General features: G+C 38.7%; 1 protein-coding gene, 1 long non-coding RNA gene and 1 pseudogene across 2 annotated transcripts; 1 reads left to right on the plus strand and 2 right to left on the minus strand.

Moving 5' to 3' along the window:
* Positions 1-4,975: 4,975 nt before the first annotated feature.
* LOC149186686 (uncharacterized) lies at positions 4,976-7,445 on the minus strand. The gene is made up of 4 exons (XR_016255708.1): positions 7,342-7,445; positions 7,185-7,218; positions 6,957-7,058; positions 4,976-5,673 (listed from the first exon to the last, which is right to left on the minus strand). It is a non-coding gene; the product is annotated as an uncharacterized LOC149186686 (long non-coding RNA).
* Positions 7,338-112,596, minus strand: LOC149186687 (uncharacterized). Its single transcript, XM_089411086.1, has 11 exons — positions 112,067-112,596; positions 111,876-111,941; positions 109,813-110,080; positions 109,301-109,372; positions 109,000-109,058; positions 108,740-108,875; positions 108,432-108,528; positions 108,112-108,178; positions 93,079-93,177; positions 92,570-92,659; positions 7,338-7,496 (listed from the first exon to the last, which is right to left on the minus strand). The coding sequence occupies exons 3-11, from the start codon at positions 110,060-110,062 to the stop codon at positions 7,338-7,340; spliced, it is 1,029 nt and encodes a 342-aa protein (XP_089267212.1). The 5' UTR covers positions 110,063-110,080; positions 111,876-111,941; positions 112,067-112,596.
* Positions 77,979-79,762, plus strand: LOC149186688 (dual specificity protein phosphatase PHS1-like; annotated as a pseudogene).
* Positions 112,597-144,179: the final 31,583 nt, after the last annotated feature.

Below are 144,179 nucleotides of genomic sequence, written 5' to 3' on the forward strand. Positions count from 1 at the left end.
TTCCAGCGCGATCACCCAACTCTGTGGGAAGGTTTCCGTGCTCTCTTGGCCAAATAGTAGACATGCAAAGATGACCAAGTATTGATACGCCTTTCGCAGTATCTTCGTCTTGTAGATCTGGTTAGGTGTCATCCTAAATCTAGCTGGCTCCTTTATTAAGTTCTTCAAAATGTCTTTGGAGTTGACATTGTTGCTGGGTAAGTTGAAGGGAGTCTCCATGATGGTCATAGGCTCTGACATCTGATACATCTCATCATAATCTTGTGCCCTGAAGGTTGTAATCTTCATCCCGCTGACACTACTCAAGGTCACCGTCTTGGGATTAGTGTGCGAGACGATCCAGTGTATCATGTTCGCGCATGGGAACACGGGGTATCTACATGCAATCTGTACAAGCCGGACTTGTGGATGTTCACATATACCTGGCGGTCTTCGAGGTCTTCCCCAAATGTGCTTGTAAATGCATCATTGACCTCTTGCCATTTCAGCGTGATGTCCTTGTCAACAATCAGCTTGGTATCTTCATAGATCGGTAGACTTGCGAAAACTCGCTCAACTGCTGCTCTAGTCGCACTTTCGTCAGTGTCCTTTAATCTTGCTCTCTTAGAGGCCATTGATCCTGAAATGTTAAGATGCGGAGGAACACCTGCTAGATCTGGAGACAAAGCGAGATGCATGGCAAGAAATATGTCAGTGACAACGAAAGCAAAATCGGGAACGACATAACACATACTTGGGGATGGACTGGCAAGGATTGCGCAATTTCCTCTGGGAGGCTAGGAGGTTGGCTACCAGACTTGCACAAAGGGAAGTCTGGGTTGTCTGGGAGGCATGACTAGTTGTTGGAATTGCGCAATGTGCAATCCAGGCTGACTGTTGGCTACTAGAATTGCGCAATGCGTAATCCAGGCTGACTGTTCACTGCTGGAATTGCGCAATGTGCAATTTCAATTGGCAAATAGTTGCAGGCTCAGTGATTGCATTGTGCAATTTTTTGGGCCAACAGTCACTTTCCCTCAGAATTGCGCAATGCAAACTTGGAGGACAACTTCCGAGCAAAAATGTGCATTCCTTGAGAGGAAGATAGAGTCTTCCTTCTCGGGATTGCGCAATGTTGTCTTCGTGAGGCAGAGTTCGGGCCAACGCTGCCCAGACTCGCCGATAGGCAACTGAAAGCAAATGTGATTGTGAATGCATGGTGATACTGAGTGTAAACAGAAGCAAATGATCATGCATGCAAACAATGAATGAAAGATTTAGAAAACAGAACAGCGTGCATGTGGGTGAAGCAAGTCACCGAATCGACGACCGTTCATGCAAAACAGTTTCATGCATGCGACAGCAGTGAGATGCTAACGAAAACTAAAACAGTGCTAGTACAAGCTAGTATGCATGTAAACGACACCAAACATTCAAAGAAATCAAGCAAACAACACTCACGCAAGAGAAAACACAAAAAGCGACATAAATGCTGCAAAAGACAAATTGAGACCACTTGTCCGTGAATAGCTGAGTTGGATGTGTCGAAGAGTTTTGGATGTGTTGTGGGATGTCAGAGCTCCAAGATCGATGTAAAGAAATGAGCTCTGAAGCATCAAATAAATAAGTTTGAAGTTCATGACGCACATGCCACAAATCTAGGAAGAAGAACACTTGGAGGAAAGATTCTAAAAAGATCTTTGCATGTAACCTCTAGCTGCTAAAAATAACTCCCTAAATCAAGGGATGTTTTTTGCATGTTGCCTTTTTCTATTCTAGGAAAAAGCAGCCCATGCATGCAAGTCAAGTCTCCTTAGTCCTGGGTGGAACTGGTCAACCCAATTACACATGCAAGAGCCTGCTCAACTGCTGGGAAAAAATGCGCATTTTTGAGGAGTTGGGCTGGCTACCCAAAAGATTTGCACAATTTTTGGACAGAGCAGCTCACTGCTACCCAGGATTGCGCAATTCCTGGGCTTATCGACCCTGCTAGGAGGAATTGCGCAGTTCCCTGGATGAAGCTTAACTAGCATATTTGCGCAATTCTGGAGCCCAGCACGCTGCTAGACAAATTTGCGCAATTTCTGGAGCAAGGTTGGTTGCCCTCCAAATTACGCAATTTCTTGAGGGAGTTGCTCAGCCTGCAGTTGGACCAAGTCCGGAGAAACAGCCAGTGAGGGGAATGCAACAAGCTTTGATCAACAGGATGTCATTCTGCAAGAAAATCCTTGAAGCTTGTGTACTTGACGAAGCAAGACATGGTGTTGTGAAAGATTGGTGGGGAGGCTCCAATACAAAGCTAAGGGAAAATTTTGGAGGGTGGTTGTAGCTGCGACAACAATACCATACACAAGGTAAGGAGACACAATTCCTATACAATGTTGAGCCAATAGAAGCCTCTAAAAAACCAACCACCTAGAATGAACATAGAATACATTATCCCACATACACACTAGGCCTTAATAAAACCAAACTCAAAGGGTCACTCCATTAGCTCCGAAGTGTGCAATGGTACAAGGGATATAATGACCTTTGGTTTTTATCCTCTTGACTTCAATTTGACGTGCTATTTGGCTTAGTTAGTTAGTGGCATGCATCACTTTGGTTTTTTCATTCTAAAAAATAATTAAGAAATTGGGGAGAAGGATACTTAAGGGTTCCACTTTTCAGGTGAGAGGCTTCATTAACATTAACCATAACATTTTATCTTTGATTATTATTAAAATTAGAGTAACCATATAAATTAAATGGCTCAAAAATACATATACACATCAAAATACTTATCTTATAATATATCTAACATTGCCCAATTTAAATAAAAATAAAAATAACTTATCTAAAATATAACTTATTTAGTACTATTATTTCTGATTCTAAAAATGACTAATATATATATATATATAATGAGATATTTAATGATGTAGATTAATCCCCACTTGACATGAAGATTCATAACCTATAAATAGGCTTTGGTACAATAGGATGGCTTGCTATGCTCCAAAATCCTTAACTCATGTTCATATGATATATGTTTTTTTAATTAACCAATTTAATTAAAAAGGAAGAAATGGCTTAACTACTTTTTCAATACCACATGCTTAAGAAACCTATATCTCATTTTATAGGACATTTATTTAATTAATTAAATTAAAAGGGAAAAATTGTCATATTTTAAATATCTTCAATTTTTATTTTACATATGAAATATCTTAAAATTGTAATTGCTAAATTTGTCTTCAATATTTTTGACAAAATACATGGGAAAAGGTGTCATAAAATGACCATTTCATTTATTAGTTAAATTAGACAAATATAGTTGTACTGGCTAAACTTTGTTAGCATATATTCTATAAAGTGAATCAACTATATATACCACCTATGGAGTCTGTAGCCCTTGTTCAATTGTGGCCTTTCAAAGTTCAATAATTAAACCAAGTTGCAAAGAAAGCTATCTATAGCATCTGTAACCCGTGTCCAAATGTGTGAGTTAGTTCATACCCTTCAAATTTCAATAATAGGCTATCTATAGCGTTTGTAGCCCGTGTTCAAATGTGGAAGTTAATTCATACCTTTCAAATTTCAATAATTAAACTAAGCCGCAGGGAACGCTACCTATGTGGCCTTGTTAGTAACGTGTAAGGGATTCAAATTAGCCCTCCCTAAAGAACCATAAGGCATGCCCTGGTATTCTCATGCAGTTCTATGTGCTAGTAACTTTCCGTACAAAGGATTCATTTTAGGCATCCTTTGTATATGGCTAAGAATGTACTTTAATTCTTGTTTGTTTGATCATTGTAACGGCCCTTTCATAAGGGTGAACTAATCTTAGTTATGCATTCAAGTCAATTTATCATTCACTCAAATGGTCTCAACAATCCTAATAAGTCAAGAACTTACATATATTCAAATAAGGTAGTTATTTGATGCATTTGTAATTGTTATCAATTAGAGCATATCATATCCCTTGTTAACAATTCTAACATAAGTTACAATCTACAATTGGAAAAAAACAGCTCTCCAAAGCAGCTTAAAGTATGCCCAGCTACCTCATGCACTTCCATGTGCTAGTACTATTCCATGTAAGGGAGTCATTAGCTCTCCAAGGCAGCTTAAGGTATGACCAGCTACCTCATGGTCTTCCATGTGGTAGTACTAATTCCATGTAAGGGATTCATTATAGTCATGCCTCCAAGGAACCGTAGGGTATGCCCTAACTATCTCATGCACTTCTATTCACTAGTAACATTCCATGTATGGGATTTACTTTAGTCCTCCCTTTAAGGAACCATAAGGTATACTCTATCTCACGCATTTCTATGTACTAATAATACTCCATACAAGGGATTCATTTTAGTCATCTCTTTGTATATGGTTTCAGTATCTATGTTAATTCTTGTTTGTTTACACATTGTAATGGCCCATTTTTGTATTGTTCCTCTTGTCTAGGGTTAAGTATCCATGATTTAAAACCTGTGATGATTTTTTTTCTAGAAATGCTTCGCCTTCAAGAAACATGCATTGAGGACTTCACTCCTTTGACTTTAGGTGACAGGTTCGAAGGGTAACTATTCCACCATCAATCATCAAGCACTTGCACTGACCCTCATTTCCTTGAAACTCATGCTATATGGATGGGGTAGATCATTGAAAAAATACAACCCTGGTGGAAGGCTTAGGAATTCTATCCACCTCACTTGTGAACCAATACCCCTTTGGTAGCAATCAGATTTTCAATAGAAATTTATATTTCAATTATGAAAACAAAAACAAAACAAAAAGATTACAACAGATTATAAATCCATTCTCTTTTAATAATCTCACTGAATGTCTTTAGTTTGGTAAATTCAAGGAACCTCAATTGAAGTATTGCTTGAGGATTTGATTTTCAACCCTTACATAAAATTGAAACTAATGAAATTGACAGAGTGAGTCCCAGGTTTCTATTCCTTTACTACAATAAAAAGAAAGAGTATAATGGATGCAAGAAAGCCCAGAATACAGAATTACCTTCAATTACAACCCACAAAATCAATGAAAATAATTGCCAGGAAAATTGCCTTAATGTTGAGGCAGAAACCCAGCTCTGCAAAGTAGAATAGTACCATCCATGCCAATTTGGCAGGATGCCATTGTGATAATGCCAACTCTTAACAGGAATCCGTAACCCAATACCTTTGCATGGTAACCAATATACACTATGACCAACTGCAAAGCAGAGTATAAGTATCCACACTGATTTTGAACTACAACAATAAGCATTGAACTAGTGGGAACCAAAGCATGGACATGTCTCCTATTTTCTCATCTGACAATGAACAATTGCAACCAAACCAAAAAGTACTTTGCTTTATGCTGCTTCGTGTACATCTCACTTTACAAAGTAGTTTACACTTCTTCCCTGCAGTAGCAGATAGTTGCATTGTTGAAGGATACAAACTAAAGAGGCCTGCAAAAATACCCCATGCCATTATTAATGTTTATTTTACAACTACTAGTGGTCTTCTTTCATTTTCCAATTGATCAGGCTGAAATGAGTTGAGTTTGCTGTCTCTTTTATTCTCTTCTGAACGTGAAATTGTAAATGATTCTGTGTTAGCTTCTTCATTCCAACTAAGATCGACCGGAGGTAATTTATACTCATCAGGTTTCAAAGCTACTGCAAAGTCTGGTAACTTGGGCAGAGTCTCTGGAACCCTGCAAGATTTCAAATATAAATATATATCACATCAAATCTCCTAAATAAGAATATAACTGTATCAATTTAAGAACCTACAAGCAACACACTAGGACTATATCTAGAAGCATGATTTTACTAAACAGCTGAAGTAGATCATTTCATCTGTCTTTCTAGCAACATTTGTTTCCAAGACTTGCTATAACAGACTCTATTAGAAAGAAAAACTGCAAGCAGAAGAAAAGCCTGCAGTTCATTAAGATTGTACTCCACCAGAAAGAGAGAATCAATGATCAGATCTGTGACCACATGGGCCAGAAAATTCAACGTTCCTGCTTCTATACAACTAAATGGTTCATCACTATTAATGAATCTATATACTATATCCGAACATGGCTTTTTCTGTTCACCAAAACAGCCATGAAAATTATAGAAAAAACCCATAAGGCAAGCACTATAGTTAAGCTTGCACTTAACCGCAACCCACTTTGACTTGCTCAAAAGGGTAAAAGACTTGAAAATTGAAACCACTAAAGGTTAGTTGTTCCCAGTAGCAGTTTGAATTTAGGTTCCTGGTATCTCACAATCACCTGATTGTCTTATTTTTCAAGCCTTTTATTCTTTAGACTCGGAAAATCGAAGCAGGTTGTGGCTGAGTGCAGGGTATAGCCGACACTTTTCTCCCATAACACTAGCATTTGCCAAAAAATTCAAAGCTTCTGCTTCTATGAAAACAAATATTGGGTTCTTATTAATGAATCTATATACTATTGCTGACCATCGTTTTTTTCTGTTCAACAAAACGGCCAAAAAATTATAGAAAAATCCCAAAAGGCAAGCACTATAGTTAAACTTGCTGCTGTTAGAAAAGTGTAGGATGTATCTTGCACTTAACCGCAACCCACTTTGACTTACCCAAAGGGTTAAAAGCTTGAAAACTGAGACTACTAAGGGTTAATAGATTCCAGTAGCAGTTAGAATTTAGACTTCTGGTACCTCACAATCACCTGAGTTGTCTCATTTTCCAAGCCTTTAATTTTTTACCCTTCAAGAAAATCAAAGCAGGTTGTGGTTGAGTACAGTAACAACCCACACTTTTATCCCATAATACTTGCATTTGCATTTATCATCATAAAAATAACTTCATCAAACTTATCATTGAATGTGCCAAGACTGGATGTATTAAATCATGGATGAACCAGCTGACTTTCTGCCATGAATGAGGGCATTGGAATGATAGAATGTGCAAATTCTTAATGACATATCTAGAAACAAAACTGTTTGGAAATTTCATGGTACTCACTTTTCACGACTGTAAGCATCCTTGTTGGTGCGTGCCTTACTTGAAGCATCCTTTGGAATTTTCTCGGATAAATATTTCATCGCACCCCATAGAGGAGGTGCCCTGTATGAAACAAGTAAATAAATGAGTGCCACTTTGCATTGCTGTAATAAAGAATATGGCATCTACTTCGACACAAGAGAAATACTAATTAATTTTTCACTGGCATTGCAGGGAAGAGAGTAAAACCATTGATCCTTTCCACGCTACTGATCTGATAGCACTGTATATTAATTAGAAGCTAGAGGTTATTAAGATTCATCATAAGAGCTATTCATGTCTGTTAAATCCATTGAATTGTAATATCATGTAAATTTGACAGGTGATAAAAGAGTTAAATAGCTACCTTGTTGTCGGAGCGGCCTGGCAGAAATCTATGCAAGCCTTTTTACTTTCTTTTAAAAACTGATCTGCCGCCTGAAGGCATGCCACTGCATTAGCATGATTGTCCTCTCCATTGCCCTCGTCTAGGATCAATCCATGGTAGTAGTATGCTGCAGCCTGGTCAGTGTCCATGTGTTACACCATGCTCCCAAAATTCAACCATCATATTTCAAGAAGTAACATCATTGCAAGACTCAAACAAGAGATTCCAAGATGAGCTGATATCTAATGAAACAAATATCTAACTGTCAACATTGTTGACACTAAGGAACAAATTACATATTAAGTTCTCCCAGCAGGAGGATATCACATGTAAAATAAAACTAAAACAGAACACCTGTTTCTATTTCAAGCTTTGGAAAATTACAAGCACATGTAAACAGTTTACAGAGGAAGCATTTATCAAGGAAATATGTCTATGATAACTAATCAACTAAAGACTGTTGCAGATGAAATAAGATGGTAGTTGGGTATTGTTTTTTATGGGAAACGAGTTCCGGAGAGGTGTGAAGGCAGGAAGAGAGCAGAAGAGCGGAAAACCAGGGTTGAGGGTTTCTGCGCGGGATTTTCTCCATGGACGGGTGCAGAGGAGGGAGCTCCACTCCCTCCTACAGTGAGGTAGTGGTTAACAAGAGCAAGACACCTCCAAATTCAGGCAGAGGTAACACGATGGAAGAAGGAAAAAATCAGGAAGAGGAAACAGAAAGTAACAAGAAGAAGGAGAAGGATGGCACAAAGGACAAAGAGGAAAATGACAAAAAACAGGGAACAAAAGACAGGAAACAACAGGGACCGTGCAAGCCCAAAGCTGAAGTCACTCCCAGAGTAATCTTAAATAACCCTGAGCTACAAGCCCACAGGGAGCACATGCAGACTTATGCAATCATATGCAAATTCATGGGACTATGACCCACCAAAAAGGCTTTACAAACATGGATCAGATACCACTAGAAGCCTAAAGGAAGCATTGATCTTCATCTAGGATCCAAGGGGTTTTTCACTGTGGTGTTTGTGAACATCGAGGACAAAAACAGAGTGTTTGAAGGTGGGCCCTACTTCTATGCAGCAGCAGGGCTCTACATGCGGCCGTGGATGATGAACTTCATGCCGGAGCGGGAAACCTCCACCTCAGTCCCGGTTTAGGTAAGACTCTATTCGCTACCTCTGGATTATTGGCAAATAGAATCACTAACAGCCATAGGAAATAAATTAGGGAGGTCTGTCAAAACTTCTGAAGCCACAAGAAGGGGAAAATATACCTCCTTTGCTAGGATTTGTGTAGAGATGGACCTATCTAGAGCACTTCTGGACGAGGTCATATTGGAGGTTTATGATGAGGAATGGGTGCAGATGGTTGACTACGAGCTTATTCCATTTAGATGTAGAAAATGTCATGAACACGGGCACCTTCTTAGAGACTGTCATCTCAGTAAGGCAGAGAACAAAAGCAAACCTAACACAATGAAAGAAACAAATGGCTTTCACAAAGTAGCTCACAAAGGTAAAAACGGCAAAAAAGGCCAAAACATCACCAAAGTGGAGACCAAAAAGTGAGGCCAAATCAGTGCCATGTTCTTGAAGAGGAGGAAGATGCAGCAATTGAAAATCAAGTTATGAAGGATGGAGATGATAAGCACGAAAAGGAAGAAGAACAAGATTAGGAACAGGTAAAGGAAAAACAGAAAGGAATCATGATGAGTGAATCAGAGATGGATATGGATGAGGAAATGACCCAGAGTGAGATGGAAATGGAAGACAATGAGTTACAAGAGATTCTCGACAAAGAAAACCTAGATCTAGAAGGGTTTTTGAGTAAGGGAACAACAGGTGGAGTAGAATCTCTACCACAAGAGGAATGCAATCGAATAAAGCAGTTATTCTTATGGGAAACTCAGACAAAGGGCTTGGGAGAAGATAACAACATTGAAAGACAGGGCAAGCAGGGAATGAAAGCGGTAAAATCAACTCCAGAATTGGCTCCAAGAAACCCGGGGAAAAAAGGGGGCAGAAAAAAGCAGAACGAGCTATTAATGGAATGTGGAAAGCTCATGATAGACTCAGGTAAGATGAAAGACCTAACCAGTTACTCCTTTACCAATCAGTAATTATGAAGTTTACAACTTGGAACATCAGAGGTCTAGGAAGCAAAAGAAAACAGAGAATGTTGAATAATAGAATGAAACAGGTAGCCCGGATATAATTTTTGTCCAAGAAACGAAATGTTCTATTCAAAAGATAAGACAAATCCATAGTAAGTGGCTCAGCAGATATGAGTTTATAGAAGTCAAAGCAAAAAATACAGCAGGGGGTATCCTCATCCTTTGGAATCCCCAAAAAATAGGTATTATTGATGTGGAGGCATCAAGGAATTATTTATCAGTTGTTATACAGCCAGTAGGAGACAGGGACACTTATCTTGTAACAAATGTTTATGGCCCTCAAAGGTTAGATGACAAAATCAAGTTTATTGAGTCCTTAGTGGACCTTCGAAACAGATTTGCAGGGCTACCGTGGGTTATAGGAGGAGATTTCAACATGATTAGATCTCTCTCGGAGAAAAAAGGGGGCACAAGAGCACTAAACAAAGATTCCTCAGCTTTCCAATGTTTTTCAGAAAACATGAAGCTGGTAGACATTGAGACAAATAATGGTCTTTGCACTTGGAACAATAAAAGAGGAGGGGATTCCCAGGTAGCTTCCAAGCTAGACAGATTCATGATCTCTGAAGAGCTCATGCTTCTAGACAAGGAAATAATAGCATATATTCTTCCTTTTGGAGGCTCAGATCACTGGCCGATTCAAATGGAGATCAAGGGCATTGGCACCCCAAGAAACAAACCGTTTAGGTTTGAAAATATTTGGCTTTCACACCCGGATTTCATCAGCAACATTGGAAAATGGTGGGCTGAAGACCTGTAGATTCAGGGATCATCCATGTTCCTACTACATAAGAGATTAAAACACATCAAGCAGAAGCTAAAGGAATGGAACCAGAAGGAATTTGGCAATATTTTCACAAGTAAAAAAATTGTGGAAAACAAAATCCTAGAGCTCAACCAAGCTTTGATCAAGAATGGCTTTGATACAGACAAAAATGATCAAGCAGAGAAATATCACCAAGAATGGGAAATGTTGTGTAAACAAGAAGAAATTTTTTGGAAACAAGAATCCCAGGTTCTATGGCTCAAAGAAGGAGAACGAAATAATAAATTTTTCCACAGATTTGCGAACAGAACTCACAACAGAATTTCTTCGATCAAGGACGAGAATGGCCAAATTCTTCAATCCCATGAGGAGATAGATGCAGTGTTAGTAAAGCATTTTCGGGACATTGCCAAGGAAAACTTTTCAAGAAGAGAACCTTTCATTAAGAACTTAATTAAACATATACTTAAACTGGTATCCAGAGAGGATAATGGCAATCTCAACAGACCTGTGACTGAACAGGAGATTAGTGAGATCCTCAAGGAAATGCAAAATGGCAAGGCACCAGGTCCGGATGGATTTAATGTGGATTTCTTCAAAGCCTGCTGGAATATTGTTAAAAGGGATATTGTCGAGATTGTCGAAGACTCTAGGCGGAACAAGACCATTTTGAAAGCTCTCAATACCTCCTTTATTGCCCTTATTCCAAAACAGGATAATGCTCAAACACCAAAGAGATACAGGCCCATCGCCTTATGCAATGTTGTCTACAAGATAATTTCCAAGGTTGTGGCTAACAGACTCAAACCCCTACTGCCCACGCTCATCTCCGGGGAACAAACAGGGTACGTAGAAGGAAGACAAATTCTAGACAACATAATTCAAGCTCACGAGGTGGTTCACTCGTTAACTTGCAACAAGAGAGCGGGCATGATCATACAATTGGACATAGCCAAAGCATATGACAAAGTAAATTGGATATACATCAAAAAAGTGCTCACAGCGTTTGGTTTCGATCATAATTGGGTCACATGGGTCATGGCCCTTGTGACTTCTAGCTTTTCAATTTTAGTGAATGGCTCTCCTTCTAAACTTTTTCTCCCTTCCAGGGGTCTTAGACAGGGAGATCCGCTTTCTCCTTTTCTCTTCAGCCTCATGATGGAAGGGCTGGGGCAATCCATCAAGCATGCAAGAGTAATGGGAAAAATTCAAGCACTCCAACTTTCGGAGAATGGGCAAGTTCTGACTCATCAACAGTTTGTAGATGATACCATGTTACAGGGAATTCCCACAGTTAAAGAAGCACTTGCTTACAAACAAATTTTGAATGACTTCGCGAAGGCTACAGGTATGGAAGTAAACCTTTCCAAATCAAAAGTCTTTTTCTTTAACACTCATATTGCCATCCAGAGAAATGTCTCTAGAATTTTAGGCTTTCAAAGAGAATCCCTTCCCTCTAAGTATTTGGGAGTTCCTCTTACAGCTAAACCCCGACACAAGAGTATATGGGATCCTCTAGTAACTAAAATGCAAGACAAAGTCAGGAAATGGACAAATAGATCTTTAAATTTAGCTGGTAGATTGGTTCTTACTAAAGCAGTTCTCCAAGCGATCCCAATCTTTATGCTATCAGCCCTCCCAGCTCCAATAGGAGTCTTACAGCAATTTTGGAATATTCAACGAGATTTTCTTTGGGGCAAAGAGGAAACAAGGAAAAAATGGGCTTTAGTCTCATGGGAAAAGATCTGCAAACCCAAGAACCAAGGAGGCCTGGGTTTGGACAATCCTGAGATTCTCAACAAGGCTCTTGGAGCCAAACTTTGGTGGAGGTGGGTTAAGGATCCTAAAGCTCAATGGGCAAGCATCTGGAAGGAAAAATATGCCAATGCCTGGCCGGCTTCTGAAATCATACGTATGACTGGAACAGTGAAAGGCTCCCCCATATGGAACAAGGCCTGGGAGAATAGAGAAGTGGTTCAAAAAAATAGTTTCTGGGAAATCAGAGAGGGAGATCTGGCACTTTTCTGGGAGGACAAATGGCAACAAGAACCTAATCTACTGAAGGAAGAATTTTTAGGCCTCAAGCATGAGACTGACAATCAAGGTTTAGTAAAGGTGAAAGACTTTTGGGAGAATCCACATAATGTTGGAAAATGGAGAATTTGGAAAAAAATAGAGGGCAGAGAGGATAGGACCCTCAATAGTAAAGCAGAGTCCCTTAAGAGAATGTTGGATCAGAGAATAATTTTAGTAACGAAAGGGCAGGACCAACTGAGATGGGGTAACAACAAAGAGGGCAATTTTAATATTAAGGAAGCTAAAGGTTTTCTCCTTGATCAAGAACCCCAAGCTCCAAATAAAACTTGGCAGAAGCTTTGGAGACACAAAGGTTGGATGAAAATCAAACTCTTCATGTGGTTAGTTCACCACAGGAAAATTTTAACCTAGGACAACCTTAAAAAAAGGGGCATGCTGGGACCCTCCAGATGTCATCTCTGTGAGACCCATGAGGAGACTATCGAGCATCTTCTCAACAGTTGTATCTTCACCGACAGGATATGGGATTTTTTAAAAGAAAGTATTGCTAACACTCTTAACAATTGGAGGAATAATTTTTCTAATAATGAAGTTCTCAATACAGCCTGGGATCTCTTGCCGAGCTTCATTATTTGGAATGTGTGGAAAGAAAGGAACAAAAGAATATTCAAAGAGGTAAAGATTGACTCACTTAGCCTGGTGAAGTTGATCGTAAAACAACTTAAGGAGACAGTTGGCACCACGGTTAGGAATCTCCCCAAAAATCTTCCCTCAGTAGAAGAGTTAAGAATCCTCCAGCTGTTAGACATGCAGGGGCTTATTCCTCAAGGTCTAGATAGGAAAGCAAGCATGAGAGATAAGGTGGAGGAATTTTGGCATCCTCCCCCTGAAGGTTTTTTAAAGTACAACATTGATGGAGCTTCCAAAGGCAACCCGAGGGTGGCTGGCTTTGGGGGAGTTCTAAGGGATGATACAGGTAGCATAATCTCCCTCTTCCATGGACACTTAGGAAAAGCCACTAACAACATGGCAGAACTAATGGCCTTGGAACAATGCTTAGAATTTTTGATACAAAACAATTGTCAAAATGTCATAATAGAAGCGGATTCAGAGTTAGTCATAAATGCAGCCAAGAGAATCAGTAATGGAACAGGGCCGAAAAGGTCACAAAACACTGGAGGTTAACTCAGGTTCTACACAAGATTCAAGTACATCTACAGGAACTTTGTACTCTCAGATTTATTCATGTGAGGAGAAAGGCCAACAAATTGGCGGACATTCTTTCCAATCAAGGTGTCAGTTGCAAGGACAGCACAATTTTAAGGAGGTGGAGCACAATGGCGTAGAGCGATCTGAAAAAACTCTGTCATAACTAGGCGGAGGAGGACAAAGAAGAGTATAGAAGCAAAAGATTGAATCCAACTAGTTTTGGACAGCGGTCAGAGGGCTTCACAAGGTTGGACTGAAAGGTACACAATGGGAGGTAAGACAAAGTTGGCGGCGTTGTCGACCACGATCAGGAATATTCTCCGCAACTGGCGACAGAGTTTTCCTGACCGAAGAAAGTAGCATCTAAACTTCCGGATCACCCAATTTTTTCATTGGCTAAGGTCAATACCGCCCAGGGAGCGGTTTCGTAGCAATCGCACCGCTCTTATGTCAAAAGTGGTTTTCATTTTTTGGCAGCGATGCCATAGAGAGCAGGACACGTGGTGGAGGGCTTGATCCAAAAACCACTCTCCCCACTCCCTAAAGGGCGACAACTTCGGGTGCGCGATTTTCAGCTCAGCCGTCCAATGGAGCGAGGGAAATCAATGCTCGGGGTCGAACGAGCGGTTTGGTGGGGCCCCATCGCACGCTAATGTCCGGCATTCTTGGTGGGTGCGATATGTCCCTTGACCGTCGGATCCAATTTTACAATTCAACGGCGGTGATAGGTCGAGCAGGTTGGAGGCGAGGCCAGTTAAGCGGCGTGCTTCTCTCCTTTGCGATTTTGTTTGGAGCCGTCGGATAGGGCCCAACGGTTCTTCACTGCAGATTCTGATGTAAGATTTGTTTTTCGGCGGGTTTAGCGTGGGCCCCTATTGGTTATATGGTCTCTGTGGGGCTCGGTTCTCTCCAGGTCTTGGATGGCCGGTGGGGCCCTTTTTTCTTTCGCTCTGGTCTGTCCACTACTTTGGTTCATTTTTGGCTTTTTCCTGTTTAGCTTTGATGGGTTGAAAGGTAAGTTTTTTGTGCCTTGGCCACTTTTCAGAGTGGATTTTTGGTTCCTTTGGGAAGCTGATCTCCTTCGCCACTTTTCAGAGTCGATTTTTGTAAATTTTGTATATTATTAATGGTAAAGAAGGTCCTACTCTTGCTTCAGCACAAAAAGAAATAAGATGGTAGTCGAAAAGCTGTAGATTCCAGCTGCTGCCTGTATTCATTCACAATATCTGCCAAGACCTGTCATTTATACAAAGAACATGACAGGCTTAATGTTCTCTTTCTGGATATGCTTTTAAGGCTCTGAATCTCCAAGTCAAAGTCCTCACAGACTCAACATACGATACATGATCAACATAATCCAGGACAGCATTAAGTTTATATTATCAGCAAAACAGGATATTGGCAGCATCATGGACCGAATGGTAGCACATGTGATTGATCAATTATAGCATTTGTATAGACCCTCAAATAATCACAAGGTGATATTGACAATTAGGTAAACAAACCCAGCCTAAAAGTTTTGTCAAAATTTCAAGAGCCTAACATTGCTCTAGAGTCTAGGCATATTACTACCACGTTATGAGAAGAATGTTGATTATTTTGTGTAGCATCTGGAGGTATTTCCACATACCTAATTCGGGACTCGGCCTAGAAAAATTATGAAAAATTAAAACAAAATTTGATTTTTGGAGCATCAAGTTGGCCCAGCTCATGAAGGGGTGTGTCCCTTGGGTTATTTCAACCCCATTCGACAAGTATAAATATATGATCATGATGTGATGTTTCATTCTCTCATCAACGAAAAGCAAGTCTGAGATCTGTTTTCAGAGGTTATCTTTTCTACTTGTATCTCTCTCTTGGCCGAATGTGTGGAGAAAGAAGACCGAGTTTATAAGTTGTTTGACCGAGTGATTTGACTGGAGTTGACCACAAAAGAGGCTGAGTTTGACCACAGAACAGGGAAGAGTTGACTGCAGGTTTTACTGTAGCTGTTGACCACAGGTCTGAGTTGACCGCAGGCCATTGATCACAGTGCCTAGTTGACCGAAGGACCGAGTTTGACCAGGCCAAAGTTTGACTGCAGATTTGACTTTTGGCTGGTTTAAACAGCATTGACTTGCTGAAGTTTTTGACCAGGTTTGGCTGGTATTTGACTTGGATTTTTGGCACAGATTTCTAGACAAATTGTTGATTTGTAAACCTTGCTGGAGAATAATTTCTCCTAAAGAAAAGTTGTTGGGTTTTCTCCCAAGGTTAGGTTTCCCAGGGTAAAAGTATTGTCTCTATTGTGCATGGTTGTCTTTCTATGATCTTTACTGTTTCTGCTGTATTTATGTTGATATTTTTCTTGTGTAATTGCTCAATAATATCAGTGACATAAGAATACTCTATGAAAATCATTAGGAACAAGAAAGTAATCATCTAGAAGAAAATAGCAGTCTATTGTGCATCTTGTAGAAAAATCAACATAAGATCAGAGCTTTGTTGAAAGAGAAACCATTGAAGTCAGCCTAAGAGACAAGTATTCAGCAGCTTGATTGGATTTTTTGATCTCTTGTCAAAATGGTGCCAAGTGTTGGATTTTCACTCACCTCGTTGGGAATCAATCACGTGGACTAACTGCCACTCTGGAATCCACTCTACGACCACTCAAAAAGGTAATGATAATGGTTTGGAAGTTTACTAATGCCTGCGGGTTTTTGGTGTAACGGAAAACCTCGACATGGCATGAGAGCCTTGGCCCAGGTTCAATTCCCCAATTTGCGTTTGAGGGGGGCTGTTGGATTTTCACACTCACCTCATTGGGAATCGATCTCTGGGATCCACACTGGGACCACTCAAAAAGGTAATGATAATGGTTTGGAAGTTTACTAATGCCTGTGGATTTTTGGTGTAACAGAAAACCTAACACCAAGCCATAGAATGGAAACACAAGATGGATGGTGTCATTCCAGAGCCACCTGGAGCTTAGGAGAAAGTGTTTGCCTCCACCCTTTCAGGAACTATTACCAATAGCAGTGATGCTTGGTTGGTGGACCGTGGTGCTTCTAGGCACATGACAAGTTTTCGAGATTCTCTCACTGATTTGACAAAGATGGATTCAGCATTGTAGGTGGAACTTGGAGACAATGCCAAGTATGCAGCGAAAGGAGTTGGGTCATATTTGTTTCAGCTGAAGTCCAAAGATTTACTACACATGAGAGATGCTTTGCATGTACCAGGATTGAAGAAGAATTTGTTCTCTATCTCAGCATTGGAAGATGAACGTTATCGAGTTGCATTTATGAATGGTCAGGTTCTTATATGGCCTAAGGGCTCAAGCATGGACTCAGCAGAAGTAATTGGTGTTCTAGAGGGAGGTCCATATAGACTAATCGGGCAATCAGCCCAAGCATTGGTACATGATAGTATGAGTTTATGTGAATTATGGCATCGAAGATTTGTTAATCTGCATTATAGAGCTTTACCTGCATTGGCGCAGATTGTTACAAAGCTTCTAGAGCTCCAGGTAGAAAATGATGGCATTTTTAGGGGTTGTGCACTTGGCAAGAATGCCAAGGGATAATTTTTGAGCCGTGATAGTAGATCAAAGGGGATCTTGGATCTAGTACATTCAGATGTATGTGGACCTATGACTACATCTTCCTTGGGTGGCTACTTGTACTATATAACGTTTGTTGATGATTTCTCCTGAAAGACTTGGATCTACTTTATGAAGACCAAAGATGAGGTCTTCAGCAAGTTCCAAGAATTCCAGGCTTAGGTAGAGAACTTGAAAGGAAGGAATATCAAAGACTTGAGGTCGGATAATGGAGGAGAGTATACTTCCAGAGACTTCAGTGATTTCTGCAAGGAGGAAGGGATCAAGAGGGAGTGGATAGTTCCTTACAACCCTCAACAGAATGGAGTTGTGGAAAGAAAGAACAGGACTATTCTGGAAGCAGTGAAGGTGATGATTCATGATCAGGATCTACCCATGTTTTTATGGGCAGAGGTAGCCAGCCCAGTTGTCTATGTTCAGAACAGGAGTCCTCACCAAATATTTGAGGATAAGACTCCTAAGGAGGCATTCAAGGGAGTGAAGCCAAAGGCCAGTGATTTGAGGATCTTTGGTTGTATAGTATATGTTCACGTGCCCAAGGAGAAGAGGAAGAAGCTAGAACCTTCTGGGAGGAAGGGTACTTTTGTGGGATACAGTGATACTTCGAAGGCCTGCAGGATCTACTTCCAAGACAGCCCCAGATTGAGGTTAGTCAGGATGTTATTTTAATGAGGTAAACTTCAAGAAGTCTAGAGAGTGAGAAGAAGGAGGCTTCTATGGATGCAAGTACAGGTCCCTCTATTCTAGTCAATCATCCTTCGGATGATAAGTAGGAGTCAGTAGAAACCACAGAGCTAGTGGACCCACCGAGAGAGGTTGCAAGGACTAGGAAGAGGCCAGCATGGCTTCATGACATTTTGCAGGATGCAGAGGGGCATACAACTCCAAGTGGTACTTTCAAGGAGAGAAAATGACCTCAGAGGTACTCAGGCTATATTGCATTGACAAGCCACATCATTGATTCTGAGCTTTCCAGTTATGAGGAGGCAGCAAGCCAGCGGACTAGGAAGGATACCATGATGGAGGAGTATCTATCCATCATAAAGAATGATGCGTGGAAGATTGTTTTGAGACCAAAGGGGAAGTCAGTGGTCACTTCCAAGTGGATCTATAAGATCAAGCATGTAGCAGATGGCAACATTGAGAAGTACAAAGCGAGGTTCATGGCAAGGGGGTTCTCCTAGAAAGAGGGAGTGGAATATGAGGAGACGTTTGCTCCAGTCACCAAGTACACTTCTATTAGAACTATTGTTTCTCTTTCTTTTGATATGGGTTGGAAGATACATCAGATGAATTTAAAGACCGCATTCCTCAATGGTGTAATTGAGGAGGAAATGTACATAGAGCAACCTCAAGGCTTTGAGGTACGTGGGAAGGAGTCCCATGCTAGGTTGCACTGAAATGGATACGGGAACAGATACAAATACGAGTTTGAAATGGATATGGCAAATTTTCAAAAAAATTGGATACGATACAACAAGAAAACGACACACACACACACACGTATATATCCAAATAAGAATTTCATATTACCATTCATCTTTTAGAATCTAGATTCTATATCTAAAAATACATAATCAATTATCATCTATCATCATCATCAATTCAACATAAACATTGTCATCATCATTAATGATTATTATAACATTCATGATTCATCATTCAACATATCATCAAGTTTTTGTTTCAAATTTCAATCATCAACATGACAAGTTACAACATCATCACCAAAATTAATAATGCACACTACATAGTACAAAGTACAAAATGAACTATCACTGGCAGTCTACTATCATTATTCATAATTCATATGGCATATTATGGTATTCAATATTCATTGTTCAAAAGTTTAAAACACCATCATAAATTACAGTGACATATCATCAAATATGTCTTCATTCATGTCACTAAGAACCACATCCTCTCCGGGAATGGAGGCATTGTTGCCATGTCCACTTGAAGATCCAACTATTGGTGCCTCCTCATAAAACAAAGTCATATGAGACCTGGCATTCAATGTCATATCCAAGTCAGATAACTCTAGTTCCACATCCCATAGTTTGGTGGGCACAAATTTGTATCTGTCTCTCTTGTGCGATAGAAGGTGAAGGTTCGAATGAACATACACTAGTTCCTCTGCCTTCTTGGAGCGCAATCTGTTTCGCTTCACTGAATGGATGATGCCATATGTACCCCAGTTCCTTTCTAGGGAACTTCCACATATCCAAAAATTGGCCATCAGGATCTTGTCTTTTCTACTTCTAGATCTCTCTTTTCTTTTTGATCAAACTTCTTATGTGCTTATGGATGATCTTCCAAATGAATTCAATCTCCCTTATCTATAGTCTTTCTGGTAGGTCGAATAGCCCCTTCATAAGGCCGACTTATCACCTTGTGGTCCGACTTGTTCTTTCTTGAAGGCCGACTTGATGCTTCTTGTTTGACAAGGTCTTGGAGGGTCTTTGACTCTAATTTTGACTTAAATAAATTTTCTTTACAATATGTAACATGCCCAAAAGGGTCTTCCATACATGACAATGACTCTTATGACTTGTAGACTTAATGACAAGCCCTAGAAGCACTCAATGGGTGCTTGACCTATAAATCAAATAACCTTGAGAATGAAATTCGTGCCTCAAGAATTACAATAATGATTTTATTCTTCTCTTTACATCAAATATATAAAATCATGATTACATATGTCATTACGAAGACCGAACCTAGTTACATATTTCAACACTCCCTCTTAACTAGGGAGGTATTCATAATCCATACAAGGTACTTAGACATTCTCAAACTGAATAATTCTCATAAGAAGAATCGGATTGGTAAGCCATCTCATAAGATATCTTATCAGCTTATAGCAAAGCCTATCCATCATACCAACGAGCATTGTCACATAGCAAGGCCTTGACTAATAGCTCTATCTCTACAAAATATCTGATCACAATGTTGGTGAGACCAATAACTGATAGACATCATCATCATTGTCTCTCAAGGCACATACCCCGCCCAAGTGTTCACAGGGTATGTCATTTTAGGACAATTCCTATCTTAGAATAACACATCCTCAAGGAATTTCCTCTTTGACTACTCTTGTCTATTGGATGCCCTACCACATCCTCAAAGAGTATCGAAATCAATCTCAAATGCTTACAGAATCCTCCATTCTTGCTTCATAACATGAAGACAAGAATGATGTTTCTATCTCTCCCTCTCAACTAGGGAGGATATACTCATTCCTATAAAAGGAATATACTCAAGCTCCCTCTTAACTAGGGACTTGCCCAAACTCCCTCTCAACGAGGGACTTGCCCAAGCTCCCTTTCAACTAGGGACTTGATTCCAACAACAACTATCTGCTCTTTGGAGGAGATCATGGTACTTACTCTATTAGCTGCTAGTAGGGCTCCTCTTTTTGATGTCATGAATTTCAACTTTTTCATCATGAAGCCTTCATCTTCTTTGTAAGGCATCGACCATCCATCACTTTCCTTCAACAAACCATAGGGTTGAACCAATAGTCATGTCATCCTTTTCATCGAAAAGTGATCTTCTCGTTCACATCTGGATTTTCCTTTTCCAAGTCATGCTTTTTTCAGGATCTTCTTATCAATTTCATGAGTGCTAGTTGTAGGTGACATCTGCAACTCTCTCTTGGTAGCCCTGTTTCAACCCAACCAGATGTTTTCAAAAATCAAAATGACCATCAAATCAAAGTTACCTTTTTATGATGGCCTTTCATCATGACATTTGCTTCTTGAAACATCAACCTCCTGCACATTTATAAACACATCTCCAAAACTTTCAATGTCAAGGGTCTCCTTCCTTTACAAACTTTATCAAAGTCTTCATATCTTCTCTATGGAGATGTCACAACTAATTCTTCTAGTTATCAGATGTTTGATCACTTATCTTATCTTATAGCTGCATTTCTCATGAATTCTTCATTTCTTCACATATTGTTCCCCAAGAACTTCTATACATAGTTCCTTCATCTTGTCAACCACCGCATATTCCATATGATGACATATTATGTTAGTTTCATCTTGTCAATATGTGAATGGGTTCAAGGCATATTATCTTCATGCCTTTATGCATCTTCTTAAAGGAAGAGATCCTTCTTCTTCGATCATGCTCATGAGATAGAGCATTCACTCATTCTAACTGCAACCACATGATGACATGACTTTATCTATCTATTTCCAAACATATACATACCTCTTCCTTCATATGGTCATTTAGACTTCCTTTCGCAGCTTCCTTTCCTTTGAAGACTAAAGTACTTCAACCAACTTGACATGTTGCACATCTTCGTCATCATACCTTACCTGTGGATCCCACACAAGGTGGACCGTAGACTATCAGCAAGACACTTGCTTCTTCCAAGTAGAGGTGAACCTTCTAATGAAGATTCCAATGGAGGATCTTGATTATCCTCATCCTGCAAATGCTCCTTCCTAATGACTATGGTGTATGATGATTTCTTCATCTTCTATTATGCTAGATGACTTTCTTTCAACCATACATACTACTGCTATGGTTATCCTTGAATGCTTCTAATGGAGATGCCATGAATTACTTTCTTTCTATCATGATGACTACTACAACCATGTAGACTTTCTACTCCAGCTATGCTTCCATGCCTTTTATGATGAAGTCATCTCAATTCTAATGCATCCTATCATCCTTGTGATGCTTCCTATCATGATAGCTATCTTTTACAAAAACTGAAAAGAACTAAGTGAAGGAGATTATCTCAGTCATAGTAGAGATCTTTCACTTCCTCCTTCTTTGATTTCCTCTTTTCAAGTTCTTCCACTTCTTCGATAACATGGGCTTCATTCCTTTCTTTCCTTTTCTTGTTGTCCTTCTTGAGTTTAGGACAATCTCTCTTGAAATGCCCATATTCCTGACAGCCATAACATTGGATTTTTGACATGTCAAACCTTTTCTTTTTCTGAGGACCAATTTCCAAGCTTTCCTTTTCTCTTAACCATGGCAGCAAATGCTTGAACTTGTTCATTTGATTCCACATCGCATTTTGACTTCGTCCTAGTTTCTTCGACCTTGCATAATGACCAGAGTTCACTGAATGGGGTGGCTTCCTTCTTTCCATATATGCTTGATACAAAGTTGCCCCATTCATCAGGTAGTGCATTAAGCACAATGTTGGTCATCTCCTTGTCAGATATTATTTCCCCCAATTCTTGTAGTTGGTCTCTTATTTGTGACACCCTCATAAGATATGAGTCTATCTCTTATTCCTTTGATACCTTCATCTTGTATAGCTTGGTTCTCAAAGATATAACTTCTCCTGCAGTGCTTACAAAGAACAATTCTGCCAACTTATCATAAGATTTCTTTAGAATTTTCCAATTTTTCTACAAGGGATGAGGGAATCCTTGATTGATTCTATAAGGATTCTCTAAGCCCTTATTTTCCCTTTTGTATATTTCGATAGAGCTTGAACTTTTCTTGTGATGGTTTGGCGATTGAACCCTTAACATGTCCAATAACTTCATTCTCTATGAGGATCAAATTTGTCCTCTCCTTCCATGCAAGGAAATTTGATGACCCGATCAATTTGTTGCTCTCCTTGCAAAATGAAGTCATTTTGATAGTAGATTCGAACATAGATATAAAGATACTTACTTGTCAAGAAGTGAAGATGCTCCTTTGATGATGATATCTTCAATTTGATGCCTTCTTAATGATGTTGATAACAGAAGATGTCTTCTTGATGAAGATGTCTTCCTTCAAGTATGCTTTAAAAAGTGATTCTTTCTTAAATGAGAGGGAGATCACTTTGATTTCCTTGATGACTAATCCGAATTGGATCCTTAAACTCTCTTAAAGTTACCCAAACTCTGTAAAGAAACTCATGCCAAAGTTCAAAGTCTTGTGGATATCGAGCCTATCAAAAATAACCTCTGAACAATGGCAATTTGTGGTCAGCACAGAACAACGAGGACCCTCAGTCAAACCACACAGACCGTTGGCCCATGGTGACCACGCACTGGCACAAATTGGCAATCGGGAGGCCAAATCCAAAAACAGAGGCAGTTTCTGATACACGATTAGCGCTAATCGCGTATCGCAAGGCATCCCCCCTCAGTGAAGGAAAGCCCCAAGTGCTCAGTCATGAGGAAAAGGCATAAAACCATATGGGAATTGTCGATTCTGTCAGAAGGCGGGTCCCGCGCCAAAACCGGCAGGATATCGCGAGCACTTCAGGCGGTAAGCGGGTTCGACCGAGTCCCGCGCGATTCCATACACTGGGTGACACGTGTCCAGCGGATGAGAGAGAAAACCGCTCACATCACGTGAGTAAAGGTCACGCAACTTACCCACGCGATATGGACGAAGACCGTAGGATCTGGAGGCTCTAGATCAACGACGGAGATGCGACCGATGGATGACCGGATTTGACAAAGTCATAAAGCAGATTGTGCGGGATTTTGAAGTCCGACGTGGACGATGAGTTGGCAGAGATTCGTGTTTCGCGGGCATTCTTGGAGTAAACGGAAATAATGGCCATTTCAAACGATCAAGTGTTTCCGGTGAACCTGACACTTATCCGTTACGGAATAGGTGGCCACTTCCCTGTGAGGTGTGATGCAGTGACTATAACAGCCGAAAGAAGGGATTCGAATGGACAGAGGCAAGGAACAAGAGACTTGAAAGCGAAAACAAACAGTCAGGAAGCAGATGGCTTAAAGCTACAAACTAACAGAGATAGAGGGGGAGAAGAAGAGGAGAGCAAACAGCGAGAAAAAGTTGAATGCGCAGAGAGTCTTTGGAGTCACTCGGAGGTCGAGTGAAAAGCCAGAGAGCTCAATTGACAGCAGGATATTGTTGTTGGAGTTGCTTGGAGGTCGAGCGACTCACAGAGGCATGCAAAGGCCGAGAGAAAGAGCTTAGAGAAGCCAGAGCAGAGAGCCACGAGCCACAGCCAGAGCCAAGAGCCAGAGCGAGCGCCAAAAGTGAGCGCTGAAATCCAGAACCAGTGCCCGAGCCAAAGAGCCAGAGCTAGAGTCAGAGCCAAGAGCCAGAGCCAGAGCCAAGAGCCAGAGCCAGAAAGCCAAAGAGCTCCAAGAGCCAAGGGATAAGATGGTGTTATGAGCCCAATGTTCCTGTGTAAAACATTGAAGTTGAGTGTGGAACTTGTAAAAGAACTTGTTGACCACTACGTGTCAACTTCCCATAGCAGTGCACCCCCTTTTTCTTCACAAAAGGGATAGCGCTTGATTGACGTGTCCGTGCTATTCGACAGTCATCGTCAACTTGATCATATTATGTTGTAAACCTAGTCTGCATGTGTGAATTGTGAATAATCTTAGCAGAGCTGAGTCATGTATGTAAAATTGCCTAGGTGGACCTAATTTTCTAGTGATAATCTACGTTCCGGAAGGTTTTTTGTCTCACCGATCCATGATCGGCAGAGTTTTCCTTCAGCCTAACCCCAAAGCCGGAATGAATTTTGTCATTAGAATCTTAGGGGAATCCTAGTGCATTGATCTCCTAGATTATATCTATGTCGCAAGACTGGGTGGTCTATGAGGGTCTATGTCAAATGGGTTTTCCCCCCTTGAGATGTAAAATTGTAAAAGCCATGATGTAAAGTGTCTTGAGGGTTAGGAAATGTTTTAATCCCCTCATAAGTCCTAAGTCCTAGGTCCTAGATGATTTTTCCAAAGGCTAAGTTCGAGGATCCATTTAAAAATAAAAATTAAAAAAACAATAAAAATTAAAATTAAAAATAAATAAATAAAAAAGATATAAATAATTTAAAAATAATTATTAAAAATTAAAAATAATTAAAAAAAGCATTAAAAAAAGAAAAGTTTTAATCTTTATTTTTTTATTTAGTTTAGGTTTAGTTAGTTTTCAATTTAGTTTAGGCTTCTGGTTACGTAGTTTTAGTTCTATTTAATTTAGTTTGCTTTAAATTTAAATTTACTTTTAGATTTTTAGATTAATTTTAGTTTTATTTTATTTTGACTTTAAAATTTAAGAAAAAATTATTAATAATTAAAAATAATTAAAAAAAAAGCATAAAAAAAAAAAGTTTTAATCTTTATTTTTTTATTTAGTTTAGGTTTAGTTAGTTTTTAATTTAGTTTAGGCTTCTGGTTACGTAGTTTTAGTTCTATTTAATTTAGTTTGCTTTAAATTTAAATTTACTTTTAGATTTTTAGATTAATTTTAGTTTTATTTTATTTTGACTTTAAAATTTAAGAAAAAAGGGGGGCATAAAGTAGTTTTCTTTTATTCAGTTTTAGAGTTAGATTAGTCTAGTAATTAGATTTTGAATTTTAATTTCAATTTTAGATTTATTTAGTTTTGTATGATTTTTGACTTTATATAAACAAAAAAAAAAAATCCCAAAAAGCATAAAAAGTAATTTTTAGACTTTTTATTTTGTTCTATAGTTTTGATTTTTTTTAGATTTAAGCTTCATCTATTTAAACTTTAGCTTTTGCTTAGCCCAGTTTTGTTTTATTTGAAAATATAAAAATACAAAAAATTTGGAAATATTTTGCCGGATTCAATCTTGGCTCAAGGATTTGTCATGTTTGCGAAATATCTTTTCTGCGGAGACTAAAATTTTGATGTGGGATTAATATTTATCATTTTTTTATGTGGTTAAACATGCTTAAATGTTCATTTGAAGATTAGCTACATGAATGTGATCTCTGGTTAGCATTTTACGTGGTTGTTTAAAGCATTTAATTTTTCGAAATTTTAATTGCTGAATATTGTTAAGCCATTGAACGTTTATTGATTATCTCACATTTGGTAAAAGTTAACCTTTGTTTGAGTTATTTGATGGTAAACGATTGTTAATGAGTTCATATTTCTGCAACATTTGATAAATAATTGTTTAATCATTTATTTCATAAGGCACTGATCTATTAACTTAATAAAATCAATTGAGTGCTTGTTTCCCCTCGTGTCTCCCAACCCAACTAGTCCCTAGTTGGTCATCCATTATCCCATAGGGTCTACCCCCCTTAGCCATGGGAGACAGGCTTAAATGGAGATATCGGGGATCAAGGTGACAGCCCCCAGTCTGAGCGTAGTCGTGACAATCTGTGTGACAACATTTTGGCGCCGTTGCCGGAGATAGAGTTTTTCTATCCTTGGTCCTTTCCTTTCGAGCCTTTTTGTGTTTCACTTCCTGTCCGGGTGGCGACTCCACTTCATATATCATCTACAAGAGTGTATACTAGAAGACATCCAAGCAGTCTGTGCAATCTTGCTCCTCATCCTGAAAGGGCTCTCAGGATACGATTACACAAACTCTCTTCTCGTACTCTTCTTGTTAACCTCGGACAAGAAGCCCTCTCTGATATCCATTTGCTTTTTACTAGCCCAGTTGGGCACGACATCATGGATATGTATGCCCCTTGCGATTTTTCTAACATTCCAGGGTATCCCAATAATTTGCCATCACTTGGGATAGATAAGTTGCCTAGCTTTCAGGGAGATAATGCGATTAGTGCAAATTCGCATCTGAGAGATTTTAGTATATGGATGGCTAAGTACGCAAGGTCTCCTGATTTCGATCATGAGGATGTTAGAATGACTCTTTTTATTTTAACCTTGGGGGGCGATGCTCATGAATGGTTTACTGAAAAGCCTCGGAATTCATTTGATTCCTTACAGTCAATCATTGATGCCTTTTAAGAAAAGTATGGAGATAAGAGAGAGGGAAGACACCTCGTAAAAGCTATCAGCATAATAAAAAAGAGAGAGAATGAAACTGTTGAAGAATTTAATAAAAGGTTTGATGGTATTGTTTGATATTTTTACATTGATGCCTTTAGTCTTGAGCCATCTTATGAATTAAGGCGTGCTAGACTTAATGATTATAGAGATTGCCAGACCTTAGCTATAGAGCTTGAAAAGGACAAGGCAACATCTGGGAAGTCTGAGATCCCAAGTTTCGATAGGGCTGCTACGAAACTAAAAGAACCTAAAGGAAAAGCAGTTCAAGAGCCTGAAAGCGAACTTGTTCTCAAATTGCTCCAAAAGATTGAAACCATGGAAATTAATCATAATAAGGAGATAGCCACTTTGCAGAATAGGTTGGTCCAAATGGAAAGAGCACAAACGCAAAATTTCCAGCCTCGAAATAATAATAACAGAAATAACAATTGGCAAAAGAAGGGTCAATCTAGTGAGCAGAGACCTCCTAATCCGTTTACTAATTTTGTTGATAATGCTCCTCCTTACTGTCGGGTTTGTGATGCTCTTCATGAAGAAGCCACTTGCCCCATCGTTAGAAGAATCTTGGATAATGGAATGTTTGGGGCAGGTGATCAAATAAATGTAGTAGGTAGCAAGTTTCCTTTGTCTATGGATGATTGGATAGAGGTCAAGGAAAATAGTCGTGATGTTATGAATCCTTCATTAGCTTTTAGTATAAATAACCTTGAAAATGAAGATGACATTTTGGCTAGGTTATATGGTGAAAAACCCTCTCCTGAGCAAATCATGGAAATTGCTAGAGATAAAGGTTTGACCTATCAGAGAAGGGATAAAGATCGGAGCGGGAATCAAATTCCCCCTCGAACTTTTAACCCTGGTTTAAACTCTAGATTAGATGTCGATTTGGGAAGTTGGTTTAACAATGCAAAAATCGAGGTTCCTGTCTCCAAAATTGCTAAAATCCCTTCCCAAAGAGACAAGCTACTAAAAGCTATTCAAGGTCCTCAAGTAAATATTTCTCAACAGAAGAATCGGGAAGTTGACTATCATGATGCTCCCATATATTTGCAAAGCTTGGATGCGGATAACAAAGATCACCAGCCTTTCTTTATCACCTTGTTAGTTAATGGATATAAATTGAATAATTGCATGTTGGATTCTGGTGCATCAGCTTGTGTAATGACTAAAAGGGTCATGGAACAGCTTAACTTTAGGGTTTCTAGACCCTACTATAATATATGTGCCATGGATTCTAAGAAAATTGAAGTGCATGGTTTGATCAAAGATTTGCAAGTTCATCTATTAGTTTACCCAGACATCATGATTGTTATGGATATTGTTGTTGTTGATGTGCCTGATGCCTGGGGTATGCTTTTATCCAGAAAGTGGGCCTCTAGTCTAGGAGGAAGTATTCAAATGAATTGGTCATATGCTATGATTTCTTCTCCTAGGGGTGATGGTTTTGTAAGACTAAATAGAGAGCCCGAAAGAAAATTCCATGTCGAAGATCCTAAGATACCTCACATCGAGATAATCAAAGAACAATCTAACATTGGGAACTACACCATCATGTCTAATTTCATAATTCCTCCCGATGATAAGATTAAGGATCTCAATGATAGAGTTTGGTACATGTACTTCGATGGTGCATCGTCTAGGCATGGTAAAGGTGCTGGAATAGTGCTTAAATCTCCCCTTGATCACATTTTCAAGTTTGCCTATCGATTAGAATTTGAAGCAACCAACAATGTCGCTGAATATGAGGCTGTATTGTTGGGTCTTGAATTGGCAAAATCTTTGAAGATTAAGTTGCTTAGCATTAAGGGGGATTCTGATTTAATTATCATGCAGCTTAAAAATAAATTCACATGTAAAAATCAAAGATTAAGAAATTATCGAAATGCTGTGTGGGATACTATGGAGCACTTTGATGCCCTTGACCTCAAAGCTATCCCAAGAGAGCAAAATAGTTTGGCAGATGAACTTGCCGTAGCTGCTACTACTTTCCAGTTATCTGATGAGCTAATTAAGGATAAGATCAAAATGGAAGTAATATTTAGACCATCTGTTCCAGATAACTCAGAGCATTGGCAAGTCTTTAATGATGAAAAGCAAGTCATTCGTTTTCTTAATAGTTTGGATGAGTTTGAGGATTTCCGGATAGATTCTAAGGAGGATGGATCTTTAAATTATGAGCATATCATAAATCCTACTCCTAGGAATGTGGTTGCCTTCGAGCAGCATTTTGATCGGCATGATGCCACGAAGTTGAGAGTAGAAAATAAGATGGACCCAGGCGAATATCTCGAGATAAACATTGGTACTTCTGAGAACCCAAAGATTGTTAAAATTGGTAAAGGTACTAGTGTGAAGGAAAGAAAAAAGTTACCTAATTTACTTCGCGAATATCGAGATGTTTTAGCTTTTTCTTATGATGAATTAAAGGGCAATAGGGAAGATGTCATGGAACATACTATCCCAGGGAGCCTAGTCGAGTTGACTAGAGCTCAAGGAGACGTAGCCCAAGCGTTTCGGGTGAACTTTGTATTAAATCGTTGTCTTATGTGTTTGCTTATTGCTGCATTTGTCTATTATCATATGTATTTACATATCAGCACGAACAATCGAATTTTAAAAGCACATAAACAGTTAAAAAACACATGTCAGCATACACCTTATTTTCAAGCATTTCTTAATTCCGCATTGGTTAATCATTAAGACTTGGGAAAATTTAAAGCTTTGGAAGTGGGAGAGGTTCTGATAAGTTAGACAAGAATCCTAAGAGCCCCATTTTCAAATCAGTTGGTATCAAAGCTTAAGATTGATTAACCCCACCTTCAAAGAAAGTTGTATCAGAGTGCTTGATTGACAGGGCAAAGATTGCTTGTCTGAAAGGTTTTTGGACAGTCAAGGATTGATTGCCTCATTGATTGTATGCTTGGTTGTAGACTGACTATTGTTTGAGTTTGCAGAGGTGAAGGGAAAGTTATTGATAGCTCAGTCCAGGAAGGACAAGAAGGAAGAAGGGCTGAAGGCATTCTTTTATCCCAAAGGACCTCAGGGAAATCCTTGAAGCACAAAAGGTTGTTGTAAGAGGTTATTGAATAAGCTCTTTAATAATCTTGTTTGAAGTTCTTTTGTTCATTTGCATAATGATGACTTCTACAAGTGAATCCTCGAATTCTTCTTTCTTCACAAGTTCCTTTGATGGAGACATGAAGCAAGACTTGTTCATCATGATGAACAAGGTAAGAGAAATGTATGAGGATGGAAGGAAGAGCAGCATACTTAGAGAGCAATTGAATTTCGTGGAGGAAAAGAAGCAGATGCTTTCTAGCAGAATGCAGGAAATGGAGAGGCAACTTCATATTGCAAATATGAACCTGAAAAGGATGCATGAGTTGGAGTCACAACTCTTTGTTGCCAAAGAAGCCTTGGTCAAGTATCAGCTTGAAGAAGAGGTAAACCATTCCAGATTGTCTTCAAATTCTTCTAAGAATGCTTATATTGGTTCTTTTAAAAGACATACTAGAGGCATAGGTTCCAAGCTAATGTCCAAGATGGGCTATGAAGGAAAAGGATTGTATGCACAAGGTATTGTTAAGCCAATAATGGTTGAGGAAAGGCCTAAGTATTTGGGTCTCGGTTATGGACAGTCTTATGGAGAGAGTTCCAAAGCTTCCATGAAGGCCATTGAAACAGTTCCAAAAAGGAGTTTCATTGCAGGTCCTCTACCTCAGAAGTGTGAGGATTGTATTCAAGAGGAATGCAATAGCTCGAAACATCATTCGCAGGATGCAGGTGTTCAGAAGCACACACTTGAACCAGAGAGTTGTGGAAACTCTGACAGCCTTGAAGAAAGTGATGGTGTTCCAAAGGGAGCCACTTCTTCATTTGCTTCACCTACTCCTGAAGGCAATAAAGGTGAAAAAGGCAAGTATAAATCTGGTTCTAAACACGTTCCTTTTGATTTTGTAAAGCCTGGAAAAAAAATTGCATGTTCCTTTTGTGGTTTGGATAACCATTATGTTTCTAGATGTTGGAAGAGGATGGCCACATACAGGAAACTTTTGAAGGAAAAGAAGCAAGTAGCCAAAGGTCCACAGGACAAGGCAAATCATGTTGTCAAAAGGATGCACATGCGTTGCACTCACTGCCATAAGCAAGGGCATCTTGCTGAAAGGTGTTGGACTTTGAATCCAGCACTGCTTTCACCAAAGCTCAAGGAGAAGGTGGAAAAAGAAAATGGCAGGGATGGAAATAAAGATTCCATGATTGATGTGTTTCAGGATGATTCACATATTGATGTTGATGTGCAAACCAAGGAGGGACCTTTGAAATGGATTGGTAAGAAATGGTTAGAATTCTTATCCAATTAGGATTGCATATCCTTTGATGCATCTGTTTGCATTTCTTTGTGGAATAAATGCAAGTTGCAGGATCTTACCAAAATGGTAAATGGAAAGAAGTTGAGTATGAAACTCACTTTATTGCTTCAACAATATGTTCATTTAAGCTTCGAAAGTACAGTGTACTTAAGCGAAAGTTGACAAATGGAATGCATGCATGAGCATGAGATGCATGTAATGTTGGCTTGGGAGAAGTTAACTTGGTCTCCAAAATGGACATAATGATGAAGTGTTTCATCTTTTGGAAAAGAGTCCTAAAGGTCTTTTTCTACATGCTTGACCTGAAGGGTCATTTGTTTTAAAGGCATGTTTTATTGGCTTGTTATCTAGTCAATCATTTGTTTCTGTATACCTGCTGTTGTTAACAATTGTTGTTGGCAGCTTTTCAAACAAGGACAAATGAAAGTTTTGTGGAGCAGATGTACTTCACATTCGTTTGAGCCACCTTGGATCAACGATCAAGGTAAAGAAGTTCAAACTACCTTCTGTAAACTTCATAGCAGAAGTTCTGCATGAAGTCAAGGAGGAAAACAGTTCTTCCTAAGACGACCAACCCATCCAAGAAAGGAAGTGGTTAGAGATTGTGGTTCAGAGGCACTATGCAAAGGCAAGTGTAGGGAGGCTGAAAGAAGAGGGTGTTGTTACTCTCATTTACTGCTCAGATCAGTATATCAGTCTTTTGGTGGACCAAAAGTTCTTTTAGTGGGAAGGCGTGATCCGAATTGGATCCTTAAACTCTCTTAAAGTTACCCAAACTCTGTAAAGAAACTCATGCCGAAGTTCAAAGTCTTGTGGATATCGAGCTTATCAAAAATAACCTCTGAACAATGGCAATTTGTGGTCAGCACGGAACAACGAGGACCCTCGGTCAAAGCGCGCAGACCGTTGGCCCATGGTGACCGCGCACTGGCACAAATTGGCAATCAGGAGGCCAAATCCAAAAACAGAGGCAGTTTCTGATACACGATTAGCGGTAAAGCGCTAATTGCGTATCGTAGGGCATCCCCCCTCAGTGAAGGAAAGCCCCAAGCGCTCGGTCATGAGGAAAAGGCATAAAACCGTACGGGAATCGCCGATTCCGTCAGAAGGTGGGTCTCGCGCCAAAACCGGCAGGATATTGCGAGCACTTCAGGTGGTAAGCGGGTTCGACCGAGTCCCGCACGATTCCATACACTGGGTGACACGTGTCCAGCGGATGAGAGAGAAAACCGCTCACATCGCGCGAGTAAAGGTCACGCAACTTACCCGCGTGATATGGACGGAGACCGTAGGATCTGGAGGCTCCAGATCAACGACAGAGATGCGACCAATGGATGACCGGATTTGACAAAGTCATAAAGCAAATTGTGCGGGATTTTGAAGTCCGACGTGGACGATAAGTTGGCAGAGATTCGTGTTTCGCAGGCATTCTTGAAGTAAATGGAAATAATGGTCGTTTCAAACGATCAAGTGTTTCCGGTGAACCTAACACCCACTTCTCTGTGAGGTGTGATGCAATGATTGTAACAGCCAAAAGAAGGGATTCAAACGGACAGACGCAGGGAACGAGAGCGCTGAAAGCAGAAATGAACAGTCAGGAAGCAGATGGCTTAAAGCCACAGACTGACAGAGATAGAGGGGGAGAAGAAGAGAGGAGAGCGAACAACGAGAAAAAGCTGAATGCGCAGAGAGTCTTTGGAGTCACTCGGAGGTTGAGTGAAAAGCCAGAGAACTCAATTAACAGCAGGATATTGTTGTTGGAGTTGCTTGGAGGTCGTGCAACTCACAGAGGCATGCAAAGGCCGAGAGAAAGAGCTTAGAGAAGCCAGAGCAGAGAGCTATGAGCCATAGCCAAAGCCAAAAGCCAGAGCGAGCACCAAAAGCAAGAGCTGAGAGCCAGAACCAGAGCCCAAGCCAACGAGCCAAAGCTAAAGTTAGAGCCAAGAGCTAGAGCAAGAACCAGAGCCAGAGCCAAGAGCCAGAGCCAGAAAGCCGAAGAGCTCCAAGAGCCAAGGGATAAGATGGTGTTCTGAGCCCAATGTTCCTATGTAAAACATTGGAGTTGAGTGTGGAACTTGTAAAAGAACTGTTGCCATAATCCCAGGGAGCCTAGTCGAGTTGACTAGAGCTCAAGGAGACGTAGCCCAAGCATTTCGAGTGAACTCCATATTAAATTGTTGTCTTATGTGTTTGCTTATTGTTGCATTTGTCTATTATCATATGTATTTACATATCAGCACAAACAACCAAATTTTAAAAGCACATAAACAGTTAAAAAACACATGCCAACATACACCTTGTTTTCAAGCATTTCTTAATTCCGCATTGGTTAATCATTAAGACTTGGGAAAATTTAAAGCTTTGGAAGTGGGAGAGGTTCTTGTAAGTTAGACAAGAATCCTAAGAGCCCCATTTTCAAATCAATGACGATGATGGCAATGCTTCTTCCTACTTCTATTGGATGTAGAGACTTCAAGATGCTTCAATGTGTGGTATTTCTTTGAGTGGATTTAGGGTCCTTGAGATATTCTTTCCCTTGTGATGATGATTGAAAAAAGTGTGAACTTCTTAAGAATACTTCAAATGTAGAATCCTTCTTTGGATGAGCCAGGGTTTTTGAGGTATTCTTTGATATTCCTTAGATCCTTCCTTCAAGATAATGAGTGGGTTAGTCCTTCTTGATGATTTCCTTGTGTCTGGCCCTTATGTATCCTTTCTTCAGTAGTAATCTTCAAGATGCCTTTTCTTCTTGCTGTAGTCACCTTAGCTTTGATACCATGTTGAGAAATTTTGAGGCGCTAGATTAGGCGGTTTCTCTTACTTTGATAACTGCTTGTGATGTGTTTTTACTTAACTTGATTAGTTTCTTCTTTCACTTGATTATAATTAGTGTTCTTATTATCAAAGAGCGACCAAACAATAAAGAACAATGAGATAAGAGGACACAAGATATAGGCTATCAGCGACGGCCAAAACCTCTCCTTTTGAGAGGAAAACCCACAATAATTCTTATAGAACTTCAAATGATGAATTCCAAGACCTATGACCCTTGACCAAGACCCCTCCAAGACCAAGTCAAACCTCTCCTTTGAAGAACTCCTTCTAGCAAAGTCAACTCAAGTCAAACCAGCGTCACAACTATTGCAACTCCTCCTTCAACCTCAACTTCGGACCTACAATTTCTTACAGCAACTCTCAGCCTTCCTGTAGAAAACCTAGCTTCGCACGTGTGGGAAAAGATCGACAATTTAGCCTTCTCTTTCCTTCGCTTGAAGAGTGCTTTCTTTCTTATTAATTTGACTTTCAAAATAAGACTTCTTGGCACCAAAATGTGTTTTCTTGATGACTCTGCAATTCAGTCTACCTGCAACATAAAGTAGCTCTAAATATCTCACACGTGTGAGGTGAATAACCCAAAACAATCCTTCAAAACTTTGCTTTTCTCTTGCTTGGCTCCTCCTCTTATTTTCTTCTTCTACGTCTCTCTTTTCTTCTTGATCAAACTTTTTATGTGCTTGTGGACGATCTTCCAAATGAAATTGAGCTCTCTTATATACAGTATTTTTGGCAGGTCGAATAGCCCCTTCATAAGGTTGACTTCTCACCTTGTCGGCCAACATGTTCTTTCTTGAAGGTTGACTTGATGCTTCTTGTTTGACAAGGTCTTGGAGGGTCTTTGACTCTAATTTTGACTCAAATAAATTTTCTTTACGATAGATGTCAGCAATGAATTGGGAATCTTTCATCTGCCCCTCACAATCCACTACCTTCAAAAACATTACCCCCTTTGGGCTCTAAGCAATCACATTAATCAAAGGCCTATTCACTTTATCTTTCCATCCATCAAAAATGATGGACACCCCTGAAATGTGACATGAATTATGAATGGGGCTTAATTTAGCCTCCAAATCTAACTTCTTAGCACTCAACATTGTAGTGCAGACCTTTTCATATCCAGGGCTCTTGTATCCTTTTAGGGCTTCATTCATTGCTTTTATCATCCTTTTCCAGTAAGGAGATCGCACAAGGTTAAAGGAAAGGCCATCATTATTAAAACTCCTTTCAAGTGGTCCCAAATTAGACCGCTTTAAACCAGGGTTGATAATTCCATAAGAGGGAAGTAGACGCTTTGATAAAGATGCTCCCAACCTTGTTGGTTGTTTGAATTGAGAGACAGGATTTGCCTCATTTTCTTTAGCATCTACCTCGTCTCGTTCTTTCTGATATTTTGCAAGTTTTGCCTTGCTTAAACCATTTCCATCTATCCCATTCTCTTTAGGTGAGCCAGTGCATATTCGAACCCCGTTACCTTTTAACCCAAGTAAATATGCTTCAACCTGGGTGTATGATCCCTTATACTCCTTTTACACTCACTGCAAACCCATGTCAATGATCCCCCTCCTTGGATCTTCCCAAAAACATATTTCCAAACTGGTGATTTTGGGTCAACTTTAGGGGCAAATTCAATTTCATGTTCCACTTCCTCTGCCTCACGAATGGCTGAACTTGAAGTTGCCATGATGATGATGTAAATGAAACTACAAAATAAAATTGACAATTACAAATTGCTCTAGTTAAAACTTAAAACTTAAAACATATTAAACAATGTTGAGTTAAAATGAGTGAGATGGATATATTTCGATGTAAAAAGTGTGAATAATAGTATCTTGTCACACAGTAATCATTTTGAAACTTGTAGCTACACTGAGCAATATGTACAGTGAAAGAGATTTAGTAGCACGTTGAAATCAATCTTTCTTATATTGATTAGAGACTACTTGTTAACTGATGAACATAACAAATTGCACCAATGACCAAAGTAACTAACCTGTGGTGCAACTACAATTTGGAACTATATATGCATCTTCCCTATGGCTATAATTCCTTTCTCTAGGCCCTTGAAATTAGCCTTTAAGGATGGAAAATCTGGTGAGGGCTCATTCCCGACTCAACTATGACAAATATTTAAAGTAGCAGAGGATATTAGGACAAGGTTTTACGCTGCATGATCAAGCATGTGAAGATGTTAACTCCAGATGTTGCAGAGGGCTCACAAGATAGCTACTTTAGTATCGGATGTGATAGTTGATTCTTCCATCTACCTAAATCAAACGAGATATTTATGGGTATTATTATTGTTCCATTCATTGACTGTTGTGAACTTGTAGTGTTGAAGCATGAAGGCTTTTGCAATTTGTGAATATTATGATAGTTGGATTCTGGAACACAAGATTAGACTGTGAGTTCTCTAGTATTGAATGAGCAAAAGTTGTTTTCACATGTCACACGACTTGGATTTGTTGTTGGGTATGATTCTCCAGCTCTTAAAGAAGGCCTATTTGAAGAGTTGACCTCGGGTTCAATGGATGATGCTTCTAATAACATTAATATAGGAATAGCATGTGTTTCTGGAGATGGTGGTATGTGAGCAAAACCATTTAAGTATTTTATATAGGCCCTTATAAAAATAAGTCAAAAAACATTGTGATTTGTCACCAAGTAGTTGTCCATTTAATTTTTGATGTGGTTAGCATCCTTCATATATTAAGTTAAATTAGAGCAAAAATCTTATTCCTAACAAAAAAATGAATATTCAATTTATCAGTGTCGGCTAGTGGTTCGGAATACAGAAAATGTACCTATGACTCCTCTCATGGAGGCTCCAACAGGCCAGTGGTCACGGCACCAACATCAAGGTGAGGGAATGGCTCCAACAGCACTGAGCAAGCTCTATGCCTTGTGGGTCCAACAATTGAGTGTCATGGCAGCGACTCCTCTAGGCTCCAACAACAGCGCGAGCAATGGCGGATGGTACTCACGAAGTCAGTGACTCTAAGCTTCAACTGCAACTCGACTTCAAATCCCTGGTCGATCGGTCAATTAAGTGAAAGGTTGGTAGATTAAGTGAAGGCATCACTTTTAATGAAGTGAAGGCTAAAAAAAATTAATACACTCATTCTCAACGCTTTTAAGGTGGATCCGTTTCCAGAACGGTTTTCGTGGATCCATTTCTGGAAATCTGGAAACTGATCATGATTTTCGTGGATCCGTATCTAGAACGGTTTTCGTGGATCCGTTTCCGAAAATCTGGAAACGAATCATGATTTTCGTGGATCCGTTTCCAGATTTCCAAAAGCGGATAAAAAATTTTGAAAACCTCCCAAATATGTTTCCATTCACAAAACTGACATTTCAAAATTTTGGAAATGACAAAAAAAAAACCTTTTTGTGGCGTTTTGTAGGAGGATCGTTCTCGTTTCCGTTTCAAAATAAGGGAATGATGTTTTTGGCCCTTGGACTAGGTGTTTCTAGTAACTTAGGTCCCATGTTTGCAGACTAAAGAAAGCTTTGTACGGACTCAAGCAGGAACCCAAGAACTAGTATTCCAAGATTGATGGATACTTGATGATATTGGGCTTCACCAAGAGTGTTACAGATCTGGACCTTTACTACATGGTTGTTGATGGTGATCCTTTGATCTTGGTGCTATATCTTGATGATTTGTTCATCACAGGGGCAAAGAGACTCATCATCAGGTGCAAAAGCAAGTTAGCCTCCAAGTTTGAGCTGAAGGATCTTGGCCTAATGCATTATTTCATGGGATTATAGGTATGGAAGACGCCTAATGAGATCTTCCTCGAACAAGAAAAGTACATTGTCCCGATTTTGAGGAGATTTTGTGAAATTTCCTTATAATTGCAGCAACTGGAATTTATTCTCCTAACTGATTAATAGTTTATTTGTTATACGGAAAATAATGAATAAATCACACTACAATTCTTCACAATAAAAATATGTTGCGGAAGTGAAACCAAGAACTAAGAAATAGATGGACAAACATAAAAAAATGACGCAATTATTTTGGACTGAAAAGTCCCTTGAAAAACCCCGAAGGGGAAACCGGTGTAGCAGATGAGGGTTTATTTTATTATGCATCAAATTTTTGGGAGTACAATATCTAGATGCCAAACTGGCAATCGTCCACCAAATATCTAGCAAAATACCTGGAAGAGAATTTTCTCCCTCTACAAATCAATTCAGCCCCTCTGGCCATGCTCGAACCCCTGTCTGGAAACTCGCACTCTGCCTGCAATTCGCACTTCCCCGACTAGTTAATTCGCATTGCCTATCATTCGACTCTAACTGAGTTGTCCAACCTCCCTCTGCCTCTAGAAGTGACTCGCTCTGCCTCCCGAATGATCTCTCGGTTTCCAACAACTAAAACGAACTCTCTTATGAGACTCGCACTAGGGTTTCTTGTTGCTCGCCCTGGTTGCTGCAACCCTCTCGACAGCTAATTTGGCCTCCTTTCTCCTGCCACTCTAGCACTGGAGAAATGCTAGAAAATTCTCCTCGGGAATTTTTTGTTGCTCCCTCTCTCTGATGCTCTCCCTCTAGCTCGTGTTGGAAAATGTAACAAGGTTCGGTCTTCAAATATTCTATGTACTATTAATTTTATGTATTTTATGAAAAAGAGAAAAGAAAGTTATTATTATTATTTTATAGCATGGGTTTCATGCTCTAGGTTAAATTATTTTTAGGTCAACCACCCATTGTGTGCTTCTAGGGCTTATTCAAAGAGTCAAAGAAGTCTAAGAGTCATTGTAATGTAAAAGACCCTATTGGGGATCATGTGTCAAGTCAAAGGAATTTATTATGAGTCAAAAAGTCTCCCTCTAGGACCAAGATGGCCTACTATGATGAAGTTGGTCTAATTAGGGCTCCCTAGAAGCCTATATATATAAGATGGAACACGACCTCATTTGGAAACATCCAAGAAGTTCGATCGAGGAAAAGAAGGAGACCTAAAAGGTAAGAAAAGAAGAGGAGAGATAAAGAACAAGAAAGCGAAGAACGAGAGAGATAAAGAACAAGAAAATGAAGCTTTTGAAGATTGTTTTGGGATACTTCCTCTTACATGTGCGAATAGAATTAGGGCATTTTTTGGTGCAGCAAAGACCGAATTGTAGCCATCAAAAGAAGCCGAAGTTTGTATTGATTTTGGGTAGCATCGGATGTGCTCTAGTTCCGAAATTTTGTGGAGGGGCTAGAACACATGAGATCTCCAAGACCCAGAAATCGTTTGGTGAAATTCCGCATGGATTGTATTTTATTAAAATAATTAATATTTTTAATGGGGTTCTTAAGTCTAAACTTAGTAAAAATATTAATGGGTATTAATGAAAATATGGGTGAGAAGCTTCTAATAGACGAGGATCAAGTCTTATTTTATCTTTAGCCGTTGATTAGATATTTAATCTCAGTCGTTGATTCGTCAACAAGAAAAGTATAAGAGGAGGCTTGAGGGTCAGTTGGAGACACACCGAGCAAATACTCAGTAACCCGAGGGAAATCAATTCTCAAGGAGTAAGAATTCGATTTCAGAGGGAGAGTTGCAGGGTGAAGGAAGAGGAGGGCATCAACATCAGTTAGAGACTGAGGAGGAGGTGACACAGTGCATCAGAGAGATTGCGCAGAGGGAGAGCTCTTAGAGACAGCACAGCTAGGGATGCAATCCTCACGCAGATGACGCAGAGGTGACGCAGAGAAGGCTAGACGGTCTCTGGGTGTCAGAATTTCTCCAAAGTGAGGAGAAAAATTACCTCAGGTGTTTTCTCAGAAGTTTCTCTATGTTCTGCAGAATCATTCCTTGTAAAGAGATTGTTGCTGAAGATTAATAAATAAATCCTCATTTGCTGCACCGGTTTCCCCGCATTGGGTTTCTCCGGGGACAATTGTCCAAAAATAACTATGTTGATGTTATTGATTCTTGTGCTTGTATTTCTCTATTCTTTTCTCTATGCTATTATGTGACAACTAGAATAGAATTTACTTTGATGTTTACTGAAGGATTTTGTAAATAACTTATTGTGGAAAATAAGTAGGAGAAATAAATAAGTTACTGTAGTAGAATTTCGTGTTTGAAATTTTCACATGGTATCAGAGTTGAGATCGGGCAACAAGATTAGATAATCTGCAATGAGTCGATAGCATGATGTTGGAGCAACAAATCAAAATGACTCACGCAGTTCTCCCAGGAAAGAGAAAAGCATGAAGAATATGGATCGTGACTATTTTATGTTAGCTTCTAGAATGGAAGAAGAAGTCACTTGCTTGGCAAGTTCTACTTATATTGATAAAGGAGCTTCTGCGCACATGACAGGAATAAGAAAATGTTTTTCAAGCTATCAAGAAGAACAGATAAACTTCCAAATCACAATGGGAAATAAGTCAAAATGTACCCCCGTAGGAAGAGGTACTATAGTTTTTCAAATAGAAGCAAGCGACTGGCTTCAAGCTACCAATGTATTGCATGTGCCTAGATTGGGGATGAACTTACTCTCTGTGTCTCAGTTAAAAAACAAGGGCTATGATGTTTTCTTCATTGGGAAGAAAGTATATGTCAAACATCCAAGTTGGAAGAAGAAGGCCCAAATTGGAGTCAGAAGTAATAGACTTACAGCTAGAATCTCCAATGGCACTGATAGGCAGCAGTGGAGAAAAAGATTTGAATGAACTATGGCACAGGAGGATGGGGCACTTACACCATGGGGCTCTAAGAATTCTCAAAAGGACCGTCACAGGAGTTCCAAAATTAAGTACCAAACGAGACGATGTATGCAAAGGGTGCGCACTAGGCAAGTACGCCAAAGAAGCTTGTTCCAAAAGTAATAGTAGGGCTAAGAGTGTTTTGGGATTGATACTCAGATATATATGGACTCGTGTCCACCAAAGCTCTTAGTGGTGTGGAATACTTCGTCACCTTCATTTGATGACCATTCTAGGAAGACTTGGATCTGCTTTCTAAAAACCAAGGATGATTGATCGATTCAAAGAGTTTAACGCTTTGGTTGAGAATCTGACAGGGAAGAGGATAAAGGTGTTGCGCTCAGATAATGGTGGAGAGTACATTGATAAGGACTTCACTAATTTTTGTGCAACACAAGGCATCAAAAGAGAATGGACAGCTCCACATAATTCGTAGCAGAATGCAGTAGCAGAAAGGAAAAACAGGACTATTGTTGAAGCAACAAGGTCAATGTTGTATGACCAGGATATGCCCAAATTTCTATGGGCAAAAGCATGTAGCACAGCAACATATGTCCAAAACAAGACTGCTCAGAGGGCATTAGGTAAGATTACTCCGGAGAGTGTCTTCACCGGCAAGAAACCTGAAGTGAGTCATTTCAGAATTTTTGCGAGTTTGGCACACTGTCATATACCCGAAGAAAAGAGGAAGAAGTTGGATCAAACTGCAGAAAAATGATATCTTGTGGGATATAGCGAGAACGCTAAGGCATGTAGAGTCTACCTTCCGAGAAATAGGAAGATCGTAGTACGACGGGATGTAAAGTTCATGGAGGAAAGAGCTTTTAGGAAATCCCGAGAAATGCCCTCTGAAGAGTAGTCTAAGGATGATCCATTGGTCCAGCCACTTCGACCAACAAAAACCAGCACTAGTATTTCTCCAAAAGACAAGAATCCAGAGATATCACAGCAGGTGGAGTCTCTGGAGGAGGAGCAAATAGATCTACCCACTACCAGCGGAAGAACGAGCTAGGAACTTTGACAGATACTATGGGATGCAGAAGATTTCTTTGGAGCTCCTAGGAACGAGAAAAGGGAGCGTAGACAACCAGACAGGTACCAAGCCTTGGTGTCTCAGGTTGGAGAACCCTCTAATTTTCAGGAGGCCATTCAGCATCAAGTATGTGTAGATGCTATGGTGGAGGAATACAGTTCCATAATGGTTAACGATGTTTGGGAAGTGGTACCTAGACCTCAGGACAGGTTAGTTGTAGGTTCGAGATGGATCTATAAGGTTAAATATGATACAGATGGCCATGTGGAAAAATACAAAGACAGGTTAGTGGCTAAGGGGTATGGTCAGAAGGAAGGAATAGACTACGAAGAAACCTTCGCCCCAGTAGCCAGATATACTTCTATCGGATCCGTGATATCCCTTGCAGCACAAATGGGGTGGGAGATTCACCAGATGGACGCCAAGACTGCGTTCTTGAACGGGGTGATAGAAGAAGAAGTATACAAGGACAACCAAAGGGTTTTGAAACACATGAAAAGAAATCTCAAGTGTGCAGGTTGAAGAAAGCCTTGTATGGGCTTAAACAAGCACCTAGAGCATGGTACGGTCGAATTGATGGTTACTTGCAGAAGATGGGATTCGTCAAGAGTGACGCAGATCCCAACTTCTACTATCTAATTGTAGAGAATGACCCTCTAATTCTGGTGTTATATGTGGATGACCTTTTGTTAATTTAGTCTCAGAGTATGTACCACTGGTCCTAGACCAGTCTCAACCAACCCGAAGTCAGCGTCATAGTAGGTACAACTCCTACCACTGGTCCCAGACCAGTATCATTGATCCCAGATCAATGAAGGTCATCCTAGCATAGGGAGTACGGTAGATACAGCGATGCGTCCATCGGTACTACTATGGTCCCTATCCTCATTTCCCTACTCATTGATCAGATGAGAGGTACTTCCCATGAGTCCCAGACTGCATGGGTAGGATGCCTCGACAGGAGAACTTAATCAATCCTGTCCTCACAGGAGAACTAATCATCCTGCTACACAATCGCCATGGAGAACACATCATCCAAGCCTCACAGGAGAGCTAATCATCCTGCTACATAATCGTCATGGAGAACACATCATCCAGACCTCACAGGAGAACTAATCATCCTGCTACACAGGAGAGTGAATCATCCTGTCCCACAAGAGAGCGAATCATCTTGTTCACAGGAGAGCGCATCATCTTGTCCACAGGAGAGCGAATCATCTTGTCCCACAAGCGAGCGAATCATCTTGTCCCACAAGAGAGCAAATAATCTTGTCCCAGTGCGCACCTCCAGGGGAAGGTGAGTCACCCTGTGGTCATATGTTGCTCCAGTAAGAACCACAAGCCCCCAAAGCTCCCAGAGCTCAATGTATGCAACATGCAAGACCCTTTTACAAGGGTCTCTCGACGACTCCAAGTCGTTCGGGAAAATCACAAATTTGATCATTCCCCGGGGCTCTGACAAAGTGTAGCGACCTATACATCATCTCAGTGTGATGGAGCCTCCTTGCTCATCGACTTACCATATCCCAGATAAGGCAGTATCTGATGTCTATCAATCATTAAATACGGGATTCCTCAATAATCGAATCCCACCTCTGGTTGTCACAGAGAATCACAGTGGTATTCATCATGCGTACTCACTGATGAGTTTCCACAACTAGGCAACTTCATACGAGGTCATACTCGTAGTCATGTATCCGGTCTCGGCAGTACTTATAAGAACCAACTTCTGCTTCCTGCTCATCCATGATATCGAAGCAGAATTCAAAGAGAACCAACACTGAAAAGTGCTCTAGTGATTCTTCACACTGCCTGCCCAGTCAGCATTCGAATAATCATGCAGTTTTCATATTTCCAGCAGTGTATCTCAACCCATGAGAGATTGTGCCCCGAAGATATCTCAGAGGATTCTTGCACCAATCCAGTGAGGCTCAACCAAATATGAGCTCACTATGCTAACTGAAAACATATGTCCACAATCCAACTCCCTCTTACTTCTGCAAATGAGAGGGTCTGCACCTGTCAGAAATAGTTCCTCCGCATAAGGTGCTGGTATGAGAGGTCTATCATCCACAACCTTCGAGCTATCAATCCTCTCATACTACACCCGGGGTGTTTTGCTTCAAGCCATAGAGGGCTTTCTTCCACCTGTATAAATGAGATTCTCGTTCATGAATCTCAAACTCCACGGGTTGTTCCAAACCTATGGACCTGCTACATGAGGAAAATGGTCTCTTTGTAAGATTTTCCTTTGGTACATCTCAGACATGTACCTTCATGCTCTTTTTTAATTCAGGGATCCCGGTCACCATATGACCAAAGACCTCCAGTGTTGAGTCAATGGACATGGTCCCCAGTGGACTTGATACAACCCTGAACTCAAAAACATCTTTGAAAAATATATTTTCAAACATGTACCTTTCCATCGATGAGTGCCACCCTGAAGCCTTTGACTTTCATTTCCGAGATGGACACAAAGTTCTTCTTGTGATCAGGTACTTAAAAGAGATTCTGGGGTCCCTTGCTTTCTTTGAAGGGTCGACCATTTCCTTGATGACATGCATTACTTATCATTCCTCTAATCATTGAAGATGCCCTTGGAATGATTATTATCTTCATCAAGAGATGTGTCCCTGTCCTTCGGACACTCCTTCGCATGATGGTCGAACTTATTGCAACCAAGGCATCTGCCTTTCCTTCCACCCTTAGATCCGAACTTTCCAATGAAGTGATCTTTAGGTGGACAATCAGAAACTTCTACTACGCCATTCTGATAAAATGCTCTGCTTCAACTTCACTCTAGGTGAACTTAGAAGAGAGATGTAGAACCCATTGATCCTTCTGTCCTGTCCCGTCTTCGATGATTGCTTCTTTCACTCTTGCTTGGGCATTGTCTTCACCTCAGCTCTAATACCATGTTAATTTTAGGTATGTTCTATGCTAGAGCAATTTATTTAAATTTTCACAGTTAGCAATCACATCAGCATTAAAGTAAACTGCAAATAGAACATAAGTATAAATCACAGAAGACGAGCCAAGACAAGAGGACACAAGATGTGGCGCAAGCCAGGGACAAACTCCACAATGTGGGGAAACCCTTGATCAATTCTTCTTTTATGTTCTTCAAAGTTTAGCAGAGAAAGCGAGATAGAGAGATAGTACATGTACAACAAAAGCCAACACTTTGACTTATCTAGATCTGAGCATAGATCATTTCCTATAACGTTGAGATCAGTTGAAGACATTCTGCTTCAACTGATTCTCCAAGGTGACGGTTCACCTATCGCAATGCTGCCTTTCATCCATTTGCTGCACCTTACCGTGTAGCACCATCATGTTGCATCATGCATCATCATGCTGCTCATGATCACTATGCTACCCATACATCATGCTGTCCATGATTTCATACATCATGCTGCATATGTATCATCGCAACCCATGATTTCATCTATCATGCTACCCATGATCATTATGCTTCATGCTGCCCATGCATCATGCTGCCCATTCATCGTGTTGCCCATGATCTTATCTATCATGCTGCCCATTCATCATGCTACCCATGATCTTATCTATCATGCTGCCCATTCATCATTCTGCCCATGATCTTATCTATCATGCTGCCCATTCATCATGTTGCCCATTATCTTATCTATCATGCTGCCAATGATCTCGTTTATCATTATTATATTATGTTGTCCAATATGCTTAGATAGTTATAGAAGAACCAATGAGATCAGGTGTCAAGACTGCTATAGACAGCCTTGGATTTGCCACGCTGTCACCTACAGCTACGTGCCATTAACATGGATCCTTCATGCTGTAACTGCTTGGCAGTGGCTAGGTCCAACCTTCTAACTGTTCCATCAATCTGTGATCTAGTATGACTGCTCCTTATAATCATCCGAGGTGTAGTCTATATTGTGATCTATCACCCTTGAATGCAGGTCTGCTATACCTAAATTTAGATCACTGCATATACGAATACCTTATACTTTGACTGCGGCTACCACACCTGAAATTTCCGAGAGGAAGTATGAAGTTCTTATCTTCTTAACTGCGTGAACGTCTTCTTTTACTGCGTGAACAGTTCTCCTTTTGGCTGCGTTTTACATGTCTCCTTTGACTGCGTATAAGTCTCCCTGATCTACGTATATGTCTCTTTCATGACTGCATTGGATAGTGTCTTTATGACAGCATGTAAGGTGCCCATGCTGTGCATATTACATCGTATGAAATCCTTCCCTTACTATGGCTTGGTGTTTCCATTACAGTGTATAGTCTAGGGCATCATCTGCATGCAAACTAGGGCATCATCTGCGTGTGAGCTAGGGCATCATCTTTAGGCTAGCGTATTACTCTTGGTGTCTCACTCCTTCTCCAAAGGAGATCACCTCAAGAATGTGTGTTGCAAATGACATCAAATCCTCTTCTATTTATACCAAAAAAGTATACATTGAATAGACATGACATTTGGGCTTCTTGAGCCTACATAAGTTTCTGGTCGGCTTGATAATAATTCCATAATCAAAATAAATTCATATCTCCATAAATACTTATCGGAATCGGATGATATTTAGATCACACCTCTCGACGGGAGGGATCCAATAAAAATATCAGCTCCCAAAAATAAGCTAACCCACATGGATTTTGGCCCTAGTTGCCAATTTTAACACCTTTTTCTAACTGATTCATCCAGGGTCATCAAAGATTGCAAGGAAAACCTAGCTACAGAATTTGACATGAAGGATTTGGGATGGATGCATTATTTCCTGGGATTGGAAGTTTGGCAGCAGAAGGGTGGAATTTTCCTTGGACAGGGAAGATATGCTGCAGAGATTTTGAAAAGGTTCAGAATGCAGGACTGTAGACCTATGGCTACTCCAATGATTACCAACTGGAAGAAGATTGATGCATCTGAAGATAAAGAAGTCGATCCCACCTTGTACAGGCAGCTCATAGGGTCCCTAATGTATCTGGTCAATACCAGGCCAGACATTTGTTACGCTGCCAACACCCTCATTCAGTTCATGGTGGAACCAAAGAGGGCGCATTGGGCAGTGGCCAAGCATGTTCTCGAATATGTACGAGGAACAGTCGAGCATGGATTAATGTACACCCGAGACAATGACATCAGGTTGAGTGGGTTCACTGACACAAATTAGGCTGGAAATTCAGTTAATCGGAAAAGTACCATTGGGTACTGTTTCAACATTGGATCAAGAATGACCTCCTGGTGTAGTAGGAAACAGAAATCCGTAGCTCTGAGCTCAACTGAAGCTGAATATATGGCAGCTAGCACAGCATCGTGTGAAGCCATATGGCTTAGGAAGTTGCTTGTGAATCTACTCAAGAGAAAGATGGAAGCGACCAATATTTTATGTGATAATTAGAGTTGCATCAAGCTCTCTGAGAATCCAGTATTTCATGATCAATTGAAGCAAATTGACATCAGGTGTCACTTTATCAGACGCTGTGTCCAGTGAGGAGCAGTGCAGTTACGATACACTCCGACAGGAGAACAGGTGGCAGACATTCTCACCAAGGCTCTAGGAAGAATGAAGTTTGTTTATTTAAGGAAGATGGGGATGATTGATAATTCATTTCAGTAGCAGAAGCGAATAGTACAGGGAGTTGCAGTGCAGCAATTAGCAGTGGTAGTGCTATGGGCAGCATGATGCAGCATATTGAGAGGGAGTTGTAGTACAGATGCAGCAGTGACAATGGTAGTGTCATGGGCAGCATTACAAGTTGCAGCAATGCAATGGATGAAGGACAGCAACCCGAGCATCAGCAACGCAGAGGACCGATGCAGTGGATCAATGTGATACTTCTACTAGGAAGTATTGGTAGAGCACATTCCTCACTAAAAGGGAGTGTTGACTTTGGGTAGCATCAGATGTGCTCTATCTCCGAAATTTTGTGGAGGGGCTAGAACACGAGATCTCCAAGACCCAGAAATCGTTTGGTGAAATTCCGCCCGGATTGTATTTTATTAAAATAATTAATATTTTAATGGGGTTCCTAAGTCTAAACTTAGGAAAATAAAAATATTAATGGGTATTAATAAAAATATGGGTGAGAAGCTTCTAAGAGACGAGGATCAAGTCTCATTTTATCTTAGCCATTGATTAGAGATTTAATCTCAGTTGTTGATTCGTCAACAGGGAAAGTATAAGAGGCTTGAGAGTCAGTTGGAGACACACCGGGCAAATACTCAGTAACCCGAGGGAAATCAATTCTCAAGGAATAAGAATTCGATTTCAGAGGGAGAGTTGCAAGGTGAAGGAAGAGGAGGGCATCAGCATCAGTCAGAGAGTAAGGAGGAGGTGACGCACTGCATCAGAGAGACAGCGCACAGGGAGAACTCTGAGAGACAACGCAGCTAGGGACTCAGTTCTCATGCAGACCTCACACAGATGATGCAGAGGTGACACAGAGAACGCTGGAGGGTCTTTAGGGTGTCAGAATTTCTCCAAAGTGAGGAGAAAATTATCTCAGGTGTTTTCTCAAAAGTTTCTCTATTTTCTGCAGAATCATTCCTTGTAAAGAGATTGTTGCTGAAGATTAATAAATAAACCCTCATCTACTGCATCGTTTTCCCGCATTGGGTTTTTGTGGGGACAATTGTCCAAAAATTATTGCGTTGATGTGATTGATTCTTGTGCTTGTATTGCTCTGTTTTTTTCTCCATGCTATTATGTGACAACAGCAGTAGAATTTACTTTGATGTTTACTGAAGGGTTTTGTCAATAACTTATTGTGGAAAATAAGTAGGAGAAATAAATCAATTACTGCAGTAGAATTTCGTGTTTGAAATTTTCACAGTTTGAAGTCAAGAAGATTAATTTTCGCAAGCCGAATTTTTCAAGAGGAAGAAGCAATCCTAGCGAAGGAGAGAGAAGGTAAATTTCACCATTTTTCTCCACACATGTGAGTTAGGTTTCTACAGTGAAGGTCGAAAATTGTAGACCTGAAACAGTGACTGAAATTCCAAAGAAGAGGTCGAAATCTGAAGTGTTGAAGCAATTTTGACTTGAGTTGACTTTGTGAAGTACAAGCTCATCAGAGGAGAGGTTGATTTGGTTTTGGAGGGGTCTTTGTCTTGGGTCTTAGGTCTTAGGTCTTGGAATTTGTCATTTGAAGACTCTATAAAAAGAGAAGAATTAGTGTGGGTTTCCTCTCAAAGGAGAGGTTTTGGCCCTGACTAGCAACCTATATCTTGTGTCCTCTTGTCTATTTGATCTTCATAGTTTGGTAATTGTTTGATGATAAGAACACTATAATAATCAAGTAAAAGAAGAAGCCCTCTACAAGTACATCAAATTGAAGTGAAAAACATCACAAGCAATTATCAAAGTAAAGAGAAATCTCCCTAATCCAATTGCCCTTGATTTCTCAACAGCTCAAACTCTTCCCTCGCTGAATCTCTGCACACTGGGTAGCTCGATCTGCCTTGCTCACAACTTGTAAAATCTGTCAATCTGCATCCCATCGACTTGCTCCTATAATCTCTCGATAGAGCATCAACGAACAAGATCTAATTTTGATCGATGGCTAAGATCATCTTAATCTTGATCCAAGTCACTTTCTGGAAGTCTTTAGAGCATAAATCGATCTCCTCAATTAATAACCATTAATTAATATTTTTTCCTAAGTTAGACTTAAGAACTTTTAATTGTTGATCAATTAATTTAATTGACTTGGTCTCCAAGTGTTTTCTCCTGAAACCTTTTCTGGGTTTTGAAGGTCTCGTGTTCCTTAGCCTCTTAGACACAAATTGAGACTAGAACACATGTCCAATGCTACCAAAATAATCCACAAACTAATAGATTTCATATGATGGACTACAAGTCCATGGCTACACGTATGGTGACCAATCTAAAGAAGATGAGTGATTCCGCTTCAAATTCAGATTTGGTGGATCCCACAATGTACAGGAAGTTGATCGGATCCTTGAAGTACTTGGTTAACAACAAGTCAGATATTTGCTTTGCAATGTGTTGCACACATTTTGTCAAAGTTCCAAGAAAGCAGTGGTACCAAATTTTTCAAAGGATCAAGATCATCAACCATCATCATTTTATGTCATTGTAAACCCATGCTACAAAATATTTGATGTAAATGATGCTAGTAAGACCGCGTATGTATGTAACAACCTAGGTAAGCCTATTATTTTGGTGACGAATTTCATCATAGGAGGTTTTTCATCTCACTAATTCGTCTTTGTTTCTAAACACGGATGATCAACAGAGTTTTTCCTTCTAACCTCACCCTAAAACTAGGGTGGAATTTATCGTCAAAGTCTTAAGTGAGTTCTCGTGTTTTAGTCGAGTCTTCTGTAAAAATGATTTGGGAATAATTTAAGCTAATTGGCTAAATTATTTTATTACAAATCACTCGGTCTACTAGATCATATTGTGTCGCAGAATTGGGTAAATTATTTGAGGATCTATAATGAATGGGTATTCTCCCATTAAGGGTTGAATTATGTACAATCTTATGTAAAAAATATTTTAGTGCATAGTCCCTCATACTTGGACACCATGGCTAAAATATTTGAGGGTGGAAAAGTAATTAATTCCCTCAAGTGTCAATTAATTAATTTTTCTGACAAAATAAAATTAATCCAAAGCCAGAAAATTAATGAATTACAGTCAAATATTTTTTTTCTCGGTAAAACTATACTAATATATTATATACAGAAGCCAAAAATTTACATCAGATCAAAACAAAAAGAACCAGGCACCTGAGGTGTCAACCTGGAACAGCTGAGACTGCAAGGTCCAAAGGACTAGACCATTCAAAAAGAGCTAGCCCTCGCAGGGGCCCCAACCAAAAATCCAATTGATCCCGCGCAGGGGAGACAGACATAACCCAGACCATCAACAAAGGTGCTTGAACCCCATTCCGAACACAGACAAAATGCATACATAACGAAACTAAGCAAACACAAACAGCGATAGAAGCCAAAATACCAGACAAAAGAGCCATGTAGACCTTGAGCGAGGGCATCTCTATTCTTCCAGTTTCTCCTCCACTACCCGGCACCATCCGTAAGCCTCCACCTCCGCAGCAGTGGGGGCAGTGTCCATATGGATGTCTTCTGTTTCGCTGGTCCTCGCCTTCTGATCCAGAAGGCTTTTCGAGACATTCTCCAGGTCTGCAGCAGGATCCTTTGTTTCTTTCTTCGGGCTATCAGCATGCATCTTCCCACGATTGTCCAGAGAGTCATTGTCTTCCTGGGAATTTTCAATGAACAGAACCGATACATGAGCATTGATCCGGGGGCTGTTCATAGAACTGCTGAAGTTAAAAATGGCAGAGCCGAAGGCGGGCAAGGAAGCAGAGTTCGGAGCACCAGCATCCATGAACTGACTAGATTGAAGGGGGTTAGCTCCAGTGGAGCGAATGCCATGGCAATGACAGCAGTGGGTAGAAGTATCAGCAACGAGAGTGCGTGAAGTTCCTCCCCTGGAGGTGCCTCGACGGCTGAGCATGCGTTGTCGGGGCCTTACCATCCTTGCAGGGACCGAAGGGATGAGACCCAGCTCCAGAGTGTGATACAAATCCTTCCCGTGAGAAATGCAAACAGACAGCGGAATGACCCAGACAGACAGCGTAATGACCCAGACGGAGAGGCAGTTGCTTGGAGCTGCGCAGAGCACCTGAGGTTGCATAAACCTTCCTGAAGGAAAAACCAGAAACATACCCTGACCCGGCGCAGTGACATGGTTTTTAATCACAACGACCTCACCTTGGAACGCGTCCGCCATAACTGCAACCTCCAAGCGAGCCGAATAGCCGTGCAGGGCATTAACTCTCCTCTGTTGAATGACCTTATACCTGCTTCCACTCATGCAAATGCAGGCTTGAGCCCAAATGTCTGCCTCGTGATGGCACATGGCTGGCATGTGGGCAGCGTTAAACTCCAGTTCCATCCGCACTATCACCCGCATCCGAGGGAGCGGCATCTCTTTGGACCAGATGTGTGCATTCCTGTGCCTTGTCATGAGTCAAAATGATATCCATTTGCCCGGTGAGTAGAGAGTTGTCATTTTCCACCCCCATATTGGCCATGAAGTCGGCAACCTTGTTACCTTCCCTTTTTATGTGATTGAAGGTGATAGCTCTGTTTCTGTGGAGCTCAAGTTCTATGGCCTCCAATCTTGCTTCGAGCCTCCAACTGGTAGCTATTTTCCTGGCATGAGAGCCATTTAGGAGATGCTTGGCCATATTTATGAGGATCTGAGAGTCTCCTTCCACCTCCAGGGGATGGAAGTTATGATTCCATGCGAGGAGTCCTTGCCATAGTCCCTCTAACTCAGCCTAATTACAGTGAAATATTAAAATGCTAGAGAAATTAAATTCTCCAAGTGGAAAATATCGTGGGTCTTAAAAAAATTAATTTTTGGAGGTCTCCCACCAAGGGAATATTGGAAAGTTCAAGAAAAATTGGACCCTTGAGCCTTGGTGGTCAATTCAAAGTCAATTTTTTGAGGAAATTAGCTCAATATAATTATTTTTGAGCTAACAAAAAAGGGTTTTAATTAAAAATTCGAAAATTTTTCAAAAATAATTATTTCAATGGCAATGATTAAAAGATCAGCAAATATTTATCAACGACCGAGATTATTTTGAAGGGGATTCAAGCCAACTAGCCGTTATTTTCCACATGAAGGATTTATCTATAAATTAGAGGTCATTTGTGTCTCAAGCCATTTGATGTTTGGCTAATGTAACTCTGTAAAGTTGATGTAAAGCTACTATCCCGCTGGGAACGTTTTGAATAATCATAATTAAGACTTTGGGGTATAGTTCATGGTATCTCTGATCTACTGATTTGTGGTATGTGTTGGATATGGGCATTCCTATATTGTGCTTTATAATTTTTATTGAATCGTTATTTCATTGTATGTGATAGGAAAACTATATTGGTAAGTTTTGGGCTTATCTTAGGTGATTTGACTCCTCGTTTGTTCTAACAGTTTATTTTTCAGAAAATATATAGTGTTTGCAAGTTCTCCAACCCTTGGACTCCAAGTTCACAAACTATGGGCACAAACTGACCATGTTTGGATCCTAAATATTTTTATGTTTTTTCTTACTTTGTTAAGGTTGTGGTTTGGCATTTATCTTTGAAAATATATTTAGCCATTTATCAAAAAAAAATTAAAAAAAAAAATATTTCTCAAAAATTCTCTAAGAATTGTTCACATGTATATTTTGTCAATATATTTGTAAAATAGAATTTTGTAATTATTTTATTTTCTAACCCTTGTTTACAGTTGGGGTTTTGGGATTTATTTTAAATTTTTGTATACATTGGGGTTCTGGGTTATTGTAAATTCATTTGTGCAGGTGAAATCAAGGGGAAAGAGCTGGAATAGAGGTAGATCTAGGCCTTTGAGGGTAAGATCTAGCCTCTAAAAAAAATTTGCAAGGCTAGCTACTGAAGAATTTTCAGGAAATTGAAGAGCTAAAGCAAAATAATTTTTTGAAACAAGAGTTCCAAGATTTTTGGGTATTCTAGGCCTAGCATTCTCTTCTAGTCCCTCAGCGTCAGCCTCTTAGACCTCTGCGTCACCCATTTCAACCTCTTAGAGACTGGCTGTCAGCACTTAAGAGCCTCGGCCTCCCCTCTAGGTCTTGTCGCAAACCCTAGAGGGCCTTCCCTTCCCCTTTCGGCCCTTTATCCCCCTTTGCTAACCTCTCTCTCCCTCGCTCAACCCTCTGTCCTCCCTCCTTGACCCTCCTTCCTCTGCTTTCCCCTCCTTCCTCCAAGCCGCAACCCCCAAGGGCTTGCACCAGGCCTTTAAGGCCTCTTCTCCCTAGGTCGTCGTGGCCCTTGTGGGGCCCACGGCAGCCCCTTGAGGATCTCTCCTCCCTTGTGGCAAGCCTATTAGGCCTCCATCCCTTGACCGAAGGCCTATTTGGCCTCTTTCCTTAGCCGCTAGGCCTCTAAGGCCTTTATCTCCCCAACGCTAACCCTATTAGACCTAGCATTAGCCTTTCTTGGCCCTAGTTGGTCTCTGAAATTTTTGGACTGATTATTGATGGGTTTTGCAAGGAGAAATTGGCTCATGTTTGGTGTTTTTAGATGCCAAGTACATTGGAAAATTTTTGGCAACTTGGGCAAGCAATCTTCAAGGCCTTGGGCCTAAGGTTTGATCTCTAAACCCTCCATTTTCCTCACTGTTTGTTACAGCTCTCTGAATACATTCATAACAGTGATAAAATCCATGCTTAAGTGCCCCAAAAATCACATCTAAGTGGCCTAAATATATATTAATAAATTCATGGTAAAAATCTACTAGTCACTTGGTGAATTTTGAATTGTTTCTTGGGCATAAATCAAATTAATTTCATGACTGACATCTCTTCATAAAAGTGTGATCAGATCTGACATAGTCTGAAGCTACATCATAAAAGGGCTTAATTTCATATTAGCAAACTTGTTTTGGCATCTAGAAATTTTTGGGCACATTTTGGCACAAGTTATTGCACTAATAGCTCACTGTTTGCATATTTTTCTTACTGCTGTAATAAGTCTTTTTAGATCTGATATAACACTGAATATTACATCATAAGAAGGTTGGCTATCTCACATAATCACTTGGCAAGTCATTTAGTATCTCATTGATCATATTTGGTTCTTACATGCTTGTCATTTCTTGGATCTAGAGTGATTTACTTACTGTTGTCCTAAAGGTTAATAAGTGTTCATCTCACTAGTGATTCTAAGTGCTATTGTGAAGAAGCTTGTCTTAACATTGGTTATTTGAAAGCTAACATTTGTTTGTTTACTTGTAAGCTCATTCATAGCCTCTAAGAATCATTAATTTTACACTAAGTAAGCACTCACACATCATAGCTCTAATTTTCTAATCTTGTTGAATGGTTTATGTTACTTTGGGCATTGAAATTTCATTGGCATTAAAGTAGCTCTCTCTTTCTTAAGTGTCTTGGCATCTAATTGGCATTATTGTGTTAAGCATCTAATTGTTTAAGGAATATTGCTAAACACATTGTATTGTCTGTTTTAAGCATTAGCATCTTGGGAATCATCAATTCTAAGTGAGCATCTCTTACTGTTGGCGTAGCACCATTGGCATTTACTTCGTTTAAAGATTTTTAATTATTGCAAGTAATTGTCATCATTGGATAAGTGTTCTAAACTAACTATCATTGGTCAAGCATCTTGTGAAGAAAAGTTTATCTTTGGATTGTTTAATATTGGCACTTAGTAATCGGCACATTCTTGGTAATAAGATTGTCTTTCCCTTTAAGTACTCTTGTCATTGAAGATTAATCGTAACTAAAGTACTTGAAGAACATTAAGCAATCTTTATCCAAGAATCACTCATCCACCTTGCATAAGCATTTTAAGTCTCGTTGCACTAATAATTTACCTCCAAACATAAGCTTGGTTGATAGACTTCTAGGGCCACCCTTTCTCAATTTAGCTTGAGGGATTCAGCACCTTTCTAGTGGTTAACACGATGACCTTGCAGTCGTCAGAGCCACAGTCTCTACAACGTCGGAGGCATCGGGTGGTTGGAACACAAGGGGAGGTATCGTTAATTAATTAATTAATTAAAGTCAAAAATTAAAATGCTAGAGAAATTAAATTCGCCAAGTGGAAAAATTCGTGGGTCTTAAAGAAATTAATTTTGGGAGGTCTTCAACCAAGGGAACACTGGAAATTTCAAGAAAAATTGGACCCTTGGGCCTTGGTGGTCAATTCAAAGTCAATTTTTTGAGGAAATTAGCTCAAAATAAATATTTTTGAGTTAATAAAAAAGGGGTTTAATGAGAAATTCGAAAATTCCTCAAAAATAATTATTTCAAGGGCAAGGATTAAAAGACCATCAAAGAATTATCAACGGCGGAGATTATTTTGACAGGGATCAAACCAACTAGCCGTTATTTTCTACTTGAAGGATTTATCTATAAATTAAAAGTCATTTGTATCTCAAGCCATCTGATGTTTGGCTAATGTGACTCTGTAAATTTGATGTAAAGCTATTGTCCCGCTGGAAACGTTTTGAATAATCATAATAAAGACTTTGGGGTACAATTCATGGTGTCTCTAATCTACTGATTTGTGGTATGTGTTGGGTACGGGCATTCCTATATTGTGCTTTATAATTTTTATTGAATCGTTATTTCATTGTAGGTGATAGGAACATTCTATTGGTAAGTTGTGGGCTTATCTTAGGTAATCTGATTCATTGTGTGTTCTAACGATTTATTTCAGAAAATATATAGTGTTTGCAGGTTCCCCAACCCTTGGACTCCAAGTTCACAAACTGTGGGCACAAGCTGACTATCTTTGGATCCTAAATATTTTTATGCTTTTTCTAACTTCGTTAACACTGTGGTTTGGCATTTATCTTTCAAACTATATTTAGCCATTTATCAAAAAATTTACAAGAAATTATTTCTCAAGATTTCTCTAAAGCATTGTACACATGTATATTTTGTAAATATATTTGTAAAATAGAATTTGTAAATAATTTTATTTTCTAACCCTTATTTGCAGCTGGGGTTTTGGGATTTATTTTAAATTTTTGTATATATTGGGGGTTTTGGGTTATTGTAAATTCATTTGTGCATGTGAGATCAAGGGGAAAGAGATAGAATAGAACTAGATCGAGGCCCTTGAGGGTAAGATCTAGCCTCTAAAAAAAAATTGTAGGGCCAACTACTAAAGGATTTTCAGGAAATTGAAGAGCTAAAGCAAGATATTTTTTTGGAGCAGCGGTTTCAAGTTTTTTGGGGCTTCTAGGCATGGCACTCTCCTCCAATCCCTCAGTGTCAGCCTCTTAGGCCTCTACGTCACCCTTTTCAGCCTCTTAGAGGCTGGTCGTCAACCCTTGAGGGCCTCAGCCTCCCCTCTATGTCTTGCCGAAGGCCCTAGAGGGCCTTCCCTTCCCCTTTCATCCCTTTCTCCCCCTCTGCTAGCCTCTCTCTCCCTCGCTTAGCTCTTCGTCCTCACTCTTCGGCCCTCCTTCTTCTCCTTTCCCCTCCTTCCTCCAAGCCGCAATCCCTAAGGGCTCGCGGCAAGCCTTCAAGGCCTCTTCTCGCTAGGCCATAGCCCTTGTGGGGCCCATGGCAACCCCTTGAGGGCCTCTCCTCCCTTGCGGCAGGCCTATTAGTCCTCCATCCCTTGACCGAAGGCCTATTTGGCCTTTTCCCTTAGCCGCTAGGGCTCTAAGGCTTTTCTCTCCCCAACACTAGCCCTATTAGCGTTAGCCTTTCTTGGCCCTAGTTTTCCTTTCCTCCGCCCCTGGTTGGTCTTTGAAATTTTTGGACTGAATATTGGTTGGGTTTTGCAAGGAGAAATTGGCTCAAGTTTGGTGTTTTTAGGTGCCAAGTCCATTGGAAAAATTCTGGCAACTTGGGCAGCAATCTACAAGGCCTTAGGCCTAGGGTTTGATCTCTAAACCCCCTATTTTCCTCACTGTTTGTTACAGCTCTCTGAATACATTCATAACAGTGATAAAATCCATGCTTAAGAGCCCTAAAAATCACATCTAAGAGGGCTAAATACATTAATAAGTTCATGGTAAAAATCTATTAGTCACTTGGTGAATTTTGAATTGTTTCTTGGGCATAAAGCAAAGTAATTTCATGACTGATATCTCTGCATAAAAGTGCGATAAGATCTGATATAATCTGAAGCTACATCTTAAAAGGGCTTAATTTCATGGTGGCAAACTTGTTTTGGCATCTAGAAATTTTTTGGCACATTTTGGCACAAGTTATTGTGCTAATAGTTCACTATTTGCATAATTTTCTTACTGCTGTAATAAGTCCTTTTAGATCTGATATAACACTGAATATTAGATCTCAGAAAATCACTTGGCAAGTCATTTAGTATCTGATTGATCATATTTGGTACTTACATGCTTGTCATTTCTTGGATCTAGAGTGATTTACTTACTGCTGTCCTAAAGGTTATAAGTGTTCATCTCACTAGTGATTCTAAGTGCTATTGTGAAGAAGCTTGTCTTAACATTGGTTATTTGAAAGCTAACATTTGTTTGTTTACTTGTAAGCTCATTCATAGCCTCTAAGAATCATTAATTTTACACTAAGCACTCACACATTATAGCTCTAAATTTCTAATCTTGTTGAATGGTTTATGTTACTTTGGGCATTGAAACTTCATTGGCATTGAATTAGCTCTCTCTTTCTTAAGTGTCTTGGCATCTAACTGGCATTATTGTGTTAAGCATCTAATCATTTAAGGAATATTGCTAAACACATTGTATTGTCTATCTTAAGCAGTGGCATCTTGAGAATTATCAATTCTAAGTGAGCATCTCTTAATGTTGGCATAGCATCATTGGCATTTACTTTGTTTAAAGATTTTTTATTATTGCATGTATTTGTCATCATCGGATAAGCATTCTAAACTTGCTATCACTGGTCAAGCATCTTGTGAAGAAAAGTTTATCTTTGGATTGTTTAATATTGGCACTTGGTAATTGGTACATTCTTGGTAATAAGATTGTCTTTCCATTTAAGTACTCTTGTCATTGAAGATTGATCTTAACTAAAGTACTTGAAGAACATTAAGCAATCTTAACCCAAGAATCACTCATCCACCTTGCACAAGCATTTTAAGTCTAGTTGCACTAATAATTTACCTCCAAGCATAAGCTTAGTTGAGAGGCTTCTACGACCACCCTTTCCCAATTTAGCTTCAGGGATTCAGCACATTTCTAGTGGTTAACATGGTGACCTTGCATTTGTCAGAGCCACCGTCTCTGCAGCGCCAGAGGCATCAAGTGGTTGGTGTTGAAATTTGATGACAAAAAGAAGTTTCCTGAAATCCCAACCTAGTTTTAATTTCACCTTATCACTCCCATTCAATTAAATGCCCTTTCCCATAAACATACATTCAACATATAGAATTCTGGAAATGAAATTTTCATATTAAAACACATGGGACTGTCAACACATGCTGAAAATAAATATGGACATAACCAGACCAACAACACACATAAAAATACACATATTTTTTGTCAACTTAGACCCAAGCAAAACCCCGTCAATCTTCTTTGGGAAAAACCTATTAGAGAGCACTTCAAATTTATTTATCTTTCAAGTTCAGAAAAAATACATTTGCAGACAAAACAAAATAGCAAAATACAACTCAGCCCAAAACTCCTTGAAAATCATGCCCACTTCGCCCGATTTCTGTGCCCACTTGAAGCTAAAAATATGTATTGTTCAGATACGAATGTACAAACTGTACTGTACGGACTTCGTACAGACTGTATGGATTGTACGGATTTTTCTCAAAAGCTTCTCTCGAATGGCATGCAACTCACAGCATTCAATGTTGTTTGTACTATACCTTCTGTTGTCTTCTATCCCTTGATTTCCATGCCTAGCTTTGCCCAGAAATCACTCCTTCAACTTGCTACAACAAATTTCTCCTTCATAACTTTTCTCCAGCTCTCAGCCTCCTTTCTCCAATCTGCTCATGAAGAATGAATGTAGTCTCACTTTTATTTTCCCCCTTTTATTTCCCTAAATGACTTTTGGGCAACCCTAAGATCTAATGGCTCCGATTCATTTAGATCAAGCGATGAGAATAAATGTGCATTTTATTCTCAGTTTCTATTTTTTAACTCACCCATTAAATAAAGTACCCACATTGTACTTTATGTCTAAAGTCACTTTTCACTTTATAATTTAACATTGACTTTACCACTTATAAAGTCACTTTCACTTTATAAAGTCACACTTAAAAAAATAATTATTTTGAACACTTTTCCCTAGGAAGAGACTAACCCATCGGAAACCACTTGTCCAAGGTACATTAAAAATCAACACTCCCTCTTACCCAAGAAAGTGTTTCTCACCACACCCATTTTGTCCCTGAAATGGACATGCTTGCCTCTTGGCAAGGACTTTGTGAGAACATCGGCCACCTGCTCATCTATTGATATATACTCCAACTTCACTCCCCCCTTCTGAACATAGTCCCTAATGAAATGATATTGGATGTCAATATGTTTTGACCTGTCATAAAACACTAGAGTCTCCGTGAGTTTAATGCAACTCTGATTATCACAGTGAATAACCGTCGGTCTCAACTCCTGATCAAAAAGGCCATACAACAACTTGCGAAGCCAAATGGCCTCACAACTATCCTGGCTAGCAGCCATATACTCAGCCTCACAAGAGCTCAAAGCAACTGACTTTTTCTTTCGACTAAACCATGACACAACTGCCGAACCCAATCCGAAGCAACACCCTGAAGTGTTTTTCCTGTCAGAAGCATTGCCTGCCCAATCTAAATCTATGTAACTTGCCAACCTCACTCCATCTCCCCGCCTATAGTCCAGACCATAATCAACAGTCCCCTGCACGTAGCGAAGAATGTGCTTTGCAGCTACCCAAGTGCACCTTCTTGGGCTTAACCATAAACTGGCTAAGTGTGTTCACTGCAAAGCATATATCTGGCCTAGTGTTGACTAGATACGTCAAGGACCCAATAAGCTGCCTATACAATGTGGGATCCACCAAACTAGAATATGAAGCATGGAGCTTCTTCCAATTGGTGATCATAGGTGTAGACATCGGTCTACAGTGTGCCATGTGAAATCTACTCAACACATCCATAGTATACTGCCCTTGCCCCAGAAAGATATGCCCCTCCTCCTGCCACACCTCAAGCCCCAAAAAGTAATGCATCAGCCCAATGTTCTTCATCTCGAACTCCATAGCAAGATCCTCCTTGCAACCACTAATCAGTCTCTCTACCTCAATAATGAACAAGTCATCAACATACAACACAAGAATGAGTGGATCATCCCCTACAACAATGTAGTATAGGTTTGGATCTGCATCACTCTTCGTGAAACCCATCTGCTGCAAGTAAGTATCAATCCTTGAATACCAAGCTCTCGGAGCTTGCTTAAGTCCGTAGAGTGCTTGCCTCAACTGGCATACATGAGTCTCCTACCCAAGTACTACAAAGCCCTGTGGCTGCTCAACATACACCTCCTCCTCTATAACTCCGTTCAGAAATGTGGTCTTCACATCCATCTGATGGATCTGCCAACCCATTTTTGCAGCAATAGAAATAAGGGACCAGATAGAAGTGTACCGAGCTACGGGAGCGAAAGTCTCATCATAGTCAACTCCCTCTATCTGTGAGAACCCTCTAGCCACAAACCTCGCCTTGAATTTCTCAATGCTACCATCCACATCATGCTTGGTCTTGTAGAGCCACATAGAAGTCACAACTGACTTGCCCTCATGCCTAGGCACCACTTCCCAAACATTGTTCTTAATGATAGAGGCATACTCCTCCACCATAACTTCTCTCAATACCTCCTGGCTAACAGCCTCCTCATAGCTAGTAGGCTCAAAGTCAACAATGGCTACATAACTGCAAAACCGCTCAGGTGGCACACTCTCCCTGTTCACCCTCTTCAGAGGACCAACGAACTCTGCTTCCTTCAAGGTGTCTTGAAGCCACTTGGGCCTCCTCTTCCCTGAAGAAGCTTCCCCATAGGGAGCCTCATCCTCTGCTCCCCAGTCTGGTGAACCTGAAGGTCTGCCAACTGACCCTGGTGTGCCTGTACCGGCACCTGTCCTCGAAGAACCTGTACTGGCATCTGTGCCTGTGTCAGCTGAAGTGCCATGTGAACTCTGTACCAGTGGACTCCATAAAGAAGTGCTCGGTGAACTCGCCATTGGTGCCCCAGATGTCATTGATACTGAAGTACCTCTTGTACCAGTCGATCCAAGACCCTGAGGTCCTGCTCCCTGTACCTGACCTCCCCAGTGAGAAGAAGTTTGTGACTCTCTCTCATCATACTCATGTGATCTCCGATAGGCCCTCTCCTACTCGAACTTCACATCCCTCCTAATCACCACTCTCCGTTTAGAAGGACTGAAGATCCGATAGGCCTTCGAAGTCTCGTTGTAACCCATAAAGATACCCTTCTCTTCCATGGGTTCCAGCTTCGTCCTCTGCTCCTTGGAGATATAAGAATATGTGAGACATCCAAAGATACGAAAATGTGCTACATGAGGCTTCTCTCGAGAGAAAGCCCACTCTCAAATCATATTCCCCAATACTCTGTGAGGACCCCTGTTCTGAAGATAAACAATAGTATTGTAGGGCTCAACCCACAAAAACAAAGGCAACCCCTGATCATGAATCATTGCTCTAGCAGCCCCAACAATATCTCGGTTCTTCCTTTCAGACACCCCATTCTGCTGGGGGTTGTAAGGAACTGTGAACTCTCTCCTAATGCCCTCCTGTGCATAGAAGTCAAAAAACCCACCATCGGTGTACTCACCACCATTGTCTGACCACAAGACCCGAATCTTCCTACCTGTCTGTTTTCCACAAGAGATTTCAAATCTTTAAAGCGACTGAAGACCTCACCCTTGATCTTCAGGAAATATATCCAAGTCCTCCTAGAGTAGTCATCAATGAATATAACATAATACTCATAACCACCCAAAGACACATGAGACATACGGCCACTAACATCAATATGAATCAAGTCTAGTATACCTGTAGATCTGTTGTCGCTCGCTGGGAATGGGAACTTGGTGTACTTGCCCAAAGCACACCCTCTGCAGACCTCATAATGCTCGACACTGAAATCAGGAACTCCAGTAGTGATCTCCCTCAGTACTCTCAAAGCTCCATGATGCATATGCACCATCCTCCGGTGCCATAACTCACACAAGTCTCTACTGCTGGTGGTACTAGTGTGAGTGCTACCAGATGTGCTACTCACCAATGCCCATGCCGACTGAAAACTAAACTTGTATAGTTTCCCAGAGCGGACTCCAATCACTTTGGCCAAAGTGATGGAAGCTCCCCTGGGATGCATCAATACCTGCCCTCCTGAGAAAGTGACATCAAACCCCTTCTCCTCCATAGCAGACACTGAAATCAAGTTCTTCTTCATCCCCAGAACATACAAAACATCCATGACCTTCAAAGGAGGCAAAGACTCCCTCTCAAAGGTCACAGTCCCCACACCAACAACTCTCACAGTGCGGTCATCTCCTAGTACAATCTCAATATCAAGTGCCCTCTCTGCAAGCTCTGAAAAGAACTCTCGTGCACCTGTCATATGGCGGGAAGCCCCACTGTCTATGTACCACACATCAGATGATGTACTCCTACTAGATGTAGAAGTAATAAATGCAAAGTCCTGGTCAAACTGTGAAGCAAACTGCTCCACCTCTGTTGAAGCTATAATACCCTTCTTCCCCTTGTTCTTCCTCTCAGGACACGTAGCAGCATAGTGTCCCATCTTCTGACATGCCCAACATTTGACTTTGGACATATCTGTATCTTTCTTCTTCTTCTTCTCCTTTCCCTTAGCCCTATCTGATGAGGCCCCTTTCTTGTCCTTCCAACCGGCATAGTTGGATATTCCATCCAGTCTGTCCTCTATCCTTAAGATAATGACCATGACTGATGTCCAAAATTTACAAAACCAAGAAAATGGAGAAAGGAACTTTCCAGCACATCTTCTTGTCCCAAAAGTTCAGTCTGTGTGAAATTTCACCTTGTTGTCCCAAAAGTTCGGTCTGTGTGAAATTTCACCTTGTTGTCCCAAAATATCAGTTTGTTGTCCAAACCGAGTTTGTTGTCCCAAACTATTTTCTATTATTCAAACTGCAATTTTCAGCCTATAGCTCTGATACCATATTAAAATTTGATGACAAAATAAGTTTCCTGCAATCCCAACCCAGTTTTAATTTCACCTTATCACTCCCATTCAGTTAAATGCCCTTTTCCCATAAACATACATTCAACATATAGAATTATAGAAATGAAATTTTCAAATTAAAACACATGGGACTGTCAACACAGACTGAAAATAAATATGGACATAACCAGACCAGCAACACACATAAAAATACACAGATTTTTGGTCAACTTAGACCTAGGCAAAACCCCTTCAATCTTCTCCGAGAAAACTTGTTAGAGAGCTCTTCAATTTATTTATCTTTCAAGTTCAGGAAAAATACATTTGCAGACAAAACAAAACAGCAAAATACAACTTATCTCTTCAATCCAAAACTCCTTGAAAACCATGCCCACTTTGCCTCAATTTTCATGCCCACTTAAGCTGAAAATATGTATTGTACGGATACGACTGTACGGACTAAACTGTACAGATTCCATACCGTTGTACGAAATTTTTTTTCAAAAACTTCTCTCAAACAACGTGCAGCTCACAGCATTCAATGTTTTTCGTACTGTACCTTCTGTTGTCTTCTACGCCTTGATTTCATGCCCAAAAATCACTCCTTCAGCTTGCTCCAACAAATTTCTCCTTCATAACTTTTATCCAGCTCTAAGCCTCCTTTCTCCAATCTACTCATGAAAAATTAATGTAGTCTCTCTTTTCTTTTCCCCCTTGTGTTTCCCTAAATGACTTTTGGGCAACCCTAAGATCTAATGGCTCAAATTCATTTAGATCAAGGGATGAGAATAAATGTGCATTTAATTCTCACTTTCTATTTTTTAACTCACCCATTAAATAAAGTACCCACATTGTATTTTATGTCTAAAGTTACTTTTCACTTTATAATTTAACATTGACTTTACCACTTATGAAGTCACTTTCACTTTATTAAGTCACACTTAGGAAAAGAATCATTTTGGACACTTTTCCCTAGGTAGAGACTAACCCATGGGAAACCACTTGTCCAAGGTACATTAAAAATCAAAAGTTACAACACAAGGGGAGGTATCGTTAATCAAGCCTTCACTTGCTTCTTGTTGGCTTCCATCCCACAACCTACTCTAAAGACTGGTTCCAAAACAGTTAAGAGGAAGGTCTTACTTAGAATAGGCATATAACTAAAAATAACCAAGATTCTTGCATCACACCTAGGTCTTAGGATTTGCATAGCATATAGGTTAGTGAAGCATCTAAGCAGCGATTGTCCATCCGGTTACTTGGTCTCTAATTGATAATAAGCAAGAAGTTGACTCCATAAGGCACTAGTCTCACATTTGAATTTAATTTAATCCTTAAACCTTGCTTAAATTAACCAAGTAGCTAGGCCACTGAATCGTGTCTCCCAGACTCATTGGTTGCCAACTTGTCCTTCGTCTTCACATTACCATAGGGACTACCCCCCATAGCTTGTTATGAACAGAGAGGTCGGGAATCAAAGTGACAGCCCCCGGCCTGATTTGTTGTCGCAGTGCCTGTACAATCTGAGCGACAACATAGTGAACACCTGAACCAATATATAGTTGAGTCAAGGCATCTACATTGGATTGCAATAAAGCATATGTTGAGGTACCTATGTGGTACAATTGGATATGGTCTAAGATATGTATTAAGTTGTGAAGTGAGGTTACAAGGACATACAAATTCAGATTGGGTCAGGGCTCGGGAGGACAAAGGACAAAAAGAGCACCTCAAGGTGTTGCTTCAGTTTGGGATCAGTTATGATATCCTGGTTTAGTAGGAAGCAAGTTATTGTCACACTCAGTACAACGGAGGCAGAATATGTTGCAGCTAGTGTTGAATGCCAAGAAGCAGTGTGGCTTCAAAAGTTATTTGCAAGGCTATTTGATCAGGATCTTGAGATGACCTTGATATTTTGTGATAATCAATGTTGTGTTAAGCTGTCAGAAAAATCCAATTTGTCATGACAGGTCAAAGCACATTGAAATTAAGTATCACTTCATACGAGATATGGTGTAAAGATTAGTGAAGCTCCAGTACATATCCACAGACAAGCAAATTGTAGACATTCTCACCAAGCCTTTGTGTAGAGCGAAGTTTGCATACTTTAGAAACAAGCTTGGCATGATGCAGAATGTCGCCCACGTTGAGAGGGAGTGTTGATGTCTTTGCAAGAACGAGCATACCATCTCCTAAGAAACCATGTTGATTTGGCTGGGTCATGTTGATTTGATGAGAAGAGATGTATACATTCACCTGAGAATCCATGAAAGACTTTGGCTAGGTCATGCTAATTTCACCAGGGGTGTATGGCCCAGGGCAATTGCAGGCTTGGACAAATCTTCCCCTGAGAAGCTATGAAGGACTTGTGGTTGCGTCATGCTAATTTGACTAGAGGAGATTGTTGTAATTCACTTGAGAATCTATAAAGGACTTTGGTTGGGCCATGCTGATTTGGCTGAGGGTGAATGGTCTAGGGGAAAATCCTCTCCTGAAAAGCTGTGAAGGACTATGGCTGGCTCATGTTAATTTGACCAAAGGAGATTGATATATTTACCTAAGAAGCCATAAAGGACTTTGGTTTGGCCATGCTGAATTGGCCAAGGGTAAATGGCCCAAAATACTCACATTGCCTACCCCAAGATGGAGTGATCTATAGACGTGCATGTGAGGATACTCGCATTGCCTACTCGAGGATGGAGTGATCTACATACGTGCATGTGAAAAGACACTATATCAACATAGCAAGCTCATGAACTTCTCTTGTGGAGGAGAAATTTCAGCTAAGGAGCTATGAAAATTAAAATAAAATTTGATTTTTGGAGCATTAAGTCGGCCCAGCTCATGAAGGGGTGTGTCCCTTGGGTTATTTCACCCCCATTCAACAAGTATAAATATATGATGTGATGCATCATTCTTTCGTCAACAAAAAGCAAGCCTGAGATCTGTTTTCAGAAGTTATCTTTTCTACTTTTATCTCTCTCTCTCTTGGCCACACATGTGGAGAAAGAAGACCATGTTTATTAATTGTTTGACCGAGTGATTTGACTAGGCATTGACCGCAAAATAGGTTGACTTTGACCGCAAAACAGGGCAGAGTTGACTGCAAATGTTGAACACAGTGCATTAACTGTATGGCTGAGTTTGACTAGGCCAAAGTTTGACTACAGATTTAACTTCTGGCTGGTTTGACCAGCATTGACTTGCTCAAGTTTTTGACCAAGTTTGACTGGTATTTAACTTGGATTATTGGTACATATTTCTAAACAAATTGTTGATTTGTAAATCTTGCTAAAGAATAATTTCTCCTAAAGAAAAGTTGTTGGGTTTTCTCCCAAGGTTGGGTTTCCCAGGGTAAAAATTAATGTTGATATTTTTCTAAAGTGTAACAGCTCAATGATATCAGTGGTGGCATAAGAATACTGTGTGAAAATCATTAGAAAGTAATTATCTAGCAGAAAATAGTATTCTACTAAGCATCTTGTAGAAAAATTAACAAAAAACCTTGTCAAGGGAAATGGTAGATGGTCAAGAAGTTATTATTGAAACAACTTGGCAGTTGTGAAGTTGTATATAAAGAGAACATTATTCTCAAATTTTAGTCTTCGTGTAACAGAGAAGACCTTGATTTGCCACCTTGTGAAATAGATGCTTTTAGAACCTTCCCAACTCGTGTTTCCATCATATTGGATCAACAAATGAATAAAAAGTAAATTTAGGGATTTCTTCTTCTCCCATTTAAGGACAAATTTCTAACGTAATCTCCAATGATTTGTATGAAGTTTGAACAAAGTACATTACACAAATAAATTAAAAAAATTGAAAAGAAAGTACGTTGATTTATATTGGCATGCTATGTAGATTTTTACTAAGTGGCACTGGCACAGATATAGATATGGTGTCTGAAACAAAAATGGAAAAAATTTAGAAAATATGGATAGAATGCACTTGGAAAAAAATAAATATATATATCAGAAGGACCCCACTAAATTTGTCAAGAGCACCTAGGAGCTACTGTAAAGGTAAGGATAGTTGCTAAAGGTTACAGTACCCAAGATTCTCTTCAGGAAACCTCCCAAGAGTTCATTGTAATTATAAAAGGACGCCAAGGCCTCATTTAGATGATTCCTACCGACCCGAGTGGGTGACCCCTAGGAGAATTTTTTTCTCCTATTTGTTCAGCTTGATAGCCAGTAGCCCTATGATGATCTACAGATAGCTATGCCTCAAAACCTATGTTGCACAGGGACCCGTCCCCCCCCCCCCCAAATACTCACGTACCCTGCGTCCCCACGTTCCGGGGACTTTTGGACCCTTAGGAAACGTCCCCAAACTGTTGGGGACTCCATTGGGGACTTGGGGACTTGCTAGTCGTCCCCAAGACGTTCCGAACAGATTTCAAGGATGTTCTGGACAGATTTCAGGGATGTTTTTGGCAGATTTCAAGGGTTTTCTGGGCAGATTTCAGGGATGTTTTAGGAAGTTTTAGGTATAATCCAAGCACAAAGCTTCAATTTTGACAATCATGGACATTGGGGATTGAACAATATGATCATTTTTCCCATTCATTTTTTTTGGAATGCATTAAGTCTAAATTTTTTGTACAAGTTGCAGCTCAAAACATGGGTTTTGTATGATGGGTTTCATTTTGGATTTCTAGTGATTTAGATATTGGATTTTCAATGGTAGAATTACAAAAAGCACCCTCCATGTCAAGAAAACAGAAAATACAAGGTTTTAAAAAGGATGATCCTTGTGGTTATTTTTCTTGTTCTTTCTTAGGATCATCTCAACTTTTACATATTGTATGTGGGTTTCGAGGACTCATTCAAGTTCAGTGCTTCCATCATCCCAAAATTTACCTATATATTATTTTCCTAAGGTAGTGCTTGCATATCATAATTTAGAAAAGGAAAAAATACCATTTGTATGCATGTTTCAGCCCAATTTTAGGGCTGTTGCCTAAGTTTTGGTAGTTGTTTTGTGCATTTTCAGTCATTGAAACTTGCTAAAATCTCATCACTTGTTTACTCCTTAAAATAGCCTTTTGAAAGTTTATTGCATATCATATTTTTGGAGCTGTTTTCATATTGCTCTTATAAATTTGCATGCTGTAAAATTGTCTTCATCTAAAACCCTACTTTATAACAGCTATCTTTAAATTGAATGATGGTATATGTTTGGAGACTATTTGAGCATTTTCAGGACTTATCTTAACCCTTTAGACTTAGCCATAGGTTCTTTGAATTTGTCATCTCTTGTTCACCCTGAAGCCTTCTTTATTGAATATGTTCCTAGGAAGGTATTTAGCCTAGGATTTATTCAATTATTTAATCTCTAAGGCCTGTTGGTGTAGCCTCCCTAATGGGGATAACATCCATCCATAAAACAGCAAGAGAACAGCCACTAAGGTCACATTGATGGCTGATCTCATTGTTGCCGACAACCTAGTGAGGTTTTACATCAAGCCACTATATTTTGCAGTAACAATCAGATCGAGTTAGAGTGATGAAGTGAGAAGGACCTTGCTTCCGACATTTGTAAACTTCTTATTGAGATGAATATTTGAAGCTAAGGCTAAAGTCTGAGAATGGTTCATGTGAAAATTTCAAGCCATGTGTGACTAATGTCCCTGTGATCTCAATCAAACAAGTAGATTGCTAAATTTAATTAATGCCAAAATTAAATTTTAGACCATAGCATCGATAACAAAATATCTTGAAATTAAATAGCAAAGCATAAAAATAGTTTCACACATACATAAGCAATTACTCCTTCAAAACAGATTTTCATTTTCTCAATGAACTTGCAAGGAAACCTCCACAAGCTGCTAGGGAAAAAAATGCAGAGATACCAAAAAAACACCCTGAACTAAGCTTGTGCAGCTTGCTTGAGAAAGTACACTGAAAAAACCAGAAACAGCATAAAACTGCTGTATGGCCTGCTGGAAAGCCTGCACAGCCTGTTTATATGATTTTATGGAACTGCTCCATACATCTGTACAGAACTGTGCAGCACCTGTACAGACTGCTGCATGCTGTCGAGATTTGCCTCAGCTGAATCCCTGCTCTCTCTCGGTCACACAACTGCTCAAGCATGAGTATGTGTGAAAACCTCTACCTTGACCTCTCCTTATACTTTTAGCTGAGAATCTATTTTGAAATTACTCCTAGTCTAAGTCATGCAATGAGATACATTTTTTAGACTCATATGCTAAATATAAGACTTCACTTTTTTCACTACAGTAAATTACAAAATACAATTACTTTATTTTTTAATAGAACTACTTTCCAATAATGTCTCAAACTACCTCTCGCACATTCACACCAAACCTGTGCAGAAATTGCTGCCCAAGCTATAATTCTCAACAATTTGCATTTCTACATGTTGCAAAGTTCATAGTATGAAAGCCAAAATACTTCAATCTTGTATTGTTCATTCTAAGTTGGTAGGAAACATGAATTGGAACTTATCGAGCACACCTCTCTCAGAACAATAGATTTCAGATCTGCACATCATCATACTCGCCATAAAACATTCTGCTTCATTTAAGTTTTCAATATTATTTTCAATTATGTATTTTATTTCTATTGTGTGTTTGCATAAATATACAAGATCTATCTATGTCAAGGAACACAACATTCCTGAGGTTATCTTTTCATAGCAAAATTACTCTCTAGACTTCTGGTGTGACTTGTGGATCCATCCCAGAGAGCTGGTATATTTAGGGATCAGATAATAACAGAAAGATAAAGAGATTATTATCCAGCCCGAGGGGTGTAAGGTTCTAACTTCTCTAAGTCAAGCTTTTGACAAACTCAACCCTTGTCGTTTGGCTGCAGTTCGGTGAGCTGCCAGAGGCGTGGAGGACATCCTCACATCCACTCTATATGTGATACATGTGAGCCAGTGCAAGCCTGATCCAACTCACCGGAAAGCATGAAAACCCTAGGAGAAATTCGTCTAGTCTACATTTTTCATACTAGTCAAGTGAATTGTGGTTGAGAAATAATCATATCTATCTGATATGGATATTTTGATCTGGTCAGTATAAGCTCAGTAACAGTACTTGAAGGTCAGAATGATCTGTACATACTACGTAGGCACGATAAGTCTAATAATTCCTTGACCAAGATTTCCTGAGTCGTGATCTGCTTATCCAACCCACAGCATCAACATCATGAAGCATTTCTACAATGTCCTTGCAATGGCTCACTTGGATATGAATCTGTTTGGTTGCTAAAACTCCAAGACACATTTGGCAGAAACTCTGCCCTTCCCTCTCAACTAAAGAATATTCTCAGCATGTGTAAAGAAAAAAATGCCATCATTGATAGCCAAGGCAAATTTGCATTTCCAAAAACCCTTATTAAAGAATTATATAATGAAAATAACTCCAAAGATGTATTCAAAATTGCTATCAAAGAATCTAAGGTAGAAATTGTTACGGTAGGATCAGGCATTGCTAATGTTCTGCCATTGATAACAGAGCAACAAAGTCAAAAATGGGTATCAAAAGGATAGAAGTATGTAAATATATCTCAGCTTGAAATTTTTTTATTAAATCCTTTATTTGCTCATGAACTAGTAGGAGAATACCTTATCAGTTTTCTTGATGTCGCTCACCCAGACTGGCATGAAGTTTGTACATGCCAGTTCCAAGGTACATTAGAGATGCATACTGTACTGTCCAATTAAATTATAAAATGGCCTTGGCAGATGAAATCACTCCACAAAGAATGGTCATGTGTGTCAAATTAAAAGGAGTGAGACTTCTTCCCATGGTATCTTATATGTCAATTAGTGGCAGAGCCATATTTAAGTTGCATAATACTTTCCTCCCAAATGTCAACTTGCCTCAAGGGATCAGGTTCTCAGTAATAGGACAAAAATTAATTTCATTTGAGAGAGCAACAAATATATAGGGATATATTGCTGACAACATCACTGCAATCAAAGAATATATTGACATCGAAAATTCTGATCACTTCACGATAAAAAAATAAAAAGGCTAAAAGCCCATCGGGGACAGATTGTCACAAATGCAATGGCCCACAAATAGAAAATTGACTGCAATAGAATTCATGCCATATATTGACCAAATCCAGCCCCCTCTTCAACCCAGAAAAGAAGAAGAAGAAATCCCCGAGACATCTTCCAGAAATGAAAATCAAAGGTCCCTCTCCTGAATTCGATATCTCTGTAGCAGAGGTTAGATCAGAAAAACCTTGGGGAACACCTTACTGGCGAGCTATGCAGTTGGGAGAAGAGAAAAATTTAGATGACTAGAAATCCAATATCAACGTGTTATTTGAGTCCAAGGAGAAGGACAACTGTCTCTTGAACAGAAACAAGGAAATTGGCAAGGCAGATGGGTGCACAGCCTAAAGTTTATCAAATAATAAGACAAAACAGAATACAAGATGTCAGTGCATCCATGATAATTACTTCCTTGATAGAGCTAAAAGCCAGGTCCAGCAGAATAGAATGTCGAAGACAGATGAAATAGATGCAAATGTAAAGGATATGTATTCTGATGTCAAAAATGTGTAGTTTCTGAATTCAGGCTTCTATGTTCCATGGACCATAATGAATTAAGAAAAATCTTCCAATAGAAATCAAATAAGAGAAATTTTTGGCCTAAGCGTTTCTAACCAACAAGTGATTCATCATCAGGGCCAGATGTAGAAATCACATAAGAGAAATTTTTGGCTAACGCGTTTCGAACCAATAAGTGTGGTTCACCCGAAAGACTTTTCTTAATATGTAGTGTTATGATTCATTCATGAATCATGATAAAACAAATTCAAATGTGAGATGCTTCCAACCAAATCAGAATAGATCAGTTTGCTACACTCAAGGAAATAAGACAAATGAAAAGATAAAGATATAGTCTGAGGAACATTCCAAAGGTAGACTCATTCCTCAGCTTTTGCAAAGTTGAGGATGCTACTGGAGAAAATCACACACCAAAGTCAGAGACGCCAGCCTAAATTTTTTCTAAATCGACATCTAGATTTTGACAAACTACCTGATACAAGGGCATCCTTGGGTTAATGCAATTAGCATCAACTATTTATTTTTTAATTTGTATTGCTTAATTACTTAGCTTGGTAAAAAAATGAGGAGGACGCATGCTACAGAAATGCTAAAAGACAAATATCTAGGAGCTAAATGTTGAAATTTCTAAGTATTACCTGTTAGAAATTTTATCTGTATTCTCTGGTTTATTTCTCCTACTGTTAATTATGAACAAGTTATTTAATCATGTAAATACTGAAATAAACACAATACAGTCTCTACCATCTACAGATCAATAGTTGAAAGAAATAGCAAACACACAATTGACACTGTTATTTTTGGACAACTCATCCCCGGAAAAACCCAACTTGGGAAAACAGGTGCAGTAATTCTAAGGGTTATTTTATTATGCAGTCTTTCTGAGTACAACTGGGTGCCAAACTGGCTCACCTGACAGAGAAAATAATCCGGCAGTAATACCTCTCTATTCGGAAGCAGATATTTGGAAAGTTTGCCCCATGAAACCCTCTCCAGCACAATCTGAAGCTCAGCGTCAGCCCACCTGGCCTCTGCGTCAACCCTCTGAGGCTCTGCGCAGCCTCTACGGCCCTCTGCATCACTCCTGCAGCCTCTGCGTGGATGACGTAGGCCCTTCTACCTCTGTGTTAGCCCCTTCTAGCCTCTGCGTGGCTCCCTCTAGCTTAGCGTCTGCCTCTCTCTGCTTCTGCGTTGGTCTCTCGGCACTATCTCTACCTCTCTATCTCGTATTCACTACCCCTCACTACAACTGATCACTGATTCGACTTCTCTGAGCAAACTATGCGCTAGAGAATCGAATGACTGATCACTCTAGTGTATCTTCCAACTGACCCTCAAGCCTCCTCTTATACTTTTCCTATTGGTCCTTCAACGGCTGAGATTACATCTCTAATCAACGGCTAAGATTAGATTTGGCTTGATCCATGTCATTTGGAACCTTCTAACCCGGTTTTATATTAATACCCATTAATATTTTATTTTTCCTAAGTTTAGACTTAGGAACTCCATTAAAAATATTAATTATTTTAATATCTCCTTAACCAGGTAGAATCTGCCCAAACCATTTCTAGGTCTTGGAGATCTCATGCGCTTTAGCCTCTCCACCAATTTTCATAGCTAGAGCACATCCGATGCTACCCCAAATCAACACTCCCTCTTAGTGAGGAATGTGCTCTAGTAATACTCCACACTGAGCATCACTCTGATTATACGGCACCGGTACCTGTGTTGATGCTAGGCCTCCCCGCCCAACATCCTCTGCACTACTGCATCCTGTACTGCTACCCATGGCCCTACCACTACCACTGTTGCATCCGTACAACAGCTCCCTCTACATCCGTGTTGTTGCTGGTCCTTTCTCCCAACACTGCATCTGCACTGCAACCCCCTCTCATCATGCTGCATCATGCTACTGCACTACAACTCAGTTACTAAGAAGTAAGTAACTGATCCACCCAACTACTAACATCCCTGTCAAGCTAGAAACGCTCCCGATGTTGAAGCTCTCTCTGTCACTATCTCGTGCTCCCTCTACTGCCTCTGCGCTGCTGCAACAACTCCCTGCCTCTCGCACCACTGCAAACCTCTCTGCACTACTCGAGACTACTGCACTGTAGCACTCTCTGCCGCTTCATCCGCATCTGTTTCTACCGCCATCCTGCTACTTCTCACTTCGGGGCTCCCATAGCAAATGATCCAAGAGTTTGGTTACCTCAAGGATCCTGCCCCTCATCGCCTGTAGTCCTCCTGACTACAGCTCGATGTCTCCCCACCTCCTCTAGAGGTACATGAGCACTCATGGCACAATCGTCATCCTCCTCTAGCTCCTTTTCTGCCTTCGCTGGTGCTGCCTTGGAGTCAAACGCCTCTCCCTTAGTCTTCTTCCTCAAACACTGGTTCGCATAATGCCCCAGTTCCCCACAGTTGAAGCACTTTATCTTGGAGAGGTCCTTTTTCTTCCTCTTCTCCTGCTTCCCAGCAGGTGTCAGAGCTGCATCCTCTTCCTCCTCTTTCTTGATCCGTTTGATCTCTTCTTGGCAAAGAGTTGCCCACAATTCTTCCCAAACTAGAAGATTCGCCCTACCCAGAATGCTCTGGACAAATGTCTTCCACTCCTCGAACTCTATGTTCAGGCGGTCCTCACCATCAACTCCTGAACTGGCATGGCCCCTATGGAAGTCAGTTGGTCTCGGATCTCCTTCAATCTATCGAAGAAATGATCTATCTGCTCCCCCTTTTGCATTTGGTATGACAGCAGTTGATTCTCTAGTAGCATCTTCCACTACACGGAAGTACGCTGGTACAATGTCTTCAAGGTGTCCCACATTTCCTTTGTCGTCTCCTTCTTGGCAATAAGCTAGACCACATGATCCTTAACCCCATCAAGGATGATACATTTCACCTTGGCCATTGCTTCCTCATACTTTTCATTGTCAGTTAGGTCAACTGGGATAGCCATTGTTCTCAAGGAAAAAGCCTTGATGCGATGTCTGTCTAGAATGGACAAGATCCTGGCCTTCCAGACGACAAAGTTGGATGCCCGTCCAGCCTGTCCTGATCCCTCAGTGCATTCATGGCCATCTCTTTGCTCTTCCTTTCAACTCCTCCGAGTCTTTAATTCCCTCTGGAAGTTCTCTCTTCGACTCCCTATGAGTCACTACTTCCCTCCTAGAAATTCTCTGCTAGACTCCCTTTGAGTCACTATTTCCCTCCTGGAAGTTCTCTGTTAGACTCCCTCTAAGTCTTGATTTCCCTCCTAGAAACTCACCTACCGACCGTCGAGTCGCATCTCTCCGATCTCCTATGCACCTACAACACGGATCTGGATTTCTTGGCTAGAAATCCGCCTAGGTAGTGACTCCCTCTACCTTGGTTTTGCCCCGTTAGGTACTGTTCTGTCTCGACACCAACAACAGCCCACTAGCTTCACTCCCCACAATCTGCCCACAGCTTCCTACGCCCTAGAAACTGAAGCACTAAGCTTCTAGGCTCTGCGCAATCCCAACACTCGCTGAAATCCTCCCCTAAGCAATTGCGTCAACCCTCCTGGTCTCTACATGGCTCTTCATGAGCTTTTTCTTCCCTCTTCAGCCTCTGCGCTGGCCTTTCTCTAGCTCGAACCGATGACGCAATCCCTCTGCGTCAACCCTTCTCCGCTGCTTTTTGCTATGAACAACTTATGTCACTCAGGACAGTTGTTTCTGCTGCAAATGCTCTGATTCAATTGGTGCCTTCAACTATCCTGTGATCTGCAACCACCCTCTAATACCATGTTGAAATTTCTAAGTATTACCTGTTAGAAATTTTATCTGTATTCTCTCGTTTATTTCTCCTACTTGTTAATTACAAACAAGTTATTTAATCATGTAAATACTGAAATAAACACAATACAGTCTCAACCATCTACAGATCAACAGCTGAAAGAAATAGCAAACACACAAGTGACACCGTTATTTTTGAACAACTCGTCCCCCGGAAAACCCCAACTTGGGAAAACTGGTGCAGCAATTCTGAGGGTTATTTTATTATGTAGTCTTTCTGAGTACAACTGGGTGCCAAACTAGCTCACCGGACAAAGAAAATAATTCGGCAGTAATATCTCTCTATTCGAAAGCAGATATTTGGAAAGTTGGCCCCACGAAACCCTCTCCAGCACAATTTGAAGCTCAGTGTCAGCCCAAAACTCACTGTGTCAACCCTCTGAGGCTCTGCACAGCCTCTACAGCCCTCTGCATCACTCATGCAGCCTCTGCGTGGATGACGCAGGCCCTTCTAGCCTCTGCGCAATCCCTTCTACTTCTGCGTGGCTCCCTCTGGCTCAGTTTCTACCTCTCTTTGCTTTTGCGTTGGTCTCTCGGCACTATCTCTACCTCTCTATCTCATACTCACTGCCCCTCACTGCAACTGATCACTGATTCGACTTCTCTTAGCAAACCCTGCTCTAGAGAATCAAATGATTGATCACTCTGGTGTATCTTCCAACTGACCCTCAAGCCTCCTCTTATACTTCTCCTGTTAGTCCCTCAACGGACGAGATTACATCTCTAATCAACGGCTAAGATTAGATTTGGTTTGATCCATGTCATTTGGAACCTTTTAACCCAATTTTATATTAATACCCATTAATATGTTATTTTTCCTAAGTTTAGGCTTAGGAACTCCATTAAACATATTAATTACTTTAATATCTCCTTAACCGGGTAGAATCTGCCCAAACCATTTCTGGGTCTTGGAGATCTCATGTGCTTTAGCCTCTCCACCAATTTTCATGGCTAGAGCACATCCGATGCTACCCCAAATCAACACTAAATTGAAACATTCACCACCAAAAGCTACCCTAGGCATTCGCAGAGACAACGCATGAGGAGGTGAAGAGTTACAAAGACTGTTGACCTGCAATGTGAATTGAACAGCCTGGAAGCAAATTATAAACCTGTTGAATCAACAAAAAAGAAGAGTTCTAGAAGTTTGCAACAAGAGGAGAGAAGTCTAAACTCCAAATATGCATAGAGAAGAACGAATATCAGCTTGTGCTCAAGGAAGCCTAAGATTGTCTACGATTCTGATCACATTGCTCTGAATATTGTGAATCATGGAGAGACTAAAACCTCTAGGTTTTAATCCACTTGCTGAATTGACATATTCTGCAACAAAGAGTTGGATTTTATCTATTTCCTATTATTTACATTGTTAATTCTATCAAATTAGTTCTATAGCATTTGCTCACTATGATTGCTTAAGTAAGCTACTCCCATAGTTGTTGCACTCAAATAGTGTCACAATTTTGTAGTGAGTTACAGAATTATAGAAAATATTTGGTGCATCAAGTGGTATCAAAGCAAAGTTCAGCTCTGGTTGAGAATTTGCAGAAGTATCAAAATTAATTCTCTCTTGCTAGTTGGGTTCCATGAGATCAATTCCTGTGCAAGTGTGGTAGCAAGGAGCCTGAGAGAGAGTCATTTGTTCTCTTTTCTATTGAGAGACGAGCAATGAGAGGAAGTGTCAAAAGAAAGGCTTGTGAATGGTAGTCTCGTTGAAGACTACAAGGAAATTCCTAAGGATGTCGCCACGAAGAGATGTTAGCAACCAGGAATTGGAGGAATTGAGAAGGAGAATTGAAGAATTAGAAACCAGACAAGACAAATTGGATAGAATTAACAATGTAAATATTGGGTTTCATAGTTATAGAAGGGTCAGCATGTCACTGTGACAGAGTACTGTTTGTTGAATTTTCAGATCAGCAACTTCAGAGATCAAGTATTATGCATATGGTGCAGATGGGTGCATCTCATGTATTATTGGAAAGACCTTGGTTGTTTGATAGGAAGGTGCTGCATGATGGTAGTGAAAATACCTATCAATTCAGTGAGGATGGACATTGGACAGAATTATAGGCTAGAGCAAATGGCAAAAGAGGAGACAACGACAATGGACAATAGTGATGCAGGGTGTAATGGCGACAAAAGTGGTCATGTAATGTTGTGCTCAACCAAAGAATTTCTGAAGGAAGAAAGACGGGCAAAATTCTGTTTGGGCATAATGCCAAAGAAGTTACAAGAAGATAAGGAAAATAGTTATGTGCATATCGATACTCAACAATTGTTAGATGAGTTTGCAGAGATTGTTGCTGATGATATGCCAAAGGGAACACCTCCCGTGAGAAGTATTTCACATTAGGTTGATTTAATTCAAAGAGTAAGTCTACCTAATGAGGCTTCTTACTAAATGACTCCTACAGATTCAGAAAGCAAAGAAATATATAGGCAGGTGCAACAATTACTGAACAGGGGATTGATTCAAGAAAATTTAAGTCCTTGTGTTGTCCCAACAGTTTTGACACCAAAGAAGAGTGATTAATGACTAATGTGCACTGATTCAAGTACTATTAACAAGATTACTATCAATTATTGGTTTCCCTTGCCAAGAATGGAAGACCGTATGGATTGCTTGCATGGAGCAAAGCACTTTTCAGAAATAGATTTGAAGAGTGGATACCATCAGATTCAAACAAGGGAAGGTGATGAATGGAAGATAGCATTCAGGAGAAAGGAAGCAATATTTTCAAATATGACCCTACGAAAAGGGCATTTAAATATGACAGTGATATAGGGAAGGTGACAATGATATAGGAAGCGATATAGGGAAGGTGACCCTATGAATGTGAAGCGATATTTTTATATGTTATACAAGTTAGCCTTATATGCATCTATTCAAGAGTTACGACCTGTTACCCCTCCTTCCAGCAGGGGTGCCTATAGTAATTTTTTTTACTTGCTTTTAGATGAACAGGGCTGGATATGAACAGGAACCAGTAGCACCTTTTCTGTAGGTACATGGTTGCACATGGTTGGAAAGTTCATTTGCATTTAATACTCAAGAAGCTGCTCAAAAGACTGCTGCAGTTCTTGGCCAGCTGTTGGTTCTAGATTTAGTTGCCCAAAATGAAGACCACTTTGCCTTGTCATCAGCTTGGATCGCATGGGAATCTGACAAATCTTTTATTCACAGAACTTTCATTTATAAATGTGGATGTCTGATTACATGAGAAATCTGAATGTATTCCCCAAAGAAACAGAGGAATTGCACTTTCTCATAGAAAAGGGAGATTTTACTCAGTGGATGGAAGGTCTCATTTTATTAAACTAGGTCTTGTGTCTCACATTTCTGACACATCTGATTGGTATGGTTCTGTGGGGATATTTATGCAAAAGTAGAGGGTGGGGCACTGAAAAATTATATCAGTGACTTTTATGTTGTGGCAATTGATTCTGGAGTTCCATAGCGGCTTTCTGCTGATAAATTGCAATATCCAAAGTAGGTGGGGCTTCTTCCAAATAGTACCGAATTTTCAACAAATTTGCTTTATGAAATATCTGGGAGAGACTTGGCTTTCAAAATTCAGGTGAAACTGCAGAAAATTTAGATTCTTGTTCTATGGAAAGTGTTGACCATGTTGTTCAGGAGATGGTTTTCGTGGTGCTCTGAGGGAAAGTCAAAGCTAACATGTTTTATTACTAAAATTTTACCAGAAGGATGCATTGTTTATCAGAAAATCCCACTGGGTGATGAAGATAAGGAAGATTCTGGGGCTGTTGAATCCTGTTCAACTCTCACTTAGAAGTAGTTGTCAAACTCCAGCTCTGTATAAAAATTAATGACACCTGAGGCCAGTGAAGAAACTGAAGATGTTCCATTGAATGAGGTTGGTAATGCTTGGGATCTCTCAGGAAAGCCATCATGAAATCTCCTTTCAAAGACAGCTCGCCAGAAACAGTGTCACCAGTGACCTGAGACAACTCCCATGGAAGACATTCTAAGGACAATAAAGATCCTCTTCGCAACATGCATCTCACTTTAGTTGAAGAACTTCAATAAGAATGCAAAGGTGGATGGAAAAATAAATAAGGAATTGAAAGTACGGAATTGGTCTCTTAGAGCATAAGCAGTTATGTTCTGCCAAGAAAATGGTTTCAAGTTTCAACACTGGCTTTTTGAGGGTGGCGATAACCATACTGTTGTGGACAGTACAGTTAAAGGTAAGGCTTGAGCACCTTCTTGAAAGGATGGCTTTAATACCTCAGGCTTCAAGATCCACAGAAGACATTTGAAAATTTTGAAGAGGGCCTTGGTACAGGCCATTGTGGGAGACACGACTAAGCCCCAGCATGATGTATTCTGTGCACCTTCAAGCAACAGATTCATAATACTAGTGTTAGGTGGCATCAATGGTGTTTATAATTGATGGTCAGATCCTTTCCAGTTAAGACCCATCTCCAAGCCCATGGTCAAGCTCTTACCTGCACAACATTTCCAGCTCTTCATGTGGGTCAGATCCTTTCCAGTTGTGACCCATCTCCAAGCCTGTGGTTGAGCCCTTACCCACGCAGCATTTCCTGCACTTCACCCTCTGCATGTCACCTTTTTCCCTGAGCCTTCAAAAGATGCAGCAGATTACACTGTGGAATTGAAGTCTGATCAGGGATTTAGCTCAATGTAAAGTTATAAAAGCAAGGCTAAGGAGAGGAAAAGGACACACCATAGAGTGGCACTAACAATTGAGTAAGGGATTTTCTCAAGTGACGAGTGTGATACCCACGTGTGTTGGGTCCAAGGAAATGCAGAAGTGCAGCATAGGAGATCGAGGATGGATCTAAGGCATGATCTACTGGATCAAATCTAGGGTATGTCGTAACTGTAATTTCTCAGTTGGGCCATTATGGTAGGATGGGAATAAAATTAGATTCCGAGTTATTAATGAAGAACTATTGATTGGGCAGAATCTGTTTGTGTCACCTGTGATTGAAATTTCAGACTGATGTAATTTTGCTTCCACTAATTGTGTTAAGAAGCTAGTTGTGCATTTATTCAGTAGATCTGTAATATGTTGGTTTAATAAATTGTCAGGTGCTAGGTTCAATGGTAATGTAACACAACATAATTATAGAATAGAAATTACACCTAGGTTTGAACATAGGGCACACCACCAAAGGACTATAACATGATTAATACTCCATCAAACCTTAGAGAGAGGCTTGATCATCAAATATATATGTAGTACACCACCTCCCTGCCCCCCAACCTTGTAACTCAAACTTTAGGAAAATTACATCCATAATGGTACTAACATCATCAAACACATTTCCGCTAGGTGATGTCTAGCAAATGTTACATATGTTAAATCATATATCCCAAGGAAATCCCACCAAGACAAAATCCACTACCACAACACATCCATCTAACAACATCAACATCGCAAGAGAATGGGACAACAGAAATGCTAACCCATCCAATCATCAAGTATGTCCCCACCACACATTCAATGCAAAAGGGCCATGTAGAACACCCACTTCTAGTGACAACCAACATCATCACATCAACGCACCATGCAAAAGTCAATAAGAAACTCCAAAAATTTCATGAAACATCTGCCTCCTAACAACATCCTCTAACCCCTTGGGGAGCTAGAACCATCATCCTTATCCAAGATAAGCATATATACCAAAACCACACCATAATGAGATAGCATGTTCCATAACCATCAAATATGCAACGAGGGGGCAATTAACAAGACAAGCACATGTGACAAGACCACCGAACCAACTAGCATAATCAACCAAACAAGGAGAAGTAGCACTTCCCAACTAAAGAGATCCATCAAATGATCCAATGCCATGAAGTAAAGGTGATCCATGAAGATAAATTCCCTAAGTTGGTCCAATGCTCCAAAGTACCAGCAATAAATCTCCATCAATGTGAGGTGTAACACATAGCAGCCCTTACTGCCTTCCAAATTCCTTGAATTCATTTGCCCAAGGTGTGATCAAGCACTTGGTCTTGGGGTTTCCACCTTTATATTTTGTTCTCACACCATGCATTCTTCCACTTACAGTACTACCACTCATTTTTCTTAGGCTAACTCCTCACTATACTAGCCTAGATCCATCTTAACTCCGGATCTATCAAGCACCAAAAGGGATCAAATCTCTCGAGTTGCAAACCTCTTTTTTGAGTGCAAAACTTGAGGAAATGTTTGCACCTCGAGATATTTGATCCCTCTCTGCGCTTTATAGATCCAGAGTTTAGATGGATCTACGCTAGTTTCAGTCATGTTCGACCAAATAAAATCTAACGAACATATCATTAATTTTATTTTATCAATAATATGTAAATTCATCTAATATTAATATAATCATTTTAAATATGCTAAATATGTCTAAGATTATTCTGGTCATTTTAATTTTAAATTTGCTTAGTTACCTCAGTTTGTTGAGATGATAAATATTGTTAATAACTTTAATGATGAAAAATGATTAAATAAAATTTTTGAATGTAAAGTGACAATGTAATAGTGTTGAATGATATAAAATGTGAATAATAAGAATATAGTCAATTACAAATAGTCTTCATTTTCTATTATTCTTATTGTCACCCTAGTTACTTTTGTCATCTTTTCATATCGATTATATGAAAAGGACAGGTTAAATCGTAAATCATTTAAATCTTTAGCTCGGGCTATTGTAGTAAACATCATACCTTGTCTCTATTTCTCTCCAATATTAATAGGTTGAATTACTATAACACAAAAATCAATGTACACTGTCAATAATTTTTTGTGTTTACGCTGAAATCAATGCACAATTTTAATCCAATCACTTTAAAATTAATGTACCATCATACATCCAATTACATCAAATTAGAAATCAACATGTACATTGAAATCAATGCATCTAATTCAAGCAATCAAATAAGATTAGAAAACAACATTTACATTGAAATCAATGCATCTAATGCAAGCAATCAAATAGGATTAGAAATCTACATTTACACTCAAATCAATGCATCTAGTGCAAGTAAGCAAATAGGATTATAAACCAACATCTACACTGAAATCAATGCATCTAGTGCAAGTAAGCAAATAGGATTATAAAACAACATCTACACTGAAATCAATGCATCTAGTGCAAGTAAGAAAATAGGATTATAAACCAACATCTACACTGAAATCAATGCATCTAGTGCAAGCAATCAAATAGGATTATAAATCACCATCTACACTTAAATCAATGCATTTAGTGCAAACAATCAAATAGGATTAGAAATCATCTACATTGAAATCAATGCAGCTAGTGCAAGCAATCAAATATTATTAGAAATCAACATCTACATTGAAATCAATGCATCTAGTGCAAGCAATCAAATAGGATTAGAAATCACCATCTACACTGAAATCAATGTATTTAGTGCAAGCAATCAAATAGGATTAGAAATCATCTACATTGAAATCAATGCATCTAGTCCAAGCAATCAAATATGATTAAAAATCAACATCTACACTAAAATCAATGCATCTAGTGCAAGCAATAAAATAGAATTAGAAATCATCATCTACACTGAAATCAATGCATCTAGTGCAAGAAATCTTCTTCCCTCTCTCCCCCCTTCATCTATATCTATATCTCCCTCCATCTCTCCTTCTTTGTCTCTCTATCTCAACCCCCCAAACACACACGCTCTCTCACTCCATATCTTTCAATCTCTCTGTCCCTCCCTCACTCTCTCCATCTTTCTCTTCTTCCCTCTCTTCACTTTCCATCTATATCTCTATCTCCGTTTGTCTCTCTATGTCACCCCCAAAACATACACTCTCTTTCTCCAATCTATCTATCTATCCCTCTCTCTCTCCCTCTCTCTCTTCCCCTTCTCTCCCTCTCCCCTACTTCTATCTCTCTTCCCTCTTACTGTCCTCCCTCCCTCTCTCTCCATGTTTCTTATCACTCCCTCTCTCTCTCTCTCCACCTTTCTCTCTATATTTCTTTATTCTTACCTTCCTCTCTCTCCCCTCAAAATCCATCTCACTTTCCCTCCCTCTCTTCACTCTCTCACATCCTCTCTCTCTTCCTTTCTCTCTCCTCCCTCTCTCCCTCCCTCTCTCTCTTTCTTCACCCTCCACCTCTATTACTATATCCCTCCCTCTCCCCTCTCTCCTTCTCTCCCCCATTCTCTCCATCTCTCCTTCTTCTCTTTATCTCACTCCCAAAGATACACACACTCTCTCCATCTCTCCCTTGTCACTCCGTCTCTCTCTCCACTTCTCACTCTCTATGTATTTCTTCTTCTCTCGCTCTCTCACCCTCCAACTCCATCTCCTATCCCTCTCTCTCTCCTCCTCTCTATAAAGTCCGCTCTCTCGTACTTCCTCTCTCTCCCTTGCAAATCTATCCCTTCGCATCTGCCCCCACGTCTGCCCCTCTGCGTCTGCCCCCGCGTCTGCCCCTTCGTCTACCCCTTCGCGCCTACCCCTTCTCGTCTGCCCCTTCGCGTATGCTCTGCGTCTGCGTGCTAGAGTTGTGACGTGTTGTTGCCAAAGCCGTTGGTTGCTTTTGCGCTCAAGTGTTGGACTCTGCATGAAGACCAACCTCTGCGTGCTTAAGGGTTTGGACCAGAGCTCGTATTCTGCCCTCTGCATGTAGACTCAGTTTTCTGCGTGAAGCCCGTATATCTGCCCTCTGCATGAAGACTTAGTTTTCTGCGTGAAGACCAACCGTCGTGTGCGTGAGCAAGGATCCGGGCCCAGGTTGAGCATCTTGTTGAACCACCATGACAGAGCAGCAACACAACAAGGACCCCGGGGAAGCCGAAATGCCACTGTCCAAAGATTTCAACAACAGAGGTCCGCTAAAGTACTTACAGCAGTGCCACAATATAGGTGAGAATGTATACAGCCCCACCGATATTGCATTAGAAACAGATTTTGCTTTCTAGACATCCCAAATTAGACAAATTATGAGGAAAATGGAACACCTAGAGGCGGAAAATCGCATGCTGCGAGCCGACATCGGCACTTTGTCAAACAGAGTTCTATCGATAGAGGGAGACAACGCATCTATCAGAAAAACACTACAAGAATACCGAGAACAAAGTGCGGGGCAAAATTCCGACGAGATTTTACAGGCGGAGATCAGAGATCTTAAAAGCAAACATGAGGAAATTAGATCCCAACAAATGTCCTTTAAACAGGAAACGGAGTCGCATATCAGCACATGGGCACAGGTGGTCAAAGGAAAGGACAAGGCCCCTCCGCTCATAGCGGTGGAGGCAGTAGTGCAGGCAAAGCTCGTGGAGGAAAGAACCCGACAAGCAAGAGAATTAAATCTTAAGGTAAGAGGACTCCCTACACCTCCCCCCTCAGCAAACCCAATGGAACTGGGGAACAAGTTTCTATGTGACACTCGAGACATACCAGACATAACCTTAGACAAAACCTAGATAGGGCAACACTGTACCCTCTTCCGCAGGTTCCGTGATTCCTCGGATAGACTTCGGGTACTCCAAGCCAAGCGGAAGCTATTCTCTCTTCCGAATAAAGTGTTTTTGGATGAAGACCTCACAAGAGCTCAAGTAGCTGAATTGAAACAAGCCAGGGAACAGGTTGCAGCAACAAGACAGGCAGGGAAATGGGCAGTGATTAGAAACCTTCGGGCAGTTATTCGGGACACCTTCCCCCCAGGATGGGCATCCCGTTCAGGTAGCTCCAAATGACAGGGCCCGGGTGGAGAGGAGGTGGGGCACGGATCTCTCGGTTCTCTGTTGGAATGGCAATGGCTCCTTCTGGTCTTCACCAGGCCTACTTTATGAAGCCCTTAGCTCAGCCGATATCCTCCTGGTTAAGGAGACTCACACGAGCCCAGTCTGACCTCTCCTCGACATTACAGGATACCAATGGACCGCAATTTGCAGACAAGAGACACGGAGTTCAGGAGGTGTCAGGGGATCAAGGGGTGTTTCTTGCCTCGTCCGTGATAGCCTCAGGAGCAGAGTATCAGTGGTCACGACCGATGAGTATAGCAGATTCATGTGGATTCAGATCAACGCCAGAACATCACCTCTGAGAGACATTTATGTCGCAGTCTATTACTTCCCACCTCTCTTGTCTTCCTACGCTATTCACAATAGCTCAAACGAAGACCCTTTTACAGACCTGTACTCTGACATCACCAGGTTTTCGGCAGTAGGGGACGTCATTCTCACGGGGGACTTTGATGCCCAGACCAAAGACCTCCAGACTCCTATGCACGACCGAACAGAGGATATAGTTTGCACTCAGGGATTGACCCGACCACGATCAGCATGCACCGGACATCCGAGGATCACTTGGGACCCACCACAGCCTATGGGAGATATCTGCTACAGTTGGGAGAATCTCATGAGCTGGTAATTCTGAATGGCCTACCATGTTTCCCATCATCGCACTTCTTTACCTACAGACCATTTGGAGGTGGGGCAAGTGTGGTTGACTATGCTATTGCAAACCCAGATCTCCTCTCTTACATCAAAGATTTCTCGATCACCCCCATCCCTCTCGCAGATCATGCACTTCTCTCACTCTCTCTGCAGTTTGACCTCCTGAATCCATCTCCTACTCTTCCCCGCAGCCCTCCCAGGACCACCTTCCGATTTGAGGAGGGTGACCCTGATCTCTTCTCCTCTATCCTCAGATAGACACTCCCATCGGAGTCCCAGTTCGCCTCTCTCAGCTCTGCCAAGGACAAATACCAGTGCCTCTCATATGCAATCTGGGAAGCTGCGCTCCAATCCTTCCCCCATTCTACCTGTTCCACCACCACCTCCCGCAAACCAGGAAATTGCCCTATGAATAAATGGTATGACCAGGAATGCAAGTCTATGCATCAGGACCTCCGACACGCATTCCGGAACTCCTTACCAACATACCCAGACCTTTGTTCAGCCTACCGTCACCTCCTTCACCGCAAGAAGCGCCTTTTCATTGCCCATAGGAGACAGGTTCTTTCTACTCTCCTCCTTCGCTCCCCTAAAGATTTCTAGGGGACCATCCTTTCCCGACGCTCACCTACCCCAGTCGACCTTGATCCTGACTCAATGTTCTCCCACACCTCCCAGCTGTATGACATTCCTGGGCAGCCTCTGATTCAAGTTACTTCCCCCCCCCCACCTCCTGCCACCTTTTCGCTAACAAAGATATCAAAGAGTCAATATGGACAATGAATAGCAGCAAGGCAACAGATGAAGAAGGCTTCCAGGCATAATTCTTCAAGCATGGACTTCGCCCCCTAGTAGGATATCTGGCGGACCTTTTCAACCAGGTGGTTCGGGATGGATTTTCGGATGGTTGGTCACACCACATTATATACCCGATCCACAAGTCAGGGCCTACTTCCGACCCCAACAACTACAGGACAATCATGGTTGGGCACACATTCTCCAAGCTATATGCTATAGCACTCCACAGGACACTCCCATTTCCTTGAGCAGAGACAACTCAGGGCCAAGGGCCAAGCAGGATTCCGCCCAGACCACCAGATGATCGACCACATCCTTACTCTTCGTGCGGTGATCGAGGAGGCTAGTCATCGATCCTCTGAAGTGTATTACTGCTTTGTAGACTTCCCAAAAGCCTTTGACTCAGTCCTGAGGGAAGATCTTTTCCAAAGGCTAAGAGAGATTGGCATTTCCTCGACTCTCCTGACAGCTATCATGCGCCTCTATGAGGCCGTCCTTGGTCGTCTCCGCACAGTTGGAGGAATGTCGGATTTCATCCGAAGCACCATTGGAGTCAAGCAAGGATGCCCCCTTTCTCCTACTTTATTCGAGATCTATATCGATGAGCTTGAGTCCTTCCTCCGGGAGCATATCCAGGATACAGATGGGTGTCTTCTTCACTAGGTCCTGATTTCCATCCTCCTTTTTGCAAACGATATTGCCCTTATAGCCTCCTCCCAAGAAGGCCTTCAGAGACAACTAGATGCTCTTGCAGCTTTTTGTGACCGGAGACATCTAACTGTGAATTTGGGTAAAAACAAAGTGATTATCTTCAATGGAATCAAGAAAACCTCGGACTTCCACTTCCTATTTAAAGGAGAGGAGATCGAGATTGTCAGCACCTATACATATTTGGGAGTTCAGTTTTCAAGGCCTCGCTTCAGCCTGCGACCGGCCCTTTAGCCTCAGATCAACAAAGGGTATGGCTCCCTAACCCTTCTGGAGAGGCAGTGTTTCTGGCACCATTTCCAGGACATCTCGTCCAAAATGAGCATCATGGACACTTTGATTCGCCCCACAGTGCTTTACGGCTCAGAGATTTGGGGTCCCTCTCTCCTAGAGTCAGATTGGGCTTCAGCAGAGCGGGTCCAGACCCTCCTTTTGCGTCGTTTCATTAGGTGCAAGCAGACAGTTCCTCAGCACATCATTCTAGCAGAGTTCGGGGCTCAACCTTTCCGCCTAGAGGTGATATTCAGGTTAGTGTCGCTCCTGCACAAGCTCTGAGGCCTGGCAGACGCGAGGAAGGGTCGTGACAGATACCCATATTTAGCATATTGCTCCTCGAAGAACATCGCCCGTATGCAGACAGGCCAATCCAAATGTTGGTACACCGGTGTGACAGAGCTTCTAGAGGTTTCAGGAATCCAAATTGACCATCTCCCTCCTTTTCAGTACTCTCTGAATTCTCCAGGCCAACTCCTTCCCAATCATCAAGAGCTTAATAAAATCATTAAGGAGGACATTTACAGACGATACATTCAAACTACATGGACCAACCCTCCCAATGGGTTGCGTCCAAAAATGGCCTTCTACGCGGAGCATTGCTTGGAGATCAGGGATGGGCTCATCATCAGACCCTAGTAGACGTTCCAGCATTGGATGCATGCCCTTAGAATCCCCCTCGGGCAGCTCAGAGTTGGGTCTCACAGACTCCGGGTGGAGAAAGATCAGCACATCGATAGGGTAGATAGGATTTGCCAGCTCTGTCACTTACAGGAGATAGAGACAAAGACACACTTCATCTTCGAATGCCCTGCTTACTACGAGATTCGAGGTTGTTTCCATTGTCTCTTCAGGTCTTCTCAGACTTTGAACAGCGTCCTCAGATATGTTGATCCGAGATGCCTTGCACTTTATCTCCAGGAGGCCTTCAGATTTCGGGCTCGTTTTATTCAACCCCCGACCAGATCGGACACCACGCAGTAGATCACGGAGTTCTTTAGGGCGCTACCATCAGCGCAGGGCACCAAAAGAACCATTGACTGACCCACAGACACTAAGACCAGATCAGTGCAGTTTCGGGGGGGCGGACCCACCAGACTGCACCAGCACTCCAGGATTGGATCCACCTCTAGGAGGCGCCCTAGAACCTCCAAGCGATAGTAGCGACAACCCAGTATGCCCACAGGACAGCAGACTTTGACAAGCTTCTCTCAGTTTTCTTCTCTTGGCCTCGGATGTTAGGAGTAGGAACTGGACAGGGGACTCCTTCCCCCCCCCCCCCTTTTCCTTCTTCTTCTTCTCCTTCTCTGCTTCATCGCAATGCTTTGTTTTGAAGCCGAGAGCTTCTAGCTTCTACATTTACATTTACATGTGTTTTCTGCTTTTTAAAAGAAATGTTAAAGGGGACCGTTTGGTCCACTAGCTTGGCATGATGTAATCATTGTAACTGACAGTTTCGTTGACCTATTATGGTCATTTGTTGGACATTAATAAAATTACCTTATCTTATCTTATTTTATCTCTCTCTTTTCCCTCCAATCCTCTCTCTTCCCCCAACACTATCGTCCTCTCTCTCAAGTCTTGTCTCTCGTTCTTCCTCTCTCTCCCTTTCTCTCCTACCTCACTCTCTCTTCCCCCATCACTCTCTCCCTCCCTCTCTCCCTCTCTTCCCCCATCTCTCTCTCTCTCTCTCTCTCTCTCTCTCTCTCTGTTACTATATCCCTCCCTCTCTCCTTCTCTCTCCTCTCTCCCCTTCCCTCTATCTCTCCTTCTTTGTCTCTTTATCTCACCCGTAAACATACACTCTCTCTCCACTTCTCATTCTCTATATCTTTCTTCTTCCCTCCCTCTCTCCTCTTCCAAATCCATCTCTCTATCCCTCCCTCTCTCCTCCTCTCTCTCCCTTTCTCTCCTACCTTCCTCTCTCTTCCCCATCTCCCTCCCTCTCTCCTTCCCTCTCTCCCCCCTCCCTCTTTGTGTCTCCCTCCCCCTCTCTTACCCTTCTCTACCTCTCTCACTCCTCTCCCTCTCTCTCTCTCTTTATTCCTCCTCTCCCCTCTCCTTCAGTTTATCTCCATCTCTCCCTTGTCACTCCCCCTACTATCACTCTATTTCTTTGTTCTTCCCTCCCATATATATCTACAATTAATATATATCATGATATATTAATATATATTATGATATAAAAAAAATTGATATTGTATTAATCCAATGTTATTAAATTTAATAATATTAATATTATAATATATTAATATGAATAATAGATTTAATAATAATAATAATCTTTTAATACTATTATTCGAGTTAATAATGTTTTTTTGCATGGTATTAATAATAATTTGGCCCATAGGCTTCACCTAAATAAAAACTCATTTTTGAGAGTTAGTAAGTATAAAGAGGTTTATGGAGTAAATATAAAAAGAGGTTTTATTTATTTACCATACCTCTAGTTTATTTTTATTTTTATTTATTTATCATATCTAATTTATTTACCATGGTATTTGGCTCATAGGCTTGGTATATAATTAGATGTTAATTTCTAATCCTATTTGATATATTTTTATTTATTTACCATACCTCTTTATACCTCTTTTATAAATATGGTATTTTGCCCATGGTATTAATAATTATTTGTCCCATGGTATTTGGCCCATAGGCTTCACTTAAATAAAACCTCTTTTTTGAGTTTTCGTAAATATAAAGAGGTTTATGGAATAAATATAAAAAGAGGTTTTATTTATTTACCATACCTCTAGTTTATTTATATTTTTATTTATTTACCATAACTCTGAAGTAGATATATATAAAAATAAATAAATAAATAAATAAAAAGTTATTTATTTACCATACCTCTGGTTTATTTATATTTTTATTTATTTACCATACCTCTTTAAAAAAAGTTATATTTCTTTACCATACCTCTGGTTTATTTATATTTTTATTTATTTACCATACCTCTTTTTTGAGTGTTCGTAAACTTTTTTATACTTTAAAATTTATATTGTGTTTATACATAATAATAATTAGATTGTTTTTTAAATAGGGCTGGCATTAGACTAAAAATATTAAATGTTAAATGTTAAATGTTAAATGTTTTTCCACTCTATAGCCTTACCAATTATACCCTTAGGGAAGCCCCCTTGAGTTGTAAAAGAGCCAACCAAAGTGAGAGGAAGAGCTATTGTGGTGATAATGAGTTGCCTGCCCCTTGATGCTTGGGAGTTTACATCATATGGGGGTGCCAGATTTTGTTGTAACATAGTCAATTCATTAAGGAGAGAACTTTTTTTATTTCAAATTGAAAATGGATAACATAAAAAATACTGGTGTTTTAAAGTTAAAATATACTAGAGTAATAATTGGGATAAAAACTAAGCTTGAGGCACATTAGAACTTTTCAGAATATGAAATCATTGACCATCTTCATGAACACCCACAAAGACCCAAATCTACATCCCTGTAATGGAACCAACGTATGACAGTGATGGTTGAAAGGTTAGCAGCTCTCCCTTGAAGAGGGGATGACACCATCAAAATCCAAGTAGTTTTATTTGAAGCTCTAGTATTAAAGAGATAGAGACAGGACAAAGACTTCTTTGGGACAAGGACCTTTTGAAGTTCAATTGTTATTAAGAGCAACTGGAGCTCTTGTTTGAGGGGGAATGTTAGAGGAGCAAACATTATGTTCACAGTGTTAAATATATCCTTTAAATTATGTGATCTTTAAGTCAGTAGGCATTAATGTTAGTGATATGTGACCATTGTAACATTTAGATGTCAAGATTAGCAGTTAGATGAACCATGACCATAACCAACTTAGGGTGTTGTATGAGAGCATAATTAGGAAAGATAACTTGATAGATTGGTATATGTAATGTGGGTAGCCTAACTCAGGCTCCCAATTCTATATTTGCTATAACATCTTTAATATATCTGAAATTTATTATTCTCTCAGTATATTGTGTAAATGCATTAGGTATGCACCCATATAAATTCTTACATGAAAATGTGCATTCTGATATACTTGAGGGCAATCCCACAGATGGTCAAATAAACTGTTAACTACTTTGTTGACAAAACAACATTACAATTCTTTCACCACTTCCATTCTGTAATCTGAACATTTCTATCAGTTTATACGTACACACCTCTTACTACAAATTTTATCTTTGAACATTATAATCCTCAAAGGTAAGCCATCAATCATGGACATTTGAACGCTTTCTAAACTAATATCATCCCAAGGTTGAATCAAGAAAAATGTAGTCACTGGACATCGTTAGAATATTAGTGGCATACAATTGATTAGGATAAGCATATATAATATTTGGCTATTGAGAAAATGACTAGCAGTGCTCCAAGGGTTCCTCATTTTCACATAAAAAGAAAACACAATATTCCAGCATAAAATATATATTCACAACATGAAGCAAAGTCCAAACCTTTGCTTCTGCATACTTCCACTTGATGAAAAGGTGATGTTTTTGTCCCCATTCATTCCCCAAGTGAAGACCAGATGTGCTATCTTGAGCCTGCTTACAAGGAAAAATTTGGTTAATTGCAAATTAAATAGAGGCATGTACCATAATTATTAGTCATGAGAAGATACCTGAGTCACGGAAAAGGTAAAGAACTACGAAAATATGTCATCAAGAGCCAGAAACTAAAATTAAAACTCATTTTGATCATATTTAGAAAATATGTCAAATAAAAGCAAGGCCAATTGGAGAGAAAACAATGGAGGGTTTGATCGGCTCAACCAAATTCTAAGCATCATTCTTTATACAAGTACTATTTTTCTATACCCTAAGAAGCCTTCAAAAATCTACATAACAGGAAAAAGTGCTTGAGAAATGCCAATTTCAATTATAAAACAAACTATTCATGCTGGAAAAGTTCGTTAAAGGAAACCCATTGGAAATTCCACGAATCAAAGGTAAAATCATTGTACCTGATGCCAATACTTCACTTTCTCACATGCTAGCCTTCTCTTCACCGCTAAGGTGGCCTTCACATTATCAATTGCTAGGCCAAGTTGGATATCTACTCCCTGTTTCTCCCATCAAAAATTCCAAATCAAAACAAGAAACTTGCATTTTTATATTATACCAGAACATATAAAAAGAAAGTCATCCCAGTTTATTAGGTTCTGCAGAAAATAAAATCTGCAATACTGAACATGGTTTCCAAACAAGGAAGACAAAGTAAAATTCTTAGAAAAGCACAACCCTTTTTTGTTTCCACTTAGACTAAGAATTATGCAATGGCATAAAAACATAATCATGCACGCGTAGCATTTTTCAACGAAGGATAATTCTAAAAATAACACATACAACAGGCTAAGTTACTCATTTTTGTGTACTCTTTCATTACTTGAGGAATCAACTTATTCTCATCAAAACATTAGATTAACTCAGTGTTTTACGAAACGGCCGTACCGAAACGGAAACGGCCGTTTCGTTCCGAGTTATTAAAAAAAAATTTGAAACGGCCTTTGACCCGGCTCGGTTGACCGGGTCAGCTATGACCCGGCCGAGTCAGCCAATGACTCGGCCGGGTCATAGCTGACCCGGTCAACCCGGCGGGTCTCGTCAAAAAACGGCCGAGTCATAGCATATAACTAGGCTGTTGTCAGAGTGTGAAGGTCCGCATATAACTGCTAATTGTCATTTAATTTTGATAGGTTGTAATTAGGAAAAAAGGTGAAATACACTTATGGTCAGAATCAAAGAGAAATTCAGAGCTGTTGAATTGCTAATAAAAGAAGCTAGTCGTTAAAGGGCACTAATGCTTGTGTGATGTTGTGAAGAGGAATTGGTTTCACCTACAATATTACAATTTGGAGAGTGAGGTTGGGTTGAATTGATGACTGTGTCAGAGTCTAGTTAATCATATTCCATGTGACAAATTGCTTGGAATATGCATGACATAAGTGCACCAAATAAGTTCTATGATTGCCAAGACTGCACCAAATCCTTTTGGCTACAACTTTAACCTTGAAACTATTCACACATTGCAACAACAGAATCTCAATCTGTATTCCATGGCTACAGCAATGGTAGCTTCAATTTTCTTCACTTGGCAGATACCTAAGTTTAGTATTGTCTAACTTTTACAGTGGCTTCATATGTCCTTTGCATGGCAGCTAGAAATCACAAGAACTGGCAGCCATTTCCATTCTCTAACACGGTTATCTCCACAAGCATCTCCTTTATAATTGCAATTCCTTTCTCTATCTCTATTCCATGGCTACAGCAATGGTAACTTCATCTTTCTTCACTTGGCAGACACCTAAGTCTATTATTATCTAACTTTTACAGTGGCTTCAAATGTCCTTTGCTTGTCAGCTAGAAATCACAAGAACTGACAGCCGTTTCCCTTCTCTAATACAGATATCTCCACGGGATGAGATGATGTTGTGTGTTTGGAAACTTGAATGAAAATCTTTAAAATTATGTTTAAAATATTTAAAATTATGTTTTTTTATAAAAAAAAAAAAATATTTAATGTATTTTTTACAACGACCGAGTCATTGAAATCGAGCCGGCCGAGTCATTGCCGTTTCCGAGTCCGAGTCCGAGTCGATCCTCGGCCGAGTCCGAATCCGAGTCCGTTTTGTAAAACACTGGATTAACTAAGCCACACACTTGAACATTGAAATAGCAGTCATCAACCCAATATTGCGTTGCATATGTCAATAATCCCTACAAAGGGGAAAAATAAAAACATGATTTCAAGGAAAAACAAAATATGCCATCACAAGAGATTCAATAAATATTGGTAAATACACACCATATGTCCCTAAAATACACATCAAATCTTAATAAATTGTACGCCCAAAAGTTAAAACTCATCAACGAGAAATGAGGTTTTATCAATGAGGTTAATGTCTGTAAAAACAAATAAGTTCTCGTGGAGCAAAACATTAATATTCAGGTCAAATATATATATGACATTTCATGAAGAAGACAATAATGGTAAAATCTATATCACATTTCATGAAAAAGACAATAATGGTAACAATCTATATGACATTTCATGAAGAAGACAATAACGGTAAAATCTATATGACATTTCAAGAAGTGGATCCCTATCTAATATCCGTGGTATCTGAGCTCATAAAGTAAAGTATAATCTTGAAAAGAGCTCACATTATCTCAATGAGCCCACATAAGAGATCTAATAAACACAAAAACTGAGGAGACGTGCACATTTTCATCTAATGATGACGTTCTCGAGGGTACATTACTAATTTACTTCCTTCAGCTTGTTATATGTAGACTCACTAAATGAGCCTACCACAACCTTGTTTAGGTTTCTTACAGGATTCTTTCGGTTACTTTACCTAGGTTGAGTCCATGCCTATTTACTAGCTTTCATATTGAAATCTTTGACTTTGTTGAAGGTCAATGTGCTGCCATTCTCTCTATCCAGCACTAGCATCACTTACTTTTGCATGTTATTTGGATTCCTTTGGCTTTGTCGTTAGCTCACTTGCGGGCTGGTGGATGTGCATTACATGTATCCTATCCTTACATGGAATGTTGCCTGGCAGAATGTTGGAAATACACTCAATATTGAAATCCACTCTGCTCTACTAGTATCTCAGGAACAAAAACATTTTGATGGTGAAACACCAGCACATCTTCAGTTTCATGTTTGGAATTCTATTTCTTTTCATACATAAATTTTTTTAATTTTTAAATCTCAAGGATAACTAGTTTCAGATGTGGATTGCCTATGCATTGCTTCAGGACACTGCATATTGATATGCAAATGTTAATTACAACCTGCTTGGCGTTTGCCTCATCAATATAGATTCATGCCTTGGCTCTTCTCTATCTGAAAAGACTTCTTAAATTAGAAATATGCATGAACCTTACACTGCACTAGAATATAACACTCACGCCATTTCTTCTTGTTCCTGCTTACTCTTAGGACTTGAGATGGAGTAGTAACTGGCATACACCTCCATCCTAAAGGGTCCAAGCATGTCTTCAACATACTTCCTTTGCTAATCCACAATTTTGTACTCTTGGGATCTCTTCTCACCTACCCAAACTATAGTGCAATGGAGCAAGATCCTTCACATCAAACTCACTTGACAGTTCAGATTTGGTTTCCTTGACAAATGTTGGAATTATTGGTGTACTATGTATCATTGTGTACTCGTAATTATGGCTAAGGCCATATTTAGTTCATAAATTGTATATTAGGTTTGAGGTTAAGGCTTGTTACCCACCATATTGCACAAGGATACTCATGTCATCTTGATCACACGTTTCAGAGTTTTGCAGGTCGATATCATGTTCCTAGCCTTCCAAAGGTCGGGATGTTGGTGTCAGGTGTAAGTTGTTAATAACATGGGACAAGAAGTAGTTTATGTGATGGGTTTCCATAGCTTGGCCCTTCTTCATCTTGGCATATATTGGTTGATCGAACATCAAGATTTAGATGTTTATGATAATGGTGTTTCCGTTGATGATTGTGAGATGCTCCCTAGTCTTATGATGAATGTCATCATGGTTTGCCTTTGTACTCTTTTTACGAATTTGACTAGTAGTACTAAGGAGATACCACTTTTATCACCACGGTTAAAAATTGATAGCACATATGGACTCCCTATTTATGAACCCCTCACTTTATACCTTGATAAAGTGATATACATTTGTAAAAATCAAAAAGTTGCTTTATCTTAAACTTTAGCTTAATGACCCCTTTTTCATTTAGAGGTTGTTATGAATATGAATATGAAATAATACAACTAACAAATAATATAATTAATAATCATGCTTAATTATGAAAGGGCATGTCTCAAAAGACATGACTCCTTATGAAAGGACACTCCTGCCTAATATATATATAGGGCTCCTCATTGTATTCAATCGTACATTTAAACATTTATAGAAATATTATTTATCCTATGATGAATATTCTTATATTCCATATATTCTAAATATTTGAATGATAGGATGAATAATCTTATATTCCATGTATTCTAAATATTTAAATGATAACAAACTTTTCTCGTATCAGATGTAAGCTTTATTTTCCCGTGTGTAAAAAAGGGCACATATGTTCATGCAAAATATATTATTATATCAGGGGATTTATCGGGGGGGCTTTTCACACATCTAAATTTATGGCCCTTTTATTAACCCGCACATTTATAAAGAAGGAATTCAACCTCACATTCATTGGATGTATTATCATATGTTATCGTGGGGATCACCAAATTCTTAATCTATGTGATGGCTTGGTCACCAAAAAATGGTATGATGGGCTGGACGTGGTTCTTAAATCTGTCATATAACACGTTCCACAGCCACTTACATATCCCATCTAGCAAATTAAAAGGAGTGGGGCATCACACATTGACGTGTTGAAGGGGAGCACTTGCATAACGTATTTGATAAGGATCCCTAAGAATCGCAGTTAGCCATTGTCCACACTGCACAGTTTATGAAGCTGCCTTCATATTTCAGTCCGTATCCAAGGTGGGGGGTTGCTGTACAGAATCCAAATTATTTACTCAGCCGCTTTTATGGTATAGGTCAACTCTAATGTGGAATGATCCAATCCGCATCCAAGATAGAGGGTTTCTGTACAGAATCCAAATTATTAACTCAGCCGCTTTCATGGTATGGGTCCACTCTAATGTAGAATGATCCATCTTTGACCATTAGGTGGCACATAAGAGTGATTTAATCTTCAAGCAACAAATTGAGAGAACCACTCTCCTACTCATCCCATTCACATGGCACATGGAATCAATAGGACAATGATGGATCTACTTCATTGTATAGGTCAACTGAATTACATTTTCCCATGAATTAAAGAGTTGTTTTCACACAAGTCGAGCCCCAGCATAGCTGGCAGACTAACTTAATTAAGCATTACACTGGAGGTGCTATATAAAGTTGCCACATTTTGTGTCATGAATGTTGGTTCCACTTGCCTTTCCTTTTTTTACATTAGGTATCATATGGGTCGATTCCTTTTCTTAATGTATCCATCCAATAACTTAAAGTGCTCCTTAATCTTCAAGCAACAAATTGAAATAAAACCACTCTCCTACTCAGCCCATTCACATAGCACATGGAATCGATGGGGTAATGGTGGGTCTGCTTCATTTTATAGGTCAGTCGAATTACATTCACCCATGAATTAATGAGTTGTTTTCACACAAGTCAAGCATATGCATAGCTGGAAGACTGACTGAATTAAACATTATATTGGGGGGTGCTATAGAATGCCACCCCATTTGGTGTCATGAATGTTGGTTCAACTTGGCTTCCCTTTTTTTAACATTGGGTATCATAAAGTGGGCTGATTTTTTCTTAATTCATCCATCCAATATTGTATACGTAAAGGTCATCAGAACCTAGTCTACCACATTGCGAAGTTGTGCATTTCCAGCATGTTCCCGAATAAAGGCGATATTTTTTTTAATTGTAAGAGGTGGAGCAAAAGACTCTATTTCAAGAGCATCTCCTTGATTTCTAAATGTATGGTTGGATTTGGGAGACTTCTCGCCCTTTGAGCTTAATGTAATATCTTTAGATGTGCTTGGAAGTTTTGCAACTCTCTTGTGTGTTGAAATTTGATGACTAAAAAGTTTCTTACAATCCCAACCCGGTTTTAATTTCACCTTATCACTCCCATTCAGTTAAATGCCCTTTCCATAAACATACATTCAATATATAGGATTCTGAAAATGAAATTTTCAAAGTAAAACACATGTGACTGTCAACATATGCTGAAAATAAATATGGACATAAAGAAACCAGCAACACACATAAAAATACACACAGATTTTTGGTCAACTTAGACCCAGGCAAAACCCCTTCAATCTTCTCCGAGAAAAACCTATTAGAGAGCTCTACAAATTTATTTATCTTTCAAGTTCAAGAAAAATACATTTGCAGACAAAACAAAACAGCAAAATACAATTTATCTCTTCAGCCCAAAACTCCTTGAAAACCGTGTCCACTTTGCCTTGATTTCCATGCCCACTTGAAGTTGAAAATATGTATTGTACAGATATGGACTGTACTGTACGGATTTCGTGCGGCCTGTATGGATTTCCATACCGTTGTACGGACTGTACGGATTTTTCAAAAAAAAATCAAAAACTTCTCTCTAACGGTGTGGCACTCACAGCATTAAATGTTGTTTGTATTGTACCTTCTGTTGTCTTCTATGCTTTGATTTCCATGTCCAGCTTTGCCCAGAAATCACTCATTCAGCTTGCTGCAACAAATTTCCCCTTCAGAACTTTTCTCCAACTCTCAACCTCTTTACTCCAATCTACTCATGAAGAATGAACGTAGTCTCTCTTTTCTTTTCCCCCTTTTGTTTCCCTAAATGACTTTTGGGCAAGCCTAAAATCTAATAAGTCAGATTCATTTAGATCAAGGGATGAGAATAAATGTGCATTTAATTCTCACTTTCTATTTTTTAACTCACCCATTAAATAAAGTACCCACATTGTACTTTGTCTAAAGTCACTTTTCACTTTATAATTTAACATTGACTTTACCACTTATAAAGTCACTTTCACTTTATAAAGTCACACTTAGGAAAAGAATTATTTTGGACACTTTTCCCTAGGTAGAGACTAACCCATGGGAAACCACTTGTCCAAGGTACATTAAAAATCAACATTGTACGTGAGTAAATTATGTATATCTTTATTGCTATTTCTTTTAATTGTTAAAATATTTAGATATATGCTCAAGTGAGAACTCGGTATACTCTTATTTTCAGTTTATGTTGTCATTGGAGTAGTGCTCATGCTTGCATCTATTTATCTAGTTTTGGATGCACACACATTGACATTGTTCCTAATAGTTGTAATCCCCTAGATCATAGATGGCATCTACTCTAGCACCTTCACCTGACTATATTTCTGCAATGTACGGAAGCAAAGAGAAGAGCACTTTAAGGCTTGTACATTTCAGCTATTGTGCATCTTTACCATCTTTAAAACAACCTCCCATTTGATCTTTGTTATGACCCTATTCACCCAATGGACTGGGCATTAATCTCCAATCCTAGCATCCACTTTTAATTTTATTGGACATAATCTTTCAGGATTTTTGTCCAGTAAATATAATTGTAAATAAACAAAATTGACTAATGTGAAGATAAAGAGACCCTTGGAAAATGAAATAAAGGGTCACTCCATTGTATAAAGCTAATTGCACATTAATGGAAATCATCAATTCTGCAGTTACCCATCCTGGTCTGACATGCTATCAAAGCCAAGTTTTGGCACCTCTATCCCACTTAGTGTAACTCCGTCCACTCATTGTTTGGCCTATCCCTTTGTGGATTCTCTACCTTTGCAGAAATGCCTATGCAAGTCTATCTCTCTTTATTCCCTTACAGTCTTGTCTCTTGTACTATGGTAGTACTGTAGTAGTGCATTTGTTAGTCAGTTTTGAGCTATCTTGTTGTCAAAAGTCTTCCTTATCTCCTACTACACTGGACATAACGTATTCCCTGGTATCATTCCTTAGTGGTAACGTATTCCCTAGTGAAGTATTCTTTGGTCTTGTTCATTTCTAGCACTGTTGCACTTGAAGGCCTCACCCAAGATCCTGAATTTGCTCTGCCATACAATAGCATACTCAAAAGAATGACAACGATACATGCTCCCATCGTTTGGAAGCTCGAAGATCTTGGTCAACTCGCAAGGGTTGTTGTTATCGAAGCATGAAGCTATCATTGTGTTACTGTTGTTGACTTTAAGAAAAATTCTGTTAAGGCTTAGATTCAAGCCTGGAAGTGACTTTAAGAGTGGAGAGTGTAGGTTAATTTGTTTATTAATATTATCCACCCCCCATCAACCTAGACCACGCCTTAGTGCTCAAATTTTTTTTGGAAGGCTCATGAAGTTGAGAGTTTGATCACTCTTGTCTCTATGCACAAGCAATGGCTCAATGGTTATTCACATCTCATTTAGGGTTTTCAAATCCGGCTTTGTCCATGTCCAGTGACAGAATCTACATATCATCTGATGAGACTATCTCTGCAGCCCCTTAAACTAAAACGAGTTTAGAAGAGGAGGCACTGATACTAGCCAAGAACCATTACCATTTGTATGAAAGGTATCAAGGGTATGAATTTCTTTTTTTGTATCTTTTCATTTAGCTCATGATAGTATCTTTTCCTTTGGTCAGTAAGAGGGTCAGTCCATCTTTTTGACATAGATTTTTCTAAATTTTGGTTAGGCTTTCCTTTTGGAAGGTTTTTCATGCCCTTGCTATCAAAAGATTTGACAACAAAAAATGTAGTAGAATCTCGAGCTGTGATCTTCTATTGCTTGATCAAACCTTGTGGATTTGGGACTTCATTGAGATCTACTTGAACTTTATACCATGAATGAATTTTTGAATTCTTGTAATTTACATTGAAAACAAAGAACAAAAGGGGCTTCAAGTTGAAGCTTTAAAATATTTCCAGCAGAGAGCTTTGTTAAAAATGAATGGACTCATTTCCATAGTTGGCATAGTGTTGACTAGCAAGGAGAAATACCGAGAATGGTCCAGAAAGATCAAGCAAACCCTCATTTTTAATGACTTGTGGAAAGGCATCTGTGAAGGAAAAGGGGACAATACACCTAACAAGCCCACATCAAATAAGAAACTAGCCATTTGGTAGAACAAGGACAACAAAGCCTATGCCCTAATTGTTTCTTCTATAAGGTTTACTATTGTGGTACCTCTGCTTACAACTGAAAGAATATTGTGGAAATTGTTAGGGCTAATTATACTAGTGGAACATTGGATGTTCAGCCCTAACCGACTGTGGTTGTTGACCTGTATTTGTGGTTTTGACTTGTCATGAAACACGGGATTCTCTGAGTTTAATGCAACTCTGATTATCACAGTGAATAATAGTCGGTCTCAACTCCTGATTAAATAAGCCATACAACAACTTGCGAAGCCAAATGGCCTCACAACTAGCCTGGCTGGAAGCCATAGACTCAGCCTCAGAAGAGCTCAAAAAAATGACTTTTGCTTTCGACTGAACCACAACACAACTGTCGAACCCAATCCAAAGCAACACCCTGAAGTGCTTTTCCTATCAGAAGCACACCCTGCCCAATCTGAATTTGTGTAACCTACCAACCTCACTCCATCTCCCCACCTATAATCCAGACCATAATCAACAGTCCCCTGCACATAGTGAAGAATGTGCTTTGCAGCTACCCAGTGCACCCTTCAGGTCTCAACCATAAACTGGATAAGTGTGTTCACTGCAAAGCATATATCTGGTCTAGTGTTGACCAGATACATCAAGTTCCCAATAAGCTGCCTATACAATTTGGGATCCATCAAACTAGAATCTGAAGCATGAAACTTCTTCCAGTTGGTGATCATAGGTGTAGAAATAGGTCTACAGTCTGCCATGTGAAATCTGCTCAACACATCCACAACATACTGCCCCTGCCCCAGAAAGATATGCCCCTCCTCCTGCCACACCTCAAGCCCCAAAAAGTAATGCATCAGCCCAATGTCCTTCATCTCAAACTCCATAGCAAGATCCTCCTTGCAACCACTAATCAGTCTCTTTGCCCTAGTAATGAACAAGTCATCAACATATAGCACAAGAATGAGCGGATCATCCCCTATAACAATGTAGTATAGGTTCGGATCTGCATCACTCTTCGTGAAACCCATCTACTGCAAGTATCAATCCTCGAATACCAAGCTCTCGGAGCTTGCTTAAGTCCGTAGAGTGCTCGCCTCAACTAGCATACATGGGTCTCCCCGCCCAAGTACCTCAAAGCCTTGTGGCTGCTCAACATACACCTCCTCCTCTATAACTCCGTTCAGAAATGCGGTCTTCACATCCATTTGATGGATCTGCCAACCCATTTCTACAGCAATAAAAATAAGGGACTGGATAGAAGTGTACCAAGCTACGAGAGCGAAGGTCTCATCATAGTTAACTCACTCTATCTGTGAGAACCCTCTAGCCACAAACCTCGCCTTGAACTACTCAATGCTGCCATCCGCAGCATGCTTGATCTTATGGAGAGGTCTGCAAGTCTGCTAGGATTGAAGTGAGCTTCTATGATCCACCTACTGAGACTTGTCTCCATGGTTTTAGTTTCAAGCAGAAATGTGAAAGCCACAGGATCCAAGGGCGAGACAGTGACAGTGATTTCATCCATAACAGAGGTCACAAGGATGCAATTTGTAGTCACAGGATTGCAGGAATATTACTACAAATGCGAGAATTCTCCAGGATCGAATGTAGTATTCTTTCATAGGTCTCAAATCGCTACAGGAATATACTTCAGGTAAGAGAAATAATAGATCCAAAACTAATATGCACAGGTCCTGTAGTAATTCCACAGATCCACATCCTCATAATTTGGAAGTGTTGCAGACAATCCCTCCAATCAAATAATTTCCTGAGCATTCTCGATTTGCCTGCTAAATCAGCCTTGGACAGGCAGATCTCACCAACAGAAAATAAATTGCAGCATCACGTGATATCTGGATCTATATAAAAATATATATATATATTTCACCCCATTCTCATAACAGTGACATAGTAACTACCTCTGGCCAATGAAGGAGGGGGGGTGTGTGTTACAATATGGTACCATGTCAGATGTGAGAGAAAGTCCTTCAAGCTTAAGCTGTGAAATGTATGCTTGAAGCAAAACATTGATCTTTGCACTGGGCTCTTCCAAACTCTCCTTAAACCAGAATTGGTACTCAATCTAACGGCTTTGCAAGTTCCATCTTTTCTTCTTCTCTTACTGATACATACTTAAACTCTTCACTTAAAGAAAATAATCGGCATAGCTCAATGTCACCCATTGTCAGCTTCAGATGTTCATTATAAGTAGCCATTGTACCATTAGCTATGCGTCCTAGATTAGTAACTTGAAAGTATCCACTCTTTCAATCATATTCCACCAGATTGGTTTTGTCCAAGATTGTTGCAGAAAGAATCAAGTCTTCTATCCTCTCTTCCACAGTATTGTCATTCTCTTTTACTCTAGCTTGGGCTTGTCCTCACCTGTGCTCTGAAACCATGTTAAATTTTGGAGATAACATGTTCTTTGCTTAGATCAAATACTTCATTAGATTATAAGCCCATTAGCAATTCTAATTCCATTAGTAATCACAGTATCTGAAGAAAGAACATTGAACATAAGTGCAGAAGACAAGCCAAGACAAGAGAACACAGGAATTGGCTCAAGCCAGGGAAAAACCCCAGATGGGGAAAACCCTTTATCAATTCTTCTTATTATTAATATCAAAAATTTAGCAGAGAGAGAGAGAGAGAGTACAATAACATTGACTTTCCATTTGACGATCTAATAACAATGTCCTTAGACAGGAAGATGGTCCAATCAATCTTCAGTTCTGACAAAACATGCTTCAGGAGCTGCTGCAATACTGATCACTGGTTAGGGTTTACTGTTAACCTGCTACGCCTTCTTTCCTCCTCTTTCAGACTTCCACAATCACTGTGATTGGGCCTCTAATCCTCTCTGCTCTTCTTCGCTGTCAATATAGGTTGGTGATTACCCTTTTGGCTAGATATCCGCCTTCCTGAGCAAGAGATATAGGCCTGCGGCCTATTATGTAGCACTGAAATACCTCTCGGCCTTGTGGTTCTAAGAAAAACAAGCCTGTGGCCTACCTGTGACACCATAGAAAGAAAGCGGCCTACTGAAGGAGAGATTCATACCCAGAAGTCACCCCAAAACATCATTCAAAATAGCCCTAAAGCCTGCGTCTAGCTGTCTTCTTTTAACTTGGACCTGAGGGAAACAAATTTACCAAGGAACAAACCCAAACAACTTGTCCTCCTGCTTCTCCAAGCTGCAGCTCCCTCAGAAGTATCACACAAGAGATTCTTGGATGTGTGAAATGAGGATTGAGGATGCTCATATATATACAATTATACATGGCATTTCGTCCTTGTGGAGGTGAGGTCGGCCTTGACACTTGTGGAGGCAAATTCAAATTTCAAATTTTCCCACCTTGATAAGGTCATGCCTTATAAAATTCCTTTTGAATAAATAAATATTTTTCCTCATCCAAATTTGGTGATCTTTAGGTCAATTTTGGTCCCAAGGTGGAATTTGGCCCTAGTTGCCAATTTTAACAGAAGGTAACTGACTGAGGTTACATATGATTAGGACGAGGACATATATGCTATAGTATGTCTGGTCAGAGTGAAATCATGATATGCAGCATGTCATGGATCAGCTACACAAGGATGCATTAAGTATAAGACTGGAATGTGGATTGCTTTGGATTGGAAATAATTGTCTTGACAGTTATCTCCCTAACTCTTATATGTGATGAAATACAGGATGACATGACAATAACTACCTTGACTTGATTACATGGGCTGTTAGTAGTATGACCGTACATGACAGTGACTCTTTCAGAACCATGATGGCTGTTGGACAGTGATTCTACATCAGCATATTGACAATGACCTTCATTGGGCTTGCATTGCAAGCATGTGTTGTTGGCCCTAGGTGGTGTGATGTATCACATCTCATTGTATCTCTTTCTGCTGAACTCTCGATATTAATCAAATAATGAGAAGAATTGAGTTTGGGTTTTCCCCCTTGTGGGGTTCTGCCCTGGTCTCTGACCTAAATTCTGGTGTTCTTATTGTCTCCGCTTTTCTTCTATTTGGTCCTTACTGTTACACTGCATTACTGTTATGTATATTGTTGATCATAATGGAATGATATGGATAATGAAAAATTTAAATGTCTGCATGCAACTCATCTTCAGCTAAATGTAGTTTTAAGCACTAAAATTAACAAATACCCAAGGGGTTTTGACCCCAAGACCTCCAAAAGATATTTTCCAGCTTTGTTGATATTCAATGTTACAGCAGGTCCAAGGCTTAAAGGTGGCCTAACTTGACTATATTTTAGTCTTTTAACCTCTCCACCCTTCGATCTAAGACTTAGAATTGTTCCGGCATTTTTGGGTGGCTTATCAAAGGATTTGCTTGTTGATTTTTGCATTTTCTACAAAAAATTACAAACCTATTAAAACCAGGACAGTAAGGCTGCTATAATTCACCCTTGTATAAAGGGCTTTTGCGTCATTCAATTTTTTAAAAACCCACAATACAAAAGAGGTGCTCTGGAAAGGTCCCTGGTTTTGGGGTTAAAATGGATTATTCATGCAGCCTTGCAACTGAACATTTGATCCCTTCTCAGAGGCCTTGTCCTCCTTTCAAATTTGGGTAATGAATCAGAATCTTCCTTGGTATTTTTAGAATATGGATTCCCTCCAGGAAATTAGAGGCTGCCTCAGGAGTCAGAATATCTACCTTGATCCCCCCAAAGTACACTTCCAACCACTTATCCACTTTTGCAAGAATTTATGTGAAGGTGGTTTTGGGCCTTGGTCTCCAAGAATAAATCCTTTTAGAAGTTGATGGAGTAATCTAGACCCAGAAGCCAAATTATGAACAAATTTATTTCAGGTGCAAATCTTGTTTTGACACTGGTGCCCTAGCCACATCTTTCCCTAAGCAGGTTTTTTGAGGCCACCCTTTCAGGGCACTGATTAAAAGGAATAAGAAATGCAAGCTCACTTCATGGAATGGTGCAAAACTACACCATCATATGGTTGGTTGAATGTCCTTAGACAATGAGAACGGGATGGTGCACGAAGTTCCCCCACACAGGTATCATCCTGGGCAGACCAAAGCAGTTCAACTCTACCAGCATAAGAGCACCAGACTCACTCAAACATCAATAAAATTCTTGATGGGGAGACCCTGCCACAAGGGAAATGCGTTGAAGTGAAGAATGGAAAAGAAAAGGCCCTCCAGTTTTAGAATATTTTTACCATTTGGAATCCGACATCTTCCTTTGATTTGGCAGCACAAATTTCTTTATCAGAAGGACAATCATTAGAAGAAACCATGAAGGACAACTTTCAGCAATCAGATGACTCTCAGATTTCAACAGTGTTCCAAGGGGACGCGCCCCCAGGGTGAGGTGCATACACCCCACACTTCCCATGTCTCCCTTGATGTCTACCTGTCTCCCCTAAATTTACCTAGAATTTGAGGGTACTCCCACACCTTCCCTGTGCGTGTCTCCCCACACCTGCGTCACCCCATCCCGAAGTCTTGATGGAACATTAGATTTCAAAAGTGTTGAGATCAAGCAAGTCATATTATGTCTGTATACAGGCACACTTGGTAATGTCTTGTTTCTTTCACCCATCATTGACATTGGATAGTTGGGATGTTGTTCTTGTAAATCTATGGAAATCTTTTCTAAGTGCTGGTTTGCAACAATTTGAAAATACCAGTCATTTTCCAAAATGTGTACAATACAGCCAGGATGTTTGTAACCCCTACAAGAAATTCAAGCTCCCAACTTTGTAGAAATATATTTAGTCATTTAGCAGTCAATAACTTAAATCTGAATTTGTTTTTGTTCTGAAAAGTGAAAGAGTTGAAGATTAGATAAGTATGATCTGATATGTGATCCAATGGTCTGGTTTCATTTAAGAATCTACAGTATGATTATGACCTAGAATACTACACATGAATAATTACCTCAAGGAATGAAAGATATGTTTTAATCTTGAAGACAACCAAACAATGTTACAAGACAAATCAATCTAATAGAAACTGGTGGATCAGAGATGCACCTCATCATAACACCCCCTCCTTAAAAGTTGGAATTACAATATTGGCACATTGGAACTTGGATACTCAACTATCTGAAAATGCTCACTACTGAAGTGGGATGGTTTAAGAACCTTACATCTGGTATATCAACGTATCATACTGAGATGAAAAGTTAAAACCCCACTAGTGTAAGTTCACTGTTGTACATAGGTTCACTGACAATGACTGGCATCTCATATACACTGATGACCAGGTTGCATTTGGTGACCACATAAAACGAACTTAAATTTCGAGCTGTGAACATGGAAAATCTGTAAAATACCTGGCCTAATGCTTGGACTGAAAGAGCTTGCAATACGCCTTCCTTCAGGTCTGCTGGCAGCTTCCTCCTTTGAGGAAAAGATATATCAGATATATTGAAAGAGAAAATGTGTCAGAACCCCGTAAAACAGGCATATTTCACGTACAAAAACACAAACAAGCACATTGTAATCAAAACATATTTGTTCTTTGTGGAAACAGCTAACATGGTTCACTTATAAGAAGAAATCAATACAATCTTAATAAGTCAACATGATTATGAAACTGCTAACAGATTCAAGAAACAGAGGATATGAGACATTGAACAAGCAAATGGCATACTTGACTTCCTCTCGCATTTGAGGCAAGACAGATCGAACTGCACAGTCTAAATATCCCGCTGCCTTAAGAAATATGTTGATTGCTGCTTTCTTGTTCTCTTGTAGTTGGAATAAACAAATTCCAGATCAGAAATGCTAATCAAAACAGCAAATATTGAAGAAATTAAACAGCTAAAGGGAATTAAAATGCATGAATAAATACAGACAAGCACAAAGTTGCCTGGTAAAGCAAAATCATTCTACATGAAAAGAAATATATGAGGTACTGAAAAAATCATTTTAGTTACAGTTGAGATGTGGCAAACCAACCTTCTGTCACCTTTGGCTGGTATCCATCAACAGAAGATTTTGGGATCAGCAAAGAATTTGCTTGTGATAAAGACAGCATAGACATCATGTGTAGAACAGATAACACCTCATACCAAGCACTTGATATTGCTGTTTCCTGAAAAGAAAAATATCCATGAACTGTGATTTTCAATGAAAACTATCTCAATCCTCAATAAACAAGACCAAACACCTGAAACATCAATGCTACTGGAAGTAACATTCTTCCATGGAACAAGCACCTGTTCATCATCCTCCTGATTGATCCAAACAAATTCCACTAAATCTTGTAGTTGACTTCCTGCATAAAAAATAAAGCAATAGAATACTAATCAAGTTCTGCCCAGTTTTCAAATAGATCTTCATTCTCACAATGCCAATGTCTTCCATAATCTCTAATCCTATGCACAAAGGCCTACATTTTTTTATTTAATCAATTCCTCCTCCAATCTAAATATCGTCCATGCTGAGTATTGGTCATGAAATCATTCACTCACAATTACATTGTCAATATCTAGAAAAATAAGGTCCTGTTAAAATTACCTTTTGTTAATCCCAGCAAAACAGGTAGATAATCATCAAGGGCCTGCAACAGGTCAGCCAGTGTCGAACCACCTGAAAAAAATATTGAAGAGTTTCGAGGATTAATCTACCATAATATAACTAAGCTGTAGATTCCCATCGGAGCAAACTTGTCCGCACCAGAGTACTACAAAATTTATTGTCTCTCAGAGCACAGTAATTTTCTTAGAATAATACATGCACACAGATTGCAGCCTTTTATGTCTCTGAACCATGCATGCTGTATCATTTATAAAACTCCTTACATAAACTGTTTCCATAAATTGTAACTGAAGTAACTGATATGTATGCCACTTTATTGGTCTTTTCATTATTTCTTTGATGAACACTATATCCTGCATTCTATCATTCAAAATAACCTAATGTTACATGAACAATAATTGTGTTTTGCAAAAGTTTGTACATCTTTGCACTGAGATGCTTTGACAATATAAAATAAGTTTCTCAGTAATAAAATCATGAAGAAATGTTACCATGTTGCGTTGCTGTCTTTCTTTTATTTCTTGTAGCAGGACCCTCCGCTGCTGCCATGGCAACTATTCGTGTCCGAAGTGCTGAAAGGTGCTCAACCATTTTTGCTGAGAGGTAACCTTGAAGTGATTTGCCAAAGTCAATACTTTTAGGAATGCGCAGACCTGGTACAAAAACAAACATTTCTCCACCTTGCCCCGGTTTCTTCTTTGTGCCCCCTTCATCTGTTGATGTAGATATTATACATCCCATGCTTTCTGAAGACCACTTCTGCAAATACAAACACAGTGAATAATAGGAAAGCTGCGGCACATTGATAAGAAAAAAAATCTATAATATTTTTCTCTAGAATCAAATGTAAGGAAGACAATATCAAGGATTGGAAATTAAACTTTTTTCTTGTTGGAATAGGGCAAATGTTGTCATTTTAACATTCACAATATGTTGTGCACTAAGACTTGCAATTTGCAAGGATCAGAAATTCTTAATGTAAACCTAGGCCTCAAAGATTTGGCCATCATGACCTTGCTTAACGTATTATGCGGTGGGACTTGAATCAAAGTGCACCAGATCAAAGCAAGGGAAAATAGTTTTGAGGTTAGCCTGCAAAAGTCCGCTATGGTACAGTTATCTGTGACTGTTACTTTGCTGCTGCGTATAGAAAAATAAAATCGATCTAAAGATCCAAATTTAGGCTATGCATTTATAGGAAAAGTTACAGCCTCGTAGTTTTGAAGGAATGAATGAGATTACAGGCCAACCAAATATAGGCCAATTAGAAACTACCCCTCACCAATTTTACAATTACTATAATCAAAACCTTTCGCACATTATAATTGATCAAGTTCCAAGCTCATTACATAAATTCTGCTCAGAAGACCTCTCTGGATTTTGTTTTTCTCGGAAAATATTTCAGGTGATATACAACTCATAGGCATTCACCTTTAACTGTGCAGTATGGTACTATAATATAGGCAAGCAAAAAGATTTTCCAGAGTGAATTCCAGCAAGTGTTATCAACTTATCACTCTAACCAGGTTGGCAGAGTAATGTACCGGACTAAAAATTATGTATGCCACACCAAAATTGAAGAGGACAGTACCTTCTTGAAAGTTATCTAAAAGAGGAAAAGGCAATTGCAACCTTATAAACTTTTGCTAGGTGATTGTCTCCTTAAGATCACTTTGATTTTTTCCTTGCGACTGCAAGCCTGGAAGTATTTCTGGCAATCCAGCCGGAAGAACCAAAATAGAAGATAAAATGACTTTTCGTTAGATCCTTATTGAATGAATGAATATATGGACTTTCTCCTGGATCTTGACTGGTGAATGCTACAAGAAACTTTTCTGTCAGAGTAAATGAATGTATGGGTTGTTCTGTTAGATCCAATGTTGAATGTATGTGTATTCTGCTCGGATCTGAACTAAAAAATTGAATTTCAAGTCTCCTCGGGCTAAATCAAGCTTCTGTGACCAAAATCCATCCAACCCAAAGCACACAATAGTCAGCAGCAGTCCTGAATTTTTCTAACCAAAAACTCTTTTGGGTTTCCGAAACATCTATATTGAGCAGAAACTACTCAGATAAAAAAGCCCATAACATAAAAATTACAGAAAGCCCAAAAGCCTTCTCAGTCAGAGGGCTTGGCAACAAATTTTCAAATCATGTAAGCCTGGCAAATGGACAGATGCAAATCCTCCACACTCCTATCTAGGCTATATCCATATTTATGTTAACAACCATTGAATATCATTGAGAAAGTGGATGCCCATTAAACAAACCCACATACAGCCGGAATAGGCGCTAACCGCGTAGTGGGCATTGGCCACTGCCTTTTTCGATGCTTTTTCTGGAAGAAAATAAACCAATAAAGAGCTCCAGAGCACACCTTCGTTCCGTCCAGGAATCATCCAACTCTCAGATAATAAAAAAACAATAAATATATATAAAGGAGTCAAGCCTCTTTTCAAGACTTTCAATGGGTTTCAGGTTCACTTTACTATGATTTCCATCCCTTCACGAGCTCCCTATTGCTTAAAATTAAAGCAGAAGCAAGTTGGCTCACCAGAAGTTGACAAGCAATGTGTAGACAATTCCAGCAACCGGCATTCACGAGCACGATCTCTGCTTTCTAATTTTGACCAGTTCACAAATAAACAAATCCTCAATATCACAACAAAAGTACAGAAAAACAGACGCTACTTGCCCAGTAAACAATTCCAATAACATTCAATGGAAACAACGGCACCCACATACCAATTGCAATTCCAGATAATTCAATCCAATTCAGCCCTTCATCCTGTCTCTACAAATCTGGGACCAAATCGGAGCTCTTGCATAAAAGGGGAAAATAAACGTAAAAGCAGCTAACAGTTCTTTTGCTTAGAGACGAAATATAAGCTTTATGCTGTAATTAGGACTTGGTACATCCAGTTAGATACAAGTGGATACAAATTTATACATTCATCCTCTCATTCGCACAATCTAGTGATTCTAAATCGCAGAAAAAAAGAAAAAACGGGAAACGTGAATCGGTTCCGACCAGATGTCAGGAACGTTTGTTAAACAACTGTAACATTGTATTAAAGCAAAATTCTCTTGCAGGATGGGGAAAAGCCGGGACCGTTAGTATCCCGTCTAAGGGACTGACACCAACTGCCTTTAACAAGGGCTGCTCACGCCCACTTACTTTGTTTTGTAAGGTTCAGAGATCAGGAGAGGGGTTGGATTGACGAATTAGTTGAATTTTGGACAAATGCTGAAGAAGAGTAGGAGAGTCAAATGCCTTTCCGTTATATATTTAATGTATATATTTAATGTGTATACGTCGGCAAAATGTCAGGGAATATTCGAGGGATGGGTAGTCTCAATTTTGATGGACTCGCCGGCCAGGGTCCTATCACTGGGACAATACCAGGTACCTAATAAGTTAGAGAATTAGAGAACTGTAGCGGTGTCATGTTTAATTAAGTTAGAAAATTGTAAAGGTTGAAGTTGGAAAGTTAGATGCAATTTGATAGGATGGGATAAATGGTCATTGGGTTGCTGCTGTATTTTTCAGAGAAATTTTATTTAAATTCGGTTGGAAAATTCCCATCTGTATGATTGTTTAATTTCATAATTTCAGTGTAAATTCCGATTATGTAAATTATCCTGTTCATGGATATATATTTTAATTTTGCACTTTTGAGATATGGGATATGCATGGATACAGATTTTAGTTTTACCTTTTTGAAATATGACATATACATCTAGTTTTGTATTTTTGAAATATGATACAGTGATGCAAATATTTAAAAGTAAAAGTAAATAAAAAAATAATAGATAAATTATTTTTATTTTTATAAAATTATATAATTAATTATAATGATTTTGAAAATGATGTAAATTTCAAGTCTATCTTGTATTATTTAATATATTTATATTTCATTAAGTTTGATTTTATATTTAAAAAATTAATGTTAAGGTCATGTTCAAATTAGATATCAAATTGATGTATTTGTATTATTTATTGTATTTATATTTCATTAAGTTTGATTTTTGTATTAGAAAATTAATTTTAAGGTCATGTTCAAATTAGATATCAAATTGATGTATGAGACTCTTTGCTTGTGGAATAAGGGACTTCACATAGTCATTTGATTTTTTAAGTTTATAAAGATGTGCATACTTATCCATTAAATTTGAACTTATGACCCTTTACAAGGAAGATATAATTTTACAAAAGAAAATATCTTATTGCTTAAATTGATTAGTTATATACCCATTTTTATTCATGATTTAATCCATTTAAGTGAATTTAAGACATTTGATCTCTTGTTCTTAAACTATCTTTCTCTAGCATCATGTCATCCTATTATTGTTTTGTTTTTTTGTTTTTTCTTGGCAAAACTATGATTTGTTGTTTGGTTGCACTCGAGCTTATTTATCTTGTGAATTACAGCATAGTACTAAAGTAAGTCTGAACATTCCTTAATTTAGTTCAATTTCGTCAATGGATGATCCAACGTTATTTCATTGGTAACATCTATGTTTTTGTGGTTGTGGAACCAAGGCTTCAATTTTTTAGTTATCTCTAAGTTTTTGTGACTATGGAACCAAGGTTTCATTTTCTTTAGCATCTCTAAGTTTTTGCCACCGTGGAATCAAGGTATTATTTTTCTTTTAACCATTAGTCCAAGGCTATTTCGTTGGTGGCGTCACTCAATTCTTTGAATGTGAAGCCAAGGTCTTAGATCATTGTTTTACTCAAAATTAGTTGATCCAAGGTCATTTCATTGGTGGCATTATTGAGTCTATATCACTTGCAAAACCAAGGTTTCAAATCATCTTTTTTTATCTTTTATTTTTTCTCTCAATTCAATCATTGATCCAAGGTTATTTAGTCAATGGCATCACTAGCATCACTGAGCTTCCGTGATTATGGAACCAGGTTTCAAAGCATTTTTTATTAGTTAACTCAACAATTGATCTGAGGCTATTTGGCTTTTGGCATCACTAAGGTTGTGTGATTGTGGTATTGGGTTTCCAATAATCTTTTTTTTTGCTCAGTTTAACAATTGACCTAAAGATTTTTGGCTAGTGACATCACTAAAAACTTCTTTGCAACTATGGAACTAGGGTTCTTGGATTATTTTATTTTTTTAACATTTTCGGTAGTTTAAACCTCCATCAAAGCCAAGACATTCGCCTTCCTTTGTTCCATTGCAAGTGCTAGCACACTAAATATTTTTTCGAAACGCATTGGTACTTCTCATTTGGATATATCAAGGTAATTTTTTGAAGAATTTACAGAGGTTTTTTCTTTGTGTTAATTTTGAACTTGATGGACTAATCTACTGTACACATGTGGGTGTTTGCTTTTCATGTTGGCCCAATCTTATTCCTACTTATCAAATCACTCACGCCATCAAAAGGGTTGAATTTTGGCTAGATTAATGGGCTAGAAAGGACATGCATGATGGATTTAAAGTAGTTGCCTTGAGTTATTGTGATATGAGGTGTGCTTGTTAGCCTTTGGAGTTGTTGGTTCATAGTGACATTTGTGGGTCAGTGACCACTTTCCCTTACAAAGTAGCTAAGTACTTTTTCACCTGCTTTGATGAGATTCCTATACATGGTCGATTGAGATCTTTTCCACTATTTATTATAAATTATTCAATTATAGATGATTCTTCGCAAGTTTTTATAGATAATTCTCTTTAACATTATGGTATCGGTTCATTTTGAATGCACTACCTTTAATGGTTCCATTATAATGGAATCTTTATACCTTCAATAAAATATAATGTCTTAGTGAAACTTTTTGTTTAACACTGTGATGCTCATCCATTACAAATTCACTACATTTAATGACTTCATTCTCATGGATAACTTTTGACAATTTTTGCATTTTCAATAGACTAACTTATCGATGTCTTTGAAAACCTCTACCAAATTCCACTTTCATTAGCATTTGGAATCATATTGGTGTGGAGATATGACATATAATGGGGATACTATATAATATCTTATCTATGTGTACATGTTCAACATTAATGGATGATGTAAATATTGTGACATAATGTATTCTCTCCAGGGGCCCCACTCAAAATAAAGGGGAGAGTTAAAAGGGGTGTATTCTCATTTTCAACTACAATGTTTAACCTTATATTGAGTTGGGTATTTATACCATCACTCTGCATTTTTTTGCCACAACAAATGTTATATTGATTTGGAATTCATACCTCCACTTTGGTTTTCAACCATGATTGACATTATATTAAGGAGCATTCATACACTCACTATACTTATTTTTAATCACGTCCAACCTTATATTTAATTGGGTCATGACTCACTATGATTTGTATTCATCTTTTTCCTTTGTGGTAATGGGGAGTGTTGAAAATGGCATGAGTTTTACTTTTCACAATGACTAGCCATATATTATCTCACTTATATATTTAGGCTTTGCTAAGGTCAACCTTGTGCATGTTTATAATCTCTCTTAAGGGAAATGACTTGCCTCTTAAAGGAAGTATTTATACACCTACTCTTATTTTAATGTCATCCATTCATGTGGTTTTATTTATCTTTAATAAAGTGATTTGTATAAAGGCGCCATAAAGTGTAGCATGCTTTTATTCTTGAGTCATTTCCCTCTATGGCACATTTGTTATTGGATTATTTTTGTCTTATTAGGGTTTCACTATTTTTGGTTGATCTTTGTACCAACTTTTCACTATCTTGATAGGGTTTAATTTTCTCCTTTATAGAATTAGGGTTTGTCACTTGGTTCCATTTGATCCTCACTCCTATATGAATCAAAACAAATTGGAATGCCATTCAACTTTGCACCATTCACTAAAAAGGGAAATATAGGAAAGAAAATTGGAAATGATAATTACATATGTGTAAGATTCTCCAAAATGAGATGAATTTTTGGTTAGCATGTATATAATAAGTATCCAACAATGAAAATATGGTTTATTTTGTATTGTTCATGTTAATTAATTAGTATAATTATATTTAAAATGGTTAAGAATTGGATATCAAGTTTTTTAGCTTGTAGAAACTTTTTTCTTTTCCTCTTTGAAGGCGGAAAAACCTACTATAACTTAGTTGTCTGTAGGTAATGAGGACAATTATCATTGGCTATTATATGTGAATGTAGGCTAACTCATCATCATTATTTAAGGAAAACCACATCCATTGAAAAGGGGTCCATAAGGGGGTAAACAATTCACTCTTGTTGGATGCCTATATGTCGTGGGTCATTAATCTATTTCCTACATCAAAGAAAGACAAGTTATTAGCTAGTCGTAAATAATTTTAGCTCTTACTCCAAGATTAAAAGGAGTTTCAACCTAAATAGTATTCATAAAAAATCAATTTCCCTCATTATTTTCACGAACATTATTTTTAATAGTGTCGTATATTTTTAATAATATTTAACCATAATCTCATGCATGAAATGAACATACTATACTATATCCCAAACTAATTTCTTACCTAAAAGGATTATAAAAGCTCACATTCCTTATTTTTTAAAATATTTAATACATTAATTAAATAATGCAATTTCATAAAGCCTAAATATTAATAGGGAAGTGTAAATTAAATATGGGTTTGATCATGTATGTGAAACTTTGATGGATTTGTTTTGGAATTGTATTTATTAATTTTCTTTCTTTTCTTTTTTTTTTGTATTTTCTTTTCTCTAAAACATTCTCTCTAATTACAGGAACATTATAATTAGCCACATTTTAACGAAGTTGTAAAGGTTTATTTTGGAAAAGGAAATTATCCTGTGGCTTGAAAGTTATGGTAAAAGAGTTAAAGGCCAAACTAGGTTTAGGAGATATCATTCAACCATGGACCATCTTGTTACTCTTAGGATAATTGTAGAGGAATTCCACAATAATAAAATTGATCTCTTATGTTATTTTGTTGACTTTAGAAAAGCTTTTGACATTATTTCTAAAACAAAGTTATGAAAGAGACTAGAAGAGATAATGATTCCTCTTGAGTTGAGGCTTCCTATGACAAGGTTGTACGAGAATGTTGTTTCCAACTTAGGACCATTAAGGGTTGGTTAGAAGAGATCAAATGGGATATTGGAGTGAAGCAAGGGTGACCTTATCCCTACCATTTTTAGCATATACATTGATAATATAGAAGAGTGTTTGGAAGATGCAGGTAGTGTTGGCCCCACACTCACTGGTATGGTCATTCCTCTTCTCTTTTATGCCAACAATAATATTCTTTTGGCAAGGAGTCATTATGATCTTGGCAAACAACTCATAATCATCTAAGATTTCTGCTCCAAGATGGATATGATTGTTAATACGAACAAAACTAAATTCATGATAATTAAATCCAAAAATATCACCTATGAGACTTTCATTTATGACAACAACTCCTTGGAGGAAATTCTTTCATACAAATATTTGGGAATCAACAACCATCATAAGTTCCATTGGAATTACAACATTAATAAAAGGACAAATGGAGGTTGGAAAGCTTACTATGGGCTTGAAAACAATTGTATGTCAACAGATCTTTAGATTTGAGATTAAAAAAAAAAAAAAACCCCTCTTTGAGACTCTCATCATTCCTATTATTGCATATGGATGTAAGGTTTGGTGTTGCAGTATATCCAAAGAGTCATGGAGGAAGATTGAATAGATCCAAAAGCAACTTATAACCTACAACTTCAAGATTAAAGGAAATATTCTCCACCCTATCCTCCTAATTGAAGCAAGCCTTTCCCCTATTGAAAGCATGACTATGACTAGGTACCTTATGTATAAGAAGTTATATAACATGGATGCCAAAAGGTTTTCTAAAACTGCTTCTAACTCTAGCTAAAACCCCCACCTAGTTTTGCTCAACCGAGGATTACATAAAGATGCCTAGTCTTTGTTGAACCATTGGGGAATAAAGGAGATCATCTTGCATAATACAAATAATATTAAAAATATTATTACTTCTAAATTTAAGGAGAAATTGTGGGGAAATAAAAAGCTAGAGGGAAAAATGAAAATAGCATATTATAAGGAGGTGATAAACCCCAATCTCAAAAACCAAAATTATATTTTTGTCTTAACTAGCGTTAAGTAGAAAATGAACATTTTGAAGATAAGAACTAACTCTCATGAGCTTCTTAATGAAACTAGGCATTGGTCCATTCCCAAAATGCCACGGGGTGAAAGAATTTGTCACCTACGTGATCATAACAGGGTTGAAGATGATAATCACTTTCTCTTAAATTGTCCATCTTATATGCACATTCGATCTAATTTTCAAAATATTTGTCACACTACCAACTTTCTTGACCTTTTAACTCAACAAAATTATGGTGATCTATGAGCACTTGTTTCACTCCTTTTTTAGCATAGAAATAAAATTTTAAAGAATTATAATTAATCTCTTACCTTCTGAAGGTTCAGTAGACCATATAGGTCTTAATGCACGTTCATCATCATCATCACCACCAATACCACTTGGCATAGTTAGAAAAATCATTGAATTTAATGTAATTTGAAAAATTATTAAAGGTAATATATTTTTTGATTCTAAATTTTATTAGCAGATATAATTTTTAATTATTGAATTTAAAGCAATTTATATATAATGATAAATGGATAAAGCAAATTTGAAAATGCACATTTTAATAAGTCGTTTTCTTTAATCCGTGTATATATGATGTCTCTTTAATATGTGTAAATATCCATTTTCTTGTTCAAGTTTAGAAAGTAAAGATGGATTTGACAGTCACATATATTTTTATTAGTTGTAATTTAATTGTTTTATGATTGATATATTTCAACCACTTAAAATAACAAGAAGAGAAACTAGTATTTCTCTCTAAAATCCTATAACAATCATTTTCGATTAATGGCAATGCAAATATCAATTGTCAACGTTACAAAATCAAGCTATAACAGGGTTATTTGAGAGCATTGAATCCATTTTTGCATTAAAAACAACAATTTGAACAATCCAAAATTGTGATTTTAGAAAAGATGTTGTCTAAGCTTCGAGGGACATCTATAGTCAAACATATGAGATATCATTTTCAAGATTACTTATGTAGGATAATTCATTAGTCTATGACTTCTATCCATGAGTGTTAGTTGCAATTGACTAATAGTCCACTTAACACATATCACCTCAGTAATGCTCACAAGGGTGATGAATTGGGATGGAAATGAATGATAAAACATGAAAGCACAATAATTGCAAAGGTTTTACAAATAGAGTAACAAGCTAGTTGTTATTGATTGTCGAGAAAATTCCATAGTTAAGTGTGCTTGAGCTAGAAAAGTCTTGGGGTTGGTGACCTCCAAGTCCTAGTTACTAGGTGTAAGCCCCAAAGGTGATGTTTGATGTTGTGTGATTCATTTTGCTTGTTTTAATCTCACTTCTTCACCCTTTTGAGCATCACCCAATGCCATGAATGCTAAGTGGACTATCCAAAATCATGAGAAATTAGTTAGATGCAACTAATTACTCATGGATATGGGTCATACATCAATTATTTACTTTACATAGGTTATCCCAATAATGATATCTCATATGTTAGACTGCATAAATCCCTCGATGCTTAAATAAAAAGAGTGAAGGGAGCTCCAATTAAATAGTTCATAGGGTAGCAATCTAAGTAGGCTTGATTGTGTGGGGAGGGGGGGCGCGGGGGCGCAATTCGTAGTTAAGTGTGCTTCAACTAGAGGAGTCTTAAGATGGATGAACTCTTGGGATGTCCTAGTTATCGAGTGCAATCCTAAGAGGTGATGGTTGATGCTATGCGATTCATTTTTCTAGTCTCAATCTCAGTTCTTTGCCCCCTGTGAGCATCACCTGATGTAATGAGTATTAAGTGAATTATTAAACTAATGAGAAATTGGCCAGTTCAACTAATACTCATGTATATGGGTGATAAATTGAGTAATCCCAAAAATGATATCCTAAAGATTTTATCCCTAGATTTTGGTGATGGTGCACTAGAAAAGGTGGAAAAAATGTACAATTTTTTATCCTCTTTTTTCTTATTTTAATAGTTAAAGAAGACATTTTATTCTTAAAAAGTAAAAAGTAAAAAAAAAAAAAGATAAATGATAATGTGCATATTTAGATTCATTCAACATATAACCATATCAAAACTGAGTTGATGAATCACCATCACCCTAGATTGAATTAGATTAATGATGAATCATTGTTAACTACAACTACATAGTAGAATCATTACCACTCTATAAAATCTGTGATTGCAAATATAGAGTTACATTGACTTCTCCCTCTTGGCTAAAAAATGAGCGCCTAATAAGTATATAGTTAGGTTGATCTTCTCACATCTATGGATTCATGTATCCCTATAAGTTGGCCCCTACATTAATTTTCTTTGGAAAATTGGGTGGGTAAATCACATAAGTTCAGGAGTTTTATCATTAGGAAAGGCAATGGTGCTTGAGTGTGTTTCAACCAATAATGGGTAGAGTTTATCCTACCCTCCCTAGAATGCCCCATACATATTGAATCTCTTGATGGTCCATGAGAAAGCATTTAGTTGTAAGATGTCCATTTTGATTTCATGTTAAATACGAGAGGATATTTTTTGGATTGCAACCTTCTTATAATGTCATAATCTATTTTGGTTAAACATTGAATATAGAGCCTTCCCCTTCGAAGATTATTAGCTTCCTTGAAGGATTCAATTGTAGCCATTGTCAAGAAAGCCAAACCCTCAAAACACACATACAAATTTACTTTGAAGATTGATGGGCTCCCCAAACTACACATTTTCTTTCTTGGCCTTTGAATAAAAACAATGTAGTTTGTAGTGTAGATCTTAACAAGGAAATTAATGGTAGCTTGGCCAAATCACAAATTCTTGAAAGCATGGATCCAAAATTAGTGGCTTCCTCAAGTGAAAGATGAATTTCATTTCTACTTCCACGGTAAGGGTCACCTTGTCTTCCATTTTTCCTTTAAACAAGATCACAATTCTTTTTTCCATAGAGTTCCTAGCTTTTTATAGCTAGTGCACTATATTTGAAAATATGGTCTCTGGAATTTGAACAAGTGGAAAAGATGCCATTGGTGCTTTTGGTTTGCGATCAAATTCCCCCATCTCCTTCTAAACCTTGGGACAATGAAACCGTTGAGGCAATTAGCAAAAAGTTAGGGAGACATCTAGAACTCATTGAATTAAAATCAAACATGCACACATATGCTTGGATCTATGTTAAAATAATCTTGAAAAAGGCACCCTTGAGGCATTAAGACTTCAAAGTGATCAAAATAACCATCTGCAATCCTTGGATTATGAGTAGTGCTCATTCAAGTGTAAATATTATCCAAGAAATATCCCTCCTCCTACCCAATAGAATGAAGAAGAACTTCAAAAAGCTTTGAAATCCTTGAATAGAAGGAGAAAGCAACTTCGAACCCCTCCAAAATCTAGTAATGACGTAAAACCTAACTCAAGCCAAAATATATCTTTAGTTCTATGTCCATCTCCAAACAAAGTCTATCTTGGACTAGAACCATAAATCCACCCCACTTCCCTCTCCAAAGGAAGATAGAGAAAATTCAATTTAGGAAAAGGAAAGGAATTGCATGAAGTCACTTTAGAGAACTAAGGGCTTCAATAGGATAAACAATCTTCATTTAGTTTATGTCAAGGAGAAAAAGAAGATCCTCATAAAAGCTCATGATACTTTGAAAAAAAATTAATAGTAGAAGATCTAGTTCTTCCCCCAAAAAGTTGTTTAGAATCCAAGTTTGGGGCCTCGTATAAGTGACCTAGGGAAGCCAACGAATCTCCACCTCCCTAACTCATAATTTTTCGTAATAAAACAAGATGCCTTACTTAAAAAGCCTCCAAAATTTTATGTGTTTTTAAATATTCTCAATTTTTTTTAAAAGATATAAATCTAATACATGTCTTTATGCAAAGAGCATTCAAAAAAAAAATTCATAAAAAAAAAAACACACAAAAAAATATCATTATTAAAAATAAGGTCTTACTCATCAAATAAATCTAGATAAAAAAAAAATTACACAACTACGTTAAAATGATTTCATTGAAATTCAAACAAAATTTGGTTGGAACTCCCTCCAGTTTACTTATAATCACGAACAAATTTTTAAATTCTCCCCTCCCTTAATATCTCTATCTCTCATCAGGAAGGAAAAAATAAATCTCAAAAAAATGAAAATTAAAAGGCAAGACATAGAAAGAAATAATGTATTGAAGCACCAATCCACTCTGGTCAACCTTCTTACTCTACAATTTCAATATTTATTTGTTATATATCATTATATAATACATTTTTAAGACGTGGTTAGTTTGCTTTTAAAAATTTGATGAATCCAAAATAGTGGACCATGCTTCTCTGCATATTTTTATGGATTTTAGTGGTAATCTAATAATTGCAAGGCCTTTTTTTGATAATAAAACTTTCAAAGTACCAAGCCCCTTTCCATATTTTTTTATAGGTTTCAGTGGTATTCTAATAATTGCAACGTTGATGAGTATGATTGTACTTCTCTTAAGTGTCATATATATATTGACTATATACATTAACACGTTCATTAGAAGTTTGGAAATCATAAAAACCCAACCGTTAGAAGATTGAATCTCAAATTCAAACGTATAAAGAGCACACACTTTAAGAGTGGGCGGTGTGGTGGTTAGAAAGTGGGAAATACCCATAGACACGTGGGGTCATAGGTAACCTTGCACATGCCTTCTTATTATCCCCTTGGCATGTGGGGTTCTCAGTATGTAGAAATTCAGATGTTTTCTGCACTGGTCTCCATGAGCTTTTGTTGAAAAGTCCACTCTTGTAAAATGGGGCCTTCTATTATTTCCTTTGAAAGTGGACCTTTCACCTTTCCTGTGAGATTGTTGTGTTTATCAAGTTAAAAACCAATTACAAATCTAGGTCCTTTTACCTCATGTGATAAGGAAATGAATTAATGGAATTCAAAGTTTGATAGAGGTTGTCTGCCTCGTCATGGATTGATAGGGCCTTATAGTTGATGTAAAGTTCTCTCATTGAGTGTAAATGGTGAAGGTCGGTTGAATGCTTTAGATATGAATTTTAATATTCATGGATTTCGATTAATGATTAAGGTGGGTCTATTGATTTAGATTGAAAATTATGGTTGCTATATAATTTTGGACTATTTATGAATTGTTGGATGTTAAAATATATTTTATTATGATATTTTATTTATTTTTATTAAATAAATATATATATTTTAATTTTAATATTAAAAAATTATTAATATATGGTGTTAAAATTGAATTTATTATATAAATGGTTTTTATTAGATTGGTTAAAGTAAAGAAAATGTTTCTCGTAACTTATTCTATTTATTTAAAAATGAAAAAGTCTATATTCAAATAAAATTAATAGAAGACAATATATAGGACTTTATTTCCAAGTTTTTTATTAAAGATTCATTTTTATGTTTCAATCTCAACCCTTTAAGCTACCTTAAGAAAATGAGAATTTCAAATTTTCTCTTTCTTAAATTATCTCAAACCTCTTTTCTAAAGCCATCATCATATTTTGCTCGTCGAGAACTTTCCCATGATATAAATTTTATCTCATTTTGAATCTGAACACAAAGTTATCACCCTTAGAAAATTAACTACTTTATGCCACAACAATAGATTATGCAACTGACATGTGGATGACACCTTAGCAACTATACAACTAACACATGGTTGTGGCAGACCTATGCCCACAAGTCACCACCATGCAATGCTATGTCTGCAACCTGGGTCTTGAAAATGTAACTAGGTTCGATCTTCATAATTATCTTTGTACTTGTATCAATATGTATTTCATGTAAAAGCAAAAAAGGAAAAATAATTTTATTATTATTATTATTTCAGTCAAAGCATGTTCTTCATGCTTCTAGGGCTTATTGAGTCAAGAATAAATTTTTGTCATATGTCAAATTCTCATTGCCTTATAATCCCCACCAGAACGGTGTAGCTGAAAGAATGAATAGGACAATCTTAAATATGGTGTGCTCCATGATGTTTTTCAAAAATGTAAAGTTGATGTTTTGGGTTGATGCAGTTCTATGTGCTGTATATATAAAAAATAGATGTCCATCTAATGCTATTAGAAACAAAACTCCACATGAAATGTGGTATGGGCACATTCCTTCGGTAAAGCATCTCAGGGTCTTTGGTTCCACCTGTTATGCCTTGATACCAAAGGTACATAGAAACAAACTTGGTGCAAGAAGTCGTAAGTGTATCTTCCTGGGGTATTCAAACACCTCCAAAGCATATCGTCTCTATGATGAAGTCAATAAAAAGTTTGTTGTATCTAGAGATGTAATCTTTCTTGAATCATCCAATTTTGACAATGTTGTTGAGCAGCAACTTGATCGCTTGGATAGATTCGCAAATGCAAAATTATTTCAAGAATTTGATAATCATATTCCACATCTTGAAGGGGGGATTCCTATACTAGATCAACATGTGGAATTTTCTTCTAAAGCACTCTCTCCCTCGCATGAAACTCCAACAACGGATGATGCTTTAAGTGATGTGATTGATAGAATTGGGAGACTCAATCTTGATTTAGTCCTAACTCAATCAACAGAGCAACCTGGAGCATCTGAGAAAGGTCCCCCAAAGTCGCTGATAAAGACACTTGAAAGTGTTCATCTTGATGAGTTTGGAAAGACAGGAACTAGAAATTCAAACTGGTAAAATGGAGGTGATATAGATGACTTTGATTCACCTATTGATATGGATGTTTCTTATGATTGTGAATTGAATTTGTCTACAGATTTCGAACCAACTTCCTTCAAAGAAGCTGCTTCTCATGATGAATGGAAAGAAGTGATGCAAAAGGAGTATGATGCCTTGATAAAGAATGGCACTTGGAAGCTGGTTGATCCTCCATTAGGAACCAAACCAATTGGCTGCAAGTGGGTCTACAAGAACAAGTATAAAGCTGATGGCTCACTTGAAAAGCACAAAGCCAGGCTTGTGGCAAAAGGTTTTGCACAAAAGGAAGGGGTTGATTATGAGGATACTTTTGCCCCCACAACAAAATGGGCTACCATCCGGACACTCTTTGCCCTAGCAGCTCAGAACGGTTGGAAAGCCCATCAAATGGATGTAAAAACTACTTTCTTGAATGGAGATCTAAAAGAGAATGTTTTTATGTCCCAACTTGAAGGATTTGCTGTGAAAGGACATGAACATAAAGTATGCAAACTTGTGAAATCCTTGTATGGCCTGAAACAAGCACCACGAGCCTGGTATGAAAAACTAACTGAGCATCTTCTAAAACTCAATTTCAAACATTATGATCTTGATGATGCAACTTTATTTGTCAAGAAAGTTGGCAAAACAGTTGTATATCTTGTGGTATATGTAGATGATCTTTTGATGACAGGGAACAATGAAAGCTACATTGCATCCATAAAGAAGGAATTGAAGAAAGGTTTTAAAATGATTGATTTGGGCTATGTTCATTACTATCTTGGTATTGAAGTAACTCAACATCCGAAGTCCATATTCCTTTCCCAAAAGAAGTACATTGGAGATCTGTTGAATAGGTTTGGCATGACAGAATGCAATCCTCTTACTACTCCAATGGAACAAAGCTTAAATCTCACATCCATTGAAGGAAAAGAATTTGAGGATGCAACAAAGTATAGACAGCTTGTAGGAAGTCTCAACTACCTAACTACTACCAGACCAGACATTTCGTTTGTTGTTGGAATCCTCTCTAGATTTATGCAAAATCTTTGTGAGGGACATTGGTCTGCTGCAAGAAGAGTCCTAAGGTACTTGAAGGGAACTCAAGACTTTGGAATCAAGTATACACAGGTGGACGACTTCAGCTTGATTGGATACTCTGATTCAAACTTCGATGGAGACAAAGAAACTAGGCTATCTACTTCAGGTTATGCTATGAGTCTTGGATCAGGAGCTGTCTCCTGGAGATCACGCAAACAATCAGTTCCAACAGATTCCACAATAGAGGAAGAATATGTGGCAGCAACTAAGGCAACAAAAGAAATTGTGTGGCTCAGGAAAATTCTTGAAGATTTGCAGGTAAAACAAGTACAATCGACTCCACTCATGATTAACAATACCTCGGCAATAAAATTGGCCAAGAACCCAAAGTTCCATGATTGAACGAAGCACATCAATACTAAATATCATCTGATTCAACATCATGTTGAGGCCAAAACAATCCATCTTCGCCATTGTTCCACTAATGAGCAACTTGCAGACATCTTCACCAAAGTGCTTGGAAGAGAAAAGCTTGAAAGATTCAGAACGATGCTTGGACTCACTAACATCCCTTCAGATTAAGGGGGGAATGTTGACACCTAATCATCAGGATTGGGTGAATAACTGAAATTGATGTAAATAAATAATAAAGAATATGAATAGTCACCGAGAGATGAAATGAACAGTCTCTCCCTCATGTATATAATAAAGACCAACATGAATGAAAATCAACGAATTGTTTTTGAGGAGTTACTGCCTGGTCTGATAGTAACAAAAAGAAAAAACTTATTTTTAAGTCAAAAATAGTCATCTTGTCCCCCAAGACCAAGTTGGTCTGCCTTGTCAAGTCGGCCTTAAAGAGGCACCTAGTCGACCTCCTGGATGGCTATAAAAGGAAGAGACTTTGACCTCATTTGATCATTCATTCACACACTTTGATTTATGCACAAGAGAGAAGAAGAACCAGAGCGAAGGTTAAGGAGAGAGAGAAGAATCTAAGGGAAGAAGGAAAATCATTTTTTTTGCTTGTCTCTATTCACACATGCAAAGTTGTTGGGGTTACTCTATGAATTACTAGGCCGAAATTCTATTTCTGCTAAAGCGTTGGGGTAACTATGTTTCTTTGAAGTTGTTAGGGAAACTCTACGAAGGTGTTGGGGCAACTTTGCGAAGTTGCAGGTCCGAAATTCTTATTAGAAGAGGTTTGACTAACTTTGATTCTTATTGACTTGGTTTGGTTTGAGGAGATTTGAAGAGTTCCTTGCGGAGACCTTTGTCTTGGGCTTGGGTCTTGGATGTCTCACTTTGATCTAATTCCATAAGAAGAGAATTTGTTTGGGTTTTCCCCCATGTGGGGTTTTGCTCGGGTTTAGAGCCTACACCTTGTGTTCTTTCTCTTTTGTGATCTTCATGCATTTTATGCTTTTGGTAATTGCTTGATGAAGAAGACATAATAAAGTAATAAAAGCCAACAAAGACTCACAAGCAATTATCAAGTAAGAGGAATCAACCCAAATCTACAAGAATATTGATTTCTCAACACCAGACACCTTTAGTTGCCAATTCATAACCAAATCTAGGCAATGTCAAACATTTGGATAATCATATCCAAATATTTCTAAAAGTTCATTTTATGAAAAAAGTTGGATTTCCATATTTCTATGACAATCAACAAGTCAACTTTTTGGATATTTGGATTCTTAGACATTTGAAACTTCAGTGATCTAGAAGATTTCAAAAAGTTGGATCCCAAAACTGAAAAATCAAATATGGATTGTCCATTTATCAAAATTCTAAAATGTTTGGAGCTTTAGCTATCTAGAGAAAATGTAAAATGGTATTTAAGTGAAAAAAAACAGATTTTTAGACTTCTGGATGTCATGTCACATGCCACTATGGATGCTACATCATTGTGTCACATTAGGTTTTGTAAACGTTCCACTTGCGACATCCACATGACATGTCACTAGTTTACTGATACTGGTAGCTTACGTGGATTCCACGTGTAGCCATTGTCCACCTGACATCCAAATTTGGGTCTTATTTTCAATTGAGTTTCATTCTTTGGAGTTTTAGATCTAGGATACACTGTATAACTCTACCATCAAGGTTATTTACACATGTTTCTATTGTCTCTAGGTTTTATCCACCTTGAATACTCAACATTCGACTATTTTTGTGGCATCATTTACATAAAAATATGTTTGTTAGTATAAATAAGGGTTTAGAAAAATGCATAGCTTACCATAATCATTGACTTGAAAATAAAATCCGAAATAAAACCACAAGGATTACCATTGTAGATTGGATTTAGTAACAATTTAGGTTATTTACATGAGAATACAATAACGACATATGTTTATATTGGGGAGAAAGATCCACAATTTCTATTTAATTTCAAGCAGGCACAACTCTTTGTGATTGGTTTCACATACTCTGTAAATTTTCCCTTAATTCCCAATCTAATATACAAACATCTAGTAACATTAACCAGGTCATACATTTCACTGCAAGGAGGAATTTACTCTAAAAGTTGTAAAAAAATTACCTAGAATTCAAAATAGTTCACCTTACAAATGGAGTATCATACCAAGATTAATTGCAACTTTGGTATAATTAATTATTATAAAAATGAAACAGGGGTAATAGTTAGATCATTACTTTGTATCCTTTTAAATAAAACTTATAACTAAATATCTAAAATAATTGCACCATAACAATTACAATTAATAATGTAGAATATTAACATAAAAGAAGATAGAAAACTTATAAAAAAACAATGAAGATGACTACCAAAACAAAGCAGACTGAACAATTTCCAACCGATTGTAGATAGTTCATTATAGAACTCCACCCCTTAGTCAAGCTATGATACCACTAGGCCAAAGTAGGAAAAATGATATCTGAGTTTAACCTATAAGGAATTCAACCAGGGTAATATTCTCTGCCAAGTTTGCAAAAGATAGAGAAACTTCATGCACTCACATTACCTACCTCTCATAAGAGAAGAGGACTTCATTCTCAGCCCCTCAGAAGTCTCTTCTTCTAGTAATTTTTAGTGATGACATAGAAAGTTCCATCTGACATCACAAAACATTGTGTACATTTTCCCAATTTCATGGATCTTTCAACAAGTATATTTGCTAACCTTCACGATTGGTTTGGTTTAAAAAGTTCCATGAATTGCATCATCTTTTTTCCACTCTTCTACTCTCTAATTTTATTTTTTTCTCCTTTTCCTAAAAAATTTACCCATTCATTTTCCCCTAGCGATAAGTTCCCCTCACTCCTTCTTTATGTTCCAGTAATATAGGGGATACATCTTACTAAAGTATAAGAGTGGTGGCTTAAATAAGGTGAATATGAAAAGGTATGATATGTCAAAGGAATAATAAAGAAATCCCTTAAACCCCCTTACCTTCCCCGCTTGTGGTATGATAGCCCCTATAGGCCCCCATGGCTTGATGGTCTTGGTCATCATTATTTTATTAGCTACAAAAATACAACTATTTACAATGTTTACAACACTATGGTATATCTATCTCATGGTGATCAGTATAGCAAAAATAAAATTTGGGATATTACATTCCTTCCTCCCTGGAATAACACCATCCTTGATGTTCTTTTAGTGCAATAATTTATATGGTAAAAACAAGGATGTATATTCCACTTTCCTTGCTTTTTCCATCTCCCAAGTTGTCTTATCAATCCCAAAATGTTGCCATTGCACTTTTACCTATGCAATGGCTTGGTTCTAGAGCAATGTTACTTTCCTTTCTAATATGCACAAGGATTATGGTTGGAACTCTCCCTCCACCTCCACTTGAATTAAGTTCAATCAATAACATGGTTAATATCATGCACATATTTTTAAAGCATAGATACATGAAAAACATTATGTGTTTTAATATTTGTTGGAAAAACAAGTTTATAAACTACTAGTCCCATTCTTTCCAAAATTTGAAAGGTTCAACAATATCTAGGTGCAAGTTTGGCATAGGATCCAAGATTTAGAGAAATATTTGATTCAGGCGGATACTAGTGGCCACCTTCCTATTCCACTTGGACCCCCGCCATTGTTTCTTTCAATTTTTCAGTTTCTTTAATTATAGTACAATTTAATATTTTTGGCAGTTTTTCAAGTCTTGAACTTCTGAAGTCATTTTGAGTCCTTAAACGACATTTTTTTTTTAGAAAAGTGGCCATGGTCGAAAGTTGTAGTCCTCAGATAGATCTTTCCAACTAGGTATCATGCATGTCAAATGGAGATCGTATGCCAAAGTTACCACCCCGAGAAGTTAATGTACAAATTTACCCCAATGGGGCCCACAATTTTGGCGCTTCATCTCCTAGGGTTAGGTTTTTTGATGTTTAGGATTTTCCGTTGTTTCTCAATAATAAATAGGCCTTTGAGCCTCATTGCAACATAGTTCAGAGGCATGTAGCCACCACATCTCTTCTCAGAGACAAGCTAACATCACCCGAGCTAGTTTATTTCCATTATGTATGTAAGCATATTTCACTTCTTTGATATTAATGAAATGATGATTTATTTTTGTTGCATCTTTGTGTTTATGTTTATATATGTATTATGTTGTGTTCTTGCATAAGTCTGGATCAGTGGTATCATAGAGGTTTTCTCTTTCTCTGTTTTTCTTTGCATGTCCCCAACAAGGTCAAGGTATAAGGATTTAGGGATCGAAATGGTTGAACCTTTGTAAGACCATCCTCGCAAATGTTGATGGCCTCCCATGGCAAAAGAAAAGAAAGACGAGAGAGTAGGAGATCCTTTCAAAATATTGCTCGAAGAAGCCCTCGAGTGACAAAGGAACATGATGATGGACATCTTTTCCCAGATCCTTCAGTGACTACCCACAGGTGACACATCTTCATGCAGAAACCACTCTGGAGGCACCATTCCCTTTAAGGTATAAGTCAAATTTGACATCCCCGTATTTGAAGGACAAATAGATGTATATGTTGTAGATAAATGGTTAAATCTGTTAGAAGGATATTTTTCAAAGTCGCCCCCCACGTCAAGGACTGGTGGGAAACCTACTGTGAGAAGAAGGACAAGGGAAAACCCTCACTATTTTCAGTCGCACCCACTTGGAATTATTTTCGAGATGCCATTATTACCCTGTTGAGACCTATGAAGATAAATACATAAAGTGGACCATGCTATGATAGGGAAGGGACCAAGGCGTGCCGAAGTTCACAAATATTTTTCATACCCTTCGCATGAAGTTGGGTATTAAGGATTTTGAGTGGCATATGGTACTTAAGTATCGTGACTGTCTACACAAGTACATCTAGGATGAGATGGAGTTCCTAGACATCTCCTCGCTTGGTTTCTCCTATCGATACGTTGCCAGGATTGAGCAAAAATTTAAACAAAAGAAGTGAGACTTTGGATCTGTGAATCCAAAGGAAGGGAAAGGTTCCCCCAAACCGCAAAACAAAGGATAAAGCGAAGGTGGGGTGACCTAGGACAACCCATCGAAGCCGCAAGCAAATAAAAACACCACAAAGACAAAGAAGGACACAGGAAAATTGTGTGAGTTCCATAAGAGCCCCTCTCATAACACAAGTGAGTGTCGCCAAGCAGTCATGATTGGCTGAGCTGAAGACTTCAGAGTCAGATGCATGTTCCAACTCAGAGTCAGAACCCGACAAGGGGAATGACAAAGGGAAGCGTATTATTGATGCAAAGCCTAGTTCCACAATTACCACAACCAAAGTCTAGCAGATTGAGCTCAAAGATCCGGAGGAGGGGGAGCTTCTCTTCCACTCATAGATGTGGGTGAAGGGTTCTCCGTTGCAGTTCATTTTTGACAGTGAGAGCCAAAAGAACGTCATTTCAACAGAGGTCATGAAGCAGTTAGGCTTACCAACCACACCACACTCACAACCTTACACCATTGGGTGGCTTCACCAAAGATGAGATCTCCACGTCAGTTGGTAGCACCACCTTCCCTACAACATCAAGCCCTTCACATATGAGGTATTGTTTGATGTTGTTTCTCTTGAAGTTTTTGATGTATTATTGGGCCAACCATAATTGTGGAAGCATCATGTTGTGTATGAGTGTAGGCCTCGCACTATGATTATTACTTTGGTAAATAAGTTATGCAGGATACCAGAGGTAGCACTGCCTACCACCATCTCTTTGATCTCTGCGAAACAATGCAATAAGATCATTTCCTAGATCAGGAAGTTTGTCTTCCTTACGATTCACCCTCAAGGCAAGAAGAATATTGTGGCCACATCTTGATCCTCCAAACAAGGCTCCTCCGCATAACAACAACAAATGGACAAGGTCATGGAGGAGTACTTGGACATCTTCACCTCATCCACAGGGGTACCCCTACACTGTCAGGTTAAGCACTCCATCGATCTGACACCGGGTGCATTGCTACCAAATGGATTGTTCTACAGACACTCTATTCTAAAAAACGATGAAATCAAGAGGCAAATTTAGGAGTTGTTGCAGAAAGGGCACATCAAGCTAGGTTCATGACCCTGTGGGAACCCAATTGTGTTGGTACAAAAGAAGGAAGGAACTTGGAGGCTCTGTATTGACTATCGGGAGTTGAATAAGATCATTGTCCAGAATAGGTATCCAATCCCATGGACTGATGACCTTCTGCACCAGCTCAAGGGGGCCATAAATTTCAACAAGATTGACTTGAAGTTTGATTATCACCAGGTACTAATTGAACCCTCCAATGTGTGGAATATTGCCTTCAAATCCAAGGAGGGCCTTTTCGAATGGTTGTTCATGCCTTTCAGGTTGAAGAATTCCCCCACAACCTTCATGAGGTTGATGAACGACATCTTGTGGCCCTTCACCAACTCATTCGTGGTAGTGTATTTTGATGACATCCTGATCTTCATCTAGAGTCAATAAGAACATCTACACCATATTCAGTAGGTCCTCCAAACCCTGCAATAACACAAATTGTGTGCAAATTTGGAGAAATGCACTCTTAGTATTACCCAAGTTCAATATTTGGGGTGCATCATTGATGAGTGAGGTGTGCATGTGGACCCAACAAAGATACACGTTATTCGAGATTGACTAACCCCAAACACTCTAACATAGCTCCGCAACTTTCTGGGTCTTGCAAATTTCTACATAGGTTCATGTTGGGTTTCTCTCATATCTCTTGGCCTTTAAGTCAAGTCAACAAGGGTAGAGTAAAAGAAAATTTATTCTAGTTTGAATCCCAACAGAAGGCATTTGTCGAGGTGAGGCATCGCCTCTACTCTACACCAATGCTCACATTAGCAGACCTACAACAACCATTTGAGATTGAGACAGATGCCTCTGACTATGCTATTGGTGTAGTTTTTACTCAACAGGGGCATCTAGTGGCATATCATAGTGAGACACTTTCATACACACTCCAAAAATATCTCACCTATGAAAAAGAGATGTATTTCATTGTGCAGGCATGTCGACAGTGGAAGCATTACATTATGGGGAAGGAAACAATCATCGACATAGACCACTGACCCCTGTAGTTCATACAGACACAAGGAAAGTTGCAAAATGATCACCATAAAAAATGTCCCACATACTTGCAACAATTACATTTGAACATTAAATACAAGAAGGGCAACACCAATAATGTTGTAGACTTCTGGTCATGGCGCTAACCACTGTGCTCGACTCTTATGGACATGAGACTTCAGAATGGACACATCTTTACAAGAGTGATCTAGAATTTGATGCCACATACCAGATGCTCCTCGAAGGTAAGAAATTTCCAGACTTTCACCTCTAGGATGCGCTATTATGCTACCTGGGACACCTCTGTGTTCCTTCAAGCAAGCGTGCCAAGATGATTTGGGAGGCTCACTATAGTCGAGTTGATGTACATTTTGGGGTATAAAGGACAATGGCAATGTTGCAGAAGTATTTTTATTGGCCAAACCTTCGACAAGATGTTGGGAAGTACATCAAATCCTGCACTGCTTGCACCATTGCCAAACCTACAATAAAAAAGAAAGGCATGTATACTCCTTTACATACTCCTGGCCAACCCCGAGAATCCATCTCCATGGATTACATGTCTGGCCTTCTTCTACCATGCATGGCAACAACTGTGTTTTCGTGATCGTTGACAGATTCTCTAAGATGGCCATTTCGGCGGCCTACAAGAAGAGTATCACAACAGAAGCCATTACCAAACTCTTCTTTGAACGCGTGTGGGTACACTTTGGGATCCCGCAATCCATTATCTCAGATCAAGACAACAAGTTCCTAATTGCATTCTAGTGAAGCCTCTGGTCATTATTAGATACCAAGCTCACTAAGTCCATGACCTTCCACCCCCAAACTAATGGTCAAAGGTCATCAACAAGATGATTGTTCACATCCCACGCATGTAAAACTTGATGCATCCATACACATGGGACGAAATCCTCCCCTATGTCCAACATAGCTACAACAGAGCTCTCCACAGCTCAACTGGACACAACCCCTTTCAGGTGGGACTGGGATTCCAGCCACTATGTCCCATTTATGTTGCCATACCACTTGCAGCTACACATGCAAATTCAACTCATGTCCAGTCCGGAGCCGGCAAAGTTAACAAATTCATTAAGCACATCCACTAACAGGTCCATGACATATTGGACAAAGAAAATGCTAAGTACAAATAGTGTCATGACCAACATCGGGTGCCACACAAGTTTCAGGTGGGCGACAAAGTTTGGTTACATTTGTAGAAGGAGTGCCTCGCTGGGCCCTACAACAAGCTTCGCCTACTCTGATATGGGCCTTACACCATCATTAAGGATGTAGGGGACAATGCTTTCAAGCTCAACATTCCACCCTTCCTTGGTTTGCACCTAGTGTTCAATGTGGACCGCCTTCGACCATACTTTCTACCATTACTGGACACATAAGACATTGTAGAACAACTCATACCAATAGAGCTAAACCTACATGAAACATGCCACAATTGATCGGATCAGGGACATTTAGATAAAAAACACTCGCCATCAGAAGATCCAAATGTATAAGGTTGTCAAAGCTGGCCAACTCCTGCACTAAGGCAAGTGGCTCACCAGGGACCAAGTTCAGCAAAAGTTTCCCCATCTCATGGAGGCACTCAACGCAATGGGGACCATTGTTTCCTAAGGGGGGAGGACCAATCCAGGTGGATATTGGTGGCCACCCTCCTATCCCACTTGGAACCCCACCATTGTTTCTTTCAATTTTCAGTTTCCTTAATTGTAGCACAATTTACTATTTTTGGTAGTTTTTTATGTCCTAAACTTCTAGAGCTATTTTGAGGCCCTAAACAATGTTTTTATGGAAAATGGGCTAATGTGAGTCTTTGACTCACATTTGCAATTGAAAGTTGTATTCCTCGGATATATATTTCTAACGAGGTATTGTGCGCGTCAAACGAAGATCGTATGCCAAATTTACGACCCCGGGAAGTTGATGTACCAATTTACCCCAACGGGGCCCACAATTTTGGCACTTCATCTCCCAGGGTTAGGTTTTTGGATGTTTAGGGTTTTCAATTGTTTCTCAATAATAAATAGGCCTTTGAGCCTCATTGTGTAACAGTGCAAAGTAAATATAAAATTAATTTCCTAATTAAAATCAGAATCAACAAATAAGTACATACCTATATTATCTGTGATCAATGTCTGCCAGATGACAACAAGGTTTTGGGGACGACTCTCCACCCAACCGTAGGCTCAATTGTGCAAGGATTTGCTACAACTAGCCACCCCCGAGCCCTCAATCAACGTACTACTGCCAGTGACTCCTAAGTCTTAAAACTCCATTCTCCCAGGAGAATGCAAGATAGAATCTCGGAATGATGGAACGCAGGAATACCTCTCATCTTCCTCACCATCTATTAAATAGAACAATATTGGAAGGGGAACCACATGCACACACTCCATGTGTCTACATGCAACTTTCCTTTGATTTTAGCTTTCTTGTTTTATTTCTTTACTTTTTTTTTTTTTTTTAGCTTTTCCTGTTTTATTTCCTTCTTTTTGATAGTTTTCTTGTTTTATTTCTATTTATTCTTATTTAGAGCTTTAGTATGATTATTACTATTTTTATTTTTATTATTTATTATTAAGTGATTTATTTATTATTTCTATTATTAATTATTTATTATTATATTATTATTTATTATTAAGGGGAGGGATATTACATACTCTCTCCCTTTAAGGAACTTTGTCCCGAAGTTATGTTGAATTATGTATTATGCATTATTTTTATTATTTATTATTTATTATTTTATTTACTTCCTGTTGCCAACACCCTCTGCTGAACTAGTATAACCAGCAGGCATTGAAAGTCCCCAACACCCCGGGAAATCTCAAGGAATCTCTGTCCTTTTTCCCACTTTCGGCACCAGGCTAAGCCTGACCCGGTCTGTATCCTAGTCCAAGGCTGGCCCCAAGGCTCGCGCCTGACTCAGACCTCATCTGCCCCAAGGCAGGCATCCGGTCCGGTACTCAATGACCCCGGGCATCTCGCAAGGCTGGCCCACTCCCTCCACAACTACGAAGGTGCACAGCCCCAGGCATCGAAGTCCTTTACATCCCTTCCAGACTTCAGCATCCCAATCCAATAACAGGCACCTAGCCTAGAACATCAGGCACTTGGCCTCCTCAAGATGGTGCCATAGCTCTTCAAGAGCTATCCATCAAGAGCTATACACAAGACAAAGGAACCACTGGCATATGTAGTGTTGATTGAGTTTTGTCCCCAGCCCATATGGTGTTACTTATTCTCCCTCGTGCGTATGGGCTTGCACGAGATCATCAAATAAACTGGCCCTCTCGGCCCATTTGTGGAGTCCTGGGAATCATATGCATCCAATGCATTAACCATACCATCATAATATCATAAGAAATAATCCACATGTCAACTCTTGCATGTCATCATAAGAACGTTCATCTTTGTTAATTGCAACATTATGAATAATAAGGAATTGCATGCTCATGCATGTCATAGATTTGTACGGAGCTATCGCATGCTTCAGTTATACCATCAACATAATTATATTAAAGACATATCATGACTTCTCATAAATGAACCACATGTCAATAATCCTCATATTATAGCATCATAATTCCTATGCCACGTTATGCATATCATATCCATCATGAGTATTGAACGTTAAATACCTATCATCACTTAGTAAATGAATATGTCAATATATCTTGACATAACATCATAATACCTCTACATATCGCTACTATCGTATGGATACCTTATCACTATAAGAACCATATGTACATCATTATCTTCCTACCATGATAGCATGAAACATCATCAATATGTTTTCATCAAGCTATCAATTACTTTTCAATAATCAGTTCGACTTCTTTCTACTAGGTAGTTGATTATTTACACCAATGGTATAATCATCTAAGTACATCGTTAAATTTCACATGAGCCTCATTATCTTGAGTCTTAATCTCTCGTCATATATTCTTCCTAGTGATAGCATCATTATTTAAATCATCTATCTCAAAATTAAAATCCTTTGATTTTACATCCATTTACCCTTTGGCTTACTGATTCCAATACTGTTATATGCAATTGCATATAAACATTTTTTCATCATGATTTAATTTTATATCATGGTTAATTTACTTGCAAGGATTTGTTAATCCATGTTGACTTATTTAACAATCAGCACTTCATCCACAGAAATATTTTCTGATCTCATCAAGTTCGTAAAGTTCGTATCTCAATACCACTTGATTGCTTTCTTATAAATTTAGTTTCATCAAGTTGGGCAAAAGACTCTTTCTTATTAAATAGTATCATTATTTTAGATTTTGAAACAGTTGGAAACACTACTACCATCATTGTCCATGAGAAACTTAAATGTGGAAACGACCTCTTTTAACGTTATGGAAAGTCCTACTCATGAAACAATGAGTCAAGTACAATATCTATTAATTGACTTTCACTTCTTTTGTCACTATGTACACAATCCTTCTCAAGGTATCCGTCTAAAATTTCTAGCAACATTCCTTCCTATATATTCCTCGTTTATTATCATTTGTTCATCATGCAACTTCACACCTTCACATTTTTAAAATATGTAGATCATCATTATGACCATTACCTATGGTGTTTCTAGCTCTACTCATTAATACCTTTAAAAGAACTTTCTTCTTGATAGAACTCCCTTCATTTTCTCCTATCAGATATTCATAGATATATTTTTCTTTTTCTCCCTATCTTGATTTCCTACTATTCCATGTCTATTGGCTTCAAAAATGGAAGTTTCTTCACTTCATTCTATTTTATTAAATTGACTTGAATTTCTCACCTCCAATCATTGCGGTTTTTCCTCCTCTCCTATAGCACTGATATACCTTGGAAATGTTGTTACTATTTCCAACTTGGGTAAGACCTGATAAATAAATTCATTAAGATAGCTACCAAGTGTAATCCACTTATCTTTTCCTGTTTTAAGACATCAACATAATAAAATCTCCTTATCATACGTCTTGTTATCCATAATTCATTCATATAGTTAGTCACCTATGAAAAAAATTACAATGTGGCTCTCCCATTGTTATAGATGTTGTTATGCACACAACTTATCTTCTCCAATCATTCTATTTATCATACCTTACAGGTTCCTTAAAATAACCTTCATTATTACCCTGATTTTTCAAGTTCATTAGTTGATTGCCAATATTTTCTTCTTTATGTGCATCATCCTTAGATAGACCTTATAGTGATACCTTTAGAGTACCAAGTCATGATTATACCAACTCTTCCATTATGTTCTAAAATCAGTTGTTTCTTCTTATTGATTTCTTACCCCTGTTGTGATACTTCTTCTCTACGATCCAAGTTGGCCATAATCACATGAACTATCATTAGCAAGTTTCTCCTTTCCATTTCTCTTTCGACATCTTTATCCACTATATGTAATTAAACTTGAATCACGAAACCTCATGTAACATTATACTCAACATCTAAACTGAAATCCAAGTCTGTACGATTTTCCATTGAGAATATAGTAGTAAATGAGCAGATACATGTAATTTGAATAGCAATGGCAGTGTAAAATTAAATTTATTAGAAGATCATATTGAGAGAGTTGTGTTCTTGCAATAATAGACCAGAGAAATGCCAAGCAACTGCTATTGCTAAAGTACAATGAGAAAAACAATCCAACCCAATTAATTAGTGAATAGTATGATCAACATTCAAGGAATGTTATCTCTATGTTTTTAGATCAGATTGAACAATGAAATAATGAACAGATGCTAGTGAACAATGATCATCTAAAGATAATAAGATATCAGAGTTTATCCATTGTCAATTGGAACATATTTCACTATTTTAGAGCACTTTAATTGGTGAAAATGTTTAACTTCAATTATCCAAATACTTCAAAAACTATGTTGTAAAATGAACTAGTGGTGAGTGGTTACACCAGCATTAGATATTTGTTACAAAAAACATGCCAGCAATTAGACATCATTAATTATGGGTAGATTATCACCATCCAAGATTACAAGATTTTTTCCAATGAATCAATGAGTCATAACAAAACTATATACCTTTAATTAGGTGACTCATTTAGAATTTCACTTTTTTATGTGGTTGTAATGGAGAGAACCGTTGTAGCACTTTTCTTTTTATGAAATAGTGTTTAGAAATTGATAAGAGAATGCAAGCACAAACAACTCAAGAAAATGAGATAGTGGTTTTACCATGTAATGAGATTCTAATGAGAGCAGAGAACCAAAGAATCTGCTGTCTATAATGATGCATGGGAAAACCAATGAGGAACTAATGAGTGCACCAAACTTATACCAGCCAAACATTTTTAGTTGATCTTCCAAAATAAATGGTGGTACCCCTAGAATTTTAGGTCTCACTTCCATAATTTAATATCCTACTTTTGTAATGATTTTAGAGAAATAAGTTGGTTGTAGCTAGTTTAACAAGTATATCAGAGTCTAATAATAACAAAGTTAAAAAGTTATTATCAGAGTTTATGAATTTAATAAGATATATTTTATCATAAATTATCAATAATCACAATACTTAAACCATAAATTATCAACAATCACAAATTTGTAGTATAAAACCATGGAAAACATGAGTTAGAAGGTCATAATGATTTCAGAATAAATCTTAGAGAATTGTCTCAATGTATAATCCAAATTCGAATGACTAAAGCTTAAGAATATTGGTGGCATTATTGTGCTAAGAAGGTACTTTGATCTTCGAAAGAAATGTATTCATGATTATATGTCACACCAATATTAATTCCACAGATTCATGATTTTTAAGGATCAAAATTTTGTGCTGTAGAGTGAAATATTTAAGTATCTGTTTAAGCAATCATAACTATGGACTGCTTTTAACAAAATAAATCGTTAAATAAATTTATTGAATGTATCTTGAGATTTTTATGGCTATTAAATAATTACTCCCAGGAAATTTAAGAAATCAAACCATCAAAGAAATATTCCACACCATAATAAGAAGAGACACTGCCACCCGACCCAGAATCGGATCGGATGACTGGGAAGGTTATTCCTCCCCAACACCAAAATAAAATCATTTTATTAATTATATGTCCTTCCTGTAAGCGCACCCGCGAAGGCAACACCATATCAAATACCTAAATTACAATACATTTAGCCATATTAACTGCCCAGATAAGACAGAAATTGCCTGTATAAGACATAAGATTGTAAGCTTGCGGCCATGGATATACGTGTTCCTACAAATTCCATTGTTCCTTTCGACAACAATGTCGAGAAATATGCACACACAATAAGATCAATAGTACCATTTCCTCATCATAGCCCGATCACATAATCTCCACCCACTTAAATAGCCAACTGCATACTTGGTGGCTCTCTAGCTCACAAATGCAAAAGTTGTTGGCGTTTGGACCACGGTGTTTAACAACTAGCAGCAATCATTGTAGAAGGGCGAGCAATTGTTTTCGTTCATATCAGAAGGAATGCAAATAGATTAGCGGACCCCCTTGCCAATAAAGGGGTGGAAGATAATCTAGCTTTGTGTTAGCTCACACAGAGTTCTCTCTCAATTGTCACCAGGTGCTCTCAATGTCAAACCCTCATCTCTCAAAAAAAGATGCTTCAAAAAAAGAAATACCAATTCACTTGTAATCAAGATTTATGACAAGATTAATAGCTTACAACAATGATTCAATGAAGCATGTAGGGATTAATCAATAAAGCAAGTAAAGGAAATGACAATTAGATGAAAATGTTAGAACAATAACTCAAATGCCTTAATAGAAAGTGCTCTTAAAAATCTTCACTTATAATATGTTATGACAAATGGAGCAAGTGAGAATTATGCAAATGAAAGCACAAGTAAATGATCGTAGATGAGATTACTAATTAGGAAATTAAAGATATACTACTTCAATCTAAAACACAAGTGAGATAAAGACGACCCAAATAGCCAATGAGATCAAACAATTAGCAATGAAGTCTAGATTTATTAATGACCAAGTGAAGCAATCCAATAAATTAGATATAAATACAATGAAATTAAAATTAAATTAAAGAGTTAGTCACTTCCGCAAGAAATCCTCCCTTTTAAATAAGGAGATGGGATACAATAAATCTGAAACTCACTCAAGAAAATGTATTTTTATTATGAGATTACAAAGGAATAATCCCTTAAATAGTAAAAGAGAATTTTCAAATGAACGTTTAAATACCCCTCCTGAAAATATTAATGAGAGAAAATACAAGGACTAATATAAACTTTAAGAAAATGAATTTCCAGCATATATTCTACTGGCAAGGAACGAAAAGAGGAATAACGCATTCCCGCATCATGATTAGTAAAACTAATAATCCCACTTTGAAGATTAAAAATATGGCGCATAATAACTGAAAACGTTAAGTAACTCCAAAATTTAATACCAAAATAGCTTCAGCAAAATAATAGTCAAAATTCACTTGTATTTGGGTTCGGTAAAGTCAAAATAATCTGACTCGATGACAGCTGGACAATCGAGTTAACTCAGCAACAACTCGAGTTATTAAATAATAAAGAAAAATAGACTTCGTCGTTTATGACAAAGCTTGATAACCAAAACTGCTAAGTAGACTAATTGTATTAATTTTAACCATGAGTGAACTAGGCCATGGTGGGCACATGAAACTATATTCGAAGTAACAATTTAAAACAACATGAGCTTTCTCGAAATTTAACTTCCTTCGCAATTGCATCAACTGAGGGGTGGATCACATAAGGATAGAAAACTTGAAAATTAAATTATTTGACTATCTTTCGAAGGACCCAAAATTTAATAATCCATAACTCCATTCCCTCTGCGTGGAGGCACCCAAAAAAATTATTGACAGTACCAAAATTTACCATTAAATAAATCTTATTGCATTTCATTCTTTCACGGAAGAGAATCGAGTATTGTAAATTCGTTTTCATTAGGAGGAAACTCCCTAAGGTAAAAGGAATAATTTATGGGCTATCACGCAAGGGTTTTAATAATCAAGGAAAGAGGGGCTTTACAAGAATAGAGAAAATCTGGGTTATGGACAACTACTACTTGCATTTTTTTTTTTTTTTTTTCTATTTAAATTAAATTATTTCACTTCATTAAAAAAATATGGATTAATTTAATTAAGGTAAAATAAAAAATTTCTCTTTTAAAACCCCACGTTGTGTACAATTACAAAGCTTTCCATGCCTCCATGGGGTCTACTTGAGAATCCCCAACAATTCCCAAGAAATTTGATTATAAATAATTGGGTGGTCTCTGGATTAAGAAAATTGGAATAAACAACCAGTAAAGATGCAGGGGACAACAAGAAGGAGCCCAGATATGAAAATATGTACATGATAAGATTAGCTATGGAGATTACTCATAGGAATGACTTTAAAAATGAACACCATCAAAATATAACTATGCAGTAAGTATGCACTGAATAAAAAAATTTACGTGTATGGCGAGGGTTTGTAGAAAAAATATGCGGCCTCCTGGAAGTAACCATGCTGTAACTTCAAAACAAGTCAAGTTAAAAATTCCAACAAAATAATTTTTTTTTTTCTAAGATGCCCATAGGCCCTAAGGGTTGAACCAAGCTCTGATACCATATGTAACAGTCCAAAGTAAATATAAAATTAATTTCCTAATTAAAATCAGAATCAACAAATAAGTACATACCTATATTATCTGTGATCAATGTCTGCCAGATGACAACAAGGTTTTGGGGACGACTCTCCACCCAACCGTAGGCTCAATTGTGCAAGGATTTGCTACAACTGGCCACCCCCGAGCCCTCAATCAACGTACTACTGCCAGTGACTCCTAAGTCTTAGAACTCCATTCTCCCAAGAGAATGCAAGATAGAATCTCGGAATGATGGAATGCAGGAATGCCTCTCATCTTCCTCACCATCTATTAAATAGAACAACATTGGAAGGGGAACCACATGCACACACTCCATGTGTCTACATGCAACTTTCTTTTGATTTTAGCTTTCTTGTTTTATTTCTTTACTTTTCTTTTGATTTTTAGCTTTTCCTGTTTTCTTTCCTTCTTTTTGATAGTTTTCTTGTTTTATTTCTATTTATTCTTATTTAGAGCTTTAGTATGATTATTACTATTTTTATTTTTATTATTTATTATTAAGTGATTTATTTATTATTATTTATTATTTCTATTATTAATTATTAATTATTTTTATTATTTATTATTTATTATTATATTATTATTTATTATTCTTATTATTTATTATTCTTATTATTTATTATTTATTATTAAGGGGAGGGATATTACACATTGTAACATTGGTCAGAGGCATGTAGCTGCCACATCTCTTCTCATAGATAAGCTACCATCGCCTGAGCTAATTTATTTCCATTCAGTATGTAAACATATTTCAGTTCTTTGATATTAACGAAATGAGGATTTATTTATGTTGCATCTCTATGTTTATGTTTATATCTGTATTATGTTGTGTTCCTCCATAAGTCCAGATCATTTTTTCATGGTTTCATTTTAATATGCGCATGTTCACCCACTTTGAATTCTCTATGCATTATTTTTCTATTTG

Source organism: Pinus tabuliformis, chromosome 3_1 (assembly GCF_031772625.1).
Source record: "Pinus tabuliformis cultivar Carrire ecotype Pingquan chromosome 3_1, CPIR1, whole genome shotgun sequence".
Classification (NCBI taxonomy): Eukaryota; Viridiplantae; Streptophyta; class Pinopsida; order Pinales; family Pinaceae; genus Pinus; species Pinus tabuliformis.

Excerpts from the sequence above, each read along its gene's own strand:
- LOC149186687 (XM_089411086.1), bottom strand. The coding sequence starts at position 110,062 with ATGGGATGTATAATATCTACATCAACAGATGAAGGGGGCACAAAGAAG. Across the intron at positions 108,876-108,999 it reads ATCAGGAGGATGATGAACAG|GAAACAGCAATATCAAGTGC; the intron begins GTGCTTGTTCCA and ends TTTTCTTTTCAG. Across the intron at positions 108,529-108,739 it reads CCAGCCAAAGGTGACAGAAG|AGAACAAGAAAGCAGCAATC; the intron begins GTTGGTTTGCCA and ends TCCAACTACAAG.